The sequence below is a fragment of the Lepeophtheirus salmonis genome, chromosome 10 (assembly GCF_016086655.4).
Source record: "Lepeophtheirus salmonis chromosome 10, UVic_Lsal_1.4, whole genome shotgun sequence".
Classification (NCBI taxonomy): domain Eukaryota; kingdom Metazoa; phylum Arthropoda; class Copepoda; order Siphonostomatoida; family Caligidae; genus Lepeophtheirus; species Lepeophtheirus salmonis.
Window position 1 is genome coordinate 1,529,637 of NC_052140.2, and position 144,179 is coordinate 1,673,815.

The window sequence follows — 144,179 nt, forward strand, 5'->3', positions numbered from 1 at the left end:
GAGAGTTTATTCAGTCCAATTAGTAATTTTGAAATTATATATGTATCCATAAAAAATATTACAACACTGCATTTGTAGAAAATTCAATTATAAAATTAAAAAAAACATGTATTTTGATTATTTTTAATAATATTTATAGAAAATTTTCCTTTGTTTAAATAAGAAAAATCAATATAAATCATCAAAATTAGTTTATTTAGTCCGATTAGTGATGTTGCATTAAAATATAGTTATCCGTTAGAAATAAGACATCACTGCCTTCGTAGATAATTCAATTATAAAATTAAAAAAACACATGTATATTGATTATTTTTATCAATATTTTTTGGAAAAACTCTTTTGTTATTCTGAGAAAAATTAATAATATCATCAAATATAGCTTATTTAGTCCGATTAGTGATGTTGTGTCTAAATATGTATCCATTAAAAATAAGACAAAACTGTATTTGTAGAAAATTCAATGATAAAATTTAAAAAAACATGTATTTTGATTATTTTTACCAATATTTATGAGACTGATATTTTATATATTTCCATAAGTAATGTTACATCTTAATATGTATATATATTAATTAAGACTAAACTGCATTCGTTGAAAATTCAATTATAAAATGAAAAAAAATTGTATTTAGATTATTTTTATTTATATTTATGAGACTTAGTCCTTATTCGTATGTAAGAAAAATTAATATAACTCATCAAAGATAGTCCATTTATTCAATCATAAAATAAAAACTTGTATTTTGATTATTTATAGCAAAGTTTATGGGAAAAGCCCTTTTATTTAAATGAAAAAATCAATATAAATCATCAAATATAGTTTATTTAATACATTTTGTGATGTTATATCTTAATGTGTATTCATAAAAAATAATACTAAAGTGATTTTGTAGAAAATTCAATTATAAAAAAAAAAAACATGTATATGGATTATTTTTAGAAATATTTATGGGAAAAGTTCTTTTGTTTATACGAGAAAAATTAATATAAATAACCAAATAAAGTTTATTTCGTCCATTTTTTCAATTATAAAATGAAAAAAAAAAAACATTTATTTTGATTATTTTTAGCAATATTTAAGGGAAAAGACCTTTGGTTTATATGACAAAAAAAATATCACTCACATAAGAAAGATATTTAGTCTTATTAGTTATGCTGCACCTTAATTTGTATCCATAATAAATGAGACCACACAGGATTACTTGAAAATTCAATGATAAAATTAAAAAAACATGAATTTTCATCATTTTACCAATATTTATGGGAAAAGTCCTCTTGTGCATATGAGAAAAATCCATATCCCTCATCAAAGATAGTTTATTTAGTCTAACTTGTAATGTACATCTTAAGATGTATCCATAATAAATAAGTCAACACTGCATTTGTAGAAAATTCAATTATAATATTTAAAAAAATGTATTTTGATTATTTTTACCAATATTAATGGGAAAAATCCTTTCGTTTAAATGAGAAAAATTAGTTAACTCATCAAAGATAGTTTATTCAGTTTGATTAGTGATGGAGCATCTTAATATGTATCCAAGATAAATAAAACCACACTTCATTCGTGGAAAATTCAATTACGTAATGAAATAAACATGTATTTTTGATCATTTTTACCAATATTTATGGAAAATTCTTCTTGTGTATATGATAAAATTAATATAACTCATGAGAGATAGTTTATTTAGTCCAACTAGTGATGTTGCATCTTAATATTTATCCATTTTAAATAAGACCACACTGCATTCGTTGAAAATTAAATTATAAAAATGTATTTGGATAATTTTTCAAAAATTTATTGGACTGAGTCCTCTGTTGTATATGAGAAAAATTAATATAACTCTCAAAGAAAGTTTATTTAGTCAGATTAGTGTTGTTGCATCTGACTATGTTTTCATAATAAGTAAGACAACACTGCATTTGTAGAAAATTCAATAATAATATTAAACTTAACTGGAGGTACGAAAACATTTTGTTAAGCCATATTTTTATACAAAAATTGCGTAACTTTATGCTATTAATAAACACTCAACCTTTTTTTTAATAAGTTGAAAACTAGTTCAATAATATATTATTTGTTATTTATTGTTAAGTATTATACCTTCACTGTCGTAAAGTAAAGATAATATTATCATTATTTAAATTAACGTGTAATACGAAGACAATTGGAAGGCTAAACGAGTAGTCATATTATGTTATTATGTACTTGTTCAAGGGAAATTGTGACGTGTAAAGTAATTATTTGGTTGCTTTTTTTTCTACTTGTGAAAGAAAAAAAAGAAACAACGGCAGAGTGATGAAAAAGGAAAATCGAGTTTGAACCAGACACAATAGAAAAGGAAAAAAATGCTTCTTCTATTTTACTATTAATACATACTTGATATTTGAAAGGAGGATACAAATAAATAAGTTATCATCGGTGGAGTGACTCTGATTAGATCTTTTGTTCACTCGAAACATTTGTTTCATTATTTATTTATTTATTATTAAAATTTGTTACGTGATTTGATCATCAAATATAAAGGACACGTACACGATTGATGTGATCTTTATTGTACAAATTCTCTCAACCTTTCCCAAATGAGGACATAAGTGTACAAATATTTAATATTAGTAGTTAGATCTAAATATATTCAAATGTTGTACTTTTATTTAAACATAACAATCAATCTTCATTGTATGATGGGACTATGTGCAAATTACTTGCGCAGGTAGGAAAGTGGGGGCTGAGAATGATTTCAAAGTTGCGTAGTTAAATAAGGAAAGGAAATTAAATAAATAAATGTGTTCTAAATGCTAACACAGGGGGGGGGGGGTCAAAAACTTACAAACATACTTTGTACGTCATTGCCCCAATGTTCTTCTTCTTTTGCTGGGTCGATTTAATTCGAACCCAACCAATTAAATTTCAGGACATTATATTCATTGTTAGAGTTGTATAAAGCTTGTCCTAAAAAGCGGGTGAAACTGTTTTTAGTTGCAGCCTGAACATGATTTTTTAGTTTCTGAAGCTAATATTATTGGTATTTAATTCTTGAGAAGGGAAGATCTAAGTATAAAGTAACTGACCATTAGTGTGTGTGCTCATAAAATACTTAAATTAAAAGTAATGATGAAAATCCGGTATATAATGGGAATGTTAAAAATAAGAAACTGAAAATCAATATGGGATCCCTGTCAATTTGTAGAATGTTTGGAGGAGAAATGAATTATGCTCATGACGTTTCATTAGATCAGCTACAATCAGGATATTTGCCTGAATTATTCTGATGTATATCCCCAATTCTACTCTGAGTCAAACAAGTACTTAAACTCTGCAACAAATCCTGAAGATTAACTCCGTCTTTTATAAGGACACACGAACGTTCAATCAGGTTTTGAATATTATTGAATCTATTTAGGAAAGGAGGTGGTTCACTACTCAGGAATTAAGTAATAACGACAACTGCTATGGGGAACAAAATCATTCTTCAGATGACCAATTCCAAAAAAAAAGGAGCAGCTAAAAAACAAACCAGATTTTGATCACATCTTATAAGTAATATATCTCCCGAGTAAACTCAGGAGTTAAGTGTAAGTTCTTATTGGAATTAGAGTTGAATAAAAGATTGACCTCTGAGTCATTCATCCATACATTTCCTTGCTGTATACGGAATGGGATTTGGTTGTATTTCACGTTGTTACATTTATTATAGTACGAACCTTTCATAAGAAAAAAAACAACTTCAAAAATGCCCAAAATCATTTGTTCCTTGGCGCATCGACTTACATGATAGCTAGATACTCAATATGCAAAGAAAAGGAGACTCACCCATCAGTTGATATTTTTATGTAATAAAAAAACCAAGCATTAGTAGTATATATGTAGAGGTCAATAGCTGAAAGGCTTTTTTCCTTCACTCAAATGTGCAATATTGTTTGAAAATAGAGGGGATATTGTCTAAGAATAAGAAATCTGAAATAGGCAGTCATTTTGTAAACTCTGAGTGTACTTTTAAAATGTTTGTTTGCATGAGAGACTCCTTTGCTGCATCACCTTATATATTTGTATGTATTAAGAATTAAAAAGTGTAATTATGCCTTAGATTAGAAACTGGTCCACATCGATTATCTATTAAAGTCAAAATATTTAAAAAAGTATGTTTTTGACATATTTTCGTATAAGTTTTGAATAAGAGATATTATGAATACTAGTATTTCTCTCCCGGGATTTCTCGTGGTTTTACAACCTATGAGACCTTTTCAGGAAATATTTATATTCCCGGTAAATTCCGGATTTAGTTATTTCATAATATAAGCTTCATTTAACTAGTATCGGAGTAGAATTGAAAATCGAGATCGGAGACATTCTGCCTATATCCTTGCTAGACACGGAGTGATTATATCCTTCATATCATAGCGGCTTGTAGCTAATTTAATGAAACTTCATCACAGATCTTGTCCCAAACCTTAAAAAAAGAGACTGAAACATGAGATGAAAATCCTAACGGTTTTTTATTAACATGTCGGCAGGTCATATGATTTTCAACTCTAATTATAATATAAATATTACTCGGGAAGTGGCATATATTGAAGCCACATTATGACGCAACTTTTAATTGTTCATTATTTTATAACTGTAAAAGGTTTCTTGTAACTAAGACTATTGGTATATGTATATGAAAAAATTACTCATAAATATTTAAATACCCGGTTTTACCCGAGTCCAAAGTTCAATTCCCCAAGTTTATACGTTTGTTTATTTTTTTAAATACTCCAGAGCTATCCCTATAAAATATATAAGTTAAATTGACCCGTATTTGGCATAGCATTTTTTCTCCTTGCGCAAATCTCTTTTCTGGTGTGGACAATCAGAAAACTGACTATGGTAAAGTTTGATACTTCTTAGGCCATTTTTGTCATCCCACAGGTCAATTTTTTTTAAAGGGATTTTTGAGTAGAAGTTGGCCATTATTAGGCCCCTTGTACCTTTCCAAATATGAAAATTTATACAGGGAACGGCAGTAAAACGTGGACTGTTAATCAATGCTTATTTTCTCATTAATAAGGCGAAGTTAAGTGATTATTTTTGATATTCTGTTTCCGCCGTCCTTTTTACGTAAAACAAACTCAAACATTATTTAGTCATTTCACCATCATGAGCGAGTAACAAGCAAAAAGGGGAGCGCATCTCAGATATCCTAGATGCTGGAGTTGATGTGATGAAGATTACAGACATTGCCAAGTGTTCTAGCAGCCCTGATTTTTAAGTTGCCCAAAATAAAAAAAACTGGAGAAGAACTCTCCGGGAAGTGGAAGGTATAGTTTAATGAAGGATAAGAAGTTCTTGTTAAGTTTGGAGAAGAATATAAAGGAGGATCCCACTAAGTCAATGAATCGCCTTGCCAACGACTTCTCTGTGGCTCCTACGACCATCAAGAGGGTTGTAAAGCACAACTTGGGATGATTTTCTTTCACTAGGACCCCACATATCTTCTGACTCAGGGCATGAAACCCAGGAGGCTCGAGAAGTGCAAATAAATCCAAATATGTATCAAGGCAAATAGGTAGATTTTGAACATTTCCTTGGACAAGAAGATTTTGTCTGTTGTCTTGCGTATACAAAAGAAGAGGTCGAAAGGGTTTACCACACCAAAGATCCGGCATAAACAATGGTCCTCGGCGTTGTGGCCTCTGAGTGAAGGAAGAGGCTTCCGTTTTTTTCAAGGCTGTACAGAAAATCGCCCAGGAGGCCTACTTTAAGGTGCTTAGGTTCACCATCTTGTTTTGGCTGAAAACCAACCCCCCGGAGAGTAGCTACATGTGGACTCAGGACGGTGCCCCTCTCACACGTCTGTCAAGTGCCAAAAGTTATACACAGATAACAGTGCTCAATTCTGGTCCGAAGAGATGTGGCCCCCTTCCTCACCAGATTTGAACTCACTGGACTTTTCTATATGGGGCACTTTGGAGAAGGGAAACCAACAGGACCTCACACTCAAATGTGGAATCACAAAAGTCCTCCATAGCGGCTGCATGGGACAACGTGTCAGAGGAGTTTGTCATCAACTCTTGCATGGCCTTCAGGCGACGTGTAAAGCCTATGAATGATAATGAAGGTGGCCATATCGAGGGGAAAAAGTTTTGCAAAAGTCTTGTCTACATGTTTTGTTAACATTATTATTACTTTTTTTTTTTTTGTCAATTATTGAAAATATAAAATTATTGATGTATTACTAAATCCATCTCTCGAGTCCACGCTTTGCTGCCCTGCCCTGTATATTTTGTAGTATTTTGTTACTCAGTAAAAAAAAATTCTGCACTTTGTTAGTAATCATAATTTAAGGAGTCTAATATATGGTCAATGACTTGCAATATCCCTCTTTTATTAAAGTTAATGTTCTTTTTTTTTCAATAACTATCTCTTCAACAAGGGATTAAATTTTGCTATCTTATGTTTAGAACTGATATCTTTGTAAGGAAAAAAATAATGCAATGAAAAGGCGGGATCAAGACATGTACTACCCTGTTATCCGTCCTTGAAAAAGGCCCAAATATTGTATTACGGTAAAGTAACTCAATTTACCACTTGAATGAGTATAGTAAAACTTTTTAGTACAAACAATGCTATCAGTGAACTTGTCAACAAAACCCCAGACATAGCTATTAAAACCCAAGATTAAAAATAAAAAAACCAAGGCTTCAAAAATATAAAATGTATTTAGGAGTCCTCATCCTGTATGTAAGTATGTTGTGTTTAAATTTGGCGAGTTTAAGTCAAGGCAGCTCCGAGTAGTTGAGGTAAGAACAAAAAGGGTTGTAACTGTACACAGTCTGTACCGGAAACTGTACTGGAAATTCTTTGGTCTAATATTTGCAGGGAAAATAGTATTTCAAGTGAGGAAAAAATCATAAGCAAAAATGTTTTAAAGAAGCTCAATGAGTTCCTGATTTCCTATAATAAAAATTGAACAAGAGTCATCTCTAAATTTTATACTAAGAGGGATTCCAGTGAACTTTTGAACAATCCCCAGCTATTTAAAAACCAAAATATTAATACAATAATTTATTTTCTTATCTTTATTCAAGAAATTTTTGTAGATATTTGCAAATGCTCGGCTGCAGATAAACGGTAAAGCCTTTATTGATCGACAAGATATTTTTCTGTATTTTTCAGTGCAAGTAAAGGGCAGTGGACAGTTAGTGGAATAATAGTTGATGCTGAAACGCTAGGGGCTTGTGATAATTTAGAATCCAGTAAGCTTAGCTTTTATGAAAATTAAATATCTTTCTTATTTGATTATATAGCTCTACTAGGAACTTTAAACAATCATGTTTAAATATACTATCAGTAGTTTCATCTCATGCGATATACCTTTCCTCAGAAATCAACTTCATTAATATTTTTAGGGTTGCTTTAGTTATTCAGATCAATTTTTGACAGTTCGACTGACATTAGTATTAGATCTTTAACAATGAAACTCAACATTTTCTCAACTCTGATGACATCATTCATCATACACAAAGCATCTAACCTAAAATGCTCTGATAGATATTCAATATTTCCCCTTTGCATCTCATACTGTAGAAACTGTGTAAAAATGGGTTTGTTCTATAATCGCCTAACATGTTTTGAAAATTCAACTTGTATGTTTCAATAGGTTATGTTTGCGATGTTTGTTGTTTTAAGGAACCTGAACATTTTTTTAAATTCTCATTATACTTTCATTCTTGAGTTGAGTATAAAGTTTAACTACGAGCGTGTGAGCTCATAAATGACGGATACTAACACTCAAGATTTCTATGTTAATGAATCAAATTAATATTATTAAAGTAAAGTGTGTCTGTTTCATAGAGATCTAATAACTCCGGGTACTTCTACATATAATGATAAAATAAAATTTCTAGAATGTGGCCTTCCTTGCAAAGTTTTTGAACCAAAGAAGGATCAATCTGCATCAGGAAAAGTCGGTGTAACTCTCGTTTAAGTTATTAATAGAATGGTTGAAGAATGGATTAATGAAAATATCAAAAGGAATTATTTCGCGAATATGCAATTCTCCAACTTTTAAACTGTTAAAAGTATAGATCTATTCCGTTCCTGGGGGCACTTATCAATGTCATTAGAGATAAAGATTATAATTCATAAAAACTGCAAAATGGCATTGGTTTTATGTCATATGGTTTCATGCATCTTTGCTATATATATATATGTTTCAAGTTGTTAATGAATATCATTAAAAAAAAATGCAGATCCTACAATGTCATATAACATAATATTAATTCCTCTCTCGTGAATATTTTTTACGCAAAGGATTAAAAGTATTCGTGCATGAACATCTGTGTTGAAGGATTAGGTATAGAGACGTAAATAAAAACTTCTTACCGGTGTCTGAAAACCCCAGCAAAAATTTGGTTGACAATCTGTAGAGTTGTATAAAATATTATCTGCGGTAATATTAAAAAAATGAAAATTAACGTGACAATCCTGACAATTTGAAAAATATTTTGGAGCACTTTTGTTTTCATGGTGTTTTATTAGATTAGCTGTAGGCTTCTATGAGAGTATAGGAATTACTCCGATGCCAATCCTTAATTCTACTCTTAGTTTAACAAGAATTTAAAAATATAATTCTCCAGCAACCTTATTATTACTCTCCGTCTTTTCATGAGCACAAGCACTATTGACACTATTTTCTGTGATGTAAATCCGGTAAATTTTTTAGTCGGCCCGGTTTTTTTTTTTGGAATGAGTAATCTGAAGAATGAATTTTCTTTTCTTTGGCAGTTGTCATTATTATTTAATTAAATATCATTTCCTAAATAGATTCTACTATATTCAAAACCTGATTAAACGTTCGTGTATGTTCATAAAGGACAGAGACATTACTCAATTTGATTTTTGCCAAATGTCCATTCTTGTCTATATTTATTATCATTCTTCAGGAGAGAAGATCTAAGTATATATTGTAGTCATGAATGACAGAGAGTAACTTATAGGGTTTGTTTTGAACTCTGAGTCGAAATGAGGATAAGCACAAGAGTAACAACTCCTGCATTCGTCTTCACTAAAAACGGAGATGGATCTGTGTTCAATTTCTACCTCTCATAGCTGCTAACAGCTAATAGAATAAGTCGTCATAACAGCTAAGCTGCTCTTCACCCAAGCATTCTTCAAGTAGTCAGGGTTACCATGACTATTTTCCGTTTATTTTTTTATATATCGAAAATGCTTACGATCGACGAACCTTCTTTTAATCATTTTTTATCAACCTACACACTCAAAGGTTATTAATTATTAACCATCTTCTATAGCCTGTGTATAATTGAATTATTACACAAATTGCATGAGACATTGGTATACATATATTATGGGTAATTATTGTTAATATTATTTGAGACAAAGGATTGTTTTTAAAGGAAATGCCAATGAGTGACTCGGAGTCACAAACTTACACTCAACAAAAATACATTTTTAGAGGAAAAACCACATTTGTACTTTATTATAATTTGATAAATATGTATGTGTGTATCAAAACTAATTTATAGTTATACCTTATAATAAATAAATAAACTATACTAAATAAAATAAGATTGTAATGGTTCTTTATAAAACTAAATCCCAAGATGATGTGTAAAACCCCAAGCACGGGCAGCTCTGAATTAGAGACATTTGTAAATATTGAACAACTGCCTACTTCCAAATGATATATCTTGATATTGCCATGAAAACGCTCTACATAAAAGTTAGACTTTAAGGAGTATAAAACCCGTTTTGCAACCTTTAATGAAACTAAATATTTATTGTCAATTGTTATTGAGTACAAATAAGAAACTGTATTTTTATAAAATATCAAACCTCGTACTGGAAATCATCTAGCTTTAACATGATTGAATAAGACTTACAGATATGAACATTAATATTTGTACATCCAGTGTAACGGACTTAAGCCTAATCTCAAAGAATCAACCAAATCTGTCCACACACAAGGACATCCAAATTATTTCATTATACATGCATATACCTACTATTAAATAACTAATTTCGGACTTTCCTAAATATTCACTATAAAAGAATATCCTGATTAACTGTTCATCTCCTAATTCTTAACCCGGTTCTACGTTAGATTGCATAAAACGAGGACTTTTGTCTATTATCTTTTAAATATTGTTGATATTTGTATCCCTGGAACTAAAGTTGTTAATTAGTCATTTTTTAAGAAATATTTTAAGCATTTAAGTGGGATTCGAGTTTGAGTCCAGGGGCGTAGAAAGTATTTTTAGCTTAGTTCTGTATGGATATCTCGCCCCCCCCCTTCCCCATCACCTATTTGACCATGTAGAGTAACTCATATCCCATCAAAACATCAGATAATTCTCTATAGAATTAAATTGCTGTTCCACATTTATAAAACATATAAAATATAAGAAAACAAAAATGTTTTTTTGCTACTTCAAAAGTATTTTTTTCCAATTTGTTTTCGTTATAAATATTGCAATGTGATCTTATTGCCAATTTTTTGTTTTTTACGTTTATCAACATCTCCCATATTTGCAAATTATACATATAAATAAGATTATTTTGCTCAATGATTAATTGGTAATAAACTTGCCTATGGATAAGTTGTAAGTGTATATGCTTTGATTACTAGGTTTTTTTGGAGCTAATCTGGTTGTTGAACATTTATATGTCATGGATATATACTATAACATATCTGTAGATGAATCTGATCTCCTTACATATTAAAAATAGACTCACGTAAGTAATATTACAGAATAAGTTATCCTTAGTAAAAAAAAAATGAAATTATAATTTGTAGAAGATGAAATGAAATAAAATAAACTGAACTCTTTTTCTTCAATTTGCTTTCTTTAGAGATATATCGTAATCCTTTTTCGCCCATTTGTGACTAATTCGTCATACTATAAAAAATACATATATCATGAATAAATAAAGAAGTAGAGCTTGGAAAATATACCTAATGTTATTGGTTGGACTTAAAGTACAAAATTGAGGATCCAGAGTGGAGTAATTCCTCCCTATTTTCTTCATCTCACAGCTGATTGCAGCTAATCTTATAAAAATACCAGAGAGCTAAGCTGCTTTCCTTTCAAACATTTTTTTTTAAATTATCAGAGTTGTCTCGTCATTTTTTAGCAAACCGGTAGATCATATTTTCTACAACTATAAGTATAAGTCCTTTCTACAACCCACTAAATAAATACAATACATAATAATATCTTTGAGATAAAACAGATATTGAAAAAAGATGATTTAGAGTTTTCAGCTTAATTAGTTATATTGCATATATAAGACTACTCGCTCTTATATCTCTGTTTGAATGATTTTGCTAAATTCAAATTAAACGAAGGCATTTGTGCAAGAATGATTCAACATATTATTTTTTTAAATATATAATATTGATGCGTATTCATCTTGATGAAGGTTATGAAAGTATAGCGTGCATTTGTAATTATAAATATTTTGCCGTCAACACAAAAGTAATCTATAATGATTTTTATAAATATTGACTGCAGATTACATTTGAATTCTTCTTCGAATATTTCTCTATTTCTATCAATAAATATACTATGCAATAAAATCCATGTCTGGGAATGCCTGCAGGCTAAAATACAGATTAATTATTGATATTTATGCCACAAAATGCGAAAATGACCATTAAAATTTTCAATTGCAGTAGGTTTGATCTTTAAAAATCATGTTTGTAGAGTATAATTTTGATTCAGAGCCATATTTTGCAATGAAATAACCCTGTAGATGAAAACTAAAGTTAACAATAATTGATAAAAGACATTTATCATTCAAAAGATAAATTATTTATTAAGTTATCTTGAATAGAGTTCCTACAGAATGAGCGACAATGCTGTTACATAGTTTGATTCTTATTAAGGCTTTGAGTGTGTCGCAAATAGTACTTCAAGTATCTAAAATTCATTGTCACACTCTAAGAATGAGAAATTTACAACTTCTTTTTGAAACAGGCCATATCAAGGCCAATATAAGTATCTTAAATCGATAAAAACACAATAATTAGATAAATATAACTATACAATTCTTTCCATTGGAATAGTTAATTTTTTGTCTACGACAGCGTTGTACAAACTTTTTTTTAGTAAGGACACCTTTCAAAAGTGCATAAAATATTAAAGCACCCCAGTGTAAGATATGAAAACCTAAGCGCAAATCTGCTATTTATTTAGATGAGAGAGTAATGTACATGAAGTTGACTGAGGCTTGATTTCACAGGCAATCACCCTTGTGGGGTTCTCTTTTCTATGAAACGATCCATGATGTTTTTTCTTGTTCTTTGTGAAATTAAATGTATTTTCTCGGTTAAATGAAAAGCAAGATAATGTGCACTGCAGTCAGGCTTACTCTGGTGAGCTATTGACTTGATACGTTTTTGATAATGGGTACTTGAGATAATTTCTTATGTTTAGCTCTATACTTTTATTTATCTAAAATGAGTTTAAAATTGTGTCCTTTCATAACTAGAAAGAATGAAATGATGTATTAAAATATATTTATATATGAAAAGTCAATTATTATTTTTTTTTTTTATGTCAAAATATGTATTTTTTCAGAGGCAACCCATTGTGTCGCGGGACCCACTTTGAAAATAACTGCTCTACAATATGAAAATAGGATTGTAGAACAATGCAATCCCATACTTTTAATACATTTTAGTGTTTGATATATAATAAAAATAGACAATAGAGGAATACATTTTTGATAGAGAGTAAAGTTGAAGTCCTTGTATTTTTTTGTCGCATTTTGACATTCAAAAGCTCACCATTTTCCCTTTAATCGTAATGAAAAAAAGGAGTTTCATTGTTATATAAATAATTATTTTTGGGACCCAAAATAGCCGACAGCAATAATGGTGATGTCTAGTGATAAAAATAGTGTGTACTTTGGGTATGATAAAGAAACAAGACGCCGTAAATCAATATCGTAACCCTAACAATTTAAAGAAGTTTTTGGAGGAGAGGAGCTAATATCAGCTGTGACAAGGGAGGAGGGGGTGAAGGAAATAAGGAAGGGCATTGACAAGAATCACTCCAATGTCGATCCTTAGTGTCCAACAAGGACTTACAATTTCAACTCGGCAAACAATCCTTAAGATGACTCTCCGTGAGCACACACCAATGTTCAATCAGGTTTTGAATATAATTGAATGTTGTGTAGGAAAGGAAGTTGACTACTCAGACATGTAATAATATTGACAACTATTAAGGAAAAGAAATACCTTCCTTTTATTACAAATTCCAATTCAACGGGCCAGCCAAAAAATACACACGATTTACATTACTACTCCATATGCGAGTTTCAACTTTTAACAAATATTTAATATATGTAAATACCGTTTGTTTGAAAAAAAGTCATTTTTTGATTTATAAAATATACAATATATAAACATACATAGTTTTGCTTTTATGAAATTAATAAGGACTTTTTACTAGATTAAGCAATGTCAATTGAGAGTTCACTTGATATTTCACAGACGATTAAATATTTAAAATCATCTTCCTTCTCGTTATCTTTTAAAATAAGTCTATACTCTACACAGGCAGGGCTAGAGTTCTATAAAATATGATCTGGAAAGCGTGGGATACTTTTTGTAGTTGCAAAATGGGGATATTTTTTTTATTTTCTAAAGCTGTTATCATAATTATTTAATTCTTGAGAAGGGAACATTTAAGTAAAAAGTTGATAACTAGTTCTTGTGCTTATGGATCACGGACATAACAATGAGGGTTTGTGAAGGAGAATGATTGTACGCACATAATAGAAGAATTTAATAATGACATGGGTGTAATTTCAACCTATGGCCTTGTTATATGAGCAGTAGAATTCGTATTTATGTCCTTCCTTTTACGACTGCTTGTAGCTGCTCTAATAAAACGTAATGACTAGTGATCAAACATGTTTATCTTAAACAATTCTACATACCTACTGGTTGGCCTTAATGTATTTATGTACGTATACCTATATATATAGGGCCAACCGTTATAATTTACTCATCTCTATTATGGAAATTTGAGAGTTAAGAGTAATTTTTTACCATGTTCCGATAAACAATGTTGTAGAACACATAATTAGCTGTCGATTGGTAAGAAAAACATTATCCTAGTCACCACAATGAGCACGCATTACGAGAAGAGGATTGAGATCACAGGGCTCCTCCGCGCGGAAAGGCCAACTGGGAGCAGATTGGAACCTCGGGAAGACGATTAGAATATAACCATGTGGTTGAAGGTCGGGAAGGACCTCAGATACTCTCCAGGAGCACGTAGGAAACCATACACGTATGTCAACTGCTTGAAGTTGGCCTTCAAGAAAATTCCGAATTCCTCAATTACTGACATGTCCAGGAAGATGAACAATTGCCCATCCCGGTGTCCAGGGCTTTGTGGAACCTCTGAAAACCTGAGGAACCTGTGGACTCATTGTGATATTTTCTCACCTTACTGGTGACCCAGTCTTCAGAAGGGAGAATGATCGAGTAGTGACATAAGGGGATTTATCCAAGGTGATGATGTTAGTCCTGGTTGCATCTTCAGGATGGCCAGGAATCCCTTGTGGTTTCTTTTACGATACATGCTGAAGGCTGATGAGTACGTTAAAATAATGGAGACCAAAGTTATTCCATGTATCAAATCCATTGTTGGCAAAGAAAAACGGAAAAAGAAACCAAAGAGTAGCTCCAGGCCAACATGCACTTCTGTCCAAAATAATTCTTGCCGCTACAGATCCCAGACCTTCACTGCCTAAACTATTTCTTCTAGGAGTACATGGAGTCCAAAACCTGCAGGAGACACCACAACAGTATTTGCGCCCTGAAGATCTTCTTCTTCAACAAGGTCTGGACCGCCATGACCGCTGAGTACATCCAGAGTGTCTGCAGTAGCGTCCTCCGCCGCCTGTAGCTCACCATCAATTATGTTGGGGATATATTGACTAAAACATGTTCTTTGGGTTTCAATTAATAAGTAATAGATAATTAACTTTTGTCCTTATTCACCTTCAATACTTTGTGTTAAAATTAAAAAAGCTACAGCCATAAAATTTAAATTACAAATGTATAATATTATGTAAAGGATTGTGAAAAATATCAATGATTCTCGTCAACTTTTCGTTTAGATATTGGACAAAAACAGTTTTTTTATGAATAAAAAGTATGTAGTTTGACGAGTCGCATTTAAATGTAATTTTTTAGAATACTATTGACTGGTATATCCTTTTGATCAGTGGTTCTTAACCTTATCGCACTAATGAAGCCTGCAAGCTTCATTAGTGCAATTGACAAACACCTTGTATGATTGGAAAAATTAACTATGATTTCAGCAGAACATTAGTGTATATTTTATTAGTGTACAAAATGAACCATGCATCAATTGCAACCAAAAACCACTGTGTTCAAATAACAAAAACCAACAAAACATGAATTTGACACAAAAACATTACTAGATGAATATTTGCTGCAAATCCATATATATTTTGCTGTTGCCTTAAGACAAGGTCAGAAATGCATGGCTTCACCTTGTCAAGTACCACTCTCATATTGTCTTCTCTACAGAGTCTCTTCCTTTTCTTCGTTTTTATGTCCACCAACCTCGAAAAGGATTTCTCACAAAGATATGATGTTACAAATGGTATGAGTATCTCCAGGGCTTTCTTTGCAATAAGAGGGTATGGTTCGATTTGGTGTCATCAAAACGTTGACAGTGTTGTTGTTCTGAAGAGTTGCTGTTGAAGCTGGCTCCGCTGAATATCATTGATTTCATAGAGATATTTATCGTTAACGTCTGCTGCCGCAACACTAAACGTAAAAAGATGTCTTACCCGTGCTAGATATAAACCTGGGGAGGGGAAGAATCCCTTGAGATGCTTTGCAAGCTCTTCCAAGTATATGGTAATTGCTTGCTTCAGCTCTCCAGGTACAGAAATGTCTCCCATTTTATCCACGTCATGGAGCTTACTAACAAAGTCTTCCCAACAGGGGAAAGTTTGCAAAGTTAATCGTTTCCTTAAAAATTGTCTTTTTTAAATGTATCCAAGTTTTCTTCGCCTCCGATGATGTTGACTCCACCAAATATGTGCCATGTACACCAAATTGAGAATGAACTCAAAATTTTGGAAGTAATCTGCGTGTCAATATCAGTACCCTCGCACAACTAGGGCTAATTCCACACGCATGGTAAAAAAACGATTCAGCACCTTTCCCCCTGGATAACAACCCAACGTTAGAATGGTCCATAAGTACCTAGAATTACGAGCCCATTTCCTTACACAGCTCTTTGAAGATTTTGGTGCTTCAAAGCACTTATCAATGTGGCTTAATCATCTGCAGCCAATGATGGACAGGTTGAGTGTAACGTCACAAATATCACGATTGAGCTGTATTCATTTTGTGTAACGCATTTTTACTAAACAACTAAATATTTGGAGTCTAACACGGAGTATAAACTTTTTTGAATCTCCCAGTGTGTCCCTTTAGATAGATTTAAGCAATAGCAAACAGATATAGATACAAGACTTTCAAACAAAGCACTTCTAAACATCAATTTAAAAAATATTAATGGATGTTTGAGTTACTGATATTCGTTATTGAAGATAGAAAATGGAGTTAATTCACCTAGTATAAGCAGGGTTGAGTCATTATCTATACCATTACTGCATGGATGTTAACCATTTCTTTGCTTACTTACATTGAGTCACTTTTTTTAAACTCCGAAGGATTTCCAAGGCACCCTTGCCTTTATTATATCTCACAACCTTTCTTCTGCCAAAAAGAATAAGAAAATAACCCATTATCGATTGGTATTTATCTTATTCTTCCCGATTATGGAGTTCATACTATATAATTGTTGGGAAGTATTTTCACCTGAAGAAAAGCTAATTCGCCTTCAAGCAATCAACATTCAGATAGGGGGAGGGCTAAGTATACTCTAATTAATGTGGCGAGAGGCATATCAATATGCAAAAATTTATCTCCTTGACTAAAAACTTAAAATTCTTAAAGTACAGTATATTTTTTTTTAGGGGGGCTAGCGTCAATTCTAAGTATGGGATTTTTGTCGAGAAAAATGCAAGTTTTTACTCTCCTCATGCTCTACAAAAGCCCCATCCCTAGTAATTTTTTAATCGATGGTGCAATATGGGGATGTGTGAACATAATTGATATGTTAGTTTTTTTATTTAACCCTTTACCGTGTGAATTAGAAAGAAAAACTCCAATTTGTATAAACTTTTATATGCATCAGGATATAATATAAATGAAAAAATATCATCAACATTTTGTAATATGAAAAATATATTAACAAGACTCTCATATTCACTTGGTCACATAGCATATTTATGTACACTGGCTTGGAAAGACTTTAGTTAATACTATACACGTGTTTATTTAAAAAGAGACTTTGAACAACCGTCTTGTCTCCTCTTTAACAAAATCTAACGTTGAGATAGAAAGATCAACCGTCGTCCTCTTTTGCCCTATTTCTTACTATTTTTACGTTCTACTCAAGATGTTTCATCATTTAAAAAAAATCCAAAATTCAAGTTCCAAAATATGTTTGTAAAAAAAATGCAAGATCTAAAATATCTTTACTAAAAAATCAAGATGCAAATATATCTTTTTTCAATATCCAAACGAAAATCAATAATACTTTCTTCTTGAATCTATTAATTTTACATAATTAACTTCCTTCTCCAAAAGCCAAGTGTTCCACTGATATAAGAGAAAAGAAGTTGAAAAATCAATAGCAGACGACGAAATACTATGTAAATTTTGTTGTATGGGAAGTACAGTGAAATACAGGTGTGCACATCTAAAACTGAACACTCCTTTAAATTTTACGCCATGAACATATTCGTGATTTTATTGAGTTGAAACCGATTTATACTTCGAGGCAAGGGTCTTGACTAGTTATAAACAAAACTCCAGCAAAATCTAAATAGCAACAGTGAGACAACAGCCGATAATATGGAGAGACGTCGAGTCGCAATTTGGAACTTTCCGCGTGAGGAAAAACTCTCACTGAAATTGCACAGGTTCTGAACAGCAGCTGCACTACCGTTTACAGCGTGGTAGCCAAAGGGACTCCTGAGGTGACCACAAGATCTAAGTCACGGCCTCAAAGGTCGGACGAAATGGTTGCTACCGTGAAAAAGAGTGTCGAGGACAAGAGAGGCAAGGTGCCCGTCAGTGGCCTCTCCTGGGAATTCAACGTCAGCAGAAAGACCATAGACCGGCTAGTTAAGAAATATCTTGGCCTTAAGGTCCACAAGAGAACCTCTCGTCAAGCCCTCAAGCCTTTAGACAAGGAAAAACGCCTGGCATTGTCGAAGATTCTTACCAACATGCTTAAGAAAGCCCCCTTACTCGCCTGATTGTTCGCTGCTTGACTTCGCAGTGTTTGGTCGTTTAAAGGGGATGCTGTCGGGAGTCCAATACAAGTCCAAGGACCAGCTGAAGTCTGCCCTCAAGAATGCCTGAGCCAACCTCGACCAGAGCTTCATCGCCAAGTCATGTAGCAAGTTCCGGTCCAGGCTGGAGTTGGTAGTGGAGAACATGGGCGGCCATTTGAATAGACATGTGTCTAAGACTCTCATCTTTCATGTTAAATAAATTAATTCGTCGACCACTTTAAAAATTACAGAATTATTTAACTATTTTTAAAAATTTCAGAGTGTTCAGTTGTAGACTCGAACACATGTATATTCTCAATGTGTTAACATTTTACATTTAGTAATCAATTATACCAAAATCAAGTTGGTAGTTTGTAAATTCTTAACAAATATGGAATTATTATTCAGTCATTATGCATGGGAATTGTTTACAGATTAGGAGGAGCTAATTATGATGGGGTATGAGCGTTGTAGTAAACAAAGCGACAGAGAGTTGCACCGTCTTGCGGTAAAATAATACAACTCCTTGAATAATAATATGATTTTTTATTAAATATAGGTGTATGTTACTCACATAGAGGGCGCCGGGAAAATTCTTCTGCGCATGCGTCATTTTTTTAAACGCCTAGTTTAAAAAATAAGCTAAACACTGTCATGGCGCTTTGCAGATTATAAAGGGTGATTAAAAACGAGTGGTTTTAGGATTGTAGAAATAAAAAACATAAAATATATTATATTATGGTCAAAACTTTATTATGAACCGAAAAGACAATACTTTACAATTATTTCTAGAAAATAATCCCCTTCATATGTTGGCCACAACTGGCCTTTAAATGGTCCATTCTTTCGCGCCAATTTTCGATGACACGTTCGAGCATTGTGACCGAAATCTCACGAATAACTCGCTCAATATTTGCTTCCAATGCTTCAATCGTCGCTGGTTTATCCACATAGACTTTTGCTTTTACGTAGCCCCAAAGAAAAAAGAGCCATTGAGCCAGAAATGGCCTCATCACTGAACAAAATTTGGCACGGGAAAAACGGATTTTCTTGGATACGTTCAAGAGCCCATTCACTGAACACACGACGCAAACGCAGGTCCGGTGGCTTCAGTTCTTGCACGAGCTCTATTTTGTATGCCTTTAAACCCAAATCTTTCTTCAAAATGCGCCAGGTTGTTGCATACGACAAGCCAAGTTGTTGAGAGTGGTGGCGAATCAATTTTATACGCTACGAGCTGTACGTGGCCTACCAGACGACGGGACATCCCAGCAAGTTGCTGCCCCTTCATATTTTTCGATTATTCTGCGAATTGTGGATTCTGAAGGTCGATTATGTGGACCATAAATTGGGCGTAATTTGCGAAGAACTTCTTTCACAGAACGCTGATTTTCATAGTACAATTGAACAATTTGTACTCGTTGTTGTGGCGTATATCTTTCCATGAAGAATTGTAAAACAATACTGAGTAAAAATGACGTATGAATTTGACAGAACTCGCGCGCACCTGTCAAAAAATCACTATTGGAAGAAAACCCTCGTTTTGAATCACCCTTTATATATTCTAAATGTTCCTTTCATTGGGCAGACGGATTTGCACTGATTAAATAAATATCGTAGTATTACAATTACTCCATCGGACCTAGGAATCGTCTTTGAATTCCAAATATATAATGTATATTCCCTTTTCAGCCTAATAGGGACCCAGATGTGAATTTACGCATATATAGTTCAAGAGAATAATTTCTTCTCAGCGCCGTTGTCCATTCAGCTACATCGTTCATATTATAATTTTTTAAGTGTTCAGATTTCAATGGACCACACAGTAAATGTAGAAGATTCTTATTTTTATGTCAGCTGCCTGTTATATGATTTTACGTGAGAAAATGAATTACAAGACACTAAGACATGGGATTTGTGTAAGGTTGCGATGAGAAGGCGGGAGCGAGACGGTATTACTGAATTAAGATTATATGTAGGATATTATGTTTTATAAAGGTGTCGTTGAATAGTGCTATTGAAATTATAATTTTATAAGACATTCATTATTTTTAATGGATTTTTTATTTATTAGTTTTTAACTCTTTGTCAATCAAAACAATGCTTACATGACGGTCAGACTCGACGATTTTGATTATTTTATTCACATTTTAGACAATCGGCCTTCCAGAACGTGATGCATTTTTGACATCAAAATTAAAGGAGCAGAATCAACGAAACTAAAATATCTCTTGACTTGCTGATAAAGTATCAGCGCGTTAACCACTTTTCGCATTTTTAGCCCACTGACTCGCACTTTTTGCCTTGTTCGAAGAATAACTGTAAAATATGGCGTATTTTCTCTTTGGTGGTCTCAATATTTGACGTGCACTCAACTTATACTACGCGAGATACATATTACTAAATACATCTATTGGAAAAATATTGGATATCTTTTTACTAAACCTATTATATAATTAAGGTTGATAGTTTTGGTAAGAATAGAAAAGCGTGCAAGGAGAAGGGAAGAAATACTTATGGCATCATTGATTAAAAAATATACATCTTCTTCTATCTATCTATCAAGAACGTTATCATTCCCGCCTTTATTATTCAACATTAATATAATATTAGATGCTGACAGTCGATGGAGAACTGAATAAAATACCTAAAATAACGTCCCTTTCTGTCTGGATTTATGAAAATGGAGGCCCAGGAATTTGGAAAATACTTACCAGATGAGAAACAGATGGCTTGTCGGATTTGTCGATACAAATATGCCATTAGTCCCCTCTCTAGAATTACACGCCACTCATTATCCTCATCTCATATCAAGAGCATGGATATTCATCTATAAAATCAAGTTAACGATGAATACATCAAGTCAGACTTTAACTTTGATCTCACAAAGATGCTTAATGCATGTAATATAACCTAATCCATTGCTTATCATCCTACGTTAAAAAAATTTATGGAGAAATACACGTGTAAATTTTTGCACTCTCGAGGAACAATCATTAATGAATGGAGGATGTTGGTAATGATGTCATTTATAGAAATACCCCCATCGTAAATTGTAAAGTTAAGATAATTTTCAGCATGCTTAGAGTCATTCACACCAAATTACGAAATGGAACTCTGAATTTTGTACCAGCTAACAGTAAGTATTCATTTTTTAATTTTAAATCTAACCATAAAATATGATTATATTTTAGCTAAAAATATCAATAATTATGATGCACAACTTATTAAATGGCAAAAACAAGTACTTGAATGGTCACAACAACGGGGTTAGTAGCTTTGGATGGTTCGCAACTAGTATGTCAGACATTAGTTTCTTCGCTTAAAGATTTGGGTATGATCATTAGGTCTTCCAATATTACATAGTCAATAAATATTCCTTTTTTATCACTTAAGGCTTAGCTATGGTTGATAGGCTCCAAGAAATGGTGTTCAGAAAACTCATAAAAGGCAAAAACAACTGCTTAAATGGTCACAACAACGGGGGTAGTTACATTGGGTGTAGTATTATACATAATTAGCAATTGTGTGTATCCTTCATGATAATAGTATGTTGTTAAACAAGGATAAATAATGGGGGGAAATCTTTTTTTATGCTCTTAATAAGGAGTAATATCGTCGGACATTACTACATAATTACATAGCTTTTGCACTAAATCTTTACGATGGATTTAATTCTTAAATTTTTTTTATTAGTATATTTATTGTCTAATTTTATGATTTTGACATTTACTTTCTAATTAATAATTATTTAGATCTCATCGGTAGAGATATATCTATCCTGTGCACAATTGTATATAGCAACTTCCACATGAAGAAAAAGGGGGGATTATCTTTTTGATTAAACTCCACGTCTCGCTTGTGTATTGCAACCTAAAGTTATGACATATTTAACTGGATTCCCATGTCAGAACAAGAAAAATATTATTTAGATCAATCTATTATTTAAATATTCTTTATTTATTGTTATTATTAGTTATCTGATTCCAATTGTTAAATTTTGTATATTTAACATAAATGTATGATGGTTTATTTTTTAGCATGTTGATTATATTTAATTTAAGCCTTCTTTTTTAAACTTGGAACATCAAATATATTTCGAAATACTCTCCTTTAACGTTTCATTAGTTATTATTCTGAGAATATGTTTAATAATAAATTACAATTTCATGGAGTGTGACGTGTTTTCAAATCTACTGCAACGGATAATAAACGTCTAAGTAAACTATACGTAGTATATCTCCATTAAACATTTTGCTAACAAATATTTTCGCTATAGCCTCAAAAATCATAATAAAGCAGGCAGCTGATAATCACATCAGTATTTTAAACAATGATGCCATAAGTCTTTCTCCCCCCCTTCTCCTTGCACGTGTTTTTCTCTACAGGATTATCAACTTTATATAGGTATAATATATATATCAGCTAAATAATATTGCATTATTTTTTCCTATAATTGAAATTGCCATATTATCTAATGGGTATAATGTCATTTTGTAGCTTTCTATATGATTGCTATAATTAATTAATCTACATATTATATGAAAATGGGTTCTCAGGGCATTCAACCCATAGGAATTGTTAATGCAGTCGCATGAAGTGAATAATTTATTGTATGTCAACAGGTTGTTATGCAATGCAAGTGCATGAGGGTCTAATAACTAATAATAATTTGTAAGTACCTCAGTCCTTTTCAAGAGAATGAATTGATGGATTAGTGATACGCGGTAGTAACTCTTGTGACTCGAACCACACCATTTGATGTAATTTTACTAGTATAGAAAATTTGACTTATTTATTCTTTGTCCTACATACTTATGTATAGTGTTGTAAAAAATATTACATTTTGGACGAGCTTTAATACTTTTTGTAGTCGGTAATCTGAATAGTATTTTTTTTTTTCTTTTCCAACGCTGTTATCATTATTCTTTGATTCTTGAAGAGAGAACCTCTAAGTATAAAGTGCTGAACTCATGGATACAGATAATTTTGTGGTAGATGTGGTAACATCTAACTCTGAAAAAAAAAAAAAACTCGTCTTTTTTTGGGGTTAAGTTGATTTAAAAATACATAATAAAATAACCTTAAATGAATTTAAATTTAATGATAATATTTTCTCTGCACCAATGCTAATGTAAATGTAGAAAGTTATCTTCTTTATACTAGTAATTCATTTTCTCCCTCCAAAATCATATAACAGTCAGCTGATATTAACCAAGGAATACTAGTTAACTCAAGTATTCCTTGGTTTATCATGAGCACACGCCCACTCCGCTACTCACTCAATACTTAGCCATGATCTCCTCAAGAATTAAAAAAAATATATATCATATTGAGAAGAAAAAAAATAATTTTATTCATTTTCTGCTAGATTGGTCCATTTCTTTCTATTTGACATTCATTTTATTCGAGGAATCGGCCGGAAAGATTATGGGGATTGTCTTTTGGATTCACAAGGAATAATCCTCATCGTCTATCTGGAAAAAGGTAAAAATATTCACCGTTATTCAACCGTTTAAACCCCGAGCTGCAAGGAAAATGCCCACGTTTGGCCCCAAAAAGAGTCCTTTTCCATCACGACAATGCACCAGCTCAAACCTCTGCAATTGTGGTTGCAAAATTAATGGAAATAGGGTTTCAACTCGAGGTGCCTAGAGCACTAGCAATCTCACAGACCTTCACTTTTCTGTCATTCATCACTATATCATGGATTTTACCAATGATTTCTAGAGTAGTAACCTCAACAGGGCGTCCAGAACGTTCAGCGTCATTTGTGCCCATATGGGGACTCTGAAAATTTTGAAGCCACTTATAAACTGTTCTAATAGAAGGTGCAGACTCCCCATAATGTTTATGAAGCTTCTACTTAGCCTCTTGAGGTGTTTTGTCTTTCATAAAGTAATGTTTAATCAACGCAATAAATTCTTTTATCCATTTTTTGAAAATCTCTCCACTTTCTCAAACGAACGCCAAACAGAAAGATATACACCAGTTTGGCTGAAAGTTGGTGTGTGTTCTTCCAAGAGATGCTCATAACTAAGAATAACCTCTAAACTTTGATTTATTAATAAAGTAAAACTTCAAGATTATCAAGTAATTATTATTTGAGCATTTCTAGACTAATGTACTGTAATTCGATTTGAATATCTATATCCTGATGAGAGGGGATTAATAGGGCTTATTAAGATAATACTAGCCCATAGTTGTGTTAAATGAGTCTTACAACCATAAATATGATTATGCAATGACTGTCCTCAAGCCTCTTAAAATCAAAGAACTGACCTTCTACATCATCCCTTATTTAAATACTATCGATAGTCACCGGCATTGGCCAGAGTCATTATAGTGTGGCGACCAAACAAACCTTACTTTAAGGATATAGATTTACATTAATTATTAAGAAGATCACTCCTCACGTTTTTCACGTTTTTTTAGTATATTTAAACAACTTATTGTCCTATTAGGATTAAGAGAGGAAAAATATCATTTATGATACTTCAAATATTAAAGATGGAATTTTATGAGTTTCTATGAATTCATTTCCATTGCATTTCTCATTATTATATTTTTATCTCATTTTATGCTCATAGATATTTCTGAACTCCACATTCATGATCCTACTTCAAGGATTTTTAAAACAACTACCTATTTATATCGGCATTATCTCACTAACATACAAATATTCTTCTATTTATGAAAATTAATTAAAACAGTGGAAAGGAAAATACAAAAGAGATAAATTCTTTATCTGTATGAAAATACTCTATAACTTAATTTATTTTAAAAAGCGAGCCTTGCCGAACATTAATCAGTCCTTTTTGAAAAAGCTCTTCCATTAACATTCATATAAAATGGTAGATATATTTATATCATTTTTATATTCAGTTGTTGAACTTAAAGGACTCTAGGGAAAGAGAGGCCAAGGGAAAAATAAACAATTCAATCTCAAGGACAGGGAAGAATATGTCCCTAACGTAGTTGCCCTTATTCTTCTCTTTTCACTAGGGGGAGACTCGCTCCTTCACTTCCCCCCTCCACTGGCTACGTGCCTAGCTGGAGGAACATATAGCAGCTTCTAATTCTATCCAATTAGAATTGAGAACTACTAAATCTTACCTTCCTTGTCTTGAGTGTTTACTCTTTGCCGCCTAAAGTCCTTTAGTTGAACTCACTGCAAAAAAATGCTGTCAATGTCCATGTTTTTGGCATTCTTGTTACCCCTTTCCCCCATGATTGCATTTGCTGCACATTTATTTACCCCTGTTAGTAAAAAGTACGTTCATAATATCAAAACTCATCCCCTGGGATGAAAATCGAGTATAGAAGGGGTTAAAAAAAAAGAAACAGAAAATCAACCTGGTAACCCCGACAATTTGAGGAATGTTTTGGAGGAGAGCAGCTAGAATCAGCTGTGACAATTTTACTCAGAGTACAACAAGGGATTTCAATTACAACTCGTAACAAATCCTCAAGGTTACTCTCCGTCTTATATGAACAAACATTAATGTTCAATCAGGTTTTGAAAATAATTGAATGTAGCAGTAAGGAATTTCATAACCCAGGAGGAGTTAAATAAAACTAACAACAGCTAATGAATAAAAAAATTATTCTTAAGATTACCAATTCCAAAAAAACGGCTCGCCTAAAAAATAAATACAATTTACATCACTGTCACTACCCATTAGGGTGTCCCGTGAATGTATTTTTTATAGCTATGGAAACAAAAGAGGCATCAAGTTTATGTAATTTTACACAGATTATAAAAATTGTACATCATTTGGAAGGCTTTTTGGTAAAATTTACGTCTTCATAGATTTAAACCGAATGTCTAAAATAATACAAAATGAATTTTGAGAGTTGTTTTATGATTAAAACAAGATTGGGCATTTGGTAGAGCACAAAACCTCCACCAATGGTCTTTTTGGAGTGACCTTAGAATTTGACCTCCCAAAAATGTAATGACCTTTTACTGTGACCATATATGATCATAGTACCAAGTTTATCAAAATCGATCCGTAACTTTTATTATTATACTTTATTTTATTAAATAATAATCTGCTGCTGCTGTTGTTTTGGCTGATTTTGGAATAGTTTCTGTCAAAAATTCAACTCTGGTCATTGATAAAAACAAGATTTTTTAGAAGACGGACTTGACTCAACCAACACAATAAAAAATAGATGTTAAGAGGATCAGTAACATTTCTTCTCCATTGGAGACCTCTTCAGAAATAATAACATAACAATATTCTTAAATTTTCAGACTTTTTTCAAAAACAAGATTCACAGAGCTGTATCTCGTAGCTCGTGCAGAGGCTTCAAAATCTTTTTAAAGGAGTTGTCATTAGAAGTATTTACTTTGATGGACGAAAAGACAAAACTCAGATAAATAGAAAAATAGGGGACTGTTACCATTGCAAAGAAGTTATAGAAGATCACATCTCAGTTTCACAAGAACCTGCATCATTTTATTTGGGATACACAGCGACAATTCGTGTTGCAAGTAGGGCCCTTTTTACTTCAATCACGAAATTATTAGAGGGACAAGGTTGGAATTTAGATGGTATGATTTCCGTTGGATGTGAAGGAACTGCAACTAACACCATTTGGAAAGGTGGTGTGATTCAATATTTATTGAACTATTTAAAAAGGTCATAACAATGGTACATTTGTATGCTTCATGCCAATCCCCTTCGTCATTTATTTGTTGAGTTTAGATAGTGATACTTTGGGTCCTAAAGAATATTCGTTACATATTACATTACCTTTAACATTCTTCCACACGACAATTACAACAATATTATATAAAGTAAAGTTTAGATCGAACATTTTATCCGTTAAATTTAGGAGTCATCTTTTTGGCAAAGGATGTACAATATATATAAGCAATGAATTCTTACTTATATTGCTTGTATATTATTTAAATAACGTACATCTTAATAGAGATCTAGAGAGAGAGAGAGGAGGATCAAAGGATTGAATGCTGATTAATAATATTAGTATTATATTAGAGAGTGCCATTTTCCTTTCATCACAAAAAATTATTATTAATTTGCTTTATATAATAATAGCATAATTAGTAGTGTAGTTGAAAAAATACATTACATCTGTGATAAATATGAAGACTTAATTTATAATTACCCCATCACATTCACACTAAGATTTACCTAGTTTAATGGTTTCACATTTGCTTATCTTGTTGAGGCTAATAAAAATTATTAACCTTGCTTCTTACATTATTATTTTGCTATTTTCTTCTAATACACATATATATTTTTGTATGTAATAATCATTGAAATGCTTGAATAGAAAATTAAATTTTAATAAGTACATCCTAGAAATTGAATTACTATTATTTTAAATATAAACACAACAAACTATTTTTGAAACACTTAATAAAATCTTGTAATATATTAAAATATGGAGTTGCCCTTATAAAAAATCATAAAATTTCCGAGAGAGATATGCAATAAATAATTGCAGTATTATTATTTAGTTTTTAAAATGTATTTTTGGTTTATCATATATTCAAAAAATATACAAAATACTGTGATGTGTACATTTCAGAATTTAAAATAAAATATTAAAAAATACTTATATTGATGAATATCTTAGATCCAGCCCTTCAAAAACACATAGCAAATAATATATATATGTCTAATATAATATTAATATTATTAATCAAGTAATAATCATTCAACCCTTTTATCTTCTCTTTCTTTCTTAATTTTCTGATCTACTAAAGATTTACGTTATATGTATTGTATGTACATCCTTCACCACAAAGATGACTCCTAAGTTTAACTGATAAAATGTTCAATCTTAACTTTATTTTTGGTATTTTTTTGTAATTAAGTAGTAGAAAAATGTTAAAAGTAATATATACCACTCCCAGATTGAAACATTTACTCTACACAAGGTTTTTTTTAAAATCAAAAACATTCTAATTTTCAGCACAAAAATGTTACCTCCGTGGAAGACATATTATTTGTAGCACGTGACTCGACATGCATTTTCTGCTGCTATTGAAATAAAAATGGAGTAATATTGTGCAAAGTCAATTAGGTTTTGCTATTTGATTTTTACCCATAAAAAATACAGATCCCCCTACATGAGGTTAAGTGCCCTTGATTCACTCCAGACATAAGTAAAACTCATAGCCACAACGTTTGCATTGTGTGATTGTTTTTGACAGACTAAAAGGTTAGACGTCATTGGAAAAAAAATTTCAATTTAGCGGATTTTTTTTAAAACTAGTTTAAAATTGTTTATTCTTCTAAATTAAGCTTTTTTTTTTTAAAATAATTATCTCAAAAGAATAATCAAACTATCAAAAGTTTTAAAATTTTTCCCCCTAAATTGATTTTTTCTTTCTATTTTTGTGGACCTCTGTACCAAAATAATAAAAAAATTAATTTGAGAATCGAATGAAAATTCAATTCGATATAAGAATGTAACGGTTTATTTTCTATCAAAGAGGTATATGCAACGTTATATTGGGAAAAATGACATTACTTGCTATGCAAAATAATTCTTTAATCAGGAATCTGAAATAAATCGTAATATAAACAGTACCAATTTTGAAGATTACACACTATTTGATGATTTTAAGGAGTTATAGGTGGTTTTAAGGGATGAAAAGACATGAAAAGAATAGACATTTTATTGGTCAAAAAAAAGTGTTTAAATCAGTAATCCGTTATTGTTCCTAGACTAGGAATCCTAATGTTAATTTTCTTATAAATTTGTCAATTTGTTTCAGTTCAAAAATTAAAATAGTAGGTGAGAAGAAAGGAATATAAGCCCTAATTAATGAATAATGACGTCGATAGTGAGCGAATCGTGTTTCATGTTTTCAGATCCGGTTAATCTTATAAAAATCTATCCTTACACTCTGGAACACCTTCGCTGCATCCACTCTCGTCCTCGTTCAACTACACCAAGAGACGCTCCTGCGCAGCGCTCTACTAATAACTTCCAATCTTGAAATGATATGGAGGCAAGCGTGAGGTTAAGACTAACTCTTTAATCCTTATTTAGGGACGATTAATACATTTCTGATACGCTCCGTATTCAGCTTCACCGGAACACTTATTTGGAGCTCTCAATGGCTAAGGTGCATAAGCTGTCTTCTTTGTTTCCTATGGATTTGTTGATTAAGAGGGATGAGTTTGCCATTCAATTCGTTCCAGAGAGTCTCCCACAATGCTGTCTTGAAAGGTTATCTGTATTTAAGATAGAAGTAGTAAGCAATCAAGGCAAAATAAAAAGTTATTGGGGAATCTTTTGCATAGTCCCATGACTGAATTACGATTTTTCTTATTAATCTCTTTTACAGGAACGTACACGAGTTATTACTATCAACATCATTCAGAACTTAATCTATAGGTCTCAAACTGTACATTAAGACTAATTCATCTCGTGGGTTGATGTGATTGTATCCTAGTAAAGAAAGAACGGCACCGATTATCGACTTCTTGGAATATGTCATATTTCTAAATAAATAGTGATCAAAGCTGTAAGATGTCGTAAAGAGTTCGGGATGACTCATGAAGTAGGTATGTTATAGACAGAACTTTGAAAATTCTTCTTATCGAGTCTTTTTTTTTAATCCATAATTAATGAGTGAAGTAATACAACTAATTAATACAATTATTTTTCCATCAAATGAAGATATATTTAATTATTTATTTATTTAATAAAACTAAAATGGCACCATTTACTTTCAGGATTTACAGAAAAGAGAACATAGTCTACGATTACTCTCCAAAAAGTGACGATTTCTCCGTAAATATCTTAAGGATCTGTTTTTTGGGATATCATTTGAAAACTAAGAGAACACATATTATGACTACTAATAGATATCTAATTGAATATTTTTTATTCTACATAACATACCAACATGAAGGCTCTGTTCTCAAAAAAAGTGTTTGGACAATCCAGTGAAATTTTTCCTTAAGAATAAAGCCACAAATTCATTGTTACTACGAAGTCTTAAGGACATGTTGAAGTTGAATACTATCTAGAATGATGCTACTATTTTTAGCCCAAACCCCATGAGGAGTTTGAAGTAAATAATCTACTTTTCGAGATTATCCTTTTTGCCCAGATGAAATTTAACTGTACATGTACGGAGTATCTCTGAGTAAGTGCAATATTCGTGGGACGACTACTTCATTTCATATGTTTATTCTATCCAACATGTTCATGTATGAATAGTCGTAATACGATGTCGATTTACAAACTGAGTCAAAGGTTTTTATCTAATTGCCATAAAGTGTCGTCGAAGATCCTCTTTTAATATCACTAGACCTAGGAGATTGGTTGATTTTGAGTATTTGAAAGAAGTAAAGAATTTTATTAATGACGATTCGATCAAGGTAGGAACTTCAGTCTTATTTTCATTCATAACCACACCTTTGAATATAACTTCAGAAACCTGAAGTGTATCTTTCATAGTTGAGATAATGTCTCAAGATTTTTTTTAAATTGGAGTTGTCAAAATTTTATTTTTCATTTATTTGACAAATGTAAATTTGTATTTACATAGCAAGCTTAAGAATATTTTTGTTTTGTTTTAAGACTATCAGGCATACTATCTTATTTCCATATTGTAGTCAATAAATTTGCATTTACAATGAAAAGATTAAGATTTTTTCTCTAATTATGCTGCTTTTGTCATCTCAAGTCTATATATTTAAAAAAAATCGTGCAAATCTTGCTATTTTCAGAACATATTATTTTTATTTAATTCAAATATCAATGTAGTATTCAATATCTTTATTCTTTATTGTCATATGATGAAGTTTCATCAAGATTTTTTGCAAATTTGTCCATTTGATGTATTAAAAATACCAATTATGGCCCTTTTAAGATGGCTTCCGTTAAATTATGATCCAATTCATGGTTGTCAATAATTATTCAATTGTCTCGACTCTATTTCGTGAAGAAGAGAATCGTTATTCTTTAGTAAGACAAAACATTAAAAATTATTTTTTTATTTTGTCATCGTCTTGCAAAAAATATAAATTTATTGGCATATTTTGATCACATTTTACTTAAACTAAGCCATTCTCTGTAAAATCTCTAAAATAATACCTAACTTTAAGTTCCTTTTATCGTATTTCTTCTAATTGGTAGTATTAGTTTCGCCAGCCATGACTAGACGAAATGTATTCGTCAACTTATTATTTTTATATGATGACTACGTGACGAAACGAAACAAAAAATTTAATGGGCATGTCTAAACAGTTCTGGTTTTTTTTTTTTGGCGTAATAAAAACGAGACTAAATTATTCGTAGACAAAATTAAATTTGACCAAACAAGAAGACATTAACTACATAGATTCTCGTGAGGATTCTTCCAGATACCCAAAGGAGTGGACTGTCAGTACAGTTCGCGGATGTGGGCTTAGACGAATTTATAAGGATTGTAAAATTCAATTCAACTATGATGGAGACCTCCAGTGTGTTAAATATGATCAAGGATAACCAGAAGCCCATGCATCGAGGAACCGACAAAAAAGAAGAATGTTTCGATCATGAAAGTGGGGAAAGAATGCATTAAAGTGTGAGATCCCACATAAGTGACCCAGACTCCTGGTTCAAAAAAATTAATATGGCGTCGGGAAATCGTCCCGGCGTTAAATTTTCCCAGCTAACTCCTCTTTGTGACAAGTAACGGAATCAAATTTCTCATTGATATGGAATCAAAGTGATCTATACTTCCAACATCATTTGCTTCAAATCCTAATAAAGTAGTGTTCCCTCAACTCATTGCGGCCAATGGCGCTCCAGTAGAAACGTGCGGAGTGAGAAATCTCTGTGCTAGGCTCGACTCTATAGGAGAGGTACATTGGGAGTTTATTGTCGCCGATGTCAGTTACGGTTTGTCCGGCCAAAAGGGGTAGTTTTAACTTTTCTGCCACTTGAAGGACTTCTGCAACTCGGCCGCTTTTAGCCATCACGTCGGGTTCACCAGTTTGGCTGTTTCAATAAGAGGTCTTACTCACTTAGACTCATCAAACATACTAACTTTATTCTAGTAAAATCTAAATACATTATTATTCAACGATAAAGTCCTTAGGGGAGAACCGGTCATATTTACCGGTGTAGCTAATCGCTACATATATAGCGTATAGGTTGTTTTTAAAATCAATAAGGATCCACTGACTAATCCATAATCGGCAAATGCGGCTAATAAGTTTTTTGTTATTTAGCTATTACTGATTTAGGACTTGGTACACAAAGATTTGTTTTCTAAATGACTATCTAATTTCTTCTAAACTGAAGATCGTATTTTTCTACTTTAGGAGCCACGTCATTGTAGGCAATTATTTTCTAGGCTCTTTATAAAAATAAGTTCCTTGTTTGAATGAATTATTATAGAAGAAAGGGGCTTATCTTTTGCTTGCTTCAACAGTAGCTTCTTCAAAAGGTGATCCCCCCCTGTAAGACTCCAATAGTTACAAGTGTTTTCCTTCGTTCAATAATTATTTTAAACATATGTGGAGTTGCAAGACTAGTGAGATTTTTACAATATTATGAGCATTGATGCTAATCGTAATCATTTTTAAGCTCACCTGTTTTTTTGGAGTTGGCAAACTAAAGACTGTCTTTCCATTTCTTAAGCTTAACCATTATAATTTAATTCTTGAGGAGTTAACTTTCCTTTCTATTATTAACAAAACAGGATAGAACATTTGTGTGTGTTCATAAAAGATGGAGAATGCCCTTGAGCATTTGTTGCAGAGTTATACTTCTAAGTTCCTGTTGGAATCAGAGTAGAATTGAGGATCGACATCATAGTAATTCTTTCCTATATCCATGTTTTTTTTTTTCTGCTTAGTCCCAGCTGATAGTAGTTGATTTAATGGAACGTCATGACAGCTAAGTTGCTTTCCTCATATAAAAATAAAGTACATTCTGTGCTTACACTGTGCAAAAGCAAGATCTTTTTTTTTTTGAAGCCGAAAGTTAGCCGACCAAAACAATGAGAATTATAGTATTTTATATATCAATCACTCCATAGGTATCTTTTATGAAATTATCGTATACTTCTATCAAAACTTTTATCAAAAAAATTCCCTGCCCTGAATTTCAATTAATGAAAAAAAAATTAACTTTTTTTCACATTACAAATCTACAATTATTCATATATCAAGAAAAAAACTCCTTGATTTGGCTCTCAATGTTATTAACCAGGGGCGTACGCAGGGGGGGGGCTGAAGGGACTGTAGCCCCCCCCCCAAAAAAAAAGGAATTCGTGATACTTAATAGATAATTTAACATTTGAATTTTTTTTTCAAAAGTTTTTATTGCCTGTGAATATCTATGAATTTTTGAAATTATTTCCCACAGAATTTAATATTTTAAATTTTTATTCAGACAGTTTTGCTTTTGAAATTTAATTTAATTTATTTGTTTTCCAAAACATGTAAATTTTTTTAAATAGTTATGGATTTTTGAAATGTTTCTCCGAAAAATTTAATATCTAAAATTTTTATTCAAAAAATTTTACATTTGAATTTTTGGATTTAAAATTAAAAACCAACCCCCTGCAAAAATATAATCCTGTGGACGCCCTTGTTATTATACCTATTTATTACTACTGCAATTTGAATGTTATAATCAAGGTCCACTCTAGTCCTTGGCTATACTTTTTGTTTTAGTTGTAATTTTATATCAAGATCACGTCGTATTTTAAACAACTCTTTCATGTTACGGTAATTTGAAACAACAAAAAGTTGTTATTGACTGAATTTATACAATTCAAAATCAAAGTAGATATATATTAAAGAGTTTCTAAAAGTAAATTCTCTTCAATTAATTATTTAAACTGATGAATTTGCCGTTAGAAAATAAAGTATCAACATCAGTTCGTGTGGTTTTTTACAAAATTGAACCAATTGAAAACGTCATTCTGACGGTATAGATTTTACTATATCCCCATTTAGGAGCTTAAAAGGATATAAATAATGTGAACTTAACTAATTATGTACTTCAACTTCTATGGTCATGAAGTAATAAGCATGGCGGACGAGTGAGCATAGTCCCTTGTATTTACACCAGGGATGCGGAGTTGGAGTCGGTGCCTTTTTTGGTGGAGTCGGAGTTAGGAGTTGGAATATTTGGTCCAACTCTAACTACAAAAAGGATTATAATTTATGTTAATAAAACTTATTTATAATCTAAGTCTCACATTTTATTTACCGGCTCCGCAGCCCTGATTTACACACGGATTCAAGCGGATTTGGTTTATATATAATTATGTAGGATTTGAAGTCTCACTATTTTCAAATAGGTGGATTCGGAGCCGGGATCTCTAAATATTATAAATCTAATTTTAAGAAACTATACAAATTGTATTCTAGAAATTAAATTTAAATTCCCTGTCCTTAAGATAATAAATTAACATAAACAATTTCATTAATTCATAATTTATAGTTTGAAAAGGATATTTTGTAATCCTGGCTTTAAATCAAACTATTTGAATTATGTAATTCCAAATCCATTCCACTTCCAGTGCAAATACACTCGACTTTACCGACTTGGTGAATTAATTAACCAGGTATTGAATGATCAATCGAGGGATAATATTTTATATTAATTAATTATTTGAATGAAACTTACGACATAATGATATTGTACAAGTACGAACTGAAGTTGATACCCTATTTCTGAAGGACAAATTCATAAGTTTAAATAATTAATTATATAATTTTGTGAACACTTGCGTTTTGAAAACCCTTTAACTTTTAAGATACTATGATATTTAGTTCTAGATATGCAGTGAGTCCATCACTTGGTCGTTGGATAATATCGGTGGGTAGTAAAATCGTCGTGTATTTTATCATTATGAGACAAAATGGTTGTGGGTACTATCATAATAGCAACATCATTATAAGCAATAGGATTGTAATTGCATTACTGTAGCTTCTTACTTCTGGTCATAAATAATACACAGACGTTATTTATTCAACTGCATATAATATATATTAAACTAAGGCACGCTGCGCCCCCTCCCTTCACTCCTCTCTATGCAACATTCCCATGGGAGCTCTCACTGTCGGAAACACATTCCCCCATGATATCCATATCACTCTTATTAGTCACAAAGCTCTCGAACCGATCAGGCCTTCTCCTTGCTCTTGACGTTTTCTTGAGGCCAGGACTCGCTTCCCAATTTTGTTTACTTTTTAAGCCAACTAACCATACTTTGGGTACTCTTGTGAGGTTCAAGATATCATTCAATATCCTTGGCCCACAGGTTGTACAGGTGAATTGTTTGCCCCTCAAGCAGTTTAAACTGCGCCTTGTTTCTAAGCACCAAGCCTCCCTTTAATATGCCATGATACATGGCCAGCCCACGGGTTGTGCATCGTATACTTACATAAAACTCATCTCTAATTATCAAATTGATACCTTTATTATATCATGAAACCTTTTCCCGAAAAGAAACAGAAAAAAAGGCCAAAAACAGTTAGATAATTCTTCCCAACTATGGAATTATTATTCATTAGTTGTTGGGAATTATTCATAGCTGGATAATTGCTAATTCAATCAATCTACGTTGAGAACACTGAGTATGAGAAAAGAAGCAGGAACATGGACGGCTGACAACAAAATACTACATTGTATATTTTTGTGTTTGTGAGGTAATGCCGAGTAATATATATATATACAAATCCATGTTTCACTTATCTATGTATTTATTTGTATTCCCCCAACCCCCTTTCATAATGACTGATCAAACTTCTAAATAATATTACATACGTGGTATGTCAAAACAAAAACAAGTGTGCTATAAATTGCACTTAAAGTAGTAACATAAATTGATTGTCCCAATAGAAAAATGAGAAGTTGACATATTTTATTTGAAAGGTTCAATTTAATTATCTTAAACCAAATAATGATTCTAAACTATACCTAAAAATCTTGGATATCCTGATAACAAATCCCAAAAATTGTAATACAAAGTCTATAATTGGCTCAAATATGTCTATGGAATATTGGGCTGTATTTACAGAGTGAAAAAAATATATCTGAATTTTCTCCTTTTCTTGATTTTGTTGAATATTTTTATTTATGTTGACGCCCCACATATGTAGTTCATTGACTTGAAAGAACTGATAGGAAAATTCTTTTTTTTTTTTTCGTGACTGCACGTTTTTCGTTCGGGTTGTGTCTATTCCCTTTTATACTCGTATTGGTGTTGGAAAATAATGCATATTTTGTTCATCTATTTGTTAGTGTTGAGGCTTGGTTCAAGACCGATCTCGACCGAAATATTAAACTGAGCTTTTTTATCCACTCGCACCTCCACTCACTAAAAGAATATATTATTTCAGTTTATGGTTTAAGTTGTATTTCACTTTTTGTACGGTTTAATTGTGTTAGTTTTCGTTCGTTTATTTTTTTTTCTCTTCTTTTTGTCGAAATATTATTTTAATCAATACAAATATAATTGGCTTGTTTTTCATGTCTTTACAAGTATTAATTATTATAGATTGTTTGATTATCTAGATATAACGACCGGTAGTACCCGGTATTACTCCGAATTATTAGGCGTCGACGTCCAGACAAACGCTGCTTTATTAAAATAAAAGATAACTCCCCAAAAAATCTTAAGCATTACTTTACATTTTTTATGAGCACAATCACACGTATTACCTTTTACATAGATGTTCTTACTCAAGAATGAAAAAATAATAATTTCAGCGTGAGAAAATAAAACAATAAAAAAAATATTGTTCAGCTTACCATCACAACTAAATTTGCAATATAAAAAATGCTTCTTATTTACAACCAATTATATATGTAATCCCCTTTTCTTTTTTAATATGAGGACCAGAGATATAGCTACAAACGTTTCTTGTTAAAAATGGGTTCTTTTCATACAATCTAACTAACAAATAAACGGACAAACTTTGCTCTATTAATATAAGATTATAGAAAAATGAATATATATTTCTCTATGCATATTATATAGAGTAAACACTCAATTTATATTTTTTTAATATAAAAATCAAAATATTAAGTAATGCCCCTTTTGAGGTCATAATAAGTAGAATCAGCTGTCTTAGATCATGCAAGAGTCGGTTGACGAAAACAGCTGAAAGAAAAATACATTGGATCTTTTTTTATTTCAAAAAAGCTAGTCTGGCTAGTTTAAAACCTTGGACCGAAATGTCCTTTTATTTTTAGACCATTTTTTTCGTGTATACCGAAATTTACTATAAGACCGGTCTCATTCGAACTTGCACCCGATATAGTTCGGTCTGTAAAAAACTATAGTAGACTGGTCCTGGATTTTCAGAATGAACCCCAACACCATTATTTATTAATATATATATATATACGAGTATACTCACTATAAAGATTTAGAAACGAGATAATTTATCTACTAACAGATTCCAGCCAATTCTACAAGGAACACAGTCGTTTCTCTTTTAATAAACCATTTGCAAACTCATTCCTCAGAATTTGCTGACGTTATTTTTCCTATGCCAAGTTTTCCAATAGTCAATAAAATATATTAAAATTATTTAACGATGATGGGTACTCGTGTTTTGATATATCAAAGTCATGCCATCAATCATCCTTAAATATATCAATCAAATCCTAGGCATCCTTGACGAATTTTAATATGGCTCAGGTCTAAGCTTAAGCTCATCGTATGTAAGCTAATTTTTTATGTATAGTATTATTAACAAAGAGTTAATAGTGTAACAAGAGGTAATTGTTTCATACTCTGACAGGAGCATCTTTCCAATTGAAGGATATAGTCATTTAGCTAGGGATACCAGAAACATTTAAAAATGATGTGGTCAATGTCAGTTTCATAAAAATGACGTCACAATATATCGATGGCATCATAAAAGCTATGTTTCTGTCTGAGGCCGTCATAACTTTTATAAGATCGAATTAATTCAGTCAAGACCGTTCTCGTAGTAAAATTTGTCCTCACAGAAAACGGTCTTGATCAGTTCAACAAGAAAAAACACATCGTTACTATTGTTCTATTCTTGAAAAGAGAACCTTTAAGTATAAAATAATCACTAGTTTGTGATAGACGAATTGTAACACTATCGATTTTTGGGAAATTTTACTGTAAGTCCTTGTTTGACTCAGAGAAGAATTGAGGATTATAGGAGTAATTCCAGCTTATATGTTGAGTGTTTGATTTGTATTTATTTACTTCCTCTCACGACTGCTTCCAGCTCATCTAATATAATTTCATGATAAATAAGCTGCTCTCCTACCAAATATTCTTCAAATCGTCAGGATTGCCATATTAATTTTCGAGTTTTTGTATTTTTGATATCGGCAGATCAAATTTTATACAATTCTAGTCAATTAGATTTTTCAACTTGTTCAAATGCCAAAAAATTCTTCCTCATTGTTTTAAAATTGAGGAAATATGTGAGCAAAATATTATTTTGTTAATATGTATCACTAAGGCAAAAGATTATCTATCCCCTTTTGTATTTTATCTAACTTGATTGCAATCGAAATTAACAATTTATTGTATCATTACACAGATTAATGTTCCTATAATTGGTCAGATGGATTTGCACCGATTAAGTATAAGTAAACATTATATAGTTTTACAATTTTTCAATTTGACCTAGAAACTATCTTTGAAGTCCATATATATAAAGTTTATATCCTTCTCTAGGAAAAACGGAGACGCAAAGCTTCGCACATTGAGTTAAAGATAATAACTTATATGGAGTGCGTTGTAGATTGAACTACGTCGTTCACTTAATATTTTATCTACTTTGAACTATAACTAGTGATACTAATCGAGAGCATTTTAGGCATGCTAAAAAAAGAAACCGAAAATCAACATGGTAATCCTGACAATTGGAGGAATGTTTGCAGGAGATTAGTTATAATCAGCTGTGACAAGGAAAGAGGCGGAGAAGGAAATAGACAAGGACATTTGCAAGAATTACTCCGATGTCGATCCTCGATTGTACTGTATTCTAAAGACTTACAATTATAACTTCCCAACAAATCCTCAAGGTTAGTGTCCTTCTTTTATGAGCAGACACGAATGTTCAATCAGATTTTAAATGTAGTTGAATGAAGTAGAAAAAGAAGATGACTCCTCAGGAGTTAAATAATAAAACAGATTTGGAAAAGAAAATTCATTCTCCAGTTTTTCAACTCCAAAACACGGGCAAACTAAAAGATACACTCGATTTTTATCACTAGCTATAACACTCAAGTGATTTTTTATGGAATAATGGTTGGACTTTACTCACTCGAAGTATGAAGACTCGTACTCAAAAAAGTAACAGGGGGTAACTGACAATTTGAAGAATGTTTGAGAGTAGAACAGCATAGTAGTAATAGCACTACATTAATTAGCTCCAATCAACCGTGAGAACAAATGAAATAAAACCCACTCTCGAATCCTTATTCATGATCACACACACTCTTTATACTAAGATGGTATCTCCTAAAGAATGAAATAATAATGATAACACCTATGGAGAATAAAATGTTCCCATGTGAGTCTTTTACGTCATATTTTCTACAACTCTAGCCTTTGGAAACGCGGGGGTATAGTAATAGTTCAAAAATATTTTATACACCACCTCGATACAGAACCCGACAAAGATTTTTCTTTGGGGAGGGGATAGGTGTTACGTTACTTTTCTCCAATTTTTGACAGGATGGTTTATTTAAAGTCATATTTTTTTTATCCTTTTTATAAAAAAGGTTTTCAATCTTTCTATTTTGTTGATAGATGCATCTTCTCCGTGGCACCATTTTTTTATGGAAATACATTTTTCTTTTTTTTTCTTTTTGACAACAATCATCTATCTCTAATTGTGGCGAAAATAAATATAATTTCGACAACAAACTCTGTCTTGTAGCGAAGATATTTAAAATTTGACAATTTTTAGTCAATGGTGATATAACGTCACGGGCCTACAGCTATATAATAGGTCCTCACCCTATAAAGAAAAAAGTGCTACTTGAGTTTATACTAATATATGTATAGATAAAAATATTATTATTATGGAAGAAGGTTTGGCTTTTTGTAGTTGCTATATGAATGTACTCGTATATATTTTCAACAAAGTTGTTATCATTGTTCTTATATTCTTGAAGAGATAATATATAACTTATAAGTATAATGTAATTACTAGTGATTGAAACACGTAGAGTAACAGTGAAGATTTTTTGTAGATTTATACAGGTGTGCGCGTCTAAAACGGAACACACCTTTAAATTTGAGGCGTTTTTCCTTGTCTACAGGCTTGAGAGCTTGACGAGGGGTTCTCTTGTAGACCTTAAGGCCAAGATCTTTCTTAACTAGCTGGTCCATGGTCCTTCTGCTGACGTTGAACTCCCTGGAGAGGCCGCTGACGGTGACCTCTCTTGTCCTCGACATACTTTTTCACGGCAGCAACCATTTTGAGGCCTTGACTTAGATCTTGGGGTCACCTCAGGAGTCCCTTTGGCTACCACGCTGTAAACGGTAGTGCAGCTGCTGTTCAGAACCTGTGCAATTTCAGTGGGCGTTTTTCCCCGCGCGGAAAGTTCCAAAATTTCGACTCGACGTCTCTCCATATTATCGGCTGTTGTTTCACTGTTGCTATTTAGATTTTGCTGGAGTTTTGTTTATAACTAGTCAAGACCCCCTTCCCTCGAAGTATAAACCAGTTTCAACTAAATAAAATCACGAATATGTGCATGGCGTAAAATTTAAAGGAGAGTTCAGTTTTAGACGTGCACACCTGTATGTTTAAGTCCTTGTTGCACACTTGGAGTAGAATTGAGAATCGACATCAGAGTCTTCCCTGCATATATGTTACTAGATACGGAGTGGGGTTTGTCTTTATTTCCTTCATCTCATAACTGATCGTAGCTAATTTGATGAGACGTCATTATTGCTAAGCTACTACCTTCCCAAAAGAACTTGAAATTGTCAGGGTAACAACGTTATTTTTTTTTTTCTTTTATTTTTTCATACAGGGAATAACATTATTTTCATCTATGAAAATTGGTGAGCCTCTTCATTCTTTCTACATTAAGTGGAAAGTTTATATACACACCTGATAGGTTGTGTGTATTTAAATCATGTTATGGTTATGATTTATATTCACCTAAACCCATATATGAGACCATTAAAATACGACTCCACCAAACTCACACATTATAATTAAGCTTTAAATGAATTGCCCATCGCTTTAGGATAATTACAAAATAATATTCGTAATGTAGATAGACATAGGCTGATACTTTGAAAGTTCAATACTTAAACTATAAATATTCATAATGTGTTGAGTGACACTCAAAAAGGTTTATTTTTTTAATTTTAATTTTATAATGGATATTATACAAATACTTATATACACGGTCCATGTATAATAAACGGATTGAAATATCTTCCATGAGACTATTATCAGCTGACGATAACAGATTTATATATTCTCAGATTATACATATTGAGTTCAACTTTTATAATTGTTACTCTCTGGTAGGGAAGACCGATAATATTTGCAACACATTCTACTTTTAGATCAGTTACCCCGAGCTGGTTTAACTTGGACTACCTAAATTTTAACACAAAATACCGACTGTGTGCGTAATGGAAAACTAGACATTTTGAATCTGAATTCTAAGAAGTTTAATTTAGGAAACTACTACATTAAATTAACTTTATACAGATGTTGGCACATATGTTTCCATTTCTAATCTACAATGTAGCCTTAATTGACTTTGATAATGATCTTGATGCGCCGCTGGAAGCTCTGACTGGTGGCAATAATGTAAAAAGGCCTCCTAGAGTTACAATGCTCAGCAACGTAAGCCCCGAGATTCGGTACTTTCGGGGAGAAATCCCTTGCTTTGACATGCAGACAGAAAGATAAGTAGAGAGGGGTGGCATCTGACGAGTATGGTGACCATATTGTTGTCAGCCAGTGTCGCTGCATCATCTTGTTGAAGCTCGTCTCGATGCTAATACCATCATTAAGGACCTTCTTGACGTTGTAAATTGTCTACCTGCTTGTCTTAGTCAAGTTTAGGACCTTTGTTGGTGTGTGTTCCGCACGAAGTAGAGCAGCAATCTCGATTCTTTTGTCTCTTTGTGTTCGATTGATTTTTTTTTTTTTTTTTTTTTTTTGTAGGGACTTGTCAATGCACACCGTTTGTCAGGTAATGGGAGGAATTATCATTTCCTTTTATGCATTTTTCTTATTCCTCTCTTTTATAAGTGTTCCGATTTCAACTACGTACTCGCTACATATGTTTTCTATTGTTTGAATCTATTTGAAGATAACAATAGTGTTCTCACAAATTCAATTTAAATGCAACTCGTCAAATGTGGCAACTGTCCATGTAGTCAAGTTAATAAATATTGAATTTAATTTAGAAATATATAAAATAGATTAAATAGTAGGTTTTGAACAAATAATAACTGAACCTTCAATGAATTTGAATGATTATATTTCAATATATTTTATTAGATTAAGTTATAATAAGATGTATATTATACATCATTGAGCAGTATTGTAGATTTGAGAAACTCACTCTCCCATACCTCTTCAAGACACTGCTTTGGCTAAAAAACATGTTTGATGTGATGTGGTAATATATAAAAAAATAATTAAGTACAAAAAAATGCGAGGAAAATTGCAAATTTCTCTTCAATGTGGGATTTTTGAATTTCAATTCAATTATATTCACTCATAACAAATCTTCTTATTAATGTAGCAAAGTTTATCTGTATGTAGGTATGGAAAACAGTATTGTACATAGTTCTCTGTGATGTATATCAGATACATATTTTATTCTAAGAAATAACAATGGTGTCATATTAATGAAATAGTGCAGGCTTTTGCATGTAATTTCGAATATGCAGCACTGTTTCTACTTTTTTGGTTTTTTTTTGTTATTGCTCTCTTTTATATATCGTAATTTATATGCATTTAAATTATATACTAAGATGTGAATAAAACATGAACATTTTTATGAAAAAATGAAGTAACTCTGACAGACGTTTTGTATGTAGCATTGTGTTTTTGTTAGTGAGTGTTCTAGAGACTAAACTAATCATCAGGCATCACATCATATTATTCTTTACCTCAAACTTTTATTGTTGTTCTTTCATTCATGGGGAGAGAACTCGTCATATGAATTGATATTGAACAGTTACGTGTGAGTGTGCTCATGAAAAACAGAGAGTAAGACTGAGCATTTCTTGGGTAGTTATCTTATATATATATATTTAAAACAAAATTTGTCTTTTATTCGACACCTAATTTAATCATGTATATGATACAAATTTAAAACTTAAACAATGGAAAACTGATTATTACAAAAGTAATGATCCTCCCAAAAAACTACATTGACCCCTCAAAAACTGTTTTTTCCAATAACTCGAAGAAAAGTTAACCAAAGGGATTTAGTTTTTTTTCCACAATTATTTGCATTATATTATACAGTTCTGATGTAAATTTTATGATTGTAGCTTCTCTAATTATAGAGAAAAAGGCAAAGTTGCAACTGTCTATTATGGAAGAATGTAAACATTCTTAAACTAATCCAGTGAGGATTGTCATTTCTATAATATAAATAAATACCCGTACAACGGCCATAAATCATTATTTGACTCAAAGTAATCCTTCTATAAATACTTTCTTCCTTGTATGTTGATGTAGTCTATCTATTTCGAAATATATCGTCATTATTTTGGTTTAAATGCAAATATTGTTAAGGTAATCCAATTACTATTTACATATATTATATATTTGTATTTAAATTTCAGTAGGGTGAGATCGTTCTGAAGGCCTTTGTTAAATGTATCGAATTTTTAAAATGGAATATGGGGAAAATTAGGTAGGTGTAAATTAGGAGCTCCAGGGAATATTATTCACTTTAAAAATCTCTATTTCTTCAAATAATTGATTTCTTTTTTGAGAATAACTAACCCTTATTCTTCCCTCTGTCGTAAAGACAAGATTACTCTACTTATTTTTATGAGGAGTAACTATTTATTAGGCATTGACGATGGTAAATAATACTGTTTAACAGAAAAAAGATTACAAGAGAAACATAGCACATTGGCTGAAAAATCTTGTGCTTAACAAAGAAAAGACCGTTGTTTTATTTTTTCCTACAAGATCGGTTTTTTTTTAATTTTTTTTTTCTTATTCCCTTTATAGAATGGAGTCCCTTTAACACTTTCCAAGACATTGCTTAGCTGAAAGGGTATTTTTCCTCATCAAAAGCATTGTAAAATTAAAATAGGAAATTGTTTTTAATCCTTTGTTTAGGAAATAACAAAAGTTGTAGCCATAACTTAGGACAATAACTCACAAACTAAAGAACTGGTTATCATGAAATTTTGACAGCTGTTTTTTGAAGGTTGCTACTATCTGAAAATGAGATTAATTTAAAAAATGCCATCTGTGCTTAAAGCCCGGGACTTTTAACCCCATGTGTTCTTGAGTTCAAATATGTTCTTATTTTTTATCCATTAGCCTCATGGCCTTCAGAAATAGGCCATAAAGTTTTTGTTATTTTTAATATTTAAAACTTCATGTTGAAGTAGGGATACATTATGCCAATATATGTTAAAGCCTAATGTGAAAATATTTAAAATGTTTGTATCATGTTTATAACTTGTTTACTTGCTAACTTTGTTTAAAGTTGAAAATAGGTGTTTTTTATTCAGAAGCTCATAGCTTTTACTAGAATATATTCAGAAAGTATATAATATTTCATTTCATAGCTGAAAGTCTTAACTCTCAAAAACGTTCTATATCTTTGTCAATGAAAAATAAACCTCATTTTTTAATTAATCTTATATGAAAAGCTCATATATTTGAGTGTCATAGCTAGGAAGAGAATAAAGGTGGAGGAAAGGAAAAAATTAAAACAATAATAATTATTATTATGTTAGGAAATATTGAAATAGCATTGTTTCGTTATTAATGCATAAAGATGAAACTAATACAAAATCTAACAGAAAATACAAAATTTAAATTTGTAAAACCTATATTATTTTTTTCTTCAATAACAATATAACTTTAACCATTTGATTATTGTTATAGGTTACAAATACCAGACAATGTTATCCAGGAACCAAAATTTTGACTATAATTGTTAATAATGGGAAAAATATTTACAATCATCAATGAAATTTTAACTGAACTGCAGAATTTTCAAAATACGTTCAATTGTCCGGGAAATCTTGCAATTAATTCAGATTCGTTTGGTTATAATTAATTAAATGAAGCGTTCAACGCATATTGAAGAATAACTCGATTTAAAGTTTTTAAGATTTGTGCTTAGCAAATGATGGAATATACATATATCGATAATAATAATGGATGCCTAAAAAACCACCAAAATGTTTCGAATAATGACACTTTTCTACAATAACAACATTTACGTCTTTTGTTGCAGGTTACGAAATTCCAAAAAGCGGACCCACAGACCCTAAATAAAACAACCCGCCCTCTATTAGTGATAACGATAAATATGAGAATATATGAATAGCTATAAATTGAGCTATTATGGAGCGACATAGTTCAATGGATAATGCGCTCGGGAGAAGTCAGTCTCTTGTACTCAATATGCTTAGGTTCTATACTCTGTTCCTCCAACGGAAGGAAATATACTTAATGAATATGGACTTCACCAAAAAGATTCCTAGGTTAGATGGAGTAAATGTAATACTGTAATGTTATTTATACTTAATCGGTGCAACTCCATCTAACTAAATAAAGGAACATAAAAAAGTATTTTCTTCTTCTTTAAGTGTAAAAAAAATACTTAAATTGCAATGTATCTTTTATTTACTAAAAGGATCCCTAAATTATAAGAATATCTTCCAGAATCCTGTTGAATGACAATATCCCAGAAAATGAGAAACATTATTATATTCTGTAACACAGCCATAGGAAGTAATTGCCTTTTTTTTTTACTAGCTTAGCAAGATTCAAACAAGCATTGAAATCATAAAATAAATAATATCTATGTTCTGAATCTCTAAAAGTAAGTCTGGGAGAGAAGGCCCCTCTCCTCCCTAGGCGTCGTAATAGGGGAGACTGACATTTCTCCTCACTTTTTGAAAGATTTTTGAAAGATAATCACAAGGAAATTTTTCGTGATTACTGATGATGTTTCATTAATGTATGATGTCATTATTATGAAACTGCCTCTTCTCACATACTTTTCCATTGGTTTTTATTTGCCCCTGATCTGCTTTTCTATCACAATTTTAACATTTGCTTCTTTTTTTGTTGGTTAGCATTTACAAAAACAATTTCTGGATCCAAGAGCTCTCACGCTTCCCATGGGTCGCGCACTTCCTAATAAGAAAAGAAAAAGATACGAAAAAAATTAGTTGTTTTTTCTTTAACTATTCTAAACTATAAATAAAACTAACGAATATCTGAGCTCATCCGGCAGTTTTGAATAGTAAGACTATAATTAACTCAAATATGCAAATGCAATATTGGGCTGTACTTCATATAAAGCAAAAAAAAAAAAATGTCTCGTTTTCTTGATGATTTTTTTTTTTTTCATTTTTAGGCTTTTTGTACTGTCCCAAATATGATGCTATGATTCAAAAATAATACTTTTTATATTTAGATGGGTAAAAAATATATCCTACACCTTACTCTTAATAATTTAAGGGTCTAATATGCGATCAATTATTTACGGTTTCCCTTTTTTATCTGTAATTTCTTTGTATAAACAGAAAGATCTATAAGTGTTTTTCCAATATACCATATATATACATATATATTCATAATTTCATATATTCATTTGGTCCCATATCAACAATATTAAAAACTAAATTGAACGATGTCAATTGCTTGCTTATCTTTCTTTGAATTGGCCCAACTTATTTTAAAACCAGCATTGATAAAATTAAAATTGTTCTTTTAAAAAATCATCGTATATTATCCTTTTACTTTTTGGTTTTATGTATGGATGAGCCAGGTAATTTACTAGCTGAGTAATCCCCTCTTGAAAACACTCATGAAAGAACATCAAGTAATTGCGTACACATAGAGTTTATTTTTAAGGATATTCTTCTAGGTAATTATATCTATAATGTTCCTCATTTTTGTTCAACAACTATCACTTCAACAACTAGAGTTACATACCGGGTGTATCAAAACTATTTCCCAATCACTTTAAATGCTAATATCTCGAAGTTGTGTGTCGACTGATGTGAAAACTTCTGAGGGGAGGTGATAGTTGTTGTTATGTTTTGATATTTTACAACTATGGAGCTTTGCTCCTTGCGAGATCCACAAAAAAGGTCATTGTCACGCAGACCGGCGAGGACACAAAAAACCGTGTACAACGTCAAAAAAAGTCTGGAAGCGGAATAACCTCTGGACAAGTTGACCCATAGAAAAATCCTATCAACATTGTGGCAAAATTTGGGACAATATGGACAAGAAAAAGGTCAGTAGTTGCCTTCAGGTTCAGGTTGGTCTAAAACATAAAGGCTAAAGGTTAATTTGTATGTAAAAAAAAAGTACTGAAATAGAAAAGGTGGTAAAACATTATACTCATGAAGTACATAGTTTTTAATTAAGTCCGGGTTTATGAATCGGGAAATAATTTTAATACACCCTGTATGTTTTCTTTGATAAAACAGTATAACCACAAATAATTGCGCTCGTTGTTTACCTTTTAAATTATTAAGGACAAGGTGTACAATATTTTTCACTCATAAACAAAATAATAATATGTATATCTAAAGATTAGTTTTTACTTATATTGTCATATTTCGTAACATATAAAAAGTATAAAAATGGCCAACTTCGACCCAAAAATCACATTAAAATCACTTGAAATGGTTTAAACATTGTGATTTGATCGTCTCCCAGCAGAACAGGTCAACCACTATAAAAATAAAAATATTCACCTAAAAAAACGACAGTTTAATGTACATTGTTACACGTCATAAAAATAAGGTCATCATTAAAAATACATATATGATGTGTCAACCTAAAAACAATCTTGAACAAACATCGAGGAAAAGAGAAAATATTTTTTTACTTCATACATACAGACAGCCAAAATTTCTTGGACATATTTATGTCAATTATAGACTTACTACTCAAATTTGTCGGATGAATTAAGATACCAAATAATTTTAGGTATATTTGAGAACCTTTATTTGATTTAAGAGACTTATATTGGCCCCGATATGTCCTTTCAAAAATATATGATGTATCATTGTTTTATTGTAGCGATCAATTTTGGCCACTATTGAAGTGCAATTTGTGACACACCCAAAGGGTTATTAGTAATAATTTGTTGATAGAAGTTGACAATAATTCGTCGAAAAATACAAAATTTGAGAAAAACTCATTCTAGCTTGCGTTTCGGTTGATATATTATTGGTACTTGAGAGACAATTGACGTAAAACATAAATAAAGCTATTAAATTTATCAAAAAACAATATTCTATAAATAAGGAGGTCGTGTTTCTCCTGAATGATATTGACGGTGAACTCTCGTTTCAAAATATGAATAATCTTGGAAACAAAGTTAAATATGATTAAAAATCCTAAACCAGTTTGAGAGATAGATAAAATTTATATAATTAGGTCTTACTTTTGTCTGGACTGGTACTATAGTAAAATTATGTCTGAATCTGTATCTATAATAGAGAATAGATAACTTATGTGAAAAAGGCTGATTAAGAAGGCAGCCAGGGACTGCCTTCTACAACACTAAATCCCTATTGATTGGTAATTTCAAGTTGTTTTTTTCATTTTTGTAAGAGTATTTATGCACACAAGTACACAATCTTTTGTTTCCTGCCCTCTCACTCATCACCAGGGGAGTTGGAAACCAATTCAAAAGTGAAAAACTGGAATCAGTTTTATTGAAATAACGTCATATATTAAGGTCACGTTATAACGTAAATTTCCATTGTTATGTCTCTCAAAAGGGGTGTCATTACCAGTTATATTTCTTCGGTTAGATATAATTCCATTTTTTTACGAGATAAATTCGAGTATTGATCATTCAAGCTCGAGTTTTGTGCTTGAATGATCGTTTGAAATATCGTTTTCAAACGATTTTTTTTCAGAGGGGCTTTAGAGAATGCTCAACTTTAGATGAGTCGAGTATAGTCGAAATATCTTATCAAACGGTTAATTATGTTTACATAAACCTAAATATGTACATATATAAATGTTTATTTCTGTTTCTACATAATTGAATATGTTGTGTTCACAATTTATCATTTATGCACAATTGTCAACTTGTATTAGTAGATTCTACAAGTTATAATGTCTAGATCTCATTATGCTTTATTTAATTATTATGTACATCAGTCATTTTATTTACAAACTATTATTTAATTGATGCTATCCTTTCATTTTGATCTATTCAAATTACGCATTTATTTTGTACTAGCGGAGTACTCGGCAATTATTAGATTTCGACAAATAAACAGATAAACTTTAGTTTAATAGTATATTGGGAGTGGATTTTAAATCTGTAAAATTTATATCCCAAAATTAATTATGTAATATTTTGTTCTTACATATATATCCCTCAAACCAACCACCTCCAGCTTCAACCACAGCCTCTAATCTGGCCCTGAACCTGGCACAGGCCTTGATCAGAAACTCCTTGTACATGTTGGCGACATCCTCGAGAATGGAAGTCTGCTAGAGGTCAACAGTGTTATCAACACGTTTATTGGATTCTCTCTCCCATACATAATAGTCCAAGGGGTTCATATCCGGAGTCATCAGGCTCCTTGAATGCCTTATCAACATTTTAAAGAGTTGATTTAGGTAGCATTTTAAACTCAATAATCTCCTTGAGCGTGCGCCAGGCACGGAGGCACACAATTAATCAAAAATGAAATTATAGCTTCAATTATTGGTTAGTTATTGAAATGACCAATTTTGTAATAAAATGTAGGGCTATGTTATAAGATGAACTCATTTTAACTTGTGCAATGTGCAATCTGCTTAGAAAAGTTGCAGCTTGTACACAACATATATGTATGTACACTATACAATTTGAAGATGTACTATTGAATATCCACAGTTGTATATAAAGGAAGGGACTGAGTTACATTACCTTATTGTCCTATTATGCTATGGTATTTGAAGTTTCATCTGCTATACTGTACATATATGAGTTAGGAATATCCTTTCTCTCTTTAGAGCTTCTAACTCATATGTCCAACCAATCTTTGAAGATTAAAGGAGTCTTATTGAAAAAGAGAAAGAATTGTATTAACGAACAAAAGGCAAATTGAGAAAAATCCCTCAAAAAGGGATTTATTTCTATATTTTCTAATTTGATTAAATAACGATTTATATATCTGGTAATATAAGGTTCACTTTAAAAATGAAGTATTACTTATCCCCATCCATAATACAGACACAAGGCCTTATTTAGGATATTTTAAAGTGTCATGGGTATCAAATTATTATTATCTAATTCAGATACCATGCAGACTCGCGTAAATGTACTTGTTCATTGGTAAAAGAGGCAATTAAGTTACGAGGATATATCAATAGCTAACAAGTTGTAAATTATTCATATTTAATGATAAGATGGATGGAAAAAGATGCTAATTTCAAATCCAAGATTCGTAGTTTTCAATGTCTACATATGTACGCATGTTTAGAATCTAATAGTCAAGTAATGGGAGTCCCTGGGATTGCACGGAGTTAATAGGCATCAACAGACTTTGCTTTAATAATAAAAATATGTACTCCTTTTTTTCTTTTTCTTTTTAATATGACGCTCTGATCTTTAGTTACATTCAATTGTTTCTACAGTATTATTTGTTAGATCAAGTATTTAGGATATTAATTGCGCACTCAAAAATGAGGCGTCGACCAAAAAAACTTTGCTTTATGAATAACATATATAATTGTTGGGAATTGTTATTGGTTTAATAAGAGCTAATTCTAATTCTACAAATCAACGTTCAGAACACTGACATCGACAGTTTAAAACTAAATACAATTGTAATTTTTTTGTGTTAATTAATGGCATTTGTCAGTTTACCGATAGGGTATGAGCAAACTAAAACAAAAAATATATTTGTAAGATGGCTTAGTCAATGAGTTCTATAAATATCGTGAGTGGCACCACATCTATTGCAAAACCTCAACGGTGGGTTTAATGGAAAAAATTAAGTGAAATGCTCTTAAATTGTCTTACATATAATCTCTATAAAGATTTTCATATAATCCCATGACAAAAATTTGGCTAAATGATGAGTTTTTTCAGGTTATTTTATATTATGTATTTAGGGATCGATTTTGAAGGAGTATGTAAATGATTTTATAATTAATATTTGAGAAGGGATTTTCAGATAATTCTTTGAATACGCTAAAATAGAGTCATGAATATCGAAATGAAATACTTAAATAGGTTAATTATATCTAATTTTTGATATATGGATTATTTCAAAATTATAAAAGTCCAACAGAATAATCCCAAATATTCTCGAATTTGTATCATCATCGATAATGTAAAGTTTCAAAATACTGACAGGAATGCACATATCCTTAATATCTCATATTTGAAGAGATATACTAAAACTTCATATTACGAGTATTAGAAGAAACTGGTAACATAGAAAATTCAACTTTGTACCCACCATAATTTTAAAGTGTGAAGGTCCAAAGTATTAATGAACCAATAAACTCCTTAATCCACCTACGAATAAAAACTCAAATATTTTTCATGCTCTATAATGACTGTTTGCCTACGATTCGTAATTTAGGCCTACTATAAGTATTTATTATTCTTATAAGCATTCAATCACTCCAAGATAGCCGAGGTAGATTGATGATGAATGACACTGGTTTTGAATATATAGTTGATTTGCTCTTTTTATAGTGTTTAGGGATCATTTTCACATAATGTCAGCATGCCTGATGATGTTCATTTTGAGAGTCTGATCAACCACTGGTAGACTCTGGGTGTTGCAGTAAGATTTGGCTCGGGCCAACAAGTACAAAGAGGTGGTGATTGAGGGTAAAGATGTTTACATTGAATAGATGTCAGCTCTACTAAATAATCAACTTACCTAAATTGGTTTTTAAATAAATAATTAAAAATAAAGCTGTAGTGTTATTTTCTTTATGGCGACATTTTTATCGTTTCACCCTGTATTTTTCTATTATTATCCTTCTTTTATAGTCCTTAATCAATAAAAAAACATATATAAACATTTAGACATTTCATAGGGATTTTCAGTAGATATGATTTTGATTATATGCAATTTTCTCTGTTTATCATTTGTAAGGAGAGGGGAATGGAGGGGCTGTAGCCCCCTCCCAAAATCAAAGATTTTTGTCTTGAACAGAGAAAAATGATTGGCTTAGAAAAAATTAAGCCTTGACCCCAAAAAATAGTCCTACGGACGCCCTGATCAAGTATTATATTCAATACAGGTTTTAAGTATTTTATAATCATAAAACCATTTAATTGAGTTTCATCAAGGATTATTTGAAATTGGTTCATCAAATAGATAAACAATATCAAGTTCGATTCCCCAAAATGATGTTTCCTTCAATTATGATGCAATTTATGGCGTCACAAATTGCATCAAAATTGAAGATTATGCTATATTAAATGTTATGAACAAATTTCCAATAAGTATTGATGAAACTTCATTAAATAGCTATAAAAATATAAAAAGACTTAATACCTACATTGAATACAGCTCCTTGATATTTTAAACATATATTAAAGTAATATATGTACTTAAAATTCCTATGATATGGTTATATTTGTACAATTAATTTTTTTATGGATCGATTAGAAACGATAAAAGTAGGATAATTGGAGACAAATATCTTATCCTTGCCATTGAGATAGTTAGTTTAATGTCTAGTGTCTAGACTATTTCAAAAGTACTAGAACATCACATTTGTAATACTTATGAGGATTTTATGTATATAATAAAGTTTGATGTTTGAGAGATATCCTTTTTATTAACTTTAAATGTCCTGATATTCGTTGATCCCATTTTGAGAAACAAATGAATAGCGGTAGTAATTCATTATTTTCCTTTATCTTGATTATAAATTCTAATAATATTTGGTTGTTTAGGCTCCCAAAATGGCAAACATCAACAATGTTGATGACAACATGAAAATGCTATTTTAGGATTGAATATTCTTAAATATCTAATATACTGGGTGTGACATTAGACGTTGACCACTTTTTAAATCTTAGGTTATGGCTTTTTAGGACGTTGAGAGGCTATGTGTCATTAATATAAATTATTCAAAAATATTATAACTGTTTTTTTATCAAAGCGTTCCCAAAAAAATATGTCGCAATTTTAAAATTGCAAAAACTACGAGAAAGTATGCTTACACTTTTTTTAGCTGAAATTTTGCCCTTTTTCCTGCCACTTCTGAGACTCAACTTAGCCGGAGTGGAACTCGTGTTAATTCCCTTCCTCTCATAGCTGTTGTGCAGTTAATCTAATTAAACGTTATGACAGCTAAGCTGCTAAAATTGTCAGTGTTACCATGTTGATTGTCGATTACTGTCTTTTTAAATTCTCAAAATTCTTATGATTTATAACCCTACATAAAACCTAGTCTTTGACTCACGGAGAGCGCTTTCTCACTGACAACTAAATTTACAATGTATTTTGTGGTCAGGAGTCGATGTTTCTACTTCTGTTCAGCCAAACAAAGGGGATTTGCACAGATTACTTACGCAGTTAGGGGAAAGGGTATTAAAATTGCAAACACAAGTAATAAATAAGTATGCATATTATGTATACCATATGCGAACGTTGGCAAAACATGATAAAGACTTGTGTACGTACTTTTTACATTATCCATAATCAGTGGTCTGAACGTTGATTGGTTCAACTCGAGTTGACTCTTGTTAAGCTTTGAATAGTCCTTAACAACTATTGCATAATATTTCCATAGTTCGGAAGAATTGGTTAAGCCCTATCAACTTTTGTTGGGCCTTTTTGTTTTTTAGGAAGAAAGTTGAAATAAAGGTAACGACGTTGACTATATACCTAGTTATATATACATAATTAATTATTAGTCACTTAAAGGAATAGTGAAGACTCAGGTATTATTGACGATGACTCGGAGTATTTCAAACTATGCTGTGTTTCTTTTAAGAAATAAATTTAATAACAAACATACAGTTGAGTACAAACTTGGAACACAATGCCGATTTTACAGGTGGGAGGGAGTATTTACGATTTGAAATTATGTACATATCAAAAAAAAAAAATCGGAATTTAACAGAAATCAAATTTAAAAAAAAAAGGCTCTGCACATTTATCATTGTCATAGACCACACTTACGCTGGGTAAGCTCCGTACTGAAAGGGACCCATAAACCAGCCCAGCTTGTGATAATAAGTTAAAACTAAAGAAACTCGAAGGAAAGAGGCTACACAGATATCAATTGGGAAAAAATACTGTCATCTTAAACTCTGATAGGGTTGAAACTGTTTACTACGTTATGTTCATCTTTTGAATGGCATCATTGTTAGGGATTAGATTTTTGTGAAGAAACATAATAGTTTTATACTTTTCGTGCTTACTTTTTGATGAAAGTGCTCGGAGAGGGGGGATGGAGGTATTGAGATTAATATATATATATATATTTAAAAAATAGTATCTATTCAATATAATTCTGACCACAGAACTTAATTTCTTGCGATCTATTGGGGAAAAAGATAGTTAAGAGAAAGTAGAAGAATGGGTATGACTCATATATACGTGTATATACTCGTAAGAAAAATGTATATTTTATTTTAAATATGATTTTGCAAATCACTCCTTGACAACATAAATAATGGAATCATATTTAAAGCGTGGCAGCAGTTTGTTGCTGAGAACACAGAAGAACAGGTGAAAAAGAAGGTAAAAACATAGAATCCCCGAAAATTCTGACAATATACGTCCTAATGGGATTCACGTGCGCCAGCTCTAATCCTCCCCTGGTGTTGTATTTTTTCTCTTGGGATAAATGGTCTAACAATGGAATGAGCCAGTGTATCATCTACAGCGTCATCTCAAGACAAAACATCAATCTCATGTTGGTAGGGAAGCTGAGTTTTTAAAGAAAAATTGTTAGAATTAAGGTTATCTCAAGACAAAATGCCTCCACAATAATAGCCAAAGCCTTGCATGCCTCAAATGCTATGTCGTTGCTAATGATTAAAGTGAAAAAACCGTTTAATAAGGGTGATGAAGTTTTCAACTAAAATGTTTTGCGCTGATTTCACCTACCCCTTACCTGGCTCAAAATATATATAACAAGTGGTACATCACTGTAAAAAGGTTGAGAATCCCTGCCTTAGAGTATCTTTAATTAAAACCATAAATTAATATAGATTGCTTTAGGGTGCTGTTACCTCATGATTTTAGGTCATCTGTTGCTAGGGAACTTTGGTGTATACATAAATAAATCTGAAAAACTTGCAGTAAAACAAAAGACCAAAAATAGAATAAAATCACCATGCAGCTAAAATGAAATAATACAATTACAGCCCACTCAAGTAAAACTTCGTCAATCTATATTATCTATGTATAAAATTGACTACCAATCGATGACAAGGAATTTCGTGGTATTTGAAGGATAAGTAGAATCAGCCCTAACTTTTTCAATGGCCTTTATATATTAATATCTCCTTGAAATTTGATTGAAACATATTATGACATAATATATTTACCGTTTTTAGAACCTAGGTGACCTGTTTATGATCTGACAATGAAATTATTTAGTATTCTCACCTAAATAATAATAAAAAATATAATTAATTTTAAAAGTAAAACGGCCTTTAACCCTTTCGTTCCCAAATTAATTTGGGATTAATAAAAAATACAACGAAATCTTATTGAAATGGCATCATAAAACACATATATATACCTTTCAAAATTAAATTTTGAGTTAAAATCACAAAACGAGAATGATTCCATACGGCATCATTGGGTTTGAATTTATGAGGTTTATTTCTCATGTTTTGCTTCAATGAGTTACGTTCCTAGAAGGATATCATAATTTCGTCCACTGAATTGCATTCTTCTGGTTCAATTTTACCAAAGTTATTCTTGAGAGAGTCAATGAATGGTCAAACTTTGAAATGTTTATCATACTGATAATCTTCTCTGGGTTTTATATTGTCATTATTGTTTAGATGAAGAAAACTTATTAGTTGTTCAAATCTATTACGTGGAAAAAATACAAGGAATCAGTGAGGAAAGCAAATTTATGAAGATTTATAACTAGTTTTAAAAGAATTGCCATATCTAATGTAGAAGTAGGATTTTACTGAAAATCATTATAACATCCCATTGATGCCATATGAAGTCACGCTACTTTAAAAAAATCTAGACCACAGAATATTGATATTCTGAGCAAACTTGAAAATTTTAGTATCATCTATATGATGTTTACATTCAATTATAATTAATAAATATACCATATTTATTCCGGAATTTTTGTATAAATTCATGAATGTACAGGGTATTTTATGGATTTAAAAGTTTAAAATCAACTAAAGATAAATAATACGGAAAAAAAAATGATCTATTTTTATCCCCCTAAATACCCACTGATCGTTAAAGGTGTCCTCTTATTTTGAAAATAAAAATATAGACACATTAAATATACACACACCAGTGCTGGTTTTAAGGACTCGTGCTTAAATGTAAAAATAAGGGCTTTGAACCCCAAAGATTTATAAGATAAAAAATAGTATATTTCAAAAATAAAATGCTCATACTTTTTTGACTCCATATTTTGAAACTGACGCTCACACAATTTCCCTTCCACACCTCCTCTCTCATCACAATCTTCTTAATGGTTATAGGACAATGTACCGAAAACATTTTTGCCGAACGGACAATTAACCGAAGAACAATTTGCTGATTATCATAGCATATGCATAATAACAATTGGGCAATTTATCATTCAATATTTTTTAATTTAATTAAAATATGCAATCCCATATATCATTATAGTATTTATTAAATAATATGTTTCGGGCAAATGTACCAAATAATCCTTCAGTGAAATGTCCGTTCGTCATATTTTCATTCAGCAAAACGTACATTCGGAAAATTGTTCTTCGGTTATTTGTCCGTTCGGCAAAAATGTTTTCGGTCAATTTTCCGCTCACGCTTTCTAATCAAGCGCTCATTTTGCCAAAAAGAAGAAATGTTTATTTTGGTGGACGAAACACACAAAAAATTGATTCGTCTGAACGTTTTTAATGCAAAAAACATTCGTTGATGAATAGTTTTTGTCTATTCCTGGCTATTACACAGTACATATTCATATTTTTGTAATAGAGAGAATATGTTAGAAACATATTCCCTCTATCGATCCATAGGAATACATTTTTTTTACTGTCTATTATATGTAGAGTTGTATCAAATATGACCTTAATCCGTGTGAAAAATTTTTAGTTGTTAATCCAAAGAGTTGTTTTTATCATCCTTATCTTTTATTAGTATTTTTTAATGATTATTGAAGAGAGAGCATTTAAGTATAAAGTGTTTTTCCGCGACTTCAGCATTGTTGATTTGTGATATATGGCTGACATTAACAAAGGTCCTAATTCAGTAATATCATATGTCTCATTCTCACCTTCTCGTGCTCTTACTACAAAAAACTTATATCTAGTAATAACATCATTATACAATCTTATTTCCGTGTTGTAGATTAAAATTAAATATTCCGTCAGAGTTACCATATCACTTTTTGGTTTCTTTCTTTTTTACATACAGGCAGTTCATATTTTATGCAACTCTAGTTATTTGTTCCGGATGTATCAAAACTATATCCAGATCACTTTAAATGTTAATATCTCGAGGTGGCATTGACGAAATTTAAGACTTCCAACGGAAGATGATAGCTAAAAGTCTAGGCTGTTGATCTTCCTTGTTTTGTTATTTCACAACTATGGAGTAAGTGAATCGCGTAAATATTCCTACTTTGCTCCATAAGGAGTAACAAAAAAGGATATTGTCAAGCATACCGGCCTGGACCCATAGAGCTATTACCATAATATAATGACTATCGGGGTTGTTGTAGCAGTATATTGCGGTGAATATTGTCCCTAGCTCAGTATTTAACAATAAAAGCTTGTAATAAATTAGTAATTTATAAAGGAGATTTGTCAATTAAGAATCCATTGAATATCAATTGAGAAGAAGATAAGTTGTTGTAGCTCAATTAGTATTAATAGATTAATTAAGGGCAAACTATACGAGCTGAATTAGAACAAAAATAGGAGTTGCTGAGAAAGTGGTAAAGGTCAAATGTTTTGATCTTAGAAATTTATGCACAAAATACAATCCAAACCGTCAATTGGAAATCTTACTGCTTTGATTAATTTATATTATACATTTGTTTGTGAATGTTTCAATTGAAAGCAATTCTTTTTAATATAGTACCAATTTCTGAATATATGTTTTACAATTTCAGCCTGTAATTTTCAAGAGAATGGGAGAATATATTTCTATTTAGAACATATTATTTAATAAATTTAAATAGATAATTTTACTATATCTTAATATGAAAAAATTCCTAAATAATAATCCAGTGCTGATTATTTTAGTAGGATGTTGTAGTCCTTTATCACTCATCTTAGAAAAGACGACATAACTCTTGAAAATAATTATGATTCCTTCTTGAAGGGCTCGCCCTCCTAGTGAATAAGTGCTAACTTACAAGTAGGATATTTAATTGACTGAATTATTGTGCGTGCTAAAAATCCAGCAATGAAGCATAAAGATACTGTACTTACTTTGCATCTGGAAGAAAAGTCACATACTCTCAAGTTCAGAGTTGTTGTTCTCATCTGTTTGTTCTTTCCCTGGATAATATTCTTCAACGGTTGGCATTACATAATTCAAGGTCGACGAATTATACAATACATTTAATATAACAGTTTCATCAAGAGCCGTACAGTTAGCAGAAGAACTTTTGACAATATTTTTGCCCCCATGAATGAAACGAGATCGATATGCACTTATGAATTGTTTGCAGGTAGGATTGTAACTCCATCCATAGCATAAACTCACAGCATTGAACCAAATTTCCAAATGATCATGGCAAAGTTTATATGGTGCGAGGTACGAGAGTTCTATTGTATGCAAATTTGAGATCAAAAAACGAATAGATTTGATTTCACCAAGAATATCAAGAGGACCTGTTTTTCTCATTGAAAGTGTTACTTTCATCCCACTTGAATCAAAGAGATTTTCGTTTAAATTTTCAAAATCATTAAAAATACTTTCTGCAATATGAAAGTGTTTCTTATTCAGTGACTTCTTATACCCTGGAGCCTTCATTGAGCGACTGTTGAGAAGGTCAAACAGTTTATAACTGAGAAGAATAAACTCAGCTGTAGCAATTGCATTATCTGTTGGAAATCCATGAATTCCTTGACTGTGACACCATGTTAGGACACGACCAACACTTTGGCTTGCTATACATTGCAATGCAAAAGCAACTTTCATTTTATTCTGATGTAATTTGATGTGCTTCTCAGTTAATTTATTTCTCTAACGAAGACCGTGTTCAATTTGAAGTTGATGCAGTTGGGCTATTAAGTTCCACCGAACAGCTCCTCTCCCATGCCAATACAGTTCTTTGAAGTGTGTTAAAGCACCACGGATAATTTAAAGCAATGAGATATATTGACTATAGCAACTGCATTACTTTTGCAATCCTCATGTGGATGAGAAAAAGTCATCCACTGCTCATGAATAGACTTTGTGAAAATATTAACTCCAATTGAAGACAAAGCAGAAGTATTAACTATTGTTCCATCCATTGTAACAGATTGAACCGTGATACCAACTTCAAATGCACCTAAAATATATTCACATATTATTCCAGCACGCACACCTGATTGTATGCCCTTGCAAAGAAAATAAGCGATTGGCAGTTACCAATAAACTTGATAACCAACAAGCATACAAACAAAGCCCTCGTGTTCTTTCTCTTCCCTGTACCCCAAATCACATTGTCCGCCGTAATCAAAAAAAAATTCAAGATCACGACCCAAATTCTCCCATCAATAATAAGAGCTGAAACTAATATACACATACTTTCCCTTAAGTGAAAATAGTTCACGGAAATACGCTTCCGGAAAGCCGGCAGAGACTTGATGGCACACATGTATCGGCGTAGACTGGATGGTGATGGCAAAAAGAAAGTTTGACAACAAAATTCATACGAGGTGAATAGAAATGAAGAGTTGGTGCAAAATCCTTGAGCATGGCAGAAAAATGGTGAGATTATCCGTGATTTTCAACCAAATCCTTCCCTGTCTGAAGTCTAACATCCACAAATTGAGTCCAGGCTACTACTCCCTCTGAAGAGGATAAATTATTTTTCTGCAAATCTACCAAAACATCTCTCAATTCCCGATTCACATTTTTTGTGCGGCTCAAACGATTGAGAATGTTTGCATCAATCTGGCTTTTGCTCGTTAAAATAGTTTTTAAGCGATTGTATTCAAGACTTACGAGATTCTTCTGTTGCATCTGGTGAAAAGGAATAGGAGTGGTCTTAATATACAATTTTTTTCAATATATGTTTATGTGAATCCTAGAAAAAGACACATAAAATATGTAAGCATTATCTTTTCAAGTTTTGGATACGTATGCAAGGTATATTCAGATATATATACATAGACAAGTACATTACTTCAATAATTGTATTTGATTCTATAACATCTAAATTCGTCTTTCTCTCATTCTGAGCATGACGAACAAGAAGTCGGTGTCTTTTCGGACTAGGAGGACATAGTCTATACGGAATACCTGGGAATACTGACTGAATACTTAATTCTTTTCTTAAATTTTTCACGACGAATTGCCCGTAGTCATTCAACTCTTAATTGATGATCTTGTGGAATTCGATGAAATGAAATTTGGTTTTATTTCACCTTGTCCGATCCATGGCAATTACTAAATTTTATTGCAGAGTAACTTTGAACCATTTTCTCTTGTTCCACTAAAGTAAAATACTCAATAGATTATTGAAGGGCGTAGTTTTAAAATAATTTCTGTTGCCCCAAGAAGTCAAGCCAGGTCAACAATTTTTTCTATATCGTTCTTTGACACGGTAGTCAGGAGGAGAGTAGTCACTCTACTTATGTATATTATCTATGCCTGGATCCAAGACCGTGTTCAAAATCAAAAAAACGTCTGGAAGCCAAAGAATCGCTAGACAAGAAGTCTGGAGGTGGTCGCCCCATAAAAAAGTCATCATCTGCGATCAAAGAGGCCGTCATGGTTGTACCAAAGAAGTCCATAAGATCCCATGCTGAGGACATCCAGTAAATGTCCAAGTTAATCCATGGCTCAAGGCCTGCTTTCTCAAGAACAATGTGGTTTTCTACAAATTGAAGCACCCCCACATACCTCCAAAGGCACAAAGCCCTTTCTTCAGAAGAACGTGTTTTTTTTGTTTTTTTAGGACAAGGCAATGTGGTCACCATACTCGACAGACGTGAACTCAATGGAATCTACCTTCTAGGGGCATGTAGAGAGCAACCCCAACAATGAGGCCTGAAAGCCTCTGTCAATTAGATTTGGGATAATATGGACAAGGAATTGGAAGTAGTTCATGCTTTGCCTTCAGGCCGAGGTTGTAGGCCATCATTACGGCTCATGTAGGTCATATTGCTCTAATAAACCTAAACTGTATGTTAAAAAGTATCGAAATAAAAAGGGTAAAATAAAATAAAAATTTCAGACTCATGGAGTACATAGCTCTTGATTAATTTCGGGATTCCGAATCAGGAAATAGCTTTGATACACCCAGTATGAAGTAATCGAGATAGTCATCAAAATATCTGAGTATGTACTATACTATGAATCTATGTAACATTTACATATATGTACAATTTCTGTGAAAGTTCTACAGATTCACAGTTTTTAAGATAACCATGATAATAAAACTAATTAGTGTAATTACTAAGGCTAAGAAATCCCCTCAAGAAACCCTCATTTCAATTTATAACATATATAGATATATATGTTATAAATTAGTTTTGTGTCAGTCCTTATTTATTCGATCCAGCCTCAGTCCTTGGGACCGGTCCTTCGGACTGTCAGTACTAGAACTGATCAAAAAACGAATAAATAAAGTCATATCATATAACTGATATCCAGGACTAAAGTGAACGGAACTGCTGTCCTATAAAAGGACCGACTCTACACTAGTTATAAATTCTCATTAAAATGTGTGAGTCTTTCGAATCATTAAAGAAATAGGGGCAAAGAGGAAAAAATTGAAAAAAGGAGAAATATTTGTGTAATTTATTGTCTGTTCTACATATATTATTAGACTGGCTCCTACATTTGCTTTTTCGAAATATTTAGAGGAACATAAACCCAAAAAATATTCATTTTGATAAAAATGAATAAATGGTTAGTTTCAAATATATTGATTAATGTTTAAATGTTGCACAATTGCAAATTATACATAATCACTATTATATGTAGATGAATAAAAAATCTTTCAAAAGTTTTATATAGAGAGTTGGGATTTTAAATCCAGAAGAAGTTTAAAACACAATATCTGGCAACTCTGAGATCTATGTTATAAAAGTGTGATTTTGAGACTCAGCCCACAATGAAATACAAAATCCATGAGATGTCCTTCGAATATGAACGCCGAGCAGCCATAATTGTGTGTCTCCCTACCGGGAACACGCCCAAGGATGTAAGTAACTCCATAAGTAATTATGCTATAGAGTTTAAATATCTGATGTCATCTTAGAATTTTAAATTGGTGCTTGGTTAGTTGAAAACGGGTTTATTCCAGAAAAAACTTACATTTTTAATACTTTAATGTTTTGGGCAAAGAAAATATGGCCTCCTAGCTACCCAAATCTGAACCGCTTGGAATACTATGTGGGATGAGTCTGGGAGATAGAGTCCAATAAACGTACAAAGTACACTCTTGACTCCTTGCGGGCTTCCATTCTCGAGGCAGTGGCCAACATACACAAGGAGTTCTTCATCAAGGCCCGTGCGTGTTGAAGCGTGAGGTGGTTGGTTTGAGTGATTGACATCACTATAATGTACCTCTATGTGTAAGAGCAAAATATTTTTCAATGCCTGAATTAATTTTTGGGAAATAAATTGTAATTTACTTTATCCTTAAATTTCCGGATTTAAAATCTTGATAAATAAATGTAAAATAAAATATTGCACTTTTTTTATCCTATAAGTATAATATTTGATCTAAACTATCTTTTTAAAGCTTGTCTCTAAGGGAAGAATGTATAATTTTATTGAATGTATTCTTCATGTTATCCATCTAGGAAAGTGCGGGTCAATTATATTCTATGTTGTGGATTATAACACAAGAAAGTCCAAAATAGTACTGAATAGTAACATATCTTTCAAGTATTTTTGTCATGAGTAATTACATTATGTGTAGTGTTGAGTAGTTTAAAAAAAAAGCGATAGGAAAAGGTGGGAGGGATACATATGGAACTACTGAACTAAGACCCTTGTTAATTTCAGCTCCCTTTTATATTATTTTAGGGGAGAAAATGAGTTACTGCAGTAAAGAGTAGAACAACCTTCCACATTTAAAATAACAATATTACAAGGAAAATATTGTATTAATATTTATTTTATTATCGCATTTATTTTAAATTACACCAAATAACGGCCAGAATGCTGACTTCAGAGGGAGAACTTAACACCACCACGACCTATTAAATAATAAATAAAAAAGAGCACACGCAATAACCACTTTTTCTTTGCTAATTTCTAATATTCGTTTTTTTCCTTACAAAAATGGCAACCCTAAATATGTGATCTTCATATTGTAACAAGGAGAGAAAACTTTACGGGAAAATATATTTTTTTCACTCTGAAACCTGATATTCGAAAACAAACAAGATCTTACTGTATAGAAAAAGTGCTTGCTATTTTTGTTCATCATTTTTTTAAATAAATATTCATCTTAGAGGGAAAGTGTAGCTCTATCCTTTTGAAAGATTATTTATTCCTCTAAATTCGTTATTTTTTATAAATTTCTTTATTTTGTCAAATATCTTCACTATTTTTATATAAGAAATCTACTTTATCCGTAAAATTGTGAAATTGACTTCTTCAAAGGCCCTACGCAGCCTCTAAATATTGATGAGTATGGCTCAACCTGTATATTACTTCATTTTTTTATCAAAAGGGACTTAGTCACTCAAAATATTTTGAAAGAAAAAACAAATTTAAGGGCCACTCTAATAGTATATACATACAATGTGTACGTACTTTTATATATTGCCAGCTAGCCGTCAGGAGTAACCCTTTTGTGGTTTTTAAACAAAGAAAAACGTTGGCTTCCTCGCTCCACACCACGTGTTTGCTCCTAAATATATGTAGTACCTACTATTTAGTCTGAGTTATGTTTGTATATTACAACTTATAAGAAATGTGATTAAGTGCTCTGCCCTTATTTGTTGCATCCTTTATTAAAAGTAAAATTTTATCACGTCTAATTTGAGAATCCATATGTAGTCCGTCAACTCAAAAGCAAGCTATAGAGATTTTTTCAAAATTAAGTGTGTCAATTTCTATCAATGAATTATTCTTATTAACCATATGGGTGTGCCGCAAATTGCACTCAAAGTAGTAGCCAAATTTGATCCACATAAATCTGTCAATGATGATAAATTGACATATATTATTAGATATGCCATATATATTTCTTTTCCTCATTTTTCTTCAATATTTTTTTATGTTGACGTACTACATATCATGATTTTCATCTTTTTCAGGATCAATTATGTATTTTTCGACAATCAAAGGGTGTATGTATTCTAATGTATATTACTCAACCAAGTTACCCGTCATTAAGTAAATGTAGTTATCGTACCTTTATAGAACGAATGAAATCCTGGGATCCTGTTATTACTTACATACATATAGTTGAGTTAACAAAAAAGCAATCTAAAAAAAAAATCAAGAAAAGGAAAAATGTGGCCCGTCAATACAAAAGCAAGCTAGAATGTTTTTCCTCAAACTGGAGTAGTGATTACATTTGTATTCTTTAATACGACGAATAATCATAAATTTCTATTAACAAATTATTCTCTTATTGTCACAATAAAATGATGAAAAATTGATATATTTCATGTATTTGAGTGGCCATATCGGGGCCAATATAAGTCTCTCAAATCAAGCAAAGGTACTACATTTAAAATTCTCGAGTATCTACACTCATTCCACAAATTTGAATAAAAAGTATATAATTGACTCCTAATTGTTTATGAAAAATTGGACTATTATATATGAAATTAAAAAAATTAATAGGGATTTTCTCCTTTTCTCGATTTTGTTCAAGATTGTTTTTAGTTTGATGCAGCACAAATGTAATTCAGACTTAATTTTGATAAAATCGTTCTAGCTTGTTTTTGTGTTGATGGACCACATATTTGAATCTGTGTAGTGTTGTAACGCTCCAGATTTAGGACGTAAGACTAATAAAGTTCGCTCCTTGATGACGTCACTAAGCGTTATTTATTTATTTTTAATCAGTTCTAGTACTGACAGTCCAAAGGACTGACGGTCTTAAGAACCGGTCCTAAGACTGGACTGAATAAATAAGGACTGAAACATCACCAATCTGGAATAATCTATTTATACAGGGTGTTCGAAAAGTATTTTACCACTTTGATTGTGCTACAAATAACAATGCGCAACGGATCAGAATGAGGTCGTAGAAGAAAATTTTATAAACATTTTTTTATCAACACATCAAGAAGATTTAATTGATTGAATTTAATTTCCACCAGCTTCAATTACAGCCTCCAGACGATATTAGAAGGTAGTACATACTTTAGTAATGTAAGTCCTGGACATTTTCTTCCAATGGAACTCCACAGAAGCTTTGAGGTTGATAATGTTGCCGTGGCAGACTGTACAGGCTTTGGAGTCAAAATGCCACCTTATTGAAAAGTACAAATGGTTTAGATCAGGGGACTGTGGAGGCCAAATGTCTTTGGGTGCATATTTTCTCTCATGCAATTTTATTGTTCTACCACTTCTAGGCCGATGCCGTTGGCTTTCTTCATCCTCCACAAGCTTTCTGATATTATACACTAGTTAACCTTCAGCATCTTAACAATGTCAAAGTTACTATGGCCGGCGCGGACCAATGTGACAATCTCTAACCTTTTTATTTCAATTTGTATTAATAATTAACATATAATAATGTTACACTCCTATTTTGTTAGCTAAGAAATCCAGCTTCAACCTGATATTTTATTCCAACTTTTCAAAAACTCTTAAAGTGTCGCCATATAGGGGGTCAAACACTTTTCCAACGCCCAGTAGATGTATAATATATATATCTTTCTATATTATATATATATGTCAAGGAGGGAAAAAATCATAAAGAAAATAGACAGAAGATCCTTGAACTATTGAGTATAACTTTACAATAAATAAACGTATCCATTACAGCACGACATAGTATAACCGGCACGGATTTTCATACAGTGAGAAATCATGGTTAATTTATGAGTTGATAATATTTTATCTTAATTCAAAAATCACTCCGTGTTGAGACAATTGAGATACTGTAACGCTCAGTAAAAAGGGAACCATTGTGACAAGTGTTGCAATTGTCTTCAAATTGTTTATTTTTTATATAGAATGTGCGAGGTAAAATATGGACTTACTGATAAAAAACAAATAGGACGGACATTTGCAAGAATGAAAAGGAGCACAACATTTAGATTTTATCACATAATTTTTTCTTAATATATCTTTCTATTTTCAAAATGATTTTCTTTGGCACCACAGCACTTCGTGATGAAGGTCACGTACATAACCGCCTACTACTGTTGGACGGAGGCATTGAGATCATCCCACTTTTGATGAAGGGTAGCACACAAATGGCATGGTCGAATGGGGAGGAGGGTGTCCAAATTGACCCACTATGTTTTAAGCAAGTCAACAATTTCTGCCCTCTCTTTACCCGGTTAGCCTTGGTTGCTGTTGAAAGCAGTTGCCAATGTCGTAGTACATAAGAGGCCTTCCCAAAATCTTTCAAATTACTCGTCACAGTCCAATCAATAACTGACATTGAGAGCCTTGGAATCATTACCCATCGACTTAGCCAGACTTATACTGATTGCGTTGTCCATGTTCTCCTGGATCATAATTTTCCAGTGTCTACCACTGTCTGGGGACTTCTCAAGGCTCTAACCTGGAACCAACCTGTTTTTAATCTTCTAAACACGACCCCGGGAGCACCGTACAACCCTCATGATCTCTTTGAAAGGCACTTTGTGTGGAGCAAATCATACACCCTTTGCTTTTTCACCAATCTGTTGAATTTTGAGTTTTTTTTTTATTGTTTATTACCCGGACAGTCCCTACTTTTAATAACCTAGTACTTTAAAATATTAACAAAAAATAAAGAGTTCACGATTTTACTACGCATACTGTATATCGCGTACAAGTGTAGAAGTTGTAACATATATAAACAAATTGTACAAGTTGCAATTTTTTCATATTATTGTCTGTATCTAAACTTCATATCAAGCATGTTTATGACCAGAACCGGCCCCTGGAGGGGGGTTGTGAGTGTGATTTTCTCCAATTTATAATACTGACTTGTGGTGATCTAATATCAGTCATATTGTATCTTAACCTGCTATAACACATGGAAATTAAATAATTCAATATCATAAAAAGTTTAGTTATTTATTGAACAAAAACTATTGATACTCTAGTTTTCTTGATTTCTAACTCAAACTTGATTTTTTTAACTGTTGTAACCAGAGATGACACTCCTTGGGATTTATCCCAAGATCTTGGTATATTTACGTTACATTAGGGAAGATTTTTATTAAAAAGTTGAAATCTTACACATGCAACAACAGAGGCGTCCGTAGAGGGGTTGTAGCCCCTCCCAAATTTAGGGTTTTTTGCTTCTTTTTTTTAATTTTTTTTTTCCAAAAAGTATAATTTTTCCGATTTTTATCCAAACAATTTAATTTTTTGTGAATAGCTATCGATTTTCGAAATTTGTGAAGAGCTGTGGATTTTGAATATATAATCCTGCGGTCGCCCATGAACTATTTGCTTACTTTCGTTTGATTATTTTAAATATATCTTCAAACGTTGTTTATCTGAAACAATAAGATTTTACTACTTGTTTAGTAGTTTTCAACTCGTTCTCATTTCATCTCATTTGAACTAGAGCTAAAGAATATGTTAGAATGAACGGTTGAACACGTTTGAACTGTCAGCTTCTAATGACCTTAATTCGAAACTGAACAGAGGAATTTTCGTTAACGATACAAAGATAGCCTTAAAATGCATTAAAAAAAAAAGACACTTATCAGCAGGTATTATTGAAGGCAAAGAAGAAGAATATGAAATATAACTGATCCTAGGGGAGTATTGTCAAATTGTATTGATGTTCTGTAAGGTAGTATGTAGTATTGTCTTAGGAGTTCAGTATTATGAGTGGCATCCCAGGTTGAAACTGTTCTTGTTGACAGGGACAGTTGCATATCAAACACAGTCATAGTATCGTAAACTAAAAATAAAGTTTTTCTAGAATTTTAATACATTTTGGACCAGTCCACACATTAACGTTTTCTGAGGAAAACACAAAATATACATCCGTTAAGGGCTTCTAATCACACGAAGCCGGCGTTCCGTTGAACTTAAAAGCAAGGATAATAGAAATACAAGGTTATACCATAACGCGTGGACGACGGATGTTTGACTTCCATCATGCTTTTAATATTGACGTCATAGAAGATGTTGGGATGTTGGGTGTTTTGTCAAAATTTGTTTTTCTTTCCCAGCAGTCGATACTATGTATAAAATAGAAAATTCTAGCAATAGTCACGTCATAAACTATGAGTCGTTGCGTGTTGTGTCAAAATCTGCCTATCTTGCCCAGCAGTCGGTACAATACATCAGATTGAAAATTCTAGCAACCCTGATTACATAATGGTCTAACCTTGTATTTCTATTAACCTTCCTTAAAAGGATTTTTTAAAGGGTTTCTAGAGCGGAAGAATTTGATCGCGGTGTTTCCGAGTAATTAACCTGTACAATCTGATTGTACAGGTTATAACTTGTATAAGGTTATTGTACAAATTAAGTGGAGGATGTAATTTTTACACACTAATTGAGCTCATTTTCCATTCTCTAATATTAATGTTCCATTCCCATTAATATTATTAATCATATTTCTTCCTCGTGGAGAAGCAAAACTTTTTGAATCTGAAAATTCATAATCGCCACATGATATCAATTACTAAAAACAATTTGGAGTACCATGTACAGCAATGAGTAAAATATGTCCTGTTGGTATGTAAAAATAAAAGAAAACGAAAATGAGGTTTGTAATTCTGACAATTTGAAGAATATTTGGGAGGAGAGCAGTTTTATCAAATTACTTGCGATCAGCTATGAGAGGAAAGAAATAAACAAAAATCCCCCCTCATTTAGGAAGGACATAATATGATGGAATTACTCCAATGTCGATCCTCAATTATATGTACTCTGAGTCCAACAAGTAGTTAAAATTATAGCTGCAATAAATCCTCAAAGTAACTCTTCGCCTGTTATGTGCACACACGAAGGTTCAATCAGGTTTTGGCCAAGGTTGTGCCCTTATCTGTCTAGCGATTCCGGTTCTTGAAACACTAGAACCAGAACTGGCAAAGTCGAACAGAGACCGCCATATATTGTTTATCGGTCTTGGTTCTTGTGCCCATGTTCCTATATAGAATACATTGAGATAATACACAATATATTATTAAAAATAAATTAGCTTTTATCAATAAGTCAATTTTTGAGTGTGTTTTTTTCTGCAATTGCAGTGTTTTTTTCCTCGCTAGGGAGATACAGTTGTATCTGAGTTCCAAATAGCTAAAAGATTCTTATGGATCTGGAAAAAGTGGGTTTAGGCACTAGAGGTTGTAAATAGAAGAGGGAAGGGGTGGAGTAGATTATGGATCCAGGTCCGCTACCAGGCTTGTCGGTGGCCTATATTATAATAACTGTAATATTTTGGAAGCCAGGGTTTCCCAACCTTAACTATGACTAGCCCCCTACCATAGTACATTTTTAGCAGAGCCCCCCTTTATACATAGTATATGTAGACTGAAAGCAATACTCAATTCTTCATCTTCCTGCACCACCACCCCTCCCCTCACGGTCCCCACTTGGACAACCATTGTCTTAAGTAACTTTAGTTTCCGGGGGGCCCTTCTGGAACTTGGTGCACTACGCAATCTGCGTATAAGAAAGCGGCGGCCCTGATTGTATCAAATGCCATTTCCTAGACATAAATTTCCTAGGGACGCCACATGTTTTATGTACCTGGTACCGAACTGAGCATGCAAAAAAAAGAAAATCAAGACCGAAGATTGGAACCAAGACCGATAAAACTGAACCGAAATCGTTGAAAAGAAAGAACCGAGACTGGGAGCGATGCTGAACATGAATAGAGCATAACCTTGATTTTTAATATAATTGAATGTAATAGGAAAATATGTACACTACTTAGTAGTTGAATAATAATGACAATAACTGATTAAAGGAAAAATCATTCTTCAGATTACCAATTCAAAAAAAAACCAACCTGATGAGTTAAAAAAATACACTGGATTTTCATCACTATGCATAGTCCTCGCATAAGGAATTCCTGATAATTCTCAAAATTTTGAGTAAATATTGCTTCCACATAGGTATCTTTTATTCATGACATTAAGTATTATATTTTTAGTTGAGGGTGATATAATATATTTTGAGTAATAACGGTAATTGAGTATTTACACGATTTTATTCAGTTCCTTCTTGATGTAATTGCTATGATAAAATGACACAAAGTTTGCTTATACTTTTATTTACTTAGGAGTATCTTTATGGATGCTACAGTTTAGTCAGATGTTGAAATTCCGTTATTATTATAAATCACAAAGACAGGTAAAATATATAAGTATAGGTAGTACATATAATTATCGTTATTATTTTTACATATTATTATATTGGAAAACTCGGAATGGTCTCTAATCTTACTCACTCCGACACACGCAAAAGGGTATTCAAATCCTACAGGTACAAAATCAATATGTATCGAAATAAAGGAGTTGTTGAAATGCTTGTACTACATAATTTAAAACTAAAATAGCCAATTAGACAAGGTAATTTAAATTGAACCCTTTTATTTATATCTCATTTCCCGACAGTGATAACTGCCTCGATACGAGAGTGGAAACTAATAAAGACCTTCTTAAAGCTTTCTTCAGGGACCTTGTCCCAAGTCTTCTTTGAGAGAATTCAAATGTAGGAGAGGAGTCGAAATTGACTTTCCCTAGCCGCCGTTCCACCAGAAATTGTCAAGCACGATGAGATCAGGGGATGAGGGAGGCCACCATATTACACCTCTTTATATTTAGACTTTTTTTATCATATATATGCAAATTGATAGGATTCCTATTCTCCAAGTTCTAAACTAACTAAATATACACATACCATTTATTTTGGACTTGGATATACCATCGGCAAGAGCCGTTTATTTTTTTTAAATTGCTGCTAAATTCAAGATATTATGTTTTTTTTTTTTTATTGTAGCTACCCAGAGGTTAATTTATTGTGTTAAAATTGCTATCAAATAAATGTTAATAAAACTTTGTTGAACATAAAATTAAACAAATGAATACTCTTGAAAATTTTAATTATTTTTAATTCACAAATACACAAATAGCATAATAACAAAAGTGAGCAAAAAATTAATTTGTCAATAGGATGTCACCAATATATGTATTGTCACTTGTTCAATGTGGCTTCCTTGAAAGTGTCAAATTTGTTCCGGGGGTACTTAATAATTTTAGTAAGCAAATTCTTTGATCTGGCTCAGTTGTGATTCGAGTCGCGAAGTCACTCATCCGTTTCACACCTCTCACAGCCACATCATTGGTCACTTTTATGACTTTTCAAAATTCTTTCCTTTCTAGTAGCTATCATTTTCTTCCCAGGTGTCTGTAGGAGTAGTGAGCCGATCACACTTCCCACCAGGAGCATCAAACAGAAAATAAGACTGTTAGAACCGTAGCTGATTTGATGACAGGAAACACTGGCATGGCTTTTCTGTAATTCAGGTATGGCCAATCGGTTGAGCGCAAAACCTTCTAAACCGCCTAAAATCAAATTGAGTCAGATTCTTAAGATATGGTCGGGTATACATTTTTACGTTTTGTGTTGACCTCTCAAAATTTTATGGCCTCTTACTGTGACCATATATAATCTTTCTTACCAAATTTAATTAAAATCCACGTCTAACTTTTGCCGTAATCCTGGTGAATAACCAATAAACAGAGGTATAGACATACCCTGCGTTCAACTTCGTAGCAGAGGTAATCATTTATTAACTAAAATTAAAAATAATTATTATGAAACAGTCAACCCAAACTTTTTTATTTAATAACTATTTTTACGAATAGTAAGATAGAAAATATAGCCCTTAGTAGGTAATAAAAAAAAATAAAAAAAAAAAAATGATCATTCAACTTATAAAGTATTCCTTAGTTTGAACAAAACGTTATATGTCGTTGTGGTGCTAATATTTCCCTCTGAAGCAAGTATTATTGCATATCTTTGATATAAACTGTTTTGAAAATCCATAATAAAATAAGTAAAATTTTATTATTTTCCCTGTACTAATGTTATTTCAAATGTTGAAGATTCTCCTCTCTATAGCAATAATACATTTTCTCCTCCTAAAATCATATAAATGGCAGCTAATGTTAGCAAGGGTCTTAATTCAGTAGATCTATATGTATCACCTTCTCTTCATGCTCTACGAAATGTCCATCCACAAATATTTTGTGTACTAGCAAATAAAAAACATAATTGAATGTTATTAGTACAAATTGAAGAATTCAGGTTAGGCTCTACAATTTACTCAAATCCTTTAATTATTTCACTATAGTTCAAGTAGTACATTTTCTCCTTCCAAACTCAAATAACAGGGAGCTGATGTTAACAAGGTTGTTAATTCAGCAGTATTGACTTCTTCTCGCCTTCTCCAATATGCCCACTCCTAATTATTAGCACTTTTTTGGGAAAAGGAGAGTGGTTATCTTATTCAACGTTACATAATGTTTGGGTGTATTAGATGATGAAGTACAGACATCATTTCTTCCTTATAAATGTAATTTTTGTTATTGTGTGTTATACATATGTACATACATATTACATATATGTTTTTAGTATGCACATTAAGCGATTAGATAAGTATGTTTTCTTGATAGTGTTCTTAGCTTATTTCATGGTGTTATGAAATAGTACATACCTGTAATATGTTAGTCATCAACGGCAACGAAAAAATATTATGATGAAATGGATCTAAAGAGTATATTTCCCCTGTGAAAATAAGAATAATCTTCTCTTATTTTAAAGAGTGCTACCATATAATATTAACTTTGTAGAGGGTGCCACATACCCATTTTCACTTTATTAAAGTTTAAATATGACTTATTTATATTTACCATATTGATAATCTTTCTACATAGCCATCGTGCAACGATCAAATCAAACATTCATTGCCTTTGTTTTATTCGCATCTACATTTTACTCCAACTGGAAAATGTGATATATCATTTTAAAGCAGATTGTCTAAAAATTTTGGTGGTATCAACCCCTGATTATAATATTTCATGAATAAACGTTTAATTTTAACTTTCAAAAAGTGGTAATCAATATGTGGCACCCTGTATATATATCTTTAGCTGTGTATAATAATAAATCCATGATGATCTCTGTCTTTGTGGATTGAATAATTATAATTAATATTTACAATTCTCTGATAATTAATGGTATTGTGGAATTAAAAAAAGATACCAATAAACAAAAATAGGATCAAATACAAGTACCTCTATTGTTAAACTACACGTAATCTTTTTTTGAGCAACTTAAAGCTATTTTTCTATCTTAGGGACTTTAATTAGTAGTGATGTAAATTGTGTGTATATTGGGCATGTTAAAATGAAGAAACCAAAAATGAACATGGACACCCTGAAAATTTCAAGAATATTTCGGAGGAGACAGAGCAGCTTAGCTGTCTTGACGTTTCATTAAATCAGCTGTTACGAAGGAGTAGGGATAGAAAAAAATAGGCAAGAATTACTCTGATGTCGATTCTTAATTCTCCTGAGTCCAAAAAGGATTTACAATTATAACTCCGCAACAAATCCTCAAGGTTACTCTCCCTACGTCTTTTATGAGTCTGTATGAATGTTCCATCGGTGTTTGAATATAATTGAAGCTAGTTGAAAAGAAAGTTGAGAGTTGGTTGGGAGTGAAACAATAATGACAAAGCTTAGGAAAAGAAAATTAATTATTCAGATTACCTATTGAATAAAAAAAACGGGCGAGTTACAAAACAAAACCGATTTTCATCAATGAATGTAATAAAGTACATAGATTATGTGTACTAAATGCAAATATAGGAGGGGGAGATAAAAAAAAGCCAAAAACTTAACACAATAACACACCTAGGTGTTATTCATCTCCAAATAAATCCCTTAAAATCATAATTATGAATAATTTATTTTGCATTTTTTTAGAATTACATAGATGATCTGTCATGTACTATAAGTCCGTATTTGGAATGACCATACAAGTTTGAGGATAATATTAATTATTTTGTTCTAATTGAAAAAAATGTTCAAACTTATAGAATGTATAAAAATTAGAGTAGAAGAGAATCCTATGCTTGGCTTGTCAAATAAGTTGAAAGGATTGCCTTTGTAATTTAAAGCTTGAACTTGTGATTCAAAATAACAAATGAGTTGAAAAGTCCTGGGTTTGACACATAGATGTCGCTATGTTTTTTTTTATTCACCTCATTTTCAATTAGTACTAACCTTCCAAGGGCAGTTGTCAAAATCTCAGGATAATATGTTCTTTAGTTTGTGTGCTATTGTGCTAAATGTTATGCATCTGTTGTTTTTTCCTAGGCAATGGATAAAAATAAAATTCGTTTTTTTTTGTGTTTTTTTTTTAGACTTCTTCTTGAATGGAAAAAAATACCGTTCAAGCAAAGCAATGGCTTGAAAAGGGTTATGGAGACTCCGCTCCATACAGTAAATACATAAATAATTCCCAATATGGTACATACCCAACTTCTTTAAAGAAAAAAATTAGTTTGATCTACTAAAAATTATAATGATCGTAGACCGGTCTAAGATTTTGAGACTGAAACCCAACACTATTAGATTTATCAAGGTATGTACATACATGACTTATTCTTCATAACTTCCAATTCCTGCTCCTGCAAAGATTGATCTCCAAGATTAATGATGAAGATCAGTGATATACACCATGGAATAATTTACCTGTAGTCACTAGAGTTGTATAAAATAAGACCATAAGGCCTACGAGGCCTTTTTCTAGTTGGAAATCTGAAGAGCATTTTATATTTTCCAAAGCTGATATTTTTATTATGTAATTCTTGAAGGGATAACATATAAGTATCAAGTAATTATAAGTGTGTGTGTTCATGAAAGGCATTAATGATAATTAGTTGGGGAGTTATACGTATAAAACCTTACTGGACTCTGAGTAAAATTTATGATCGATATCGGAGTAACTCCTGCCTTTCTACATACGGAGTGGGATTTGCGTTTATTACTTCTACTCTTGGATACTTAGTTTAATAAAACCTCAGGACAGCTAATGTGTTCTTCTCCAAAACATTCTTCCAATTGTCAGGTTTACCTCGATAACAAACAAATAAATAAAGAAAAAAATTAAAAAAAATAGAATTTGGGAACTGCAGTCAACAACTTCCTGGATTCTGTCTCCAGTCCTTCTCTCTTGTAGTCCTAGTAATAACTTGTGTGTATGCTCATGAAACACGGAGAGTAAAAATGAGGGTTTGTTACTTGGGAATTATAAGAGTAAGCCCTTCTAGACTTATGTAGGAATTACTCCGACGGCGATGTCCTTGTTTTATACAGAGTAGTACCGGATGGAAACTTGAAACTTATACACTTATATTATATTGTTTTGAGAGGTTTTGTGTTAGTAAATTAGAACTGTCTGTAGTGCTATAGGTAGACATATATCTCAAACACCTGCTGCTTTTAATTTTTTTAAATAGGACGATAAATGTCTCACTGTGAGATTAAAGGCTTAGTGTATCAACACTTCTTCATGCGGGTCACTCTCCAAAAGAGGTGGGCTGGCTGATTGAATGGTTAGTAAGACCCTCTACAATGTTAAAAAGAGGCTAAACCACAAAGAGACCATAGGGAGGAAGGAGGGCTCCTTAAAAAAGCCCATCATTATTACAGATGCCCTCAAAGATGTCATCTAAAAGGACCCAACCAAGTCTCTGCGCTCCCATGCCAAGAATCATGCCGTTTTCTAGGGCAATCTGAGTACAGACAAATTTCCTCGACAGCAACGTCATCATTCAGGAAGATGGGGTCCTGCTCAGACTGTAAAAGTTACTCAGACCTTCTTAGCTAACAACATCCCTTTCTGGGACAAGATAATGTGGCCAACATACAGTTCAGATGTCAATACCCTCGATTTTTCTTTCTGGCCGCACATCGAGAGGAGGACCTGTAGTATCCGTCACTGGAACGTTGAAGCCATAAAGGCTTCTGTCGACGAGAATTAGGTTGCCATGGACCCGAACTTCATTTAGAATACATGCAACTCTTTTTGCAAGAGGCTTGTCACCATCAGTGAGGCCAATTTAATTAAGATTTTTGTTAAATGTATAGTTAAATAATTTCCTTATTTCTTTCAAAGTATGTAACTTTCAAGTTTCCACTCGATATTTTGTGGTTATTTCCTTCCCCTCACGGATGCTTTCATATAATTTAGTGAGACGTCATGACAGCTTAGTTCATCTTCTTTCAAACATTCTTCCATTTGTCAGGATTACAGCCTTAATTTTTGGTTCCTTTTATTTTTACATACCGAGAGGACATATTTTATACAACTCTAATCACCACCCTCTGTACATATATAAGACCCAATGATGAAATAATATACATGTATGAATAGATAATTACAACTCATTTTGAATGAAGGATTACATAGTTTGAAGTGTTGTTATTGTAGGAAAAATGACTTAAGACTATATTTATGATTGCATATACTTATTAGTGCATACTCAATAGTAAGACGGAAGCAAGGCTCATTGACAGAGATCATTAATAATTATAAGACATATTGAATCTCTTGAGAGACCAATATACATATCATGGGTAGTAGGTCAAAACATCAACCGACAAAATGTCGAATGGACAAAACGTGGACTGACAGAACATCGACCAGAAAATATTACATTACAAAATATGAAAAACACTTTCTATGACATTTCCCGGCCGAGATATTTACCCCACCACCCCTACATAAACTAACAGTAAGGAACCATCACAAACCCCAATTTATACTTACAAATTTTGGGCTATTTCGGGTACCGCATTGTCCTAAAATGAGATGAAACCCACTGCTGTTAATTAAATTACTTTTAAGGTCCCTTCTCAAACCCCCAATTAAAATTAATAGTTATTATGACGTTAATACATTATAAATATTCTTATTTATTTTATTATTTCCTTATACATATAAAATAGAAAATGTAAAATTATAGGAGACATCCCCCCCCCCCTATACATAAACAACAGTAATGGCCTCTCAATTCCCAACCCCCATTTATACCCTGAAAGTCGGGATGTTTTCATGTATTGCCGGGTCCCAAAAAGAGAGGAACCCCACCACCGCCAGAAGATAAGTTTTCTTCAAGGGCAACTCCCAACACCTCAATTTATATCCAGGAAGTTGGATCAGCTTTCGTGTAACGCCCGTTCCCAAAACGAGATTAAACTTGAAACAGCCTCAAACCTCGGGGGGGAATGGAAATGGTTAAGGTGGTTTTTATCCCATTTTGGGATTCGGCGGGACCCCAACATTTGGGATGCAAATGAGGAGTTGTGAGGGGCTCTTAATGGTTGCTTAAATAGTGGCGGTGGGTTTAATCCCATTTTTGGACCAGGATGTACTAGTGCTCAATCAATGGTTGAAGTTCAGTGGTTTTTTCTACGCCTAGCATAGAAAGAACGGAGTACACAATTGATTTCCAAAAATTGGTCATTTGCTTCCAGTATCTGAAGACTTATACAACTCTGCAGGACCCATGAAAAAAAAATTGCCCAGAAATCGTAACAACTTCTGAGTCTAATCAGTCATGTGAAGTTTAAAGATTTCTAAACAGTATTTATATTTTCTAGACTTCACGATGAAATTTGAGCATAATGGCGGCTCGTTAAAAGATAAACTCGCTTTGAACCCCATATAAATTTTCCCTGGATGATCTGTATCTTGTCTTTCATTTTCTCTGAATAAGGTATATACATAAGTAAGAGGACTACTCCGGATATTGCAATGTCATTCCATATTTTTACTCTATCTATGATATTTATATGGTGCTCATCATACCACGACGTAGTGCTAGTGATATATTGAAGGACTTTCCCTTTGGTAGTGTCGATGCCTATCGCTCCATCCTTTTTTGTTACTAAGACTTAAACAAGAGTTGATCTACTGGAGAAAATCTCTTCAAAAGTTATTCTAGTGAAGATAAGACTTCAGTCTTGTTGGTGATGCCCACTAGACCTAAGGGCCCGTGCAGTAGACAGTTAAGTTATCTGCTTAAAAGAGAGCCATTTCATTTTTAGAGATGAAACGTAGGGGTTCATGTAAATATTCTAATGCTATAAGGGAAAAGGTTGGAAACAAAGGTTTTTCTTGCTTGCATACCCGAGTTATCTCAAAATAATCTTCCCCACACAAAGAGCTAAGTTTAGAAGAAGAATATATTAATATAGTTGCAACCATGTCAATCATTTTCAGGGAAAATCTTAATCTGTTTAGCTGCGATAGTATATATTATGTGAGATGTATTCGAATTGTTAGGGTTACCAGGATGGTGATTTACGGTTTCTTTTTTTAAATGCCCAAAATTCTACCGATTATCATCACTGGTGGTGAGTGTACCAAACTCAGAGCTTTGGTTCATTTTCTAAATGATTTTTTTTTGGACTGTTATAGGATGATTGTAAATTTTTAGAAGTGGAATAGTACGGTCCCTTCAGTTGGAGTAATTTTTTCATATTTAATATTTATCTCCTGCGATTACTAATATCTGAAGTCAACCAATGTTCAATTGAATTAGTACTTGACAAACTGATCAAGAATCTCTAATTAGTATGTGCATATCAAATCTGGTTCTCGATCCTTTTCAATTTGTTATTTTTTTACATTTTTTATAACCTTTTGAGTATGAGAAAAATTAATGACCCAGTTAAAAGTTATAAAATATAAAATGTCATTGTTTGCCTATTAATATTTGGATATGTTATTTATTTCCATATATAAAAATTTAAGTACTTAAAATGGATCAATTTGCGCTTTAAAAAAATATATTTATTTACATATCAAATTAATATTGCATTTTTAACAATGTAGACCTTCTAGAACCATATTAAAACATTGATTATGAATGCTTCAAATCGTTCCCGTAAAAAAATTGAGTAACCGAGACGTTATTCCTTTTCAAACAAAACCCTTAAAATATTGAGTTTTTTTTTTTGCTTATCTTTAAATCTCAATTCTCAGTATTGGAAGATTGCATATCAAATATAAGCACATATTTGAAATGAATATAAAATTTTGAAAGAACAAAACTAATCTATAAAATGCATAAGAATCTCACATCGAAAAATCCTCCAAAACCAGATTTTATATTTTAAAAAATCACAACAGATTCATGATCAGCTTGTGAAGTACTACCACAAATTGGAATTTAAAATATTTTTGTTGACTTGTATGATAAAATCTTTTTTGGTTAATTTAAGAGTTTGTTTAAATATTCTGTTCTTGAAGTCATAGAACAAGCCAAGAACATTTTGGCACATGTTAGTTGGGGGCAACTTCAGACATAGGGCAAAAAAAAAAAAAAGAATTCTAATTTGTTGTGAGTTGTAGAAAAGAACAACTGAACCTTACTTGATGATTTGGTTATAAGTTATAAGAGGATCCTAAACCAAAGAATATATATTTTTACTACATTTTATTGATGAGTCGAAGAGGAGCACCTTGGAGAGACTTCCTACGATTCCTTGGCTAAGGTTAAACTCAAAAGAGATGAACAAACAGTGAATAAAGGATCATACATTGGAGGAATTCATTGTATTGATGACATCTAGCTCTATTTCTTCACGAGACGTAGCCAGAGTCACAGATATGAACAGTGATGTAAATTGTGTTGATTATTGCCTGGCTTTTTATTTTAATTTGTAGTAACAAGAAGGAATTTTCATCTTCCTCCCTTGTTACAGCTGATTGTAGCTGATCTCCTCCAAAACATTCAAATTGTCAGGGTTACCATGTTGATTTTTGGTTTCTTTTTTTTTTAAATGCCCATTATACGCACGACTTTCATATGACTACCTCAACACTATCTTCCCTTGGTTTTAAGGATGTTTCTCTTTCTAATTAGTGCTGAATAGTAATTTATTTACCGATTGCTTGTTGCTTCCTCTTTTTATTTTTATTCAAAAAATATATAAACAGACAAAATTATGACGCAATTGCACAAAAAGGCAGTCTCCTCTCCGACTACAAATTCAACTCGGACTCGTAAAAAATGTCTCTTGAATAGCTCTGACTTAAAAAAGGTTAACAGTAGATTAAACAATTACTACTTTTGAGACTTAGTGAGGGTTCGTTTTTCTCCATTCGGTCATAATTGACTTTTTAAGCCAATCTGGTGCGAAATTAGATCGTGAACCGAAATTCAATTCAATATTTTCCCTCCCTTTTCCTATTTAAAAACAAAACAAAAAAACGTGGGACCGGATCAGATCTGATTACTTTTGTCGACCAAATTTTACCACGAATCCACTCAGGCTCATGTTTGAGCGAATTAGTTAAAATTATAAGGGTCTCAGACTGGTGTAGGATTTCCAGACCAAAAACCAACACTGATAACACTAACGTACCGTAAGAACATACATTAACAGGCACGTTGAGGGTAAGTAACTAAGTAAACCAATGACTAATGACTTCTCTTTAGCATTGTAGAGACTACCAACATAATAATATCTAATCTATAGACTATCTTTTACTTAAATAATAAATACATATAAAATAGCAAAATATGTGCCCATCAAATCAAAAGGAAGCTAGATTGATTTATATCAAAATTAAATCAGGATGACATTTGTATTCTTCGATGGCTATCCCTTCATTTCTATCAACAAATTATTCTCATTAAGCCTTTGCACTCTTAAAGTAGCCAAAATTGATCGTCACAATAAAAAATTGATAGATTTTATATTTATTTTAAAGGGACCATATGTGGGTCAATATTATTCTCTGAAATCAAATAAGGGTTTTAAACTATAGTTAACATTCTGGGTTATATTAACTCATCCCACAAAATTGAATAAAAAGTATAAAATTAGCTCCAATGTGACTATGAAAAATTGGACTGTTATATATGAAGTAAAAAAGAATAATTGAGATTTTATGTTTTTCTTGATGTTTGTTTAAGATTGTTTTTATGTTGACACTACATATAGTAATTGATATTTTCTTTTCTTTTGTGTGTGTGTTAATACGTGTCCTGTCAACACAAAAGCAAGCTAGTAAGATCTTTTATCAAGAATGAATTCAAGTATAACTAATTATTTTCCATTTCTACTCATAAAATACTCTTATAATCCTTCAGAGGCGCTGGAAATTGTACCTACTTGAAGGTTGCCCAGTCATAATTAAAGGATACTTGGACCCATAGGTATAGAAGATGCAATAGCATCAAAATAAAGGTTCTATACTATAGTTCAACTCTTAGATATATTAACTAATACCACAGATTTGAATAATAAGCCTATAGTTGACTAAAATATGTCAATTTTTATGTACCTTCGTGCCGTGCGCACTACCCAGGAAATTATTGAATTTAAGACATTGGCAAGGCTTTCAAGGAGTCTGATGAGTTGGAAACACCTGCAAAGAATACCTATTATTGAACTTAGGATTTGTGAGTGATCGCTTAACCACTGAAGATACAAGATTAAAGCAACGTATTGAAAAAAAGGGTAATACTTCAGTGAAAAATAACTACTTTTATTCACATAGATCCTGATCTTCCATTTATGCAAAAGGTTGAATCTATAATCATTGGCGATTATAATGAGATGCCTCCGACTAACTAGACTCCTGAAGATCTTGCCACTTTTAAATCTGTTCCAACTACTAATGTGAACGTTAAACGGCCTTTAAGTATGTTTAAAACTACCAATTCGGATCGAATACAAAAATGAACGGAAGAAATGTTTTCTATAATATTGATTTGTCGATATAATATAGCAAAATTTATTAATGAATTATGATAAATATAAAACAACACTTATTACGTTTCATTATTCTTATAAAACTGTATTTTTCTTTAAAAACAAATTGCTCAATTTTATATTTTTGGTGCTTATTTTTTAACGTTTTAGCGCTCGCTCTTTTTTTGCTCGTTTCGGCCAAAAAAATCCCTCAAAATCCCAAGTCTTCTCATGATCGTATTCAGAGCAAAAAACGGGCGTCATGATGAGAGAGTCCAATAAACGTCCACAGTATATTGTTGACTCCTTCCAGCCTTTTATTGTAGAGTCAGTTCCTCATCAAGGTCTGTGCCAGGTTGGAGGCTGTGATTGAAGCTTTAGGTGGTTGGCTTGAGTAATTGACTTCACTATAATTGACACCGTCATGTAAGAGCAAAATACTTTTGAATACCTGAATTAATTTGGGGAAAATAATGTAATATACGTTATCCTTCAATTTTGAGGCTTTAAAATCCTCATCCCTGAATATGATGTAAGAAGATCAATTGTGACCTTTTCTCGATTTTTGTTCAATATTATTTCTATGTTGACGGGCCATTTATATACTATATATAGAAAGAGAAGTACGATTACTACAATACATACATAACTAAGTAACTAGTAAGTATACGAGCGGGGTTGTTATATTAATAGACAGTAAATACACTCTAAAACATAGAAGTATACAGTATTATTGTTAGGCTAGTTTGTAAGGAATAAAAAACTATAGTAATACATAATAATGTAAAATACACTAACCGCGTGCCTCGTATTTCCCCTTTCTGCCGTAAATTATAAAGTATTAGTGTTGGATTCGAGTATTACTCGAACTCGAACGAAAAAAACTTAAATTTACTAAATAGGGCCGTTTGTTTTTGAAAGTGGAGAGGCAAATGACAAGGGTTACTCTTATTTTTCACGTAATAGTGATTACTGGTGTTGTATCTGTCCTTATTTATGACTGCAGTCTGGTTCAGTCTCGGTCCGGTCCAGTTGAGTCCTGAATATTAGTCCTAAAACTTATAAAGTTCGGTCCTTGATGTCATCACTAACTTTATTTTATTTTTTATTCATAATATTGGCAGTCCGAAGGGCCAACGGTCTAAAGGACTTGACTGGACCGAATAAATAAAGGCTGACACAACACTAGTGGTCACTATATACTTATCCCGGGTGGACCATTGAAATCTGAACACTTACTAATTCAATAATTAATCAAGTTTGAGTTTTTGAAATTAATTGATATTTCGATATATTAAAGAATAAACAATTAGTTTCAAAGCAAAACAAACCTGAGTTCTCTAGCTTACGTACAAGTCCAGAAAATGACACCTGAACGTAATCGACGAATTTCCAGGTATTTGGGCGTCTCCAGGACCGCCGTCAGCAAGTCCAAAACTCTGTCAAAAAGGCCCAACTGTACCGGGAAGAGTAAGAAAGAATGAGAAAAAAACGGCCCGGGCCAATCTTCTCAAGTCCAAGATGGTCCATACAATATATCTTGGGGTTTCACACCAGACTATCCAGAGAACTCTCACTAAAGTGGGTAGAAAGAGCCTTGTGAGGGCGAAAAGGACACTTTTGACATCACCAATGAAAGAAAACTATCTGTTCTGTTGCAAGCTCTTTGGAATGAGTCTTTTGAGTACTTTTGAGCTAACTCCCTACACTTTTTGAGTGCATGTCGAGGGGAAGGCCTAAAGTGTTCAGATTTTAATGGAACACTCGGTATGCTGTCCCTTCAAGAATAAAATAATAATGATAACAGCTTTTGATAATAAAAAACACTGTTCAGATTGCAAATAAAAACAGAGTGCGATATTCCATATTCATATTTGTTTAACATATAGCTACACATATCATACACTCAAAAGTGACTGTTGTCGAATCCTCAATTGTAATCTGAGTTTAACACTTATAACTCCTCTCCGTTACTCTCAGTCATCCTTGAGCACACACATCCTTGGTTACGCTTTATACTCAAAGATATTCCTACGTAGACTTGTAAATCGTAAGCATTTTTGGTATGTAAAACAAAATAACATAAATGTTTGAGAGGAGAGCAGCTTAGATGTAATGACTTCTCACTAAATTGCTATTAGAGCAAGGAAATAAACACAAGTCCCACTCCGTATCAAGCAAGGACATAAGAAGAAATGACTCAGTTGTAGATCCTGAATTCTACAATAACAATCACACACTAAAAATGCCCAAGATTTATAACCCTACCAACAACCGTAATTTAAAAAAAAACGATTTATTTACTGTTTTATCTTTGTTGGCTAACTGTCCTCATTTCCCTGGACATATCTTCTTTTTACATCCTGGTCAGAGGTCCGGAAAAGTTTTTTATAGATTTATTTAATGTCCGTTTTTTATTGGTTAAGTCGATTTTCAGGATGCAAAAAGAGTACAGATGGTCCCCCTAATAATATATACAATATAAAAAAATATATGATAAAAGTCAATTTAAAAATAAAGAGAGATAAAACTCCAATTTTCTTACTATTAAAATTATATACAATATTCAAAATTTAACCTTAAAGTTTACTCATTTCTAAATATTTACCCTCCCTGTCCCGTAAAACTGATACTATTTGGGCCCCATGTCCTTCTTTTGAAAATCACCCTAGCTAAATAATAATTTTAATTTCTCAGAAATTTGTGTGGCAATGACCCCTTTTTGCGTAGACCCCGGCTAAAAATGTTATACTTAAACTCACCATCTCCAGTAGTTGTTTCTATAACTACTCTGTATTGAATCCTCATAAGTAGAGATGAGTAGTTTGTATAATCAAAAAAACTACCTTTAAATTAGAAAAAGAAACATGGTTTCTTTTTTGTTCATTATTTAATTGGTGGTCGTGGTGCTAACTTCTCCCTTTGAAGTAAGCATTATTGCCTATCTTTGGTGTAAATTGTTCTAAAAATGCATTGTAAAATAAATGTCTGAATTTAAATATAATTACAAGATTTTCCCTCCACTAACGTTATTTAAATGCAGAATCCTCTTTATAGTAGTAACTCATTTTCTCCCTCCAAAATCATAAAACATGCAGCTGATATCAACAAGGGTCTTAATTCAGATGTAACATATGTCTTGCTCTCACCTTTTCCTCACGTTCTTTTTTTTTTTTTTTTTTCATTAAAAACTACTAAACCCTCATCATAAGAGCCAGTGAAGGAAAAAAGGTTTTTACAAACTGGGCTGATATTTGAATTATTCTAAACTTTGACAATTTTGAAATATTTTTTTAATGACCTTTTTTTACTAATAACAAATAAACATTTTTTAGGGGCGAAAACAAATTTGGCAACATATTTTCTGTTTTTGACAAAAAACATTGTTTATTCGACAAATTTGACAATATTTTTGTCGGAGGGGTCTTCCCCATAGCATAGCATTCCCCTCCCCCTGTAGTCGATGCCCTGTTTTCAAAGAGTGTTTGAACAAGCCATGGAATACTAATCATTCCAGCGACTTTGCGAGACGGTGTTCTTCTATTTTTGTGGAAATTATATAGACAAGAAGAAATATAATTGGTAGTGGCGCGGCTGTAGAGTGCTGCTATCGCAATTATGTTTTTATTGGGGATCTTGACTAGTGTAACTATGGACGACTACCGATTAATTGCCAGATAATTAATTCAGTACTAAAAAAATTAGTTTGAAGCCCCCCCCCCTCCCTCTTTATAGGGTGATTACGACCCTGTAATATTATAAATATACATGGCAACTTGGATTAATTTAATTTTTGCTTTGTTGTGATTATATACATAAATACAACTGTTTAAAGCATGTAATCTCCTATTACGCAAATAAATATTTTCTAAAATATCCTACATCATTAGATTATTAATTAATTGAAGGGGTCATACTTTTAAATTAATTGTTGAACTTTGATTTTATGACGATATTTTAATTCCCTGATCATGCATTACCTCGAACTCAACCTCAACTTGAATGGAAATTAATAATCGGGACAATACGTAATACTACAGTAAATTCCAAGGGCCAAAACTGTTATATTCCACCCCACCTCCCTCCCTAAATCTTATCTGTGTTAAGTTTATTTTATAGTTTTTTTAAGGTGTTGTGGGCAGGATGGAATATTACTTAGCCCATGGGCCGTAGTTTGTAGACCCCTGATCTACAACAGCATATTATGAAAAATAATAATGAGGACAATTTCTTATTTGAGTTTATAAGCAACTAGCGGTAGTACTTGGCATGGGCAGACTCACACGTAGTTACTCAATAAATAGATGTTCTCTCTTCAAGAATGAAGGAATAATAATAACAGCTCAATTAATATGACGTCATGACTGATGAGCCAGGGAGTACTTTAGTATCTAAAGCGCTACCTGTCTGAGTCATATATACACACGCTCGAAGCTACATGTAAAACACAGGCGATATTAAGGGACGCAGGGGAGGTTTATGGGGTTGCATCCTCCCTTCAAATGAAAGAATATTTGTCTTGACCAAGAAAAAACTATTTATTTGAAAGAAATATTTTAACCTGAGAGCAGGAGTAGGTTTTTTAAGGTCATTTTTAAAACAAGCCCTTCCCCCATTTTCAGTATGGCTGCATTGTTATTTCCGTGATCAAAAGTGATTATTTTCATTCATTCAAACATACATTCATACCGACAAATTTTGCTTTATTAATATAGATCACTCAATAAAAATGTAGAAACAACTACAGGGTATGAGAATAGTCTATTGTCATCGAATATTTTGAATAGCCTTGACTAGGGTTGTATCAGTCCTTTGACATGGGGTCTTAAAAGGGATCCAGCACACTCTACAAACCATCATTGCCACTAATAATAAAGTAAAGTATCTCCGTTTTCCATTTAAATTAGATTAATTAAACTTTAAATATCTTTAAAGCCCTTGGATTTTTTGACATTATTCTTAATTTAGATCTAATCAATGTCTAAATTTGGGTGATTAAAATGATTTATTTATGATGACTTCATTTATCAAAGATCCTTCTATGCCCACCTCTGTTACATAGGTTTATAAATATATTCAGTATGTAATACATTGACTATATCAATGTATGTATACTTCCTCCCCTTTTGAGTAGTGTATGGTATGTTCTTAAACAGCTGATTGCCATGCAATAGTAATTATTGTTATTATTATTGTTCTCCCTCTCTCTCTCTAGAGCTTGAGCTGAAGCATTGCTGGAAAAAGGAGAGAGAGAAGGGAGGAGGAAAACGACGACTTCGTTGTTGAATTACTCCTATTCTATATATAAATTTTATGGACTTAGAGTCTATAACATAATAATAAAGGGCTTTTCGAAATAGAAGATGAAAAAAGAAAGAAAGAAAGAGAGAGAGGCATGAACCAAGAATACTATTACTACTACTACTACTAATTATAAAGCGTTATGATGTGACGTCAGCATTGTTGATGTCGGCCATTTTTAGGGATCTAACCAACCATGTTTTATAACAATAAAAACCTTTTTTTAACACTCATCAAAAAGTGAACTATTATAAATCAAACTGGGAACCAAGAAATTAAAGGACTTAAACCTTTACTCTCAATCAAAAAAATATCCCTCTATTACCTCGTTTTATTATATATCACACGGACCCTAGAATATATTTAAAAACGTTGTTGTATCGTTATGCAATTTTATTTATTATATATTCACCGATAAAAATTAATTATAACAATGGAAGGAATGAGACATGTTCTCGTCCCTAAACAATAAAAAAAAAGTTGTATGAAATTAGACATTTTATAGGAATTTTCAGTATATTCAAATATATATTGTATATCCTTGGTATCAAGTAGTATTCAATCCTAGTTATATGTGTTTTATTTTTAAATCCAATTGATGCGGTTTTATCTAGGTTTATTTCAAATAAAAATATCAACTTTGAGTCCCCAATTATAAATTATGATGCCATTTATGGATGGTGAGTGAAACCACTTTATTATAGAGTTAAGTATTTTCAAATTCACAGCCATAGAGTTCTGAATTGTACATGCCACTTGGCTTAGTTAGGCAGACAAATAATAAATATAATCATATTGAGAAGTTTAATGCAGCTTTTGTGTTTGATCTACTATTAGGCCCTGTTTCTGAGGGAAATACAAAATATTCGTTTTGTTTTACCTTAAACGATATTTTTTGAATACGGCTTCTAGAGTGGAAGAATCTAACAATACCGTTTCCTTGAAAAATAACTTCCACATGTTGCAACTTATATTGTCAGGTTGTACAAATTAAGAGGAGTGAATTTTTACACAACGAATGCGCTCATTTCTCCTTCTCTATGACATAGATCAACATTTTTATCAGTTTGGACTAAGCAGATTTCTTCCTCGAATGGATTCGAAACTTTTTGAATCCTAATAAAAGAAATGCAGCATAGGAAGAAAAAATCAATCGAATCCTTTTAAGGCAGTTTTGGAAAGATACTAAACCTTGAGCATATCAAAGTTAACAGCTGACGCTAATGGAAAAATCTTTTGCAAGCTTTGTCTAAACTATATTTTTCTTTCTCTATGTTTGTATCACAATAAAAACTTTTTTTTTTCGGAATCCACCTCTCAATATCATAATCACGGGTTTGTTCTGGGAGGGGGAGGATTGGAGTTACTCTAGATGAGTCATGAGTTAATAGGGCGATAAAAACTACTACTGAAAAAAAATATTACCCCCTCCCATGGTGATTACAGCCCTGTATCTTAAGGTATAAGAGCGAATAATAAGTTATTCGTACTGTACAACACTTCTTCAACAAGACTGAATACATTCATTTTGTATTTTGGAAAAAAAATGATGGATAGGCTCATTCCACAAATAACATTCATATTTAAAAAATGAACGTTCTTGGTTGTTTGCTTGACGAAATTTCATTAGTATTTGAACAACTATAATACGAGGCACGACGACTTAACAATATATAAATGGTATTAATGTATTTTTCGTTGTTACTTCTTTTTCTTTTTCAGCCCAAATAACCAACCAACCAACCACAATTAGAAGAGTATTTTCTTTAACGGAGCTGTTAGAGGTCAAAGTAGTATCTCCTATATTCATACTTCTCACTTGTTGTAGATAGTATAATATTTTGTCATCTCAATAGTTGTAATATTATAAAAGGATATTCAAGAGTTACTCGCTCGAACTTGTAACATTCATGTACAACATAGACATACATAATAAGCGAGCCGACTCAATCCACAGTGTATTTTGTACACAATAGTATATTGTTAATTTCTTAAGGCATTCCCTGGCATAGTTTTTTTGCAGAAAATGTAGTACGCAAAAAAGGAAAAAAACACAAACGTCATTCCTCTTAAAAATGGTTATTTTACACTACTTAAAAAATTACATCTCCTCCAAGTATTATATATATAGTTTTAGAATGTTTGTAAGACTAAAATGTTCGAGCCGGTACGAGGAAAGTCAGGACTAGCTTACATGAAATATATATATATATATACATATATAACTTTTACATACGTACACACAGTGTGGGGCTCGATTAAAATTATGACAATTCCCTCCTCTTTTTTCTCTCTATGACTCTCACTACAGACATCACTTTAAGAGCCATTGTATGTTCATACTTACCCTAGTGTTCAAACATGATATATACTTTTTATATGCAATATGAAAATAAATTCCTTGTTCAATTATAATTAATATGCTGTATATCCCATAGATACTATGAGGATGATGGCTTTGCAAGGTAGGAGCTTAAAAGAAATGATTGTTAAGAGTAGAAAGGAGTGCGCGAGTAGACGACTTTTTTTCTATTTCTTTTTTTGTATATCACTACACTACGTGTGTGTGTATATAGTGAATTGTGTGGTATGCCGTGTGCGTGTAGAAACTACTACTAGTAGAACTGCTATAGAAGAGATAGACCCGACCGGGTAACGCGTGCTCTTTTTTTGATCATACTACGAACTTACTACTACTAAATATATATATATAAATACATACACACACGTTACGTTTTTTTTCTTTCTCTGGTGAGTATGTGAATTTTACTATTCCATTTTGGAAGAGAATATATTACATTTTATTTAAGTTATTGTGATTGTGGAGAGAGCGAAAGAAGAAGGGATTCGATTTTGAGGCATCTTTGTACAGAAGATTTAATCGTGTGTGTGTTGGGAAGGTAGGTTCGTGATGGACTTGAAGGATCCATGGATCCATTTGACTAATTGTATTTTATATTCCTTTTAGGGCTACTTTTATTCATTCCTCCCAACAACTACATAGAATCATCAAGAGTATTTTGGAGATATCGATAAATTCATAATAAATAATACACTCCAGAATGAGCCTTCAATTCCTCGCTAAAAAGTTAGAGGGTCAGAGTTTGCGTGAGGAGGAGATACGATGTCAAAAGGATCGGGTAAGTGAAGCAGAGTTAGTTCAAGGCTTCCTTTCTTTCTTTCTTTCTTTCATTCATTCATTCATTGATTCTTTAGGAAGAGGATTCGGGAACAGAGTCTGAGGATGATGAAATAGGAGACGATGCTGTGGAAGAAGAAGAAGGTAAGTGTTCGTTCCTTCAAGTCCTCCAAAGGGCTTCTTCTCTCCACTATTGTGTTGTTTTGTCTTCTTCCCCTTGCCTCCTCTCCAGCCCTTCGCCAGCTGGGTTGCCTCTGGCAAAAGGAAGAGGGGGGAAAAGTCAGTCGTTGACTTCACTAGAGGGAATCTGTAGAATCAAGGATTTTGATCTTGAGACACTCTTTTATCCCCTCTTCTGTATTTTGAGAGGAGTAGTGCTTATTTTTTATGAAGGTGAACAGATGAAAAGACTAGAATTGGATCTTTAATGAAACACTCTTTGTACCTCTCTCCCTCAAGCTCTGTATTGAGTAGAGTAGTCATGAAGCTGAACCCAGAGATAAATGCACCCCTCACTATATATTACAAGGAGTATGTTTTGTTCTTTTATATTACACTCTTTGTGTCTCATGTTCGGTTGTAAGATGAGTTGACATGGAGGCGAACAGTTTAAAAGACACTCCTGACACTATGACGTGATCTTTTATAGAAATCTCTCTGTACCTCTCTCTCTACTCCACTATTGAGAGGAGTAGTCATAAAGCTGAGTCCAAAGATAAAATACTGAATCCTGACTTAAATAAGGTTGGTTGATATGATTTTGAGACGTTGTTTATCTCTTTCAGTTGTATATTAATAAGAATATTGCTCATGGAGCTAAACAGATAAAGGACAATACTCCGTCTCTGGCTGTTGAGTATTATCAATGTCATGAAATAAAAATCTTTAACTTCCTTTCACTCCTAGGAAAATGACTATAATTGGGGAGTTGATATTTAGTATTCAACATATACGAGCAATAATTCAGTCCTTGATATAGAATTGTTTTGCATTTGTTTTGTTTTTATATATTTGGGGTCAATATAAAAACAATTTTGAACAATAATGAAGAAAAAGAGAAAATTCAATTTTTCCCCTGCTTTATATTTATATACAATCCAATATTTCATAGATATATTTGAGTCAATGATATGCTTATTATTCAAATTTGTGGGATGAGTTGAGATACCCAAGAATTTTACCTATAGTTTTTTACCTTTACTTGACTTAAAGACTGGTATTTGCCTCGATATGGCCCCTTTCACATAAAATTTATAATTTTTATTATTATTTTGTTATCACGATCAATTTTGGCTACTTGATCTGCAATCAAGGACCAACCAAAGGGCTATTTTGTTGATAGGAATTGGCGATAATTCTTCAAAGAATACAAATGTAATCCAAACTCCATTTATATAATAAATATTCTAGCTTGCTTTTGTGTTGACAGGCCACATACGTACTTTATCTTAACAAAAAGAAAAGGAAAAAGTAGTTGACAGTTGTTAGTTTGTGTCTCTCCTGACTTCATTATTTATCAAATAAGCTTACAATTACTGGTATTTAATAACAATCTGTAACTTGTAACAAACAAAGAAGTTCCTTTTTTTTAAACATATTAAATATCAGTGGCTTAATTATAATGGGAGGAACGTCTGATGTCTCATTATTAAATAGGACGATTAATTAATCCATGATGAACTTTTTATTCCTTTTTAGGATACTACGAGTATATATGTTCAATTTTTTATATCCTATTTATTTCATGAAACATTGATGAATGTCTTTGCTTCTAAGACTAATGTCTTACTTAAATTTATAATAATATATGTGGGCCGTCAACACAAAAGTAAGCAAGAATAATTATTCTCAAAATAGAGTATTTGTATTCTTTGACGAATTATCGTCAATTTATATCAATTATTCTTATTAACTTTTTGAGTGTACTGCAAAGTAACCAAAACTGAGCGTCACAATTAAAGAATGAGAAATTGATAGATTTTATGGGTGAAAGGGGTCATATCTAGGCCAATATAAGTCTCTTAAATCAAAGAAAGGTTCTCAAATATACCTAAAATTATTGGACACCTTAACTCTTCCCACAAATTTGAATATATGAAGTAAAAAAATACAAAATAATTTTCTCATTTTCTTGATTTTTATTCAAGATTGTTTTTATTTTAACGCACAACAATAAAAACAATCCGTGACCATCCAGAATCTTTATTTTTGGGGGGAATTGTGAATTCGTGGTTGTGTTAACCTCTATAACGCCCGCTAGGTTAATGCCTGATAAGAATTTTCTTGCTTTTTTGAAATTTGACTCCTTGACCATTTGTAAAGGTGGGTTACCAAATCTAAAGAGACTATAAGGGAAAGAGGAGTGATGTATATCAATCAAGAATGTTTTTCTTATCCCTAATTCGATTCGTCTAAAATTTTGTATATGCGCTCTGAACGTCTTATGACGGAGATTCATCTAATGTAATTTAATAGAAGTCAACGTTTCGGACGAGGTCATGTATTTTTCTTTAGATTTAACTATATGTTAAATTTAATTAACATAAAATATTAATTAAAATCATATTTCTTAGTATCTTAATCATAATTATGCTCTAAACATTTTTATGTTATTTTAAAACAAAAATACATAACCCTAATTATCTTTGAATGGTATTTATATTCTATATTTTTTGATCGAGGTTACATGAATCCTAAACATAATTCATATGCATAGTTTTTGTGTACTTTTTATATTTAGAAATTTAGAACCATCTTGTCTCCTCTTTCCTTTTTAGTCTCTTTAACCACATCTATCATGTGTATGCACACAATTTATTCCTAAGAAATTTGTAGATTATAATTTTCATAACTCAACAATTCTCCCTTTCAAAATAAAGAGGTTCTGTGATTTTAAATCTTTCTTGTTTAGGGGAGAGAAAATACAGTGTTGGATCGGCTTATAAACACTTAAAAGACTGCAGTCATATCATTCCGGTCCTAATAAAATAACTCAGTCTTATGACCGGTGCTTATCGGTCTTTTTTGGTTACTAAAACAGCCTAAATGATATAATTACTAACTTTGTCCTAACAGCTGTTCAACATAACCTCTTTCAAGGTACAAGATAGCTAAAGTTTAAAGTAGGAGGTGTATGGCTACATAGGATTAATATACGTTCTATCTATCATATATTTTTTTCTTCGTTTTTATATTATTCAATCCTTGCTATGAGTGAAGAATAGCTAGGACTGAAGGACAGAGGTATCGGTCCTTAAGATCATTTGAAAGTTAAAAAAGATCGGACCGACAAAAAAAAAAAAGACTGAAAGGAGGGGGAAATAGACAGATTAGACAATCAGTCCTAGGACTGATCCAACACTTACACGTTAGTCATTTTTATACTTTCAAAATTTAATTCATCATGACATTTTCACTCATACAAACAATGAATATTTTAAATTAGATAACCTCTTTATTTCGAAAGGATAACTAAGCGTTCTGAAGATTATATATGCAAAGTTCTTAGAAATGAACTATCTATTGGTCCGTTCCAAAACTAAATACGTGTAAACGCATGATAATCCCCCATAAAAACATTAATTTTAAAAATAAAATGATTTTTTTATTGAGATTTTTGAGTCTGAGTCATAACATAAAAGTCCATAACTTAATATGTTTTCCTTGAACCTATTCAAGTTTGGTATCAAATCAAACTTCATAAGAAAATTAAGGATTTTTATGTTACATACGTGGCCTGTCACAAAAAACTAGCTGTAATGATTTTTCTCATAATTGAGTGTGGATTACATTTGTATTCTTCAACGAATATTCGTCAATTTCTATCTACGATTTATTCTTATTAATCCTCTCGATGTGTCGCAAATCACACTACTTAAAGTAGCCAAAATTGATGGATCTTATTGGAAATGCCAATCAAGACCAAATCAAGTCTTTAAAATCAAATAAAAGTTCCAAACTATAGTTAAAATTATTCAGTATCTTACTCATCCCCCAAATTTGAATACAAAGCCTATAATTAACTTAAGTATGCCCATGAAATGTTGGGCTACATGTATATATGAAGTAAAAAAATATCTAGACTTTTCTTGCTTTTTGCTCAAGATTGTTTTTATATATGAGCATTTGATGTCCCCCAAGACCACCTCATATTTATTGATTTTTTTGTATGCATGGTCTGATCACCATGTATCACATATGAGAGAATAGTTAAGAAAATCTATCAAAAATTTAGAAATCATGGGGTGTTTGATGTACTCATCTTCGATTTCTAAAATTTAGAATTTCGATTCACTCAAATAAATTTTCAATCGTTATTATTTATGTAGATGCTAACTATTAATTTGCGTCATCTAAGAGTTGAAGGAGGAGCAATTAATTAATGATGGTATTTAGTTAAAGAAACGAAAATCAAAAGAGAATTGTTGTGTTAATGAGACAAATTATATAATTATAATATATATATTTTAACTACTACTCATTTTATTTCTTAATAGTTTCATACACTGGAAGACGATTTGAACTTCACAGAACTATATTTCGACAGTTCGAAGATTCGTCTTGTACTCCTCCTCCTACTGGAATTAGTAGTAGTAATAGTCTTTGCTCACAAAATGAAAGAAGCACATGTGATATAGATGATAATTATTCCTCAGAAGAGGAGCTCAAAGAAATAATCAGTGAGAAGCAGCCACCAGGCTTTTCGGGTACATCTACCTCGTCTACCAGCGTCGCAGCCGAAAAGCGTAAATGGTCCGAAATAGACGGGTCGGACTCTGAGTCTGAGGTGAAATACATTACGTCATACTAAAAAAACTATAGATATATATGTTGTGTAGAAGATTTCCATTTCTTCGTCTTAAAATGCATTATTTAATATTTAGATTGGTCATTCTAATAATTATCAACTAACTATACATTGGTTATATCATTTCATTTTTATATATTAAAATGATAGGGTTATTATCTATTTATAAGTGATGAAACTGTGATTATTTGAACTTTATACTGTGCCACAGAATACTTATATTCAATAATTTGTATTTAAACAGTACATTATCATCCATGGAATATTCAATTGTTGCATGATCCTCATCCCAAGTACTGTAAATCCTTCATTTCAAATTATTCATCTCATCTTTTTGGGTGCAATTTGTACACAACATATACACCATGGAAAAAATAAAGCTCCTTGTTGTATCTTCATTTGACTGGTTCTTCAAATTCCAAAAATGCACTTTTTCCCCTTTGAAAAATGCATTGCAAAAAAAGTATAGATCTTATGTTATACATACATAAAGGATAAAAATGTGAGCGGTAGAGCAATATTTTAAGGATATTCCTAAGGATCTGAGGATCTTTTTTGCAGACCGAAATTAAAATCGTAGACAAACATTTCCTTTTCTTTTATTTGATTTTTGAATGAAACTTTTTATTTAAGCAAGTATGGACATTTTTTTCTCAAAAAGGAAGTGCTTCGGCTGAGAAAAAGGTTGTATTCTAATAGATTTTAAACATATTTTCTTTAGTTTCTCTATATATAATAGAACAATAATGTGTATATTAAAGTATCACAATATATTTTAGTTAATTTGGTCAAGATTTGTGAATAATTAACCTAAAGTCTAGAATAATGAATCCTCTATTTTTGAAAAAAAAGAAGATTGATTGGGGAAAAATTGATATTAACTACGGAATATATTTATTACTAACAGTTGAAATTGATCAAAAACACTCTTAAATATGATAATAAATAATTATTAAATATGAAATATGATAATACTTCATATTTTCCTATTAAAAGGATTAATTTTCTCTGGCATTGATTAAATAGTGTAAAGAATTGCTGTGTTCATATGATCACGGTAGGCGTTAATGGGTTAATAAGAGACCAAAAGTTCAAAGTATAACCGTCTTTTCTATCATTTTCAGACCGAAACCCAACGCTCTCTTCATGTTGAATCTGAGTGTTTCTATTTTTCTTTCTCAAACTAATTATGTGTATGAATGTGTAAATATATTTTGCTCTTATCACAAAGTTAGAAATTTTCTTGTAAAATAGAACAAAAAAGTCTGTCATGGTGTATAAACTATAAAAGTTTAATTAGTTATTATTAATATGAATTTATACGAATTCAATGCAACAACGTTGGCATGTAAGCACTTGTCTTAAAGACTTTTGTTCTTCTTTTGAGAGAGAAAGAGAAAAATACTCTAATTAACTTTTATTATCTTGATCAACCTTCTTTTTCCACTCGTAATGTCCCAATACACATCATTGTCAAACCTCTGAATTAATGATCATGTAGATTTAAAATGAGATAAATTAAAACTAGGATAATAATTAATTATAATTTTCTTTTATCAAAAAAGAAGTTGCTGATGTATCTTTACTTATAATATGGCAAAATTATAATGATCAATTTCTCTATATTATTAATAATCGTGTATCTATGTATCACAGTTTCGTTCTTTGGGGCTAACAGGCTTGCCCTTAAATGTGGCATGTGAATACTTTACTGAGTCCTAAGTAACCGGGTTTATTAAAGTTATCCATTTTTTGCAATAAATCCTTCAAATAGTAACATACATTATTTATTTAACTAATGACACAATTTTGTTTATTAAATTAAGAATATAAGAGGGAGTAATTATATATCTACCGCACTCCCTTTGTATATCCGAATATCCCTTATGAAGGCTGTTAAATAATAAAATATCTTCTTTTGAAAATATATACATTTTATTATATAAAAATCCTGGGAATATTTCAAGAAACTTTTGTTTCTTCCGATGTTTTATTAGGAGGCTTTTATGTTCTCAAAATGAGACAAAAAGTTTTAATTTAAAGAGTTCATTTTATTGTAAGCCAAATCCGAACAAGTTCGAGTACCTTTTTTAATTAATTCATAACAAGTTTTAACATAATTGATAATCAATTATGTATTTAGGATTATACAGGAATTTAAATTTTAAATATATAATCCTCTCATTACTACCCCCTATAAAACTATTTTTTATCAATTTCAGTAAAGTTATTTCTCTCATTTTAAAGTCAACAAATACTATACTATTAGTAGTATCGTTTCTTTCTTCAAGAAATTATTTTATGTTTTACAAAGTTAACTTTAATCACTAAAATAAAAACGCACACATTAATTAATAATAATTTATTGAACTTAACTAATTTTTATTATTTGTTTCCGTCTAGACTCAATCTCCTGCATTTGTGATAAGGTCAGTTAGTTCCAGCTCAGTGGAAGATGAAAAATATACTCTTGGCGTTACAACTCCGGTCCAGTTCCGTACTTCACCCCCTCTTGATGTACATAGGCCTCGCCAGTCTCAATCTCCGCCACCCAAATTCTTCCATCTATCTTCTACTACCTCAAGTGAGCCAGGACAAAGTTCAGATATTCCGAGTAAGTGTGTTTCTATTGTTTCATTTGTGGCCCGTCAACACAAAAACAAGCTAGGGTGTTGTTGTTTTAAAAAAATATGGAATGAGGATTATATTAGTATTCTTTGACGAATATTCGTCCAATTTCATCAACAAAGTATCCTTAATATATTTTTGGATGTACTGTTAGTAACACTTCAAGTAACCAAAATTGATCATTACAATAAAATAATGAGAAATTGTTAAGTTTTATGTATTTGAAGAAGTCATGTCCGGGCCAAATTAAGTCACTTAAATCAAATAAAGTTTCTTAACTATAGGTAAAATTATTGAGCATCGTAAGTCATTTCAATTATTTGTATATAATTCCTCAAACATCTTGATGAAATGTTTTTATATGTGAAGTAAAGAAATGAATTCGGTGTTTTTCCTTTTCTTGATTTTTGTTCAAGATTGATTTCATCTTGAAATTTTAGTTTGTCCTTATTAGTATAGATATTATAAAGAGAATAAATAATAAAAAGAGTGATTTGTGCAGGAGAGAAATAAAGTAAATAGTAGTAAATACTATATTTCTTTGCAAAAAAAGGCTTGAAAAATCATTAAATATTATTTTTTGGCAATGGTTTTTAATTATATACTAAAGTAAAACTATATATTTGAATAATTAAATTTAAAAAATATGACATTTAATTTGTATTAATCTATATTACAAACTGTTCACAATCCACGAAATTAAAGATTTTCTTAAACAAGTATGCCATGTTATAATATGTAATTTGCTATGTGTCATTCTAAAAGTGTCTATTTAAAAAATTATATATCTGATAAAATCATTACTGAAAGCAGCATCACATGAAGTTTTGTCAGTTATGCAACAAAATTATACTCTACCCAGGGATTGCATTTAAAATAAGTGATAAATTAAATGGGTATCAATTTCTGGTTATTTCATGTGTATTACTTAATATACACTTTTTATAGTTCAACGTATTATTTAATTAGTGCAATCTTTTTAGAGCATAACCAGTGAGGAAAAAAAAAAAGACTTACGCGCGTACTTATACTGTCTATCCAAATTAATATTAATTCAAGTAACCCCTGTTCTCCTATGTGTGAGCCATTGTTTTGACTTACAATTTGTATATCTCGCCTAAATATTATATTACTCAGGTTTTGTTTGGGTATGTTAAAGCGATTTGTAAAGACTCGGGATAGGTCGACTGTAATTGACTTAAATTATTTTATAGTTTAGAAAACAGGAATTTTTTATTTATTTTTATCTTGATGAAAATCATTACCAGCATTGTATACTACTTTATGCCAATGATAAACTGTCATATTTGAATATAATCAAAGTGATATGTACTGAAAATCCCCAAGAATGTCTAAAGATGTACAATTATTTTTTGGTTGATAAATTAGGTACGAGAAAATATCTTATTCTTTCCATTGTAATCGTTAATAGTTGAATTTTATCTGCAATATGGAAATAAGATTCTATAACGATGTAAGACCATTTTTTTTAAATATATTTGAGGGTAAGATTAAACTAGGAAATAGAGGGATATTTTGATAGAACTGTACGGTTGCCCCAATTTGGCATTCAATAGTCTAATATATTCCTAAATATTGATGGAAAAAGTGTTTTCATTGTTATAAAACTGGGTTGTTTAGAGGCCCAAAATGGCCGATGTTAATATGTCACACGAAAATGCTCAATTCAGAATTAAATAGAAAAGGTTGCACTGGCCTACGAAAATAATATTATTATTGTTTTATTCCATAAGCTTATCTTACTTCTTTTTTTTTAGTAATTGGAGATCAATCCAAAAGACACCATCGTCGTCACTCTGGAGATAGCAGACATTATTCTCCGAGTAAGCGTCATCGCTCTACGCCAAGACCTCACAATATTCAAAGACCTTGTCTGGATTTTGAGAAAATGCAACAGGTAAGACTGCATATCAAACCCCTCGATTAGTGATCATTGCAGAGCCCCTTTTTTTTTGGGGGGCAACTTATTGTATTTGAATGTTAGGGATTTCTTGACATCCTGGTAGAGTCGAATCTAAGATCAGTGTGCGTGGCCCTTTTATTTTTAAAGGAACATTTTTTATCAATCTTTTAATTAAAAAAATTCCAAGGGGGGAGGATAGGTAGTGGGACAAGTTCCCATTAAAACCATATGAGTGGAGACCTTTTGGGAATCACTTTCATAGATTACTGACGACTCATATAACTTTGTCTACTACATACATTCCTTTCTTTTTTCAGATTAAGAAACGGGTAGTGACATCTTGGCGCCCTAAAGGGACGGAGCTCTCTTTATTCTGCTGGTGATAAAAATGTATAAAAGTTTATTTCCAATAATACTGATAAATAGTTGTCTACACACGTGCTTCCTCCTTCGTATACACGTGTGTCTACTCACAAAGCTATCTTTCATTTCGACAACTACAGTGACTTAATTATTTAAGGATTTAATCACATTTAAGGAGGAAGGAACGAGGAATTCTTCAAAATTTTCTAGCAAGGAAAGCTTGCTGCTTGAGTTGAAGATTTTATTTAAACCAGAATTCAGTTTTAAAAACATCTTTTCATTGTCTACTTTTTTGTCTTTCTCATTTGTTATTTCATTAACATTATTATTGCTTATTTTTTTATTATTTTTTTAGAGGGGTCACCTTTACATACCATAATCATTATCATCCAATTAATTACCTATAATTCAGTAACTTACGTTTTCGTCTTATTGTTATGTATGTAATTATTATTTTGTGTTTGGTTTGATGTTTTGTCCTCCCATACTTAGATTGCCGGGCCACTACTACTACCACCACTTTCCAAAGGAATTGAGTTCTAATTTGTTCATGATCATTCAGTGATATGATTTGTTATATATTTTTTTTTATGTTTAATTAATACACAAGTTGTAAATTTATAAAATGAATCAATCAGGTTATTTTAATTATTAAAAAGTTACATACAGTTCCCACGGACACTTGTTCTAAACGTGCCATCTGCACTAAGCTGTTGCTTTTTCAGTTTCTACTTCATTTACCGCCGTTTAATACAGATTAAACTGTATATACAAAGCATTATTAGTGTCGCTCAATAAATTATAGTGATCTCTCGCTCACTGCCCCATTTTGTGTGCGTACTGCCGCTCGTTTTTAGAATCAATGAGGGTCTATGCTTTAAAAGTAAGCGTCGAAACACGTCTTATTTGTATCCTTTTCCCCACGTAAGGTATCGCTTTTTACGTTACCAGATCAGCTAACGTTCCTTAATCTTTTCTCTTCATTACTTATGTAATTTTTCTCCCATTCGCAGAGTTCACCTTGTACATTCATTTAAAAGAGTAAATATGTTGGGTTGCATAGTTATGTAGTAATACATCCCTAGCAGTAAAAAAAACCATCACCATGCCAATATGTTTTGGATAAATATTCATCTCGTGGTCTTCGTTTCGCTACTTGATTTATAGCTTTAGAAAATATACTTTTCTTACAATTGTAATGTGCCATTTAAGATTGTGAGCGGAGTATCACTCATGAATTTTGAGGGCTGCTCACTAATGCTTTGATAATATAATACTTGAATTGACTTATGTATTTATGTAAACATTAGTATTTTTTTACGCGCAAAGGCCCCTATTATTATTTTTTTGCAAGGGATTTTTTTTTTCATTGCTTTCTATACCAAATCAGGGTGTATCTGTACAAAGAGGTACTGCCGGCTCAACAAAAAGTAGTAGTGTGTACGTCATTTAACAAAAAACAAAAAAAAACACATTTTTAAATTATTTCTGATCCAGACTTAATCATTTTTGGAATATCAATTTTACTATTTATCTTTTTTGTGATATTATTAAAGGAGAAGTGAGGTGATGATGATGTATTGAAGAAAGTGTTGCACCAGGTACCACACAGTGTTTTATTTTGTTATCCTTCCTTTTTCTTTAAGTATTGTACATTTTTGGATATACAAACATCTCTCATACATATTAGGGGCCTTGTAAAAATATTGTTTTAAGTAATTTTGCCGTACGATACACATTCCCCACAGTTTTATGTTTTTATCTAATAGATTCGAACTTTAACTTTAGTTCATAACTCTTGAAACAATCCTTTCTTTCCATCGAAGGTGTTTCTTACATTTCTTCAAGCCTCAACACAAATCACGACTATGATTCATTAAGGTACCACAGTCAATGAGTCCTTTCGAAATAGACCCATGATCCCGGATCTGTGACTCCTTACTAACACACAACATTTCCTTTTTGTCTTCTGATCTATTGTAGATGATATACATAAGTAAAGAATAAAAGTAAAGTTCGAACTTATAAGTAGGGAAGTGAAAATGCGCACATTTTGAAGTGTACAATTGTATTCTTTGGAAACTTAAAAATGAGTGTATTTTATCTTCTTTAACTAGGGTATAAAAACATAAAAAGATGGTGAATGCTTCAGGCGGCTTAATCTCTTAAAATGCAAAATGACTGGTCACGTTACCAAATATGTATGTACTAAAGTTTTTTTGCTAAACCCTAGTGTACGTACTTAGAACATCATATCCCCTAATTGTAATCCTTTGTTTTTTTAGTTATATTTGACAACAATTATTTAAATATATATATATATCAGTCTTTCAATAATTAATGCATAATTATAGCTGGCATAAATATCTTTTCTTTAGTAAAAAAAATCAATGAGTTTTTGGCACATTTATAATTATCCTATAACGCCATACGTTTTGAAATCCTCGATTTGAGTAGTTTTGACAATTTTTTATAAACAATGGATAATCATTAAACAGTGCAAATTTCCTACTGTTGATCTTCCAGTATTGTTGCAAACGTATTTTGGCTCATCGAAAAAGTGATAAAACCACCTGTTTTTCTGAATAATTACAAATCTAATTTCAAAGGTGTTTTATATGGAGAAAACCATTCTTTTTTATAAAAACATTAGCAAAAAAAGTCTCTCAGTTACTTGGAATTAAAAAAAAACATTCTCCATTTCTAACAAAAAAAACTTAAAAACCTTTGATTTTGACCGATATTCAAAAAAACAACTGCACCCACTTTCATTCGTAGAAACGGTCAATGATTCTTACTTTTAAAAGAATCTGGCATTAAAACTCAATGGGCGTTATAGGTTTAGTATTATTGATAATGTGTGCGTGGGGGATCAGAGAGAACGAAACTTCTTTCATTTAATGAATGTAGGGAAGAAATTTTTGCTAGTTATGATTATAATATTTTAATAAACTTACTATTTTTTCTGTCATTATTAGTGTTGGATCGGTTCTAAGACGGATTTCCTATTCAGTCTTTTTTTTTTTTTTTTTTTTTTTATGATCTTTTTTATCATTCAAGGGGTTCTTTCGAGCGATAATTTGGCCTTTCAGTCCTAGCTTTATTTTTATTAAGTTCTAGCCACACACAGGTACATGGTCTCTTTTAAAGAGGTTATGCTGAACACTTGAAAGGACGTAGTCAGTTACTACGTCCTTTCAGCTGTTGTAATTACCCTAAAAATCGGATAAAGATGTATCCTAGGACTGAAAAATTTGATTAGGACCGGATTGATAGAACCGCTGTCTTTTTAGACCCATCCAGCATTAGTCATTATACATAAACACATTATCATTGATTTTTTAAAAGTGGGTCGAAATTTATTTGTCTGTGATGAGACCTGATTTTTTTTTTCTGGGAAGAGCCATGGAATTTTGTATAGTTATTATTATTATTATTTTTAAATCCATTTTCTTGAATCTTTGTCTCTCTCTCTCTCTCTTTGCCCTACAATTTGCCCTCTCTCTCTCTAAATAATTATTTGTTTTTTGACAACTATATTAATATATCGGTCATTAATTTAATAATAATGATAATTCAAGTGACGTCAATTCCCTGTATAATTATATCTAGTATGCTGTGTATTTAAATATAATTATATAATATTATGTGATATATGAATATAAGTATTTTAATTAATTAATATTACCTATTATTGACCACTTATTTTTCTTATGTTTTTTTTTGCCGTTGTTTAGTGTTAATATATTTATATAGAGTTGCAAAAGTATGCCCTTAGACGAGCGCGACACTTTTTCTACTTGGTTATCTGAGCAGTGTTTCTTTCCCTATTACGTAATCAGTGTTCTTTAATTTGGAGGATAACACATTCGTGTGCTGATGGAGAATAACACTGGAAATTTGTTGGGGAGTAATAAGTTTAAGTCCTTATTTGACTCGGATTAGAATTGAGGATCAACATATCAGTAATCCCGGTACAAATATATCCTTGCTGGAATGCGAGATACAGAGTAGTGGTATTTGTGTTTATTTCATTCCTCTCACGGCTGTCCTTCTTGTACTCCAGAGTAGAATTGAGGATTGACATCGGAGTGAGTAAGCTGTTCTCTTCCAAAACATTCTTCAATAGTCAGGGTGTCCATGTTGATTTTTGGTTTCTATATTTTAACACATAATTTTCAATCACTAGATATAAGTGCTCTTCGGGCCTATGTACATTGGAGTAAATATACTTTAAGGGAAAGGGGCGTCATGTATATGAATCAAGAATGTTTTTCTTATCTCTAATTATGATTCCTCTAAAATTCTAATTAGGCGCTATTTTCATCTATCTCTAGTGCAGTTCATTGTTATCAAGTTTTTGACTTAAGAATCCTCTTAAGTAATTTAATACAAGTCAACATTTCGGACGAAGTTATGTATTTTCCGTTAGAATAAATCCGAAACATACATATTAATTACAACCACAATTCTTAGTATCTGAATCATAATTATGCTCTAAAAATTATAAAAGTTATTTTAAAACAATTTTTGATCGAGGTTACGTCAATCCTGAACATCATTCATATACATAGTTTTTATTTACTTTTTATTTCAACCATCTTGTCTCCTCTCTTTTTTTTAGTCTCGATGATGTCAATCCGGTATGTTTTTTTAGCTGGCCCGTTACTTTGTAATAATAGGTAGTCTAAAGAAGGAAATTTATTTTCCTTATCAGTTGTCATTATTATGTAATTCCTGAGTAGTGAACATTCTTTACTAAATAGATTCAATTATATTCAAAAACCTGTTTGAACGCTCGTGTTTCCTCATAAAAGACGGAGAGTAACCCTGAAGATTTGGTGCAGAGTTATACTTGTAAGTCCTTGTTGGACTCAGAGTATAATCGGGGATCGACATTGGAGACATTCTTGCCAATGTCCTTGTTTATATATACTTTCCTTTTCATGGGCATTACCCTTTCTCTCCTCCACACTTTGTTACCTTTATTGCATCACGCAACCCTTCCTCCAAATAGAAACAGAAAGAATCATTTGATAGTTAGTCAAATAAGTCAATCATACCAACTACTATATATCTCTTAAGTACTTGGGACCATAGATAACTATCACCGTCACATTACTTCCTCACCATTTTCAAAATGAACTTTATATATATTTCTAATTATTAAAATCAACACAGTATTTTATTCGATACAGAGTAGATTTTAATATTACTGTGTAATATTTTATTGAAAGTGTAGCTTTAAATTTTTTATATTTCTATATAATAGCCAAACTTTATTTATAGAAATAATAAAATGGACAATTTTTTATATTAAATAAACGATGAGGGATCCGCAAGAGATTGTATTCCTGTCCTTTTGGAAACGGAGCATAATTATAGCATAACTTATTACTTTTACTTATATATTCAAAAAAAATAATTCTGAAGTAGCCATGATGTATCAAGCGAGATGAGCGAATCGACAGCTGAACACAAAAATACAGCGGGTATTTTTGTGTTAGGGAGGTAGCGCCGTGTCCAAAATATCCTTCAAATTTGTCAGGGTTACCATATTGCTTTTCGGTTGTTTTTTTAACATGCCCATTCTACACACGATTTTCATATTCGCTCTTTACATGGTAAATACAAGAAACGTATGCAGGTAAGAGGGGGGTTTGAAATTGCGAACATAAACTATCCTAAAGTCAGGATTCGTTTTTTAGACTGTCCATTATCTGAGGAAAAAGTTACAGCCTAATCTTTTAGAAATTGAATATTTAAAAAAAAAACAGCTTTAATAGAAAATAAATGTGGAGCCAGGGGCCCCTAACTTCATTATCATTAACACAGCTTGCCTGTTGGGTGATTGTAGAGAGAGGAAATGAATTACTGTTATAAAGAGGAGAACCTTCTAGATTTACAAGTAAATCAATTTACACCAAAGAATGTTGATTATTTTATTTTCAGGTGTAAGTACAACAATGATCTATTGTAAAATGAAAAAAAGAAATCACGTACGAATCGCTCAACGGTGTTGTTCTCACCGAAAATCCCATTGCTACTCATATCTTGTAGACAAATACTTTTTTATTCAAATTTTTGGATGTTGCCCCTTTTTCACATGATCGAACACTAAGTCGCCCCTTTCTCACATTATCGAACACTAAGAGCCCATGAATGAAACGCTTTTTATATGGCTTTTATTACAAAAAAAAAAATGAAACTTTATTATTGTTAAGAAAACAATTCCAATAGTAAGTTAGGTATTAATAGCTTGTGTTGCATAATGATTTCAATTTATATTAATTAATTTTTATAATTATAATATTAATACTGTAAATGGTGCCTGAGTATTGTAATGGTGTGCAAATGAATAAAGTGCTTATAATATGTACCTTACAAATCTATGATGCTTGTTATTAGCAGTACGTTTAGAAGTAATTAGTGTGTCTTGAGATAAATAAATATCAAGACACACTAATTGTAAGAATTCTGTGCTTCTTAAAGATAAATAGTTAGTTATTACGAGCTTCCATTATATATATATGTTATAAGTAGAGTATATGAGAACAAAGAAATTGTATTATTGGTATTACTTAAGAATATTTGAATCTAAAAAGACTTTAGGTATTTTTAAAAATATGTAAGATTTTTTTTTTTGGGGGGGGGATTTATATATATATTCAACTTTTTAATTTTACATTGTGAATCTTTTAAGAGTAAGAAGAGCCATACTGCTACAAGTAAATAGAAGTAAAGCCCCTGAGACGGATTTCTCTGATGCATCATTGCAGTTATTTTCATGACAATAACAGATGCTGAGCCCTGTTCCTGATACACATTTCAGCTTGAGGGCCTCCACTTTTGGAACACATGACCGATACGCATTCCCACCCATAACTACCTTGGCGCAAGCAAATCCAGAAGAACTCTCTGCAGATGGCTCTGCACTCGTGTCAGAGCCATCTTCGCGTTTCTTTCGTTTCTTTTGATCTAATTTCAGGGTTTCCGAGAGGGAGTTTCCAATTTTCTGAAGTCCATTGATGCCGTCTTCGATCTTCTTTTTTACATTTTTTGTAATTTCTTCAATGTTTTTAAGGGCGGAGTCTTTACTGTTGTCACACTCACGTGAAATGAAGCTTCCATATTTAAGCACTAGTTGTAAAAATAAAAAATAAATATTCTGTTAAATATGCAAATGGAACAAAAGTACACTAAGGGCATGAGTAAACTAAAAAAAATATATATTCGGCAAGGTGGAGTGACAGTATGTAGTTTGGGGATACAAAATATATACATTGTTAAGGGTATTCTTTTATAATAATTTTTTTTCCCCACACACTTTACTGACACAAAAATATACACTGTATTTTGTTGTCAGCTGTCGATCTTTCTGCTTATTTCCCCCTAATAAATGTGTTCTGAACGTTGATTAATTAAATGAAAATTATGTTTTATTCGGCTGTGAACAGTTGATTCAAGTGATTTAGGGCCCTTTTTCTGCTTCTTTTCATATGAAAGGTTGAGTGATACAACCAAAGGTTTAATTTTGAATTTACAAATAATAAATATATACAATAACAGAGAAATCCAGAGTGTTACTACCATACTTTAGTTTAATCAATACATAGATGTTCTATCTTCAGGAATGAAAAAATAATCATAAGAGCTTGAAAAAAAATAAATATATATATATATAACGTGATGAGTCAGGGAGTACTTTAGTATCTAGTACTTGTCATGACTGCACATAATTTAAACATATATTTTTACTCGCTAGATGGTTTTTAAGTTGAATCAATCTTACTTTTTAAGCCTTCATTAGTGAATGTCCATGGGTAAAAGGTTATCCAATAAATTAAATAAAAGTTACATTATTTAAGATTGGAATATTTTTATAAATTATTCCATCCATTTTGTAAGTTTGTAAAATCAATGAGAATCAAAAAAAAAAATACTTGTATGAGCTCAAGCTATTGCCAAAAAATATATCCTTTCCTTAAAACAGAATTAGTTTGAGCTCTCAACAAAATAAAAATTGTTATTATCATAGTTAAAATATTAGAATTTTATTCTTATATTAATTTTATTATAGCATAAATGTATCTTTACACTCATTTTTTCAGGCTTAAAAAGGGTCTTTCTTGACTTTCGTTTTTTTTTACCGGCTTACTTTAACTTGTGAGAAAATAGGAAAAAAGAAACGCAAATTGCTGCTACTTCAACTTTTAGAAATATTGTGGGGGTTTCCTTGAAATACTCCAAAAGAAATCATTGCGACGTTGGGGGCCATTATAAGAATGAAGTTTTCTTTAAAGCTACTTAGGGCAGTGGTTAAGAATACTTTTATGTTAAAATGTGCAAAATTCATGTTTGAAATTTTCTATTCCAAATATATTTCTTAATTTTCTGTCAAAAGAAACATTTTTGGATTATGTTCTTCCCAACATTTTGAGGGGAAGAAATAGAATATAAAATCAGGCGTCTAATATAGATACGTAATTTAAATTTTGTGAAGGTGCGAAAATGAGAAATAAGTATATTAGGGCGGTTTGTTTTTCAACTTTTTTTCGAATTTCGATTATGACTAGTTCAAAAAAAGTTGTGGTATGGTAATAAAAAATACAAAATTTCATGGCACTTCAATGTCATCATGAGGTTGCACATCTTGTTCAAAGTTTGAAAGGAGACAAAAGTTATTCATTTCGTCAATAAAGATTAAAATCCAGCATTAATCATTATTTTGCAACAATTAATTATGATATACATTAGTCGTCTAAACTATAAAACAATATTAATTTAAAAAAATTATATGGAGTAAAAATAGAGAATAATATAAGACAATTGGAATCTTTCCTTTCTGAAAATGTAAAAAAAAAAAAAGTTGCGTGCTATACGCGGATTTTCAAATTTTCTGAACGATTTTCAATTTTTTTTTGTCCCATAGGAGAAATTTTCGAATAAAACTTTTTTAGCATTTTTTTTACAAGTTAAAAGAATAACTATCAATATTATTTTATTGGAAATGACTGAAAATGTATTTTTTAGTATCTATATTTACTATATAAAGAGTTTTTGCCTTTTGTCATAATCTAATCGAGATGTGCGACCTTAGAGATGACCTAGTAGAACAAGGTAATTTTGCATAGGTATTTTTTATACAATATGACAACATTTCCGCATTACCCGTAATGGAAGATGGGAAAAAGTTTAAAATCAAACCGCTCTAATGTTTATTGAGTAAAAATAAAAAAGAGCTTTCTCATATATGCGACAATGAAAATAATATCATGAAATGAAAATAGACGCCTGCCCCATTAGTGTACATACATGTTCATTCTCATCTCATCTATTATCATAAATACATACAAGAAAATTGGATTAAGCTTACATAAATCTCTATTGATACTATAATCATTTTTAAAGAAAGGTGTCAATGAAGATATACTTAGGAGGTTTGACAGGTGACCTTCTTGCATTTGACGTCAAAATATCATCACTTGTGTTAGATCGGTCTAACACAAAGTGATGATAGTCGCCAGCATTTCGTAGAGTGCAAAGGAGAAGGTGGAAGCAAAACTGATTAATTAAGGGCCTTGTTAAAATCAGCTGCCTGTTATATGTACGGACAATATTGTCAAATTATATTTAAATATATATATTATTATGCATTTACAACAACATTAGGAGGGAATCCATCATTCATTGAGAGAGAGAGAGAGATTTTAACAGCACAAGGATCTATTCAAGAATGAAAAAATACGAAATAGAGTAGAATCTATTCGCTTTTCCTTTTCTAATCTTAAAACTGTAATTATTTGCTACGTTTTCCCCATCCCTATTCATTTGTAGGCTAATGCCATAATATCTTTTAGAAGAGGAACGTTACCATAGGAGGGTTTGTGCGTGGAAGGACGCAAAATAGTACTCTCTACAAGGATATATCAGTTGACAAAAATGGGATGTTAGGTGGACAATTTGATGTTTGTTTGCAAAAAACAGCAGTTGTCGTGTATTTAGAATATTTAACAACCGAAAATAAGGGAATACTTCTCATTAAAAAAAGATAGTCATCCAAAACAATTTTCAATACAATTTGTAAGCTTTTAATCCCCATAAAGAAAAAATCATAGTAATAGCCCCTTCCTCTGTAGAGTATTAGGTTACTTCCCGAATTTTATTATTACACAAGTAGGACTTACATATTCGAGTACATACTTAGTATTAAGTATTTCAATATAATACATTGTTTATTGAATTTCTCCCCTGGAAACGATCAATGAATGGATAGAAAAGTATACAGGTAATTTTAATGACTAAGTCGTGGGCCCTAAAGCAAAAGTAATTTTGTTACGCTTCTATAACGTAGATTTTACAGTGGATATGGAATATATTTATAATACGGAGAACAAATATTATGAGAGAATATTAATGTTAACTTTAAATATTATTTTTCGAGGGACTTTTGTTCTGATCTAATCAAGTATAAGTTATATTTATGGTTCTTTAAAACAAAAACAATCTTATATACTCGGTAGAGCATGGATTTTAAACATTTTTTTATCCTAACCTCTCAAAATGTTATGGGCTCTTACTATGACCATATATAATCTTCACACCAAGTTTTATCAAAATCGATCTTTAATACGTTCCTTGCGATAGATTCAGACTCGTATATTCCTGTACTGCGACTCATTGCTTTGCGCATATCTTCAATTAGCCTCAAGTTATCCTCGTAAAAGCTAGGGTATGGATTTTTTCTTCATTTTTTCAATAATATTACGCAATAAAAAGTGAAGATTCATATCGCTAGGCTCATATATATGTAGGTTCACATTGCAGCAAAAAAATTCAATTTTTGAAACTAATAAAAAAATGTACTGTAACCCACGTGTGATGCACATTGGTGACTAGTAAAACATAATTTAACCCACATTGTAGTGTTTTATCTTTTGCTGTAATCCTGCTAACTAACAAGCAAACAAACAGCGACAAAAAAAAAATCCGTTGGCAAAGGTAACAAACATCAATGGGGGAAAAAATCCCGATTTTTTTTTACGTCATAAATTTAAACAGCGTAACATTTCATAAACATTTTTAAATCCATTATGGACTTTATATTCAAATTTCTGGGAGAATTTGAAATACTTAACAATCTTATGTTTACTAAAGTTTCAAATTTTATTTTGAACCTCAATTTGACCCTTTTATAAATAATCTATAATTATTTTTTTACAACATTTCACAAGCGTATTTTGCCGTGTTTCCAAAGGATTAATCTGAATATTATATGTACAGAAATACTACTGAATTTCGGGGGAAATCATTCTAGCTTGCTTTTGAGCTGACGGGCCCCATTTAATACTATAATTCTGCAAAATGGTAACAAACCGTTAAATTTTAATGCAGTAAGATTACCCGTATCTTTTTGTTACAAATAAAATCTTCTGATCAAAGCATTAAGCAGGAAAAAAGCTTTCTAATACAAGATATCCTTGAAATGTGACAGTCCTATTAAATTAATATACATATATATCTATGAAAACATATATCGTACGTCAACAAAAAGAAACAATAACAAACTATTTTTTACTATATATATATATACATACAGGCCTATGTTTCATATGCATATTTGAGTCAATTATATGCTTACTATTGAAGAATTTTAGCAATGGTTTAGAACCTTTATTTGATTTAAGAGGCCTATATTGGGTCGGATGTTGTCTTTCAAAAGCATAAAATCTATCAATTTCTCATTTTTTTTTCTGCGACACACCCAAAGGGTAAATAAGAATACTGAAGAATATTCGTTGAAGGATACTCCATTTTCCTAGTGATCATTCTAGTTTGCTTTTGTGTTTTTAGGGAGGGGGCGGGGGGTGAGAATGACCGTGTATCGAACCTACGCACATTAAGTTCAATAGAATAATTTCTCCCGAGCGTGTTGTCCATTAAGTTACGTTGATCCATCAAATTTTAGTCAACTATAAGCTTTGCATTCGAATTTGTGAGATTAGATAAGACACCCAAGAGTTTTAGACATAATTATAAAACTTTTATTTACACAGATATGGCCATTCAAATCCATACATTATTATAATATGACAATGAATTTTGACAAGTTTAAGTGCAATTTGTGACACTCCCCCCAGAAGTTTAATAGTAATAATTTATTGATAGAAATTGACGATAATACGAATGTAATTCACACTCATTTTTGAGAAAAATCCTTTTAGCTTATACTTCTTTTGAAAGGCTACACAGATAGAATACATAACAAGTCAAGGACAATTTTTAACTTCATATTTTTTTAAAGTCTAATTTACATAAATGAATGAGAGAAAAACAAATCCTTGAATTATTATGACTTGTAAATATTTATATTATGCTTCTACTATTTTCATTTGGAAAGTCAAATTAAGAAGACATGTAAGTTTGGACAGGTAAGAGGGTGCTTAATATTTTCATTTCGCAAAAAAAAAAAAGGAAAAGAAGTGGAGTATATAATATTTTGTTGTTTCTGCACGCTTTTTTGCTTTATAAATAAAAAGTAGGAAAGTGGCACACTGCGTATAATTTATTATAAATACAATATCTAAAACATTAAGCCTAACATGAAGAGGGGGAGAGAGAGAAAGAAAAATCGATTCACTCAACAAAAATCGTATTTGGTTATAGATATGTGTGTATATAACAATCTTCCGAGCAATAGTGGCAATTATGTTTTGATGGTTGATATGTGGGGTGTCAACATAAATACAATCTTAAACAAAAATCAAGAAAATGAGTCAATCCCCATAAATTGCCAACTTTATACCTATACACATATGTAAAACTCAATATTTAATGGGCATTGTATTCGAATTTGTGGGACAAGTTAAGATATCCTAAAATTTATCTATATTTGAGGAACCTTTATATGATTTAAGAGACTTATATTGCCCCTCATATACCCTTTTAACCATGAAGTCTACCAATTTTGCTTTCTTTATTTGTGTCGGATCTATTTTGGTTACTACTTTGAAGTGCAATTTCTGTCACACCCAAAGGGTTAATAGTAATAATTTGTACATGGAAATTGACGAATATTTGACGAGGAGTAGAGCTGTTCTCTACTCTTAATTTTGAGAAATATCATTCATAATTGCTTTTGTGTTGACAGACCATCTAGTAACTAATACTGTTATTTATATCGCTCCATGAGTATAAAAATGTTATATCTGGTCAAATTTCAAAAATTAAGGGATTACTAATACTGCGTTCATAGCAAGGACCGCGCAAAATTGGCCCATGGCTTTTTACCCTCCCCCCTCAAAAAATAATTAGGGAGCCTTCACTTTCAAGAACAGTGCATAGAGTCTGCTTGTCCTTAATAGTATATAAAAATATTATTTTCGTTATTACTTTTATTTTTATGGCTTTCATCCTTCAAATAAGCGAATCTTTTATTTACTATTTAAGAGTAAAAAATGTAGTGTTGTCTCTCTTGAACAATTTTGAAATGAACGTCCAGATAGGACATTTCTATTATTAGGCTATAATACACCATATTTTTTCAAGGAGAGGAATAGATATGGTGATAAAATCAAAGACCACTCTTCTATATTAATCAACCACACCTCAATTTACTTATATACTATAAGTCCCCGAGATGTCCAACTCTCCTCTCTCTCTATGACGTCAGTTATTACTTATTGAGCAATTATTACCTCCTTTATCCTTCATCATGCTTTTAATTTCATCTTGGTCCATAGTGATATCCGTAGGAAGAACCTCAGAGGCGTTTCCCTTCCCAACCAAACAGTAAATTCCATGACCTGCATTTTTAGAAAGGAGAAAAAATATATAAAATGTCGGGAAATAGAGCTTTTATAATAAGGAAATAAAATGATGACTTACTCGATTTGATGGAGACGAGGGACACGAGGAAGAAGAGGATGGAGGTGGGCCTCATCATCGCGTTGATGTTGATGAAAGAGTCAAACCTCGTATGGACTCGTTAAGAGGTTTTTTTTATTCGTTCTTCAAGAAAGGTGTGTGTGAGCTTAAGTTGGAGAAGGGACAGTGGATGGACTATATACATAAAATTATTCTTTGCGTGTTTGAATTTTTTCCTTTTCTTTTCTTTTTGCTGTCTCGTTTCTGTTTCTAATTCTTCTTCTCCACCCGTATATGTACAGTACTTATAGAGTGGTACTCTGTACGTTCTTCTTCCTCCTTTTCCCCCCTCCCTTCTCGTCCTTTCAGCACCACCACCACCCCTCCCTTAATATTTATTTTATAAAATGGAGGCACGTCAAGGATTACGTACTACAACAACAACAACTACTACTACTACATGCCTTGTCCCTTTTCTTTATCCTGGAAATAAAAGCTGTATTTCTACTGCTATGAACTACATAATTTTATTATATTTTCAACCCTTCTTTGTTACGACTTTCTTGCGAAATAAAATAAAATATTATTGTCGTTGTACTATCATGTAGTAAATATATGTACTTTAGGGCGGTTTGTTTGTCAACTTTTTTTGAATTTCGAACACGGTCCTGGGGAAATGGATGCAAAATTTCATAGCAATAGAATGTAAATTTAGAAAATAAATATTTATTTAGTCGATAAATATTGAAATAGAGAATTATTAGCTTCTTTTGCAATCAATCATTTTGATAGACATTTGTCTGACCTAGAAAAAGTATTAGTAAAGTTTTTTTTCTAAAGTCATCCCCTACGGGGCAAAGGAGAGAATAATATTAGAATTTAAAGATCTCTCCTTTCTAAAAAAAAAAAAACATAAAATAAAAATGAGCGCTATACGCGGATCATCAAAATTTCTTTACTTATTATTCTCTATTTTCTCTCAATTCAGTTGGCTTTAGAAAGAAACTTTACTAAAATGTTTTGTAGATTATACAAATGTATATGAAAATAGTTTTATCTAAAGTAACGACTCCCTCCTTTATTCTGATCTTAGTTGACTAAATGTTGAATTTTTAGACTTTTTCAAAATTCACCCAAGATATGCGATTTAAAAAAGATTTTGTAGGTCAATAAAATTTTGCATATGGTATTTCTTTACCAATTGACAATCTTTCTTCACCATTTGTGTTCAAAATTTGATGAAAGGTGACTAACACAACGCCCTAATGTACATGCTATATTGTAACTAAGGATTTATTCAGTCCATAACATTGATGATCAAGGATCATAAATCATTTGTCATATTATAAACATGACTCTTCATTAATTGAGTAAGTTAATGAATAGAGAAAGGGGGTCATGTCATGCCTTGAAAGTCGATAGTACATATAATATCATGTCTGTCTATTGCGCAGTTATCTTTTACGATAGAGGATCCCTTCCTTAATGCTCCGGATGGATCAAAATTGTATCTGTATTTCTTGGAATGAGGGAAGGGTCCATATATATATATATATAATATCTACATAATTCATAATGTAATATAGTTAAATACAGATCTATAAATATATTTTTAAGCAACAATTTCTCAGGAATATAATTTATCATGCCTTAACTAATTATTGATATTTACGTTAAATTGACGATATAACTCTGTTTATGCATTAAATAAAGGCCCTTAGTAATGGGAGAAGGATGTATAATAGAGTGGGTTGATAATTAAAGCGTTATAAATGGATAATGGGGATATTGGGAGACTTTCCATGCCAAATTTCAAAACGTATGTTGATGATTCCCCAACTCAGTTGAAACTTTATTTATACATATTTTGTGGGTTTTTAAGAAATTATCGTCAGATATTTAATTCCTTGACTGCTATTTTTAATCTATAAAAGTAATCAAACCCTTATAAAAATAAGTTAATGGATCTTGTCTTAACGATAAAGTGATTTTGGTTAGTCATTCTCCCAAATGAAATCAATTATTTGAAAGAAATAGATATTTTAAAAGTGTACATTAGATCTGTTCAAATTTTAACTCTTGTTAAAAAAAACCTTTTAATATTTGACTTTTTTCCCTTCTCCAAGGTATATTGAAACTAAATATACCAGTCATTTGGATTTTGGACTGCGGCTATGCCTGCCACATGGGCCTTGAAAATTTATTTTTGGTGGCTCTAAAAAGAGGCAAAAAAATACGTGATTGTTTGTATTCTTTTGACTGTAGCTTCGCAATGGGTTATCGTATAGCGAAATGAAAGCCTAGTCCAAGAAGCGTGTTGAGTTTAAGTCCCAACTAAGGAGAAAAAATATATATAGATATGGCAAGGATTGTTACTTATCTGCATGGCTTAGTTAGGTAGACAGATAATAAATATTTTGATCTTGAGAAGTTTAGTATATCCTTTGTGTTTGGTCTACAAGTAGATATAATGTTAAAATTAGGAGAAAAAAAGAAAGAACAATAAATGACTGATGGTTTGACTAAATACTATCCCTTAAGCATACCAAAATTAACAGCTGAATTCAATGGAACAGTTCATTAGATACCTTGTCACCTCCATATAGGTATTTATTATTCCTTGATTCCCATCAATCTCTGTGGGTATGCCTAGGGTTGTGAATCATTAAATAAACCAAAATTTAACAAGGTAACCTTGAAAATTTGAATAATATCTGGAAGGAAAGCAGCTTAGCTGCCATGACATTTCATTAGATTAGCTACATATAACAGCTGTGAAAAGAAGGAAATCAACTCTGTATCAATCAATAACATAAGGAGGTATATATCGTGTTCCATCCTCAATTATCCTCTGAATCCAACAGATACTTGCCCTTATAACTCCAAAATAGCTTTTCTGTATAACTCTCCGTCATTCATGCCACTCAATCTCGTGGTTACACTTTACACTTAGATGTTCTCTCTTCAAGAAGGAAATAATAACCGTACACAGCTTTAGAAAATAAATCCAAAACACTGTTCAGGTTGTCAACAACAAAACTCACACGCTAAAAAATGCTAAGAATTTACAGCCCTAGATGTGCTAGTGAACAAAGCTGGCTCTGATTAAATATGTATGCAAGGGGTGTGACCAACCGTTCTCTTTTGCTCGCACATGTCCTTCTCTAACATTTAAATAATTTTTTTTTTTTAAATAAATTCATGAAATGCCCGGATCTCTTTGGGTGCCGTGAACAAAAACAAACTGGCATATATATATATATAATATATTCCTACTAAAAAAAAGGTTAATAGGCTAACCCCTAAATTGGGATTGAGACAAAACAACATCAAAATATATTCTTCACAGTACTTAAATACACTTGTAAATTACTTTATTACCTCAGAAAAATAAGTCTATTAGATATACAAAAAATGTCAATGAAGTACTTGAACTTGACGTGAGGACATTTAAGTGTACTTGGTCCCATCCTTGCTACTTAATCGTTTTTTGACTATCAAAATATGATTAAAATAATGGGAAAATGTATTTTTATTTTTTCAAGGTTTCCTTGTCATTGCTTCACGACATAGATATCGGCCGATTCCAAGAAATATATTATGCACTTTGTCTTGACGTAGATTATCATACACTTTTTCCCTGGTTACCATTTGCAAAATATGCTTTTAATTTAATACACATTTAAAAAAAAAAAAGGTGAATAGAGTTACGATATTTTCAGGGCCGTAATTACCGGGGATAGGAATTCCCCAATAACTTTTTCTGTGATAGTATTCACGGATGTATTAATAGGGAATCCCTTTCAGTCACTCCAACCCTCCCCCACACAATACAAACCACTGTGATCACAGGACTGTTTTGTCAGAGAAACCAAGGATAAGACAGAATGGTCCATCCATTGAAATCTCAACACTTACTAATTCAATAATTAATTAATGCTGAGGGATTGAAATTAATTCATATTCCGATGTATTAAAGCATAACCAATTAGCTACAAAACAATACAAACCTGAGCTCTCTAGCTTATACACTAATATGATACTTGAACGTGATCAACAAATTTCCCTTCGCACAGTCTTTGACGCCGAAAAAAACCCCAACGGAAGTCTCCAAGTAGTTGGACGTCCCAAAAAAAAATGTCAAGCCAATCATCTCAGGTCCATGAGGGCCCATGCAAGAGATCTCTAGTTTCACACCAGACTGTCGAGAAAGTTATCAAAAAAAAAGTGGGTGGAAAGAGCCTTGTGGGGTTGAGAGGCCACTTTTGACACTAGCAAGAACAGCTCCTCCCAACTCCTTCGTTGGAAGGCTATTTTGAATGAGTCTTTTGAACTCTTTTTTGACACTTTTTACCCCTCTAAAGCCATCATTGCCCCTTAAGGCGCCTACATTAATGATTAAGAGAGCTTAAATACACATCTATTAATACATTATATTTTGTTGAATTTATTTTCAAAGTGCTCAGATTTTAATGGACCATTCTGTATGTGCTTTCTAAAGTTAATACATAATATGTGGCCAATCAATATAAAAACAAGTTAGAATGATCTTTCTCAAAATTGAATGTGGATTATATTTGTATTCTTTGACGAATTAGCGTCCTTTTCTATCCACAAATTAAATTATTATTAAGCCTGGGAAGAATCCACAAATTGCACTTAAAGTACTCACAATTAAAGAATGAGAAATTATATGGTTGAAAAGAGTCATATCGGAGCTAATATAAGTCTCTTAAATCTAATAAAGGTTCCAAACCATTGCTAAAATGCTTATGCATATATACTCGTCCTACAACTTTGAATAATAAGACTATAATTGACTCAAACATGTCTATGAAATATTGGAGGGTATGTAAATGTGGACTTTCTTCTTTTTTTGATTTTTGTTTAATATTATTTTTTTGTTGACGAACAAGCGTACACATTCATTAGGAAGTTTATAATGCAGATAGTGCAGCTGTAATAAAATAATAAAAACAAGCTAAATACAAGTATCGTATGATTCTAATAACTGAAGGCAACTGATTCCCAACCTTTTATCCCTCCGGAGTCCCTATCTTTTTATTTTAGAAGGAATATTCAATTTTTGCGGAATATTAATGCCTAAGATTTTTTCAATGACTTTTTTTACGATTTTTATTCTAAAATAACGATTTCTTGAGAATGGTTGATGACATTTTCTTAGAAAATAAATTTTTTGATGGCGTTTTTTTAGGAAATACATTTCTTAATCATATCTGGATAACCTTGCAGAGTCCTAAATAATGCATTGTGGAATAGGGATGAATCGATACCAAAAGTTCAGCTGATTCTAATTCCAACTTTATGAACGAGTCCGATACTGATCCATGAATAATATTATGTATAAAGGAATTATATAAACAAATAACAAAATGATTTACTTTTTTTTAATGTTTAACTTTGGATTAATTAGGGTATGATAAGAAAATATATCCCTCATAATTATGATTATAATTAGTTGTAAATAATTTGAAACTAAAATTATTAAAAATTTAGCTCCTTTTCGTGCTCAAGAGTCAATTTATTACTGGTTGGCCCGTATATATTGCCCGGACTAGTGAATATACTTTTGTTTTCAATGGATGGACATGAATTTTGTTATGCAGGTCTATTATTATTTGTTATAATAAAAATTAAAGAAAAATCATGTAGGAGCCCCTAATCTTAAGCCCAGGGTTAGTCTATACTATAATTGAAATAATTGTTTTGCTTAATAATGTAATTAAATAAGTAAGCACAGGTATTGGTGGAATCCTCATTATTGAGACAATAACCGATTCAAATAATTCAAAAAGACCCATTCCGATGCATTTATACCCCCTTACAACGAAAGGCTTGTGCTCCACAGAGCCCTAGCTGGGAATTAATGCCCCAAGGCCTTATTGAATTCATTATCCTTTAAACTATGTAAAACGAACAAAAAGCTAATAAACTTGCCTACTTTTATAGTTATAATGAATAATTAATTATAATCAAACGGATAAAGGAGTATGATTGAAATTAGATATATCAATTAGGGTGGCTCTTTTTTAGAGGGTTTGATCAACTTTTTGAATTTTGAAAACAGGGCATCGGGAAAAGTTGTGTACACTTATAAATAATTTATGTAAGTTATGAGCTCGGGATTCTGGGTTTCAAACGTTAATTTGCCGCCTAAACTGGTGCCGCTGGTGATTTTGCTTCCAGGAGATTTTGGGCCATGAAATATTTGCAGCCCTTTTATATTGTCGGTTTGAGATTTAATATTGTATATTTATATACCTAGGAGGAGAAGGAAAAAAGTACAATAGAGTTCTAATACTATCTGGAGGAGCACAAGCTCCAATCACCCAACCTATTGCGGCGAAAAACATCATTTCTAAAAATTATTTCCTGCTGGTAAACTTTGTATAATTATTATTTTTTTTTTTTGCCTCGTGGAGATACAACAGTAAGGCTATAACCAATTATAGTAGAAGATAAAAATCTGCCGAAAATATCAAGAGGCAAAATGTTCGTGGCAAAGTTATCTAGACCTGTTCACAACGTATTTGAATAATATCAGCGATTTTGCATCGTTGGTTTATTTTTGACCGATAAAAAGATTAGACGGTTTTTTTTTGTGCTCTGCGATAGAAAGAAAAAATCTATTTAGAGGAAAACTCTTTAATAACTTTTGAAAGATGGTTTGTTCTTCTAAAATATTTATATTTTACAAAATTCTAAATTCTGAAAAATAAACATTATTTCAAATCTCTTTAAATAATTTTACCCTATATTGATTTAGTCTTTAATTTTTTTTCCCAAAAGTAGAAAATTGTGGAGCACACTAAAATACTTATAACTTTTTCATCAGGTAAAAATAAACTAACAAGGCAAACATTGTGCATATATGTACCAACATATTAAAAAAATAATCGTACATACAATTTTAAGGTGAGTATTTTTTCATATAATTGACTTCATTTGTGAGGATGACTAATGCCATTATTCACTTTATCCTACAGACAAAATCAACTTACTTATTTTTGTGAGAGTAACTATTTATTATGAATTGAGTTTGAGCAACAATTAGATATTGTCTTCAAAAAATTGATTTATGATTGTTTTGCTCTTGATGCATAGAGATGAAAATAACACATTATCTAACAGAAAATCCAAAATTTGATTTGTCAAACCTATAATTTTTCATTTTATAGCTTGAAAATAGAATTTGGCTAGGAAAACTATTTAAAAATCTACAAATATGTAAAAATAAAGTTTAAACTAAATTGGGGAAAAACTGAAACACGTTAAATTGTCTCGAAATTTCGTATGGAATAGTCTTTCAAAGCATTACAAACTTCCCATTTGCCGCTGTCATCGATTTTGGAAAATCTGATTTTCAACTCACTCTAATGTAGAATCTAGATTCTTAATTAAAATCATTATTCGTCAACTTAATTAGCTGTAATATAAAATTTGTGTTGAAGACAGAGAGTTCTTTGTTAATTTATAAAATATATAAAAAATCACTTTAAGTCTTCTTCATGAATCGAAGAAATCCAATAGTTGTTTGTAAAGTTATAAAAATTTGAAATTTAATTAAATATTTAATTATTACTGTGGACATGCATAAGTAAACGTTCTTCATGAAGTGAAATTTATGTAAAATAAATGCTTCCAAATCACATATTTTGAATTAGAAAGCACCTATTTCCTTAAGTGATTTATTTACCCCATGCGTAATATTTAAGTTTAGAATGACGATTGTTTTCCAAACTTGATTAAAAACTAGTTTGTGAGGACAGTGAGAACAAAATTACGTTTACTTTCAGTAAATTATAAGTAAAATGAAAATGTTTCATTCAATATGGTCTCCCTCCTCCACTTTCTGAAACCTTATGGATTTAGTCTTCTGACAAGACATCCCATGTATCTTTGATGGCGGTCCCCAAAGATCTCAAAGACCTGCAAGGCTTGTTACAGACAGCTCCTTCGACATTTGCCTACGTGAAATAATACGTTGATCTGGGAGGGCACATATTCATGGACACATTCAAATGAAGCTTGTCTCTAGACAAGCTCTTCTCCTTTCTGACAACATTATTGAGATGTTTCTTCCTCCTTGCTCCTGATTTTGCTTCCAAGACATATTTAATGATTCTTCGGACCCTAAACTCGCTCATATTCATCTTCTTGACCATACCAGGGATTGCCCTTCACGAATTTCTAGCAAAGTGGTTTTGCATAAACAAGGCCTCTGTTCTTATTGTTCGTTTCACACCTTGACCATACTTTCTGGAGAATGTTTCTTTGCTTTTTAATGCCATACACGACAGTCCAGTTCATCCTGAGGCTATTAGCAAACTCTGTTGTGGTTTTATTGTGCACGATTATTTCCAGCAGAAGAATAATTTTGGCTTCCATTATATCGTCTTTGAAGATACAGGTAATATTTATAAATAAAAATATTTGAAATTGAGTATTGCAATATAATACAGCCTCACTTTAAAAACAAAAAGTTATATAAAAACTCGCGCTGTGAGGATTTCTTTTAGTGTAAACTTAAATATGACGCATGTGATTTCCAACTATAATTTTGTAGAATATATTATATGTACCTATGAAGAGGATTAATTAATTATAAATAGATAGGAAAAATTGCAAGAGAGAGTATGATGATCCCTGCTACACTATTATTAATGAGTTTCATTGATTTTTCTATCTATACTGGTTCAAGTACTGAGTCATTAACAGCAGTTTTTCTCTTGGAAGTATACATGGCAAAACTTTTGAAGAGAGGATGGTTTTTCGGGTTTTTTTGAGGAAAGTAATTGTAGACTGCAAAACGTGGTTTTTTATTCAAGAATTAAAGAATAATGATAACAGCTTTAGAAAATGAAAAAAAAAAAAAAAAAAACACTCTTCAGGTTACCAGCTACCAAAAAAATAAATATAACACAACTTTTTTAAATCATATTTTATACTGCTCTAGAGATTACAATTAATTTTGATATCTGTTTTTTTAACGAAAAGTGACCTAAATGATATTAAGTAGATGAATAAATCAGCATATTCATTCTCAAATTGCAAAAACTCATTGTATTGTTCAAAACAGGATTATGCAAAACATATATGACTGAGCATAAATTCCATATTATATAGGACATACTATTGCTATCAACAACTTCAGCCAGAGAAGAGGGTATAAACTTCATTTAACCCTTGAACCCCATACACATAGATTCAAACCTGTGGTTCTGTATGAAAATAATATTATATTGGAGGAGGCTTGGGTTTTTGTAGATTATTCCTGAATATAGTTTTTTTTTTTTTTTTTTTTTTTTTTTTTTTTTTTTTTTTTTTTTTGCAAAGTTGTTATCATTGTTCTTATATTTCCGAGGAGGGAATATATAAGTTTAAAGTAATCAATCCATTGTGGAAGACGAAGAGTCCTAAGTCTATCAAATTTGCCAACAAACGAGGGTAGGCTGAAAAAGTTGCCGGCATCAAACTGAAGATGGTAGCACTCGTAAATAAAAACTAGTCACATCTATTTAGTATCTGTTGACAATTGTTGATTTTGGACGTGCAGTTGATATGTAGCAGTCGTTTGAGTGAGTTGATTTGAGTATTTTTGTCAAAATGAGTAGATTGCAAATCAAAGATGAGTTAGATTAATTGTATGGGGCATTTGCACCATCATTTACCACAATGAAATTTTGAGCAGCTGACAAATATTTTCGTCAAATGAAGAGGGAATCATCTTCATGAAAAATTATTTTGCAGAGAAAAACTGCCGAGTTCTATTTGGACGAGTTACAAAGATGGGAGCATCCTTGAGAGAAGTGGTAGGGTTAAAGGGAGACTATGTTAAAAATATATTTTAAAAAATCAGAAAAAATGTCTTGTATCTTTTTTAGGTATGACACTTTTCAGACCACACTCGTATACTTTTCTTTTGGATTTACACTCACAAGGATTTAGAACACTTTCACATCCTTACTCATTGACTAATCATTCATATAACTTTTGCTATTTTTTCCTGGGCCTTCCTAGCGAGTTTACATCCATGTATTTAAATATATGATATTAGGAGAAGACTTGCTCTCTAAAAATATATTTTATACACATTTATATACGAAGGAGGTCTGAATAACTTTGTCGAGTAACTGTAAACAGATACTAGATGGATGTAACTAAAGAGACTAAAAAGATGTCCTCATAGTCTCTTTAGGATATAACTAGCTTTTATTTACGAGTGTTGTCATCTTCACGTTGAGGTATGAAACTTTCCAGACCACCCTTTTATATATAATTAGACGTGTACATGCATGATAGACCCACCTTTAAACAACCAAGGTTTGAGTATTGATGGGATCTGAAGTCCTTTTTTTTTCTAACTAAAGATATATTTAGAAATAAAATTATATGCATAATTTTTCATTTTGATACAAGAATCATTTTTTTAGATAAATTTTTACAATTAATGATTCATATTAATTAAATGATGAAGTCGAGTATCCATTTTGCTATTCTGAAAATACAAAATGGACCAACGTAGCCGAATGGACAACGTGCTCAGGAGAAATAATTCTCTTGAATTCCATCATGTGTTTGTTACTTTGTCACTCCTAAATGAAGGACAATTAAAAATAATGTTTATGAGATCAATGACTCCTTGGACATGCCCTGACGATCCTATACAAAAATCAAAATTTACTACCTACGTTCTACATAATATTTATACACACAAAAAAAGTAACTAGTAATGTAAAATAAAGAAAGCAGGACACAGAATTCAACGTTTTTATATTTGCGTGTAACATATAGCTTTGTACTGTCTATGTAGATATTTAGAAAGCCCTCACTTAAAAAGTAAAAGCAATGTAAAACAAAGAAAAAAGGTTTCAATTTCAGGGAATGTATTTGGTGCGTCAACATAAATACAATCTGGAACAAAAATCAAGATAAGAGTACATTTCAATTTATTTTTTACTTCATATATAAGTAAATACAGCTCAATATTTCATAAACATATTTGAGGCAATTACATTCTCTCAAAAAAGTACCGGAAAGTGTTAAATAAAACATATATTTCACATTTAATCTTTAAAATTTATTTTGACGCCTTCAAAGTAATCTCCATTGGATGCAATACACATTTGCTAACGTTCTTTACCAATCCCCGAAACATTTTTTATAGGCACTTTTTGCCATGGCTTTTAGCTTCTTCCACGAATTTTGTTTAATGGATTCAATAGACGCAAAACGGGTTCGATGGAGTGGCAATTTATGTTTGGGGAACAAAAAAAAATTCCCACAGAGCTAAACCAGGTAAATATGGTCATTGATCAATGTATTCATTGTGGTTTTGGCTTTGAATTCACTCACAATTGTGGCTTTGTGCGATAATGCGTTATCGTCGTGTAAAATCAACGAGTTGTTCTTCCACAATTCTGGCCGTTTTCGTAACAACTCCCTTAAGCTGGTATGACGACTTTTCAACACAATTTCCTCCAATGCGTCGATATTCAGTTCGGTCGTAGAACAAGATATATTCGACGATCTCCCGTCCCTCCTTGAACGCTTTGTACAACTCATTTTTTTTTCTCCCATGTTTTCATATGATAATTTTTCTTCCACGAATGGCCCTGTATATATTACTGGGTATCATTCTTGACAATGTCCATATTAATTTCCTTCTCCCCCTCCCTCATTGTCTCAGCTGATTGTAGCTGCTCTCTTCCAAATCATTCTACAAATTGTCAGGGTTACAAGGTTGATTTTTTTTTTTTTTTAATATGCCTATTATACACACAATTTTCATCACTAGGTATCGATCGATATTACAGTACTTTTCAATACTTTTTTGCAAAAAAAAAAAAAAAAAAAAAAAAAAATGATATATCTAAAGGGCATTTTACAGGGCTTGACAATAATATGATTTTTGTTTGGCGTGAGAGCTAAATTTGAGGACCTTTTATAAAAGACAATTTTTATTCTTTCTTTGCTTACAAAAAACAATTTTGTTTGAAGTGCGTCTCAGAAGTTTGGAGAGTTAAGACATCGGGAGTCCAATATTCTGAATGACTTAATGCCACTCCAAGTACCGGTTCTGATGCCAATTTTTATTAGTACTGTTTTAAATATAGCCGTCTCCCTATACTTCTATAGTCCCCGTATACTAAACAGCACAACAACCTTTGTATCAAAGGTATTCTTAGAAATAATGGTACAATAAAGAATGCTCTCTTTATTTGAAACTAGCAAGAGTTGCTCGAAGTTATTAGAATTTATGTAAATACTGGGTATTTTTTATTTGGCCCGCTTTTTTCAAATTTGCAATCTGAAGAATGATTTTTTTCCCCTTTTAGGCTGTTACAATTATTATACAACTCCCTAAGTAAAACACTTATTTTTGCACTTGATTCAATTATATTCAAAATCTGATTGAACCTTCGTGTTTGCTCATGAAAAACGGAGAGTAACCTTCATTATTTTTTACAGAGTTATAATTGTAAGTCCTTGTTGCACTCCGAGTAGAATTGAGGATCGATATATGAGTAATTCTTGCCTATTTCTTCTCCCCTTCCTCCCCTGTAACAGCTGATTCTAACGGATCTAATGAAACATCATGACAGCTAAGTTTCTCTCTTTTCCAATATATTTTTCATACGGCCATGTTGATTTTCGGTTACTTTCTTTAACATGCCCAAAAATATTGGATTTTAATCACAATTATAGAATTTGACAACAGACAAACAGACAAAGATTGGATATATGTGCACTCCTTTTCATTTTTAATATACTTTAGCATTCAACATATAACCGGATTTTTTTAATATGATGCACTGAGTTTTAATTACACGCGCTCGTTGCTACATTGTTATTTCTTAGATCAAGCAATGGCAAAGTGGTGGGAAAATTCAACAAAAAAAAAAAATCCCGACACCGATTCTGATGCGATTATAGAAAAAATACCAATTTGGATTCTTTAATATTTTAAATAATAGTTAAAAAATATAATTTGCTATCAGGGGCGTCAACACGATTATATTTTGGGGGGTCTCGGTTTTTGGAATTTTTTTGAAAAAAAAAAAATCAAAAATCCACAGCTGTTCTCAAAAAAAAAAAAAATAGGAAAATAATTTCAAAAATTAAATTTCTAATGAAAAGTTTTTTGTTAAAAAATTTAAATATTATATTTTTTGGAGAAAAATTTCAAAAATTCATAGAAATTCAGAGAAAATTTTTTTTTTTTTAAAAAGAAAAAAATAATTGATTAGTTAAATTAAATTTCAAATAGTAAATTTTCTAGTAAAAAGCAAAATTCATTCATTTGGGGAGGGTTATTTTTTTTAACTTCATAGTTAAATACGAGTAATCAATAATCACCGCAAATTAAACATTATTTTCCCGATTCCAATTCTAGAATAAACACCCGATTTTCCAATTACCAATTCTGACTAATCGTCCCATCACTAGATGACACTCAAAAATGAGATATTGACAAATAGACAAAGAAACACACACTGCTTTAACAACATATCTTACTTTTTAAGGCATTTTTTATTAAGTATGGTGTATTTCATTTATTGACGTTTTTTGTAGAAAAAACTGGAAAAAAATCAATCTATTTTTATAATTGTTTTTTGGACAATTCTTTTTTATTTTATGGTATTTTATTTTATTTTGAAAATTATTTTCTTTGAGGGTCCCCAATCCAAAGAACAGCTTTGATAAATGTATTGTGAGTCTTTTTAGGCACAACTAATATTATTTTCATTGTATTTTTCCTTTGTATCGATACTATTATTATAACATAATATACATATTAGTAGCATGAAAAATGTCACATTCCGTAGTTCTTGTCAAACTTTAGCCAAAAAAGAAAAGGAAAATTGTTTTGTGAGAAGCATAAAATATATAAATCCTACTATGTAAATAAACTAAAGGATTATGAATAGTTTTTAACGACAACTGAAATCTTACAAGACATAAAATATAGAAAATTATAGGAAAGTCTAACAAAGAAGAATATTTATTGTTTTTATGAAAAAACAAAAGCTCAGCACTTCCTCCATGACACAGAATTCAAAAACAATGTCTTTTAAACTGCCTATGTATGTAGCCCGTCAACACAAAAATCACATGGAGTCAGGGACGTATGAAGAATTATGTTTTGAAAAAAAAAAAAATCAGACATTAAAATTTTTTTTTTTTTCATAAATTAAATTTCAAACATTAAATTTGGAAGAAAAAAAAATCAAAAATCCACAGCTATCCACAAAAAATTTGAAAAATCTTTAGCTTTAGAAAAGAAAATTAATTTCTTTTCTAAAACAATTTACAATTTAACATTTTTTGGGAAAAAAAATTCAAAATCCACAATTAATCACATTTTTTTTTTGGAAACAATTTTAAAATCTATATCTGTTCACAAAAAATTTCAAATATTAAATTTTTAGAAAAAAATTTGAAAAATCCTTCTCAAAATTCTCAAAAAATTTCAAAAATACGCAAAAAAAATAATTTTTTGGTAACATATTTCAAAAATAAAATTCAGATATTACATTTTTCGAAAAAAAAAATAGAAAAACCATACTTATTCACATAAAATTAAATTTTTTAGAAAAAAATGAAAAATTAAATTAAATCGTTAATATTATATTTTTTGAAAACAAAATTCAAAGTTCCCATTTTCTAGTAAAAAGCAAAAATTCTCAATTTTGGGATGGGTCTACAGCCCCTTCAGCCCACCCAACAAATAATGTTAATTATTCCGTTTACAAATAGACAAAATCAATCATCACAATGTAAGAAAGAGAAACAACGTATATATAAAAGGGGCTATATTGGGATGAATATAAGTCTCTTAAATCAAATAATGGTTCTAAACTATAACTAAAACTACAATGGGCACTCTGTAGTGCGCAAAACCTCTGCCTAAAATGAAATTGAGTTATGTATATCAATTTATTCCAAAGTTATGGTCGATTATGCATTTTTAACGTTTTGTGTTATCTGGACCTTCTCAAAATTTAATGGCCTCAGATTGTGACCATATATAATCTTTATAGCAAGTTTGAATGGCACGGGCTCCTAGTTATACTCTGAAAACTTGATTTTCAAAAAAGGCTTCAAAGAATAAAAGTTTTAATGGTTATTTTCGTGTTCCATGGCTTAAATAACAATAATAAATGTGGGGTTTCAGGCCAAAATGCATGGTGAATTCTTGTAAATATTTCTATGTACATATTTATTGTATACAAGTTGCATGTTTGTACAAATGACAGCTTGTATAAGCAAATTGTACAAATTGCATTTTCTTTCTCTTAAAATGCATTATTTAATCACAACATTGGTCATTCTAATTTGATATTATAATTTCATTTTGATCTTTTAAAATTACAGGGTTAGTATGTATTTTGAGTAATACAACTGTGGGCATTTGATCTTTACAATGCTACAACAGAATACTTATATTTTAGTTATTGGTATTTAAATAGTCAAAAATGATACTATTTACACATTCATGGAATACTCAATTATTGAATGATCCTCATCTCAAGTACTGTAAATCCTTCATTTAAAATTAATTATCGGTTTGAAAATTGTGCCATTTGCTCAAACAAGTAACAACTTTTACTCAACCTATATATCAAGAAAAATTGGAGGGGCCACTTTTGACACCCTCAAAAGGCTCTTTCCACCCACTTTTTTGATAGCTCTCTGTACAGTCTGGTGCAAAATTCCCGAGATCTCTTGCATTGACCCTCATGGACTTCAGGGGATTGGCATGGGCTGTTTTTCTTAACTCCTGAGGATCCAGTTGTGCCTTTTTAATAGATCCCTTCTTCCTTTCCTACGTTTTGGACTTGCTGTCAGCGTAGACAAGGGTCCTGGAGATGCCTAACTAATTTGAGGATGCGTATGCAAATTCGATGATCACGTTCAAGTGGCATTTCTCAATTTGTACGACAGCTAGAGAGCTCAGATTTCTTTTGTTTTGTAATTAATTATTTATGTTTTAATATATCCAAATATGAATCCATTTTAATCACTCAACCTTCATTAATTATTGTACTATTAAGTCATCAGATTTCAATGGACCCCCCAGTATCTTGATTTTTGTACAAAATTGTTATATGTTGACGTACAAGATATACAAATTTAAAAAAAAGAATTATACAAGATGAGTATTCATGATTCTTTTCTATCATGTTCATTACAATTCAATCAACATTTAAAGATATTAAACAAATACTATGGAAAATTAAGATAATTTAATTTAATATAAATCTAACATATACCATTACTTCTTATAGCAAGGTATTATTTTTAGAATAGAGTTCTAGATTACAAAACAAAAAAAAAAATTATTATGTAGAGCGCGTGTTTAATGTTGCTTTTAATTAAATATTCAAAGGAAAAAATATTCCGTTCGCCGTGTGCAATCTTAGGAAAGACTTATATTGGCTTCATGAAATCTTTGCAACATTTGACGAAGAACATCTATAGGATTATCGAAGCCCCTGGGTAATTAATTCCCGTTTGGTTGTTTAAACGAGTGTAAAATTTTAAATTATCTATTTGTTAAATCATAGAGGCCAGGCGTTCTTATGACTGAGCCTCTTGTTCGGTTGAAATATAAAAATAGGTTGGGGGAAAATTAATTTCGTATTTTTCACTTAATTTTAATGCTTAGTCAGAAGTGTTACAATCATCTGATTTAGGCCAAGTATGCCCTGTTCTGTTAATTATAATAACTCACGACTGAACCGGTCAATTGTAATACTATCCAAAAAACGGGTTTTTTTAATTCTGTCAAAGAGTATCGGGAATTGTTAAATAAAATACAGATTTCCCATTTAATCTTTAAAATTTATTTTGACGCCTTCAAAGTAATCTCCATTGGATGAAATACACAAATGCCAACGTTTTTCTCCAGTCCTCGAACCATTTTTATATCGACTATTTTTGTACACTCCCCCCTTGAGTTTTTTTTCTCATCCCTCCGATCTTTTTTACCATTCAACGGTCCCAAGGACCGATTAGTCAGTACTTCAGTCTTACGGTCCAATATATCTTTTTATTTTCTTACCTTCTAGCTAGGATTTCAGAATATAAAACGAAGAAAAGCATAAATAATAGCTAGATCGTATAATACTTGACAATTACACGTTTTAGTTCCTACTTTAAACTTAAACTTAAAATATATTGTCTCTTTGAAAGAGGTCATGATGAAACTTCAACAACTGAAATGAGAAAGGAATTGACTACGTTATTTCAGCTGTTCTAGTAAGCATAAAAGACTGATAAGGACCGTTTCTAGAACTGACAACATTATTTATGAACGAAATGATAGGAATGCAGTTTTTTTAGATCGATCTAAGACAACAATAAATCTCTTTTATATGCCATGATCCCCCAAAATTGGAGTTAGCCTGACCAGGTTTAGTCAATGCAAAATTTCAGCCTTCTAGGGTTCAACGGTGTGGGCACGAATAAAGGACACACAAACACAATCACTCTTTTATATATTTACAGATGACTTGTCAAAAATTCAATACAATCCAATTATTCATAGTCTGCTAATTCTAAGGTTTTGACCTATTCAAGCCTTAATAATAATACATTTGTGACTATTCTACCTTATTTAGTAGACAAACAAATATTCTTACACTCAAATAATCATTACATTAACGATGACTATTTTCAAACGAATGGATTTAATAATATCATATTCATTTATATATTTAGGGTATACACTAGGAGTTCTCATTTCCTGGGGGAATGGGATTTGAGCAGAATCCCGGGAACATGATTGTTAAATTATGTGTTCCTGGGAAATATCGGGATCACGTTAGTATATGTATAATAGATATTGTGAAATTTAAGTATTTAACAACAATACAATTCTAGAAAAGATATGATCAAGAGAAAAGATACAAAAATTTGATTGTTACAAATCACTGGAGATCAAAATTGAATAAAAACTTTCATAAGTCTGATTTCATGAATTAATTTATTAAGTATTTAAAGATCTAAAAACTATGTATTTTTATAGCAATTTGTATCTTGTTCTTCAAAAAATTTAATTATATATAGCAGAATAAATAGACAATCCATAATTACTTATCAATGTTTGTATACGTCGATATTTACTTCATGAGTTTTAACTTACAAAACCGACTACATGATAAAGTCAAAAAAATTACTAACAAACTCAAAAAAAAAAATATATAAAATAAGTTTTTCTTTTCTTATGCCTTAATTGTGATAAGATTTTTTTTCTTTTTTTAATTTGATATCATTTTAAAGTACTTCCGGAACACTGGAAATTTAACCAGATGGAGGGTAACGGTTTTTGATGGTACATAAATAAAAATTTAGGAGGTCATTACCATCACCTAAACACATCTTATGATCCATGATAATTTTGAATTTGGTCTACTTTAAAAAATAGCTAACCCTCTATTGTACACCGTTCAGGTTCAGCGCTCTATCGGTCCCGATGTCGGTTCTTTCATTTCAACGGTTTTGTCTCGGTTCCGGACTTCGGTCTCATTTCTTATTTATAATAGGCTCAGTTTAGTAACAGGGACTGAAAACCAAAGGGGTTGCTAGAAAATTCGGGTTCAGGAAATGATATTAGATACAAACAGGGCCGCAGCTACCTTATACCCAAGGTGCATTGTGCCTCAAGTTCATGCAGAGGTCCTGAAAACTAATGTTGGTTAAGAGATTGGTTTTCAAAGTGGGGGCTATGAGGGGAGGCTAGTGGGGGGGTCGCAGGAAGATAGAGAATTGAAGATTGCTGTCAGTCTACACATACATAGTACACATGTTTCGTATAAAGGGGCCTCAGCAAAAAATATATTGGTGTAGGTAGATCTTGCATAGTAAAGTTTGGGAAACACTGGCGTTAGAAATATAGGATTTGTAGGAATTATAGGGGCCCTGTCAAGCTTAGTAGCGAACCTGGATCCATAATCTACCCCACCCTTCCTTCTTTGATTTACACCGTCTGGTGACTAAAACCACTTTTAAATATACATAAGCCCTTAGCTATTTGGAACTCAGATTCAACTGTATCATCCAGGTGACGTAAAAATTTTTTTGCCAAATCCTACAATTGCGCAAAAAAAAAAAAAAACTCAGAAAACTGACTGATTGATTAAAGCTAATTTATTTTTTAAAATATATATTGTATTTTCTTTATATATAGAACCGAGGCCGATAAGCAATATATTGCGTTCTCGGTTCAATTTTGTCGGTTCCAGTTCTAATGGTTCAAGAATCGGAACCGCTAGACGGAGAATAATAATATAGCCTTGCTAATAATTATGTTCAAATTATAATAACATTGGGTTATTTATTGTTTCGGCCACAGTAATCATTAAAAGTGTAATCTTATTCCTAATCCTATTTTATTTAGATCAAAATTTTGCGTAAAATACTTATTAATTTCGTGACAAGTATCCGTCTAATTATGGTCTTGGATCTGGATTCGAAGGTTCGAGTATCCTAAATTTATTAGAATATTTACCTCTAAAGATCCGAACTGACCCGGATCTGAGGAAATATGGGTCCGTTATATCTTTATGCAAAGTTTTTTTTAGAGTCCTCGGATCCTGCTTTTGGAATTCCATTACCCAATCTCGGCTGCAACAATAAAATAATTAAATAATAAATGATGAACATGCTAATTATTGTTGAAATGGGATGTTGTATAATAATGAAATACACAGACCGATCCGTGGGCTAAAAGTCAACTCGCGCGTCACTAGAATCCATGTACACACATAACTCTTTTCATAAAAATATGAGGTATCCAATGAAATATCATAGCTTAAACTGCTTCAAAACACGTCATATTATATTCAAAATGTGATTTTTCAATAGGTATTCACATAATGCTTAAATTAAATAATGAAATATAATTAAATGAAGTTTATACTATGAAATAATTAAGTCTGGGATTTCCCTTCGGTGTAAAACCACGAGAAATCCTTGGAAAACGGGATATTGGGAGATAAATCCCATTATACAGAATCCATTCATAATTATATTTATTTATATATTGTTAAATTGTCCTCTGTTAAGTAAAGTATTACACACTGCTTGTTAATCTTGTTAATTATGAAAATAGCCCCACCAACACTCCAGCTAGAAGAAAAGTAAAGAAGTTTCAATCCAGACAATGATTATCCTTGATGTATAATTCATATTGTTATCGTTATTTTGATTAAATAAAAAAAAATGTTTATTAATTCTCATTTAATGAATTTGTTTCTCCCTTAAAAAATATATATCTTCTATGTAATAATAAAAGTGACTTTGTGGAGAGTAATATAATAAGAAATGGAACCGGGGAAATAGGAAATAATATTTAAATCAATGAGTGTCTAAAATAATGGTTGAGTGATTATACATTGAGTCTGATAATCCCTAGGTTATTGTAAAAATCCCTTATTTAATTAAGCTAATGAAAAACTAAATGTCACGGAACAAAGGATTCAAATCCAACGCAACCTTTCCTAGTCTCGTTATATTTCTTATTTTCTAATAAACCATTATTATTTGCAAAGGACAATTTAATAAATAAACAAAAAATCCAAAAAAAGATTATGCACTATAATCTATAAAGTCACTCTCGTTCCCCATAGAATTGACGTTTCATTTCACAAAACAGGGTGTGCGCTCATAATATACAAAATGAGGAACAAAGAATGGACCTTTTGGAAAAAGGGGGCAAGATTTTGAGGTGCAACATTTTTTGAGGAGCATAGAATATGCAGCTTTATATAAGTAACGTTTAATTATGTGAGTGGTTGTTGAAGCTTTAAGAGTCTTTGTTTATCATATGTAATTTTTTTTATTTCGTATGATGATGCATACTTGTTTAAAACTAGATTTCCAAGGACTAGACTATAAATGTATGGATCTTTGTGTACCTTTCTTTTTGATTTCGAATAACTTATTCATCTGTAAAACGTTCATCTTCCCTCCTTGCATATAGATAAAGATAAGAAAGATCCACATTTTCTAGGATTCGGATCGTTTCGGATCTTTAGGGGTAAATATTCGAGTAAATTTTGGTCGGGATCCGATAACTAAAATTACACAGATACTTGCCTCGAACTTTATAAGTATTTTACCGGAAGTTCGGGTCTAAATAAAATAAAATAAAACAAATGTTATTTCTATGAGAACGTACTTATTAGTTATTATTATAATTATTTTTATAACAATATTGGACACCTTTATAGTACCTCGAAACCTCTCATTCGAAGAGAAACAGAAAATGGCTGAAAATCAGTTGGTCGTTGACCAATTCTTACAACAATAGAATTATTATTCAATAATAGTTGATAACTATTCACAGTTTAATAAGAACTAAGTCGTATTCAACCAATCAATGTTAAGAATACTAATTAAAGCGAAAAAAGAAGAAACTTCGACAGTTGACAACTAAATACAGTACATACTTTTGTGTTTGTGAGCACGGCGTTACCCATAGAGATAAAATACGAAGAGTGATGATGTTAAGAAGTAGTTAAAGCCGTCAAAAAGTTGGCAAAAACATTAGAATTGTAATAGCTACCTTTGTTAAAACATAAATGGAGCTTCAAATACCTTTATTTTTTTAAATGTTTATTCTAATAATTATAATTTATTACCATAATTATATAAATTTAGAGATGTCAATAGGTTTATAAAGTATTTTTGAACAGATTATTTATTAAGTATATTAATATTTTATTCCAATTTTTAATATTGGATTTGGGAGATTATTCTGACTCTAATTCAATCTTGATGATTTATCAGTGAATTGTTCCCATATTTGGAGGATTTTGGGAAAGTTGTGCTCTTAGGGTACAACTATAGACCACAAAAGTTGGCATGCTCAACCTGAGACTATATATCTGATTTAAATGTGTGAGTTGATGTGATGTAATGCCTTTAATTTGATAAAAAATGTTGAATCTTTTAGAGGGAAATACTATGTATTCGAATGTTTCTCTTGTCTGCTGTTGGGCGTCAAAGAATTTCCGGTACAATTGCTCAGTATCGTCACTCTATGTATTTTATCTCTATCGTGTTACCTAGCTCACACAAAAATATACAGTTTATTTTGTTATCAGCTCTGAATGTTTCTGTTTCTTTTCTCCTAATCAGTATTCTGAACGTTGATTGGTTGAATTATGTATAATTAGCTCCTTTTAAACTGGGAACAATTCTCTACAATCATTGAACAATAGTTCCATTCAAAAAATCCTTTGGATCTTTTTTATGATCAGTAAAAGTTCAGGTACCCGAAGCCAGTTCTGGTCTCAGATCTTTTCGGATAATACATGTTTACTTTTACTGTAACCGAGTACTTCGGATCTGGCCACTATACTTGCCCTATATTTACATACAAAGTGGTTTTACGGACCCTATAATTATATCATAGTTGTAGATCTTCGGGTCTCATAATTGATATTTTTATTAAATAAAATAAACAAATTTCTAATAAATCTTGAGGAACATCATCAAATGCCTTTAAAAATATAAAAAGACTCAACGCTTACATTGAATACTACTTTATACCAATGAACAAACATTATTTCAAAAAATAATGTACATGCAAGAGTGTTCTGAAAAGTTTCCGGCCTCAAAGTGAGGTTGGCATCACTTATAAATAAAAGATAGTCAACTCTAGCTATATCTGTTGGCTGTTACTCACCAAAGTTTCAGCCATTTTGGACGTGCAGTTGTTATATAACAGTCGTTTGAGTGATTTGAAATAAGTGTATTTGTGATAATGCACAAAAATTGTTTTTTTTGGGATAGTCATGGAGTTATGTGAATCAATTATCTTCAAAAAGGAAAAATAATTACAAGAGCAAATTACGCATCATTACTTAACAAGCTGAAAGCAGATTTTCATCAAACGAAGAGGCAATACCATTCATGAACAATTATTTTGCTGATAACTACGCCGACAACTATTTGGACGGATTACGGAGATATCTGTAGAGTACCAAGGAGAGAGACTATGTTGAAAAATAAAGTTAAAAAATCAGAAAAAATGTATTGTATCTATGTTAGGTCGGAAACTTTTCAGACAACATTCGTAGTTAATTTATTGTCAATACCAGTGGTGTCCCTAGCTAGTAGTTAGCAGCGTCCCTTGGCTAATAGGCTGGAAATAGGGTAATATAACCATTAAAGAGTAAAGGCTTAAGTTATTTTATGTGTTGGTCCAAATAGATAGCAGCCGTCCAAATAGAGTTTTTATTCCTATAAAACTTGGTTGTTTAGGTCTCCAAAATGACAAACATCAATAATGCTGACGTCACATAAAAACGAAACAACGAATAAGATAAGTTTCCTGGCCTCTTTCTATTGAAGAAAATCATCTGCGTCTTAGTTATTTAATGAGTTAAACATTGTACACAATATACAAATAAACTGATACTAGTGAGATACATATTCAATTGCGTTTCAAGCATAGATTTATTTATTTCAAGGGATGTACAATTACAAATTTTGAAAGATAAGTTAATAAATCCCTCCATTTTGACTCATATTGACTATTTTCGGAAGGAAATGCAACTTTTGTCTACAAATTTTTGAACTAGAGTAAATACACAATCATTGTGCTATCATAATACCGTCAAATATCAGATTATGCTTCTAGAATGTTCCTAAATTAAGTCTAAACATATATGTTGTCATGATAAGAATTCCTGATCATTGCATAAGTCTCAAGTGTATCTCACTTCAACCTAGTGTGTTTTTTATCCATGCCTATTAAGCGTTTTATTTTTAGTTGACGGTATTATGAAAGTTAACGGAAATTGAATATTTACCACAGGTATCCCCAACTTTCAAAAACAATTCACGAATCAGTATAATATTTAGTGCTAAATCGGTATAAAAAACTAAAAAGACTGTGGTCCCATCAGTGCAGTCCCAGAAGCCTCCGAAGGATTATATTTTGGGGGCTTGGTTATTGGAAAAAAGTTGAAAATCCACAGCTATTCACAAAATATTAACTTTTTGGAAAAAAAAAGAACCCCACAATCCATATTTATTCTCTAAATTTTTTTTTTTTTCCAAAACTTACATTTATTCTCTACAAATTTCAAAAATCCACATTTATTATCTATAAATTTATTTTTTTGCAAAAAAATTTCAAAAATACTCTGCAGTTCACAAAAAAATTTTTTTGGAAAAAAATAAAGACCTTCAATTTCAAATACTAAATGTATAGATATTCTCTAAAAATTAAATTTTTGAAAAAAAAAATCAAAAATCCGCAGCTATTTACAAAACAAAAAAAAATTCAAAAAAAAATCAAAAATCTTCATCAGCTCACGAAAAATGAAGTTTTGAATATTAAATTTTCTTTTATAAAGCAAAAAATCCATAATTTTGGGGGGGTTACAGCCCCTCCACCCCACTCTGCGGACACCCCTGGGTTTTAATCAAATTTGTCAGTACTAAGACCGATCTCCTTACAGGTATTTTATGGTAATTACAACATTTTAAATCACTTAGTTACTAACTATGTTATTTTAACCGTTGATGTGTTATCATAATCTCTTTCAAAGAGACAAGATATTTAAAATTTAAAGTAGGATGTGCGTGGGTGGATCGTAAATGCTCAAGTTTATATCTTGGGCCGGTGACTGACTATGTTGACTCACAAAATGCGACTAATCAGTCCTTACGACTTTTGAATCGTACCGATACATAAATAAGACTGAAAAAAAATGAACTCCAAATAACAATGGTTCTGACTGAAATCGATGAAAATATTGAAGAACTTTAACTTACAGTATTGTGGCTTTTCCCCAGTCTTGGACTCTAGACTCTTGAGACTCATAAATATCCATTATTCCTTTTACTATGATTGAACAAATATTGTATATACATACAGTCAAACCTTATCTAACAGTCACTTGATTGAAGTGTGTTACTGCAGGAAGCCGTCATATCCAGTTCACACACAGGAATTTTATAACATAAAAACTATATTAAGTAGTACTGGAACTATTTGAAAAAAAATCCGGAAACCGATTCTTTAATATTTTAAATAGTAGTTAAAAAATACCATTGTGTTATCATGGGAGTCCACAGGATATATGCTTGGCTTTTGGAATTTAAAAAATAAAAATCCACAGCTGTCCACAAAAATTAATTAAAAATATCAAATATACATTTTAATATTTAAATTGTTTTAAAAAATTCACAACTATGCAGAGTAAGTTTTTTTGTGCATAGTTTTGAAAAAAAAACTTCAAATATATGGCTAATAAATTTCCAAAATCCCTAGTAGTTCTAAAATATATATTTTTTCCCAAAAAATTTGAAAAATTAAATTTCAAATATCAATTTTTTTGAAAAAAAGTTTGTAATTTTGAACCTTCTTGTAAAAAGCAAAAATTATTTTACTTTTTGTAATTTTTAAGTAATTAGAAATAAAAACGCAGGTTAAACATTATTTTCCCGATTCCAGAAAAAACAATTGATTTTTTTATTCCCGATCCTCTAGTTCAATCATTAGTATTAAGTGTGTTCCGGCAATCCCCGACCAATGGTCACACAATTATATTGCTCCACATACTGGTTTCATAGGTGCAACTACTTTTAACGGTCACTTTTTTGAAGTGACAAAGACTGTTTCGTACAAAACAATGATGAAGTGACCGACTTATAGATCCTCCCATAATAAATAAATGCCCCCCCCGACCTCACAATTTCTGTATTTCTTTCCTTCTCCATCACATAATCCATCTTTTCCCATTGGTCAATACTGCCCAGGTGTTAATTGTATCCTTTATATCATTTTTTTACCAACCATTTTCAACTTTTGAATTGATTCAAAATACCAAAACTGGATTAAACGATCACTTTTTAATACTGACTGATTAATACTAGTTTGGCTGTGTAAAAGGCAAAGTTTATTTTCCAGGACTATGTGACTAATAGCAAGGAATAAATAACTGGGCACGTAAAATGCCATAAGGAAGAAGAAAAACATAATTGTGACCCGTCTTAGCAACAAATTCGAAAAATTGAATAAATACATGTCACATATTATTATTTTTATTTTTTGTATCGAAGTACCACGACAGGAGTTTCACCAAGAGGAGGGGCGGAGAGGCTGTAGAACCCCCCCATTAAAGGTTTTTTCTTTTTACTAGAAAAATTAATATTTGAGTTTATTTTTGAAAAACTTTATTATTTAAAAATTAAATTTAGTTTTTAAATTTATTTGAATACCTATGGATTTTTTAGACTAATTACCAAAAATTAAATGTTTGAAACTTTACTACAAAAAATTAATTTTTCAATTTTTTTTCCAAAAAATTTAATTTTCTGTGAATAATAATAATATTTTTTTTTTTTTAATTAATTTTCCGTGAATAACTATGGATTTTCTAATTTTTTTTCCAGAAAATTAAAAATTGATTGATTTTAAACTTTTCTCCAAAAAATTTAATTTTCTTTGCATAGCTATAGATTTTTGAATTATTAAAAAAAAAAAATTCAAAAATCAAGTCTCCTACCCCAATTTTATTCTGTGGATGCCCCTGCACGACTTTACATATTCAAATCTAAGTCTTTCCACTTTCCATAGAAACATCAAAATAGAATAGAATAGATGCATTAACTCTAAGTTCTAAAAATAAAAACAGAACAAAGCAATAAACTAAAAAATCAATATAAGAAATTACGCATAAATAACAACTAAAAGCATGTCCCTGCAATTCCTGCTCAGCAGTCGAACAAACTATAACAAGAAATGTTTTTTTTTTAATAGAGCAAGGCAGGAGTGAAACATATGGTATTACTGAATTAGGACCCTTATTAAATCAAGTGCCTGGTGGATGATTTTGGGAGAAGAAAATGAATAAATACTATAAAGAGAAGAGCCTTCTACATTTAAACAAAAACATTAAAGCAGGGAAAATATTGCAATTATATTTAAATTAATGCATAATTTATTTTATTCAGCATTTTTAAATGAATTTACACCCAAAACAGAGGAGAATTCTTCTTTTAGAGAGAGATTTTAACACACCCACGATTTATTAAATAATGAATAAAAAGGAAGAAAGAGCACACGCATCAACCCTTTCTCCTTTTCTTATCGCTAAACTTAGTTTTTTCATTACACAAATTCCTTCTGTAGGTATATAGCAGCTACTACATAGGTTCATAGATGATCCTGATTTTAAAGATCACTGTTTAAAACTTACATTCACTGTTGAGTACATAACAAATAAAAAGTACTTCTAATACTGGAGTTCGCCAGAGGTTCCAAACTTCTTTAGCATTTAGAGCACATGTCAATTTTTTGTTTTCTGTCGATCCCGTAGTGAATTTTTTAAACTTATTGAATTGAAGAATTAGGGAGAGGATACAAAGTGTCCCTATTTAAATTGGGCAATTAAAATATAAATGAAGCAATAGTATAAAAATTATTTTTCGAATGTACATATTAAGATTGCAAAAAAAAACAATCAAAAGTAGGAAGGTCTCAGCATATATATTACTATTATTATTTATGCATTTAAAAATACACCAACCATAGGCAAGAATGCTTACTTCAGAGGGAGAAGTGAAAAGCACGACAATCTTTTAAAGAATGAACAAAAAATAAAATAGAGCACACGCACGATTCTTTCTTTCTTTTCAAACCGCGAAACATTGTTTTTCTCTACGTTTATCACGGCCTTAGTTTAAACGATTAACAGAAGAACCTTTAAATTATTTATTTATTTATTGATCTCCTAATCAATCCAAGGACCAAGGCTATAATCAAGTGATAAACAATGACCACATGATCAATTTTTATGGAAATTTAGTTTGATACGATGATGATTTATATCCGTTGGGGGCGCTGAGGATAATCTGAATTACTCTACAGTGTGCGAAGTAACATCCTTAACTCTAAATCAATTTGGATTACTTTAGGGTGAATATTTTGAAATACTAGGTTGCATGATTAAAAGTAGGGATTATTCTGGTTCATAAACCAAATTTCAAAAATCAAAAGTTGTTAGCATGGAGGCGAAAAGCAAAGGGTGTCTTATTTGCTCCACGCCCAAGTGAGTGTCGAGGAGTTTATGAAGTTCGTAGAATGCTCCTGGAGTCTTGTCTACAATATTAAAAACATGGTGGATTCAGGTCAGAGCCTTGAGAACTCTCTTGGCAGCGGTAGACGCTGGAAAATAGGGATCATGGAGTACATGGACACTAATATCACTAGGGTTCCGGCCAAGTCGATGAGGCAGCATGCCAAGACTCTCAATGTAAGTGATTGGATTGTGGGGAAGTACATGAAGGATTTGGAGAAGGCCTCTTATATAAGACGACATCAACAACTGCCTTCAATAGCAACCAAGTAAAGAGAGAAATTATTGACTTGGTTAAAGAATAATGGTCGGTTTGGGCACTCTCTTCAAAGACTATTTTCCCCCTCATCTATGCCATTTGGGGCATAGAGAAGAGAGCTTCTCCTGCTCTCACCCAAATTTTGGATAGTCTCATAGACTCCGTCAAGCAGGAGTGGGAGACCATGTCTGAGGCCATCATCAAGACGCCTTTAGGTACAGCTTGAAGGTCATTGTAGCAGCCAAAGGAAACCATTTTGAAAAATAGAAAGTTATACCAATCAAAAGAGAAGACCAATTTTATTTCATAAATTGTCAAGTGGTGTTATTTTAATTTAAAATACATTATAATTTTTTATAATTTATTTCTCCAAGAAATTGAAATGGATTCAAAAAATAGATCAATCCGTTAAGGGTTAACCCTTAAGTTGAGTTGGTCCAACCGGACCTAAAAAATTAACTCAATTATATCCATCCATTAACAATATTTGTTTTGAAGTTAGTAGACTCAAGATCTCTCTACATATTTGCTCTCTTATCATTTCAATAGATAGGAAAGGAAGTCTTCACAAAGGAAATAATCATATTTCGTATTTTGCAAGTTTCCTGATGTTTTTTTTAATCAAAAACAAGAGTTTTGTTTATCTTTATTCCTACTTTGTAAATTTGAGTATGTATTTCTAATAATAAGTCTAATAAAAAGAAAGCCATGATTTTTCCAATAGATAGATTTAGTTATCTGGATCTTGCGCTGTATTTGTCTGATCGCGTAAAGCTAGATGGCATTAGAAAGATTAGATTTCGTATTAAAAGTACTTTTTACCCAATTTTATTATTGCTTTACTCAGTATTGTTTAATCAAGCATCAAAGATGAACACAAACAAAGAGAAAATCCGATATATTTTACAGTTTTTGTTTGATCAAAGGGAAAACG

At 31.6% G+C, this 144,179-nt stretch overlaps 3 protein-coding genes and 1 long non-coding RNA gene across 9 annotated transcripts; 1 reads left to right on the top strand and 3 right to left on the bottom strand.

Annotated features, from left to right (window-relative positions):
* Positions 1 to 29,282: 29,282 nt before the first annotated feature.
* Positions 29,283 to 101,623, top strand: Reph (Regulator of eph expression). Of its 6 annotated transcripts, none has more exons than XM_071891516.1 (12): positions 29,283 to 29,685; positions 29,754 to 29,973; positions 30,145 to 30,560; positions 30,635 to 30,795; positions 90,571 to 90,883; positions 90,943 to 91,032; positions 91,101 to 91,272; positions 91,349 to 91,415; positions 95,768 to 96,057; positions 98,482 to 98,692; positions 100,485 to 100,624; positions 100,948 to 101,623. In XM_071891516.1, exons 7-12 carry the CDS (start codon positions 91,195 to 91,197, stop codon positions 101,011 to 101,013), a joined length of 852 nt encoding a protein of 283 aa, XP_071747617.1. In that variant the 5' UTR covers positions 29,283 to 29,685; positions 29,754 to 29,973; positions 30,145 to 30,560; positions 30,635 to 30,795; positions 90,571 to 90,883; positions 90,943 to 91,032; positions 91,101 to 91,194; the 3' UTR covers positions 101,014 to 101,623. The 6 variants fall into 6 exon arrangements, with proteins under 6 accessions (XP_071747617.1, XP_071747618.1, XP_071747616.1 ...); XM_071891517.1 differs by having other exon boundaries at positions 29,289 to 29,660; positions 90,571 to 90,887; XM_071891515.1 differs by having other exon boundaries at positions 29,289 to 29,660.
* Positions 59,229 to 59,924, bottom strand: LOC139906453 (uncharacterized). Its single transcript, XM_071891342.1, has one exon. It carries the CDS (start codon positions 59,922 to 59,924, stop codon positions 59,229 to 59,231), a length of 696 nt encoding a protein of 231 aa, XP_071747443.1.
* Positions 73,065 to 73,496, bottom strand: LOC121125027 (uncharacterized). Its single transcript, XR_005866534.2, has 3 exons — positions 73,378 to 73,496; positions 73,259 to 73,305; positions 73,065 to 73,192 (listed from the first exon to the last, which is right to left on the bottom strand). It is a non-coding gene; the product is annotated as an uncharacterized lncRNA (long non-coding RNA).
* A 5,541-nt stretch (positions 101,624 to 107,164) lies between the features above and the next one.
* On the bottom strand, positions 107,165 to 115,157 carry LOC121125305 (uncharacterized). The gene is made up of 3 exons (XM_040720467.2): positions 114,881 to 115,157; positions 114,691 to 114,798; positions 107,165 to 108,133 (listed from the first exon to the last, which is right to left on the bottom strand). Exons 1-3 carry the CDS (start codon positions 114,936 to 114,938, stop codon positions 107,676 to 107,678), a joined length of 624 nt encoding a protein of 207 aa, XP_040576401.1. The 5' UTR covers positions 114,939 to 115,157; the 3' UTR covers positions 107,165 to 107,675.
* Between the last annotated feature and the right edge of the window lie 29,022 nt (positions 115,158 to 144,179).

Coding starts and splice junctions, on each gene's coding strand:
- LOC139906453 (XM_071891342.1), bottom strand. CDS start 59,924: ATGAAAGTTGCTTTTGCATTGCAATGTATAGCAAGCCAAAGTGTTGGT.
- Reph (XM_071891516.1), top strand. CDS start 91,195: ATGAGCCTTCAATTCCTCGCTAAAAAGTTAGAGGGTCAGAGTTTGCGT. Junction 96,058..98,481: donor GGTCGGACTCTGAGTCTGAG/GTGAAATACATT, acceptor GTTTCCGTCTAG/ACTCAATCTCCTGCATTTGT. Junction 98,693..100,484: donor ACAAAGTTCAGATATTCCGA/GTAAGTGTGTTT, acceptor CTTTTTTTTTAG/TAATTGGAGATCAATCCAAA.
- LOC121125305 (XM_040720467.2), bottom strand. CDS start 114,938: ATGATGAGGCCCACCTCCATCCTCTTCTTCCTCGTGTCCCTCGTCTCC. Junction 114,799..114,880: donor CCTCGTCTCCATCAAATCGA/GTAAGTCATCAT, acceptor CTAAAAATGCAG/GTCATGGAATTTACTGTTTG. Junction 108,134..114,690: donor CATGATGAAGGATAAAGGAG/GTAATAATTGCT, acceptor TTTTACAACTAG/TGCTTAAATATGGAAGCTTC.